Here is a 143012-nt window from a genome sequence, read left to right on the forward strand (position 1 = left end):
TGGAAGGTTTCCAAGAGCCTTGAAGGGGAAGGGTGTGAGCCTAGCCCGAGAGGGGGCGAGGGAGGCGGCAGAGTGAGGGGGACAAACTCCAGATAACCTCTCAAAAACATCCAGCCCCACGGCTTAACCTGGGGAACCAGCTGGAGGGAAGCAGACTCACTGGGCCTCGTGACCTGTCTCCCAGACCAACCTGACCCTGGTCCCAAACCCACTCCTTACCTCAACCCCGGGTGGGGACAGAGTCGCTTTCAGAATCCTCGGTATTATTCATGGAAATAATCCCCCCGGGGTAGAAGGAACTTCCTACCTCCACTCCCACCTCCTCACAAGAACGAATAGTGTTTAAAGTTGAAATAATTAGAAGTATGATAAACACGGCCCATTAATGAAAAAAGAAATCAAATTCATCAGCCTAAGTGGGACCCCCGGTGGGACAAATGTTTGCCTTTAATTACGCAGGATAAACGCAAACCCAGAGCTGTTAAACAAGGACCCGAAGCCACAGACTTGAATAACTTGTTGGGTTATTGCAGACTTGGGTTTCTGCCCCCAATGGAGGCAAAAAGAAGGAAGATGCACGGGTGAGAGCGGGGAGAGGGGGCGGCTGTGTGGGTCCGGGTGTGGGTCCTAGCCCTGCCCCCTTGGGCTCTGTCGAGCAGAAGCCATTTCAGTCCTATAGTCCGGGGCCTGGCGTTCAAAGGCATTCAGGCTGCCACAGCCACCCCGCCTGCCACCGCTGCCAGGCGCCCATCAGCCCAGCCCCACGGGGCCTAGAGCCTCAGGCCTGCACCCCTAGGGAACTGGATTGGGGTCCAGGAAAAGTCTGTGTTGCTAAAATCACTGTTAAGTCATTTACCCAACTTTCTGGGAAAGTGCCGCATCTATGCCTGACTCCGGATTGCCCTCTTCTTGCCTCAGCTTAGGGATGCGAAAATTCAGGGCCTTCAGGCCACAGTGAGGGGGCTCAGGCTGCACCTATGTTTTGACAACCCCCCCCCACCCTCACCCCGAGTGCCTTGGCCCCTTGCGCCCTTCTTCCCAGTACCCGGACCCTGGAAAGGGCACCAGGGATGGGAGCTGGGCCTCCTGCTGCCAGTGGGACTGTGACCAAGGGAGAGGTGGAGGGTGCTCCTCACATTCCAGGGTGGTCGGCGGGTTCCAGAGGACAGGCTGAGGGCTGGGGCGCTAGGGGTCCCCACGTGGAAACAGAAGCAGGAAAAGGTAGTGCTCAACGAACAGAAAGGAACCTCGGCTGCTTTGCCCGCTCTAGCCTTCAAAACGCCCCAGAGGCACCCTGATTCCTCCAGGGAAAATTAGCGGAGTCTCCTCACCAGGTTAAGGAAGTCTTCTAGGAAATTCCAAAGGCGAAGTGAAACAAAAATAAAATGTCTCTCCATTTAGGATCAAATAATAAAATAATTATACAGTGTGTGTGTTGAAATCTCTTCAAGCGAAATGGAAAACAAAATCACACCAGTGGTGAAAAGTGCAGAGTTTTTTCCCCGCTTGTTTTGGAGGCCCAAATAAATCAATCTCTTCTCAAAACTTGAAGGAGAGATTTGCTTTCTTCCTTAACACCGACCGGGCTCTGCCCGGGCTGAACTGGGAGCAGAGAAATCTCAGGCAAAAGACAGAGTGCTTAGAAGCTCCTCAGCATCCCCCCACCCCCAAACGGATTTTCAAACAGGTACAAGAGGCAAGTGGGAGGCCGAGGATGCATGGAGGGGCCTCTGATCCACCCCTATCTCCTCGCCACACCGGCAGCCCAACCATCAGAGTTGCTCTCACATCTGGACATTGTACACGTTTGCACGCAGATGCTATGGAGGTTACCGCCTAGACACGTGTCTGACTAGGCGCTTAATTGTATGCACAGGGCCACACAGTCACTGTTACCCAAAAATGTACTCCCTGCGATTCCCGCATCCCGAAGTCTGATAACCAGCACAACTGCTTTCTTGCCCCGCTGAAGCCAGCTAGTTATTTAACTTTGCCTCCTGAATTGAAACCAGACAGCAAACACAAACAAGAGAAGCTTTAGGAGGAGGACGGATGGGAGGATGTCTGTGGAGGGGGAAGGCTTGCTCCCCACTTTATGGTGTGCTCCCAAGTTACCCAGTAAGTCGGGTTTCCAGCCCGAGTCAGGTCTGCTGTCGGCCCGGCTTACTCCAGAGTATCTCGCTCCTCCCTTACCGGCTAAATTCCTTTTTGAAGATCTTTGTTTTCCATCTTCCTCCCCACCCCTTTCTTTCTTTCCCCATCTTCTTCCTTTCTCGTTATATTCGCTTCTTTCTCTTTTTCTCTGGAATCCATTTGTTTCCTTCTCTTTTTCGGATTCTTTCTCTTAATTGTCGTCCTTATTTCTCTCTTCCTTCTTTACTATACAATTATTCTTTACTCTTCTTTCCTCCTCAATGCTTTCCTTTCCTTTGACTTTCTCCCCCAGCTCTTCTTACTTTTCTCTGTTGCACCCGGCGCCCCGAGATGGGGAGAGCACCAGGCTCCGTAGCATCCCTCCCCAGCCCCGCTGCTCAAGCTTGGAGTTGACCTTCCCCCGCCTCCAGCCTTAACTGGCTCCTCACAAGGCGAAGTGTAGGGCTGTCAGCGGCTGGCAGCCAGGCCTCAGCAGTCGCCATTAGAGAGAAGGAAAAGCAGAGTCTGGGGCACGTCCTGACCGACTCCGATGGCTCCCTGAAGTGCCCAGCTCCAGGGCTTAGGTACCCTCAAGTCCATCACCCCAAAGGAACCTCATAAGCCAGGCCTGTCTTTGGAAAAGTTGCTCCTTCTTTGTAGTGACTTCCAGAGCTGAACATTAAAATAGCCCTTGTTTCAGTCAACTTGATATCCCGAGGCTGGAATTAGGGGAAATGAAGGAGTGGGGTTCCGTCAGTCCCATGTCGGGGGCAGATCCAAGGAATCACGAGGAGCAGGCTTAGCAGCCCAAGGCCACGTCTCTATACAGGCACCTTTGTTCTGCACACTCCTGGACTGCAGCCCACTGGCTTTCCTCTTCTCTCAGTCCTACAATCGCTGCAATCTCTGGGCAGGCAGTTCTTGTCGTTTTGAATTCTGTCTGTCATCAAACCCTTTGTGGACTTTGCAGGAGGCAGGGATGCGGGTTGTGTGCAGAGACTGCCAGCTTGGAGGTCTGAGTCAAGGTTATGGGTCTCCACTTGGTGCAGTGGGTTGAGGGTGCACAGGGTGTGTGTGTGTGTGTGTGTGTGTGTGTGTGTGAGAGAGAGAGAGAGAGAGAGAGAGAGAGAGAGAGAGAGAGAGAGAGAGATGCCTACAGGAGAACAAGAAGATGTGATGGAAAAGATCTGGTCCAGCTGACATCGTCCAAACTTTGGGGGTCTGTTAGCATGTGTCTCAACAGCAGAGTGGCTGAGACTTTCCCAGCAGCCCCTAAAGCTGGGTCTAATGTGGGCCTCAGGAGTGAGTAATCCCTACTTTTAAGCCTTGTTTTGCCTTAGAGATGCAGCTCCAGACATTCCCCCCGACACACACACACCTTGGACCCCAGAACCTCTCTCTCCCCACCTTCCCAGAGATCCTGAGAATTCATTCCATGGCAAGACCAAAACTTTAATTTTTTTTTTTAAAGGGAGGAGGAATCTTGTAAAACTTTTATGCCAAACAAAGTTATAAAAACTTCCCGGGCGTTGCCTTTTCCAAAGGTTTATATGAATAATAAAGAGTGCAGTCGCGTGCACACAGTTCTGGCGGGCTCTGAGCTAGGAGCCTTCAGCAAACAGCATTATCCAGCCCTGGGGCCCCAGGAAACCCCAGGGGCTGCCCCCTTGAGGGAATATTTGCTCAGAAACGAATTGCCCTGTAGAATCCGGAGAGGGGCGGGGAGAGGGAAGGGGTGTTGCCCTTGACTCCCTTGAAGTTCAAAGTTCTTTTCTGCTCTGGTGAGGAAAAATCCCCTCTGCCTTCAACCCACTCGAGAAATCAGCCTCAGGTAGTTTCTCCTTCTCTGGTTGAGGAAGGGTTCCGGGTGTCCCCAACTCCGTCCACCTTTCAGACACCTGGTCTGTAACCTTCTTGCTTGTCCAAAGCAGAGCTCCCCACCCGACCCATCTGGGACACCTAGAACCTGTGGGTTTTCTCTCAGAGGTGCTTGATGGGGCTTTGTGAACCTTCTTTCAAGGCTCCCTTGCATCACCATCCCCCAGCAACCCCAGGTCTGAGCGACAAAGAAACCCAAATCCAAGGCTGGCCCCAACCCACTTTTCTTTTCAAGTCCCCCAGGTTCCGCCTGCACCCCCAAAGCCCATAGTGGGAGGGGGAGGGGCCCAGAATGCTCTCTCAGCCCACACCACTTAATACCCTTGTAAACTCCCACGTGCGCTATAAACTTGGATTTTTACAACCAACATTCCTCCTTAGCTCCAGGAAACTTTGAACTCGGCCTCGGGTTTATTTACTGGGGTGGGGGGAGGGGATTGGGGGTGCTGGGAGCTGAGAAAAGCAGGAGGAGAAGAGGGGGGAAATGCAGGCAAGGGGGTAATGGAATGGGAGTCTGGGGTGTGTTGGGGGAGCCGAAACTATCCACTGCGGGTTTGTTTACTATTTAGGGCGGAAGCGTTTTCTAACACAGGCCAGACTGGGTCGTTAAGGGCGAAATGAAACTGGGTTTAGAGGCGCGGGGGGGCGCTTTATGGCGGCGTCTAGACGAGGCTCTTTTGTTCCCAGGCAGCGCCGCGGCTGGAGGGGATTACCCGAAGAGGTTGAGCCCAGAGTGCCCCTGACCGGCAAGGGGGGCTGGACATCCCAGGGGCCCGGAGGTGGGTTTGTTTGGGGGGACAGAGACCTCTTTTTTCCCCTAAGTTTTAGAGGGTCACCAAGGACTGGCAGGTTCCTGGGCTTGAATCCTAGAAGCTTTTGTGTTTCTTTCACTATGTCACTCTGCGCCTTCCTTCAGAAATCCTTCTAGAGCCAGGGACCTTTTCTGAGCTTCACAATACAAGGAAAGCGGTAGCTTTGGATTTTTAATATTTTCCTCCAAAATCAGGACCCATTTGGAGATTAGTATTTTGCTTTATAAACAGGTTCCTTCTATAGCGTTATCGTTTTATCTCCTTCCTATTTTATTGGAAACACAGCCGGCAGGTCAATATCCCTTATTACTGGTGGACAAACACCATACCTAGAGAAATCTCTCGTATTTCCGTGCATACGCATGAACACGTGCAAGCACACACACACACAGAGGCTCCTCAGCTGCATTGCTGCTGACATTCACTAAACACCGAGAGTGGTTACACACCTTGGAGGATACAAGCTCTAGATGTGCATGTGGTCAATTTTACTCCATACTACAGGCAAAAACGTACACATAACATTCCTTTTCATGTGCACCCATAGGCATCCCAACTTAAATATTTGTGTGCAAGCACATGAAAGGATTGTGGGGCTGTGTATAAACCCCAGTTTGCCAATTTCATCTCAAGACCTACATTTACAAATTAGAGATTCAGATACCTCTGTCATAAAAAATGACAGAACCTAGATGCAATAGTCAGTCCATAGTCGTGGTGCTTTTTCTTTCATTCAACAGGATTGTTATTGACAAAAAAAAAAAAAAAATTTCTTTCAATTACAGAACAGTTCCAAAGAAAAGGGAAGGATGAGAGAATTGCTTCCGAATCTCAGCCCCCAAAGAACGAATTTGGAACAGAGACCACCAGAGTGCCCTCACTGAACACGCTGAAAGGACTATGGTTATCTTTATACAGAAGAAACACGCAGCAAATGTAGATGGGTGTGGCGACGGTCTCACAGGTTACCTCCTTCCCCAGAGCCCCACCCCAAGCCAACCCCTTACAAAACGAATCTCTAGGGCTTCCTACTCTGGGAAACCGACGCATAAACATCAGGGTGGCCAGCCCCAGCCTAGGGTCTTGTTGTGTCTGGAGGAACTGGCCATTTGTGCTTGAGGGGAAGGGGCCCAGCCCCACCTTCCCACCCTCAGGGACCCGCACAGGGAGGAAAGGGAGGGGGGGCTGGTTTTCCCCCCTCTCCTCTCCCTCCCTCAAAACTGTATAATAAAAATTCCAATACAGTCTTCTCATGGTGGGGGGGAGAGAAAAAGGAAAACCGAAAACCCTACCCTCGACCCTACACGTTTAACTGCGACAGACGGAGACATCTGGCAGGAGGGCGGTGGAGCCAAGAAAATTCCTATAAATTTAAATTCGATGATGGTTACAATTAACTCCACAACAAACGTGTGCTTAGACGGAAAACGTTTCTGGGCATTTGGACGAGGTTTGAGCAGCACGTGAGAAAGGACAGCTTTGAGACTCACTGTGGAAAGTCCTCAGCCTAAGAGCTGGAGGAAGCTACCGCCACACTCCTGCCCCTGCCCGTGGAAAGGAAGGAGCAGGCCCGCTAGCTCTGGCCTACTTCACCTTCACATGCTCTGCCCGCCTGCCTCCTCCACCGCCTGGAGAGCACTGAGGGTTTTAAGAGGAGAGGGGCTAATAAAAGGATCAAATAAAATCATAATATTGAACAGAATGAAATATCTTTATTTGCCACAAAAAAAAAAAAAAGTCACAGCAATCCCTCTGGGACAGGGAGCGAGCTGGATGGGGATTGCACACGTACACACACTCACGCACATGGAGATGGGTGATTCCAATCTCATTCCAGGCCAGTCCTCCCCACACCCTCAGGGTAGAAAGAAATGCTTGTGAAATTTATTTACAAAAAATTCAGGCCCCAGCATAGGGGAGGCGCCCAATCCCATCTCCCTATTGCCTCTTCCACCCTAATCTTTTAAATTTTTTCCTTAACATCAACAAAAAAAGGAGGTGACAGATGCATAGACTATAGCTATAAATTCATGGAGTGGGGCGAGGCTAGGAAAAAGATTAGGAAACCTCAATGCACCAATTAAGAAATTTCGAAAGAGGGTTCTACACCTTCAAGGGGAGAACAGCTAGGCTTGGGCGGGGCCTGGGCGTAGACGGAGGTAGGACACGAGTTTGCACACCTAACACCAGGTCAAAGGAACAGAAATTTCACAGCAAAGCGGGGTCACATTTAGCTGCCCCCTACCAATGGAGCCAGGTGGGGTAGGGATGGAAAGCCGGGGAAGTCTCCCCTCGCAGACCCGGTGTCCTAGCAGATCTTGTCACTTGGGCAAGGGAAGGCTTTTAGTTCAAGGATTGTTCAGTTCAGGCGCCCACGACTCTCGCCCCTCCCCCACCCAATCCGAGCAGCAAGACATGGTCGCGAGGTGTGTTTTCTTTTAAATAAAGAGTCTTGGCCTCGGCGCCAACGGTGTCCACTCGCCGTGGGTCAGACACTTTCCTTCACCCCCCATTCCAGGCCCTGTCCCTGTCCCACATGGAGTCAGACCAAGGTGAAGGAGGTTGTCCAGAAAGACGTGCGGGAAACGGCAGTGGGGGCCAGCCCTGGCCACAGTCCAGTTTTCCACCCGCGGAAAATAGGCGAGTTAGAAAATAAAAATAAAAATAAAATAAAATAATTTCTCCCTTTCCCCCCTCCCCTCAAAAGGGCCCAGTCTGCGGTTACAGCAGAGGATTTCCCGAGAAATACTGCAGCCGGTCTCTGCTTAGTTTTTTTTCTTTCATCCTTCTGTTCTGAAACCAAATTTTCACTTGTCGGTCCGTCAGGTTCAGCATCCGAGACAGCTGCAGCCGCTTCTCTTTGTTGATATACACGTTGAAGAAAAACTCTCGCTCCAGTTCCCGGATCTGGAATTTCGAATAAGGGCAGCGCTTCTTGCGGGTGCGGGGGGCGTCTGGAGGGGAGGGGAGGGGGCAAGTGCGAGGAGAGGGGGAGAGAGACACGTGAGACCCGGGCGACCCCAGCCCCCCGGAGCGGCCGGCGGGCCCCTCTGCCGGCCCCACCGCCGGGCAGCCCTCCCGCCAGGCCGGCCGGCTCTCCTCCCGCGGGCGCGGCGCTGGGCCGAGCCGCGACCCCCCTGCCTGGGCGGCAAGCGCGTCCCCCGTCCCGGGCCACCGCGGGGGCCCGTGCCCCCTCCCCTCCGGCGAGGGCCGTGGCTGTGGCGGGGTCTGCGGGAGATGCGCGCCAGCCTTGGCCAAGTGCGTCCCCAAGGCCCCCCGCCCGCTCAGCCGCGCTCCTCTGCCCTCCGGGTGGCTCTGAAAACCCACCCCCTCTCCCCACCCCCAGAAATGTGGGGGGACCGCGGAGAACAGGCGCAAAGAAGTGCGATCCGGCGAGAGTCACTGGGAGGCGGGGAGGAAGCAAGAGAGCAGGCAGCAGAGACACCCGAGAGCCGCTTCCGGGGGCCCTGGCGCCCCAGGACGCCCGGCGGGCCGCTCCTTCCCCGCGGCCGGGCCAGGCCGGCGCAGAGGCCGCGGGCCGCAGGGAGACGCCAAGCCCCAGGCCTGGAGCAGAGGGGAGCCCTGAGCCCGCCTCGCCCCCACCCCCTGTCGCCGCTGACCCTCGGGTCGCTCCGGGCCCTGCTCAGGGACCCGCCAACACAGAGTTTGAACATTTCAAAAAATAGTTTTTTTTTTTTTTTTTTTAAAGAAGCAGGGCGGCCCTGGCTGGACTCCCCGGGCTCCGGCTCTGCTCCATTGCCTCTCTCCTCCACCACTCCCCCTCTCGGAGTTTCTCCCTGTCTTTCCCTTGCCCTCCCCTTTCTCCCCCTCCACCCCTCCCCTCCCTCCCACCCCCAACCCCGGCAGCCGGGCTCCCCATCCTTCCTTAAATGCTCCTCTAAGTTCACGATCAAAGTTAATATTGCCCGCGATGGTGGCGCTTTAAAAATTTTCACAGACCGAAGGAGATAACGGAGAGGGGGGTTCACCCGGTTTTTCCAAAGGGCCCTTTTCCCTCCCTCCCCACCCCTTCTCCATCGTAAAAAGTCGAGTCGTTGGGAGAGAGGGCTTTGTAGGTTATAATAAAATCCTTTGAATGCTTATAAAACTCCACATAAAATTGGACTGACCCAAAACACGAGGCCGTCCCCGCTCCCCTCGCCTCCCCCCTACCCTCGCTCGCCCTCCCTCCCTAGCTCCCTCCCTCCTGCCCGCCTGTTTCCCGGCCGCTGCTACCTACTGGGGGCGGCTCCCTTGGCCGGCTCCTTGGCCGCCGAGTGGGCTGAACCGGACGAGCTGGGATTCGTGTTCTCCTCCTCGGCCTCGGCCTCGGCCCCCGCCTCAGCCCGGGACGCCAGTCCCGAGGCCGGGGGCGCCTCAGGCTCCCCTTTGGCCTCACCCTTGCCCGGGCAGGGGGGCTCGGCGGGCGGGTCGCCGCCGCCGCAGTAGGCGTTGTCGAAGAAGCGGTCAAAGGCTTGGGGCAGGACGCTGTTCTTGTTGACTGAGGAGTAGAAGCCGGCGGGGGCGGCGTGCGGGGCGCTGGGGTGGTGGTGGCCGCCGTAGGAGCCTTCGTTTTTCATGAGGATCTCGGTGACGGTGGAAGGAGGCAGGCACTCCCGGTGCATGAGCTCGTCGGCCGCCGCATAGCAGGAGGAGTAGCTGTTCCGGGGGTGCCACTTGCCGGAGGGCTCCAGGCCGTATGAGACCTCTCGGACCGGGGGCACTTGGGCCGGGTAGGGATAGGAGATCTGACGAGAGGGGGCCTGGGGCAGGAAGGAGGAGACCGTGGAGAACTCGGGCACGTAGTAAGTGCAACTGGGCAGATAGAGGTTGGAGGCGCAGCTCCCTCGCTCGCCGAAATCGGCGCCCCTCTCCTTGCGCGACGGCGAGCAGAAGTTGCCCAGGTTGACCGAGTTAAACATCGTTCTCTTCTGCCGGCTCCAGATGGAGGTTTTGGACCAGGTCTAGCGAGGGGGGAAAATTTGGGAAGGCGAGATGACGCGTTATCCGTCTTAGTCTCTCTCCCCGAGCACGTGATCCAAAGTAGATATTGTCATATATCAGTTCGGAGCACTTCGCAGTCGTAGGAGGGGTTCTCTCTTAGGTAAGATGGGGACGTTCAGGCGATTGGTTTGCAAACACCGCAGAAACATTATGAAAATCAATTGCAGATTTGTATTCGTTTTGCTCTTGACACTCCCCTCCTCTCCATTCCACAGAGCGAGCAAAGGAGGAGAGAGAGGGTTGGGGTGGGGTGGGCGGTGGGATGGGCGGGGGCGGTGGCTAGGAGGGGGTAATTGTATTTTTTTCTAGCTGCTGCTCTTTTTTTTTTTTCCCCAGGATTGGGAGAAGGAGGAGGGTTCTCACATATGGGGGTCTTGCCTTCTCCCTGTGATCAGCCCAAGACAGAGGTGGGGATGAGGACCTCTTTCTCCGCTGCCTGATTCCTCCAGAGACGTGAATCTTTCCCCCCAACTCTCAGGGACTCTTACCCCACCAACCCGAAGAGAGTCAGTGCCTGTTTACAAGAGTTTGAAGAAGTCGATTCTTTTCCTAGCCAGGGCTGGTTATCCAGACTCGCTTTCCCCTCTGGAGGGACTCCCTGGAAGGGTATCTGAAGTTTCCCAAAGGTGAGGCGGCCCAGCAACCAGCCAGTGTCCCAACTTTGTCTGGCTTGCTGTGCTGCCGCCGGCTAGGGACTCAGATTAGTCATAAACAGTGGTAAGCAGTGAGCCAGCCGCCCAGCCGGTGCCTGGCGAAGTCTGGGAAAAACCTTCTCTAATGTTGTGTTAAATATTTAGTATGAGAGAGTGGCCCTGGGTGAATATTTCATGCCTGCCTTTATTGTCAATCAATGCACAGAAAGCTGCATCCACAGTGGCTTTTAAAATTTCAACCTCCAAGAAAAAGGTTGCAATGAGAGTCTTGGGCGTATTCTCTGTTGGGGCCCCTTTGGATTGGGTGCTCAGTGTCAGCTTCTGCGCAGTAAAGAAGCCCAGTGTTGGGTCTAGGTAGGATATGATGGGGGATCTGGGTTTGGGGTTGATATTCTTGAATGATTTGGGTGGACAGTATAGATCTCTGCGACAGACCAGCAGGGCAGTGGAAGGGAACTGAGGACCCTGGCGGGCTGTGCAGGGCCAGGGGCCACTCCCTAGTGGAAACCCCCAGCCCCACTCCTCCCTCCCCAGGGGTTGCAGTCAGACCTCGGTGGGTGCCTCTTTGCAGTTTCTCAGCCCTGCCCTGCCCTCCTCCACATCTACCAGCCTCCTAGATGGGTGTGACCCAAGGGGTGGGCTCAGTGGTTCTGCCCTCCCTTGCCTGCCTCCCTTCCCTCTGGGCACCACAGGACACATCTGGATAGTTGAAAATCAGTTTATTGATGGGTTCTGGACTGGGTACCAGAGCAACTGTCCACGAGCAGAAATCAACCGTGCATCTAAAGAGGAGCCAGCAGAGTATGATCTATTCTGTTCGGGTCCGAGGGTCAGAGGAGGGATGAACTGAAGCCCCCACGGACTTAGTCCATGCACTCTTAGGAAAAGCCAGAAATGGCCCAAACTCTCTTTTAACCCCTAACTCATGGTTAAACTTGGTTTCCACTTAAAAAATATTATTTGTATTTGATTTTTCTTGATGAGTTACAGAGGCCCCAATACCAGACAGGGAAGATACAAAAAAAAAAAAAAAAAAAAAAAGATACCTTGACTCTAGATACAACCCCTGCAAAGTCATTCTTTCCCAACCCTCCTGCCTCCTCAAGACTACTTTAGTGCAACACCTGGGTTGGGACAGCCTTAACCATGGGTCCTGTTCTTGGAGTGGCTCTGGCATACCCAAGGGTAGGCCTCTGGCTTCCCTTTACCCATTCTTGGCTGGGCACTGCTTCCTGAGCCCTCCTTTAGTTCTGGCCAGATCTTAACTAAGGGCAAAGAGGAGCTAGACTGGAGTTTTGCTAAAGAGTAAGCTGCAAGAAAAAAAAAATGTTGCTTTTCCTCTTTCCTCTACCCCTTTTTATAGGGTGAACTGGGGCCAGCGTTTTTAATTATAATGATGGGGAACTATGGGCTATGGCTTTTATGGGGTTCGTGCTCTCCTCATTAAACTCGAATTTATTGGAGGCAAAATGCTCCCCAAACAGTGATAGGAACTGGCAAGAAGGAGGTGAGAGGTACCCTTGCAGAGGTGTGGATGACGGCTCAGTCTCAGCCCGGGCTTTCCCCACTTCCCCCCAGGGCCGTGCTTCCTCCCCCATCCTGGCCTCCAGGGCGCTGTGGGGCCCAAGCCCCCAAGGCACCGCCAGGGCCGACAGTGGGGAGGGGGTGCACTTCCTGTGAGGAGACAGCTGTGGGCCTGAGCACTTGAATTTGACCACCAAAGTTTATTCCAGGGCCACCATAAAAGTGAGCCAGGCGGCTGCAAGGAGCTGCTGGCGGCTCGATTTCCTTGAAACAAAAAGAAAGGCAAGAAAGAATGTCAAAGGAGTCGATGTTCAGGAAACTGTGAGGTCTTCCAACAGAGGTTTCTGAACATTAATATTTGTCTCCCTAAAAGTAAGGCACAAAGTTCAAAAAAACGTTTTTTCTAGTTTTGGTCTGACTTTTAATTTTTCAACAGCTTAGAAAAAGTCCCCAAAACAGGAGGTTGCTACTGGGGTCAAGGAGAGAAGGCCGTGGTGGCTGAAGTCAGGAAGATATTGGTGAGCAAAAGTGCCCAAGGCATGGGCCAGTGGCCTCCCTGCCCAGTCCTAAGTCCAGGCCACCCTGAAGCATAGGCTAGCCACCTGCCCCGGCCTGCATCCCTGGGCATCAGTTCTTTCCCTGAAGTGAGACCCCAGATCACTTCTCAAGAGCCTTGGGCAGCCTCACTCCTCAGAGTGGAGGTGGCTGGCTTTCCCCTCATTTCATAGGTGCCTATAGCCTCTCCTACTGGAGACCCAGATTTCACTGAAATCCTCCTCAGCGGGGCCATCCTGCCAGCCCCACTGAGGCTCTGGGTGGCCTCAGTCAGCACTGTCTGCCTGCCTGGCGGCTAGCGGGCAGCTGCGGTCTGGGTAGCTGCCTCGGTACTCTGGCCAGGGCTGCGACAGATACTAGCACCCTTCCCTTCCACACACAGACACCAGAAGCGCCTTCAGAAAGGGGCAGTATCTTCGGAACCCAGCGCAGCACCCCCCAACCCAGTACTGGGCCCCCCTGCAGCTTGTCCATCTCCTGCTGAGGCTCAGGAGAGAGTGGATTGTGGTGGGGGAAAGGGGCCCACTCCAACAGATCAAGAACTGGGAGGAAACCTCAGGTTGGAGCAAGGGGCCCCTTAGGGCTCTCAAGCCTGTAAGATCAGTCTCTGTAGAGTCAATAAAAAGATAAGCAATCAGCACATGGACTCCCTCCGCGGGTCTGACGCTGCAGGGCAGGCAACGGTTGCATCCTTTTGGGCACAGCTCTCTCCTTTAGAGCAATGCCACTGATTTTAATAATCCTTTTAGTGTGCTTGGGGATTTTCAGGCCAGTGGTTTATCCTGCACCCCTAGACACCTCACACCTCCAGCCAGGGAACTAGAAAGGAAAGGGACTGTCAGTTCCCAATCCTCATCTCTCCTCAACCCAAGCCCAAAGTCCTAACTCAGGTCACCTAAGAGGACACGCTGCTCCGAGGTTCCTCTGGCCTTGGGAGAGGATGAGGGGAGGGAAAAGGGCAGCCCCTCGGTCCCCGCAGCCCCACCCTCTTTCCTCCGCGGAGGGATTGTCCTTGGAGGCTAGCAACGCGACCGACCCCATTTTTCCCCATAAAAGTCCCATTTTACGAGCCAGTTTCACTGGCCCCCTCACCAAATGCTCTAAAATGAAGGAAATGTCTTTAAAGCAGTCTGGAAACGGAGTCACAAGGACTGGACCTTGGTCTCCAAATTCAGCTGCAGCAGCACACACACACAAAATGCCTTTTCTGAGCAGGATTGCCCTGCCCGGCCACCCCGCCACCGGGATCTCCGACCTCGCGGCGGAGCGGAGGCCGGGTTGGCCGGAGCCGCCATTCCCCGGCTTTAGCGCCTACTTAGGCTCGGACCCAGTCCGCGCAGATCAAAGTGAGCTCGCGGCATTTTTATGAGATCAACTTCAGTGGCTCTTTACTTGTAATCAGACGCCTGGGTAGAAAATGCAAAAGGGTACAGCCCATCAATCCAAAAAGGAAAGGGAGAGAGAGAGAGAAGGCGTGGGGTGAAGAAATTCAGGTGACACGTAGCAAGAAGATTTGGGTCACCCACAAAAAAGACCCTTTGCCTGCAGCAAGAATGGTTTGACGGTCTGTCCCAGCCTCCAGGCCCTACCATTTCTCCCTGATTTCAGGAGCCAGGAAGCCTGACTCGCCTGTGTTCTGAAGCCTGATCCAAAAGCTTCCACACTGTGGACCTGCCATGGGGGCCGAGTGTGGCCGCTTGCATTCCCTTGACCGAGCCTGGAAGTCGCCTTCTGCTCTAGATTCGAAGTATCTCCCATTTTGCTGCTCCCCTTTCAGCAGTCTCCGTGGTTCTTCCATCACTACAGCCAGAAGTTGAGTTACAGGAAGATTTGCCAGAGATTTATCGCCTAGCCTCAAACTTGGAGAGCCTTGTTGTCATAAACAGCCATCTATTGTCTAGACTTTTATCTCCGGGTATGGATCATGCATTATTGAGGCTCAGGAGACTCAGGCCTGACTATGTGGGGTGTGTGTGCAGCCCCCCTGCCCAATAGGGGCTCCTGGTGGGTAGGTTTAGCAGGGGACGCAAATGTGCATGTGCCTTTGGAGCTAGGCAGTTTCACCTGAGTGTCCCAGGGTGGGAGCTGGAAATAGGGAAGGACTGCCTGTGCCTGGGAACATTCTGGTACATGTACTTGTGTGTTGGGTGAGAATTTGTCACGGTATGCTTTGTTTCTGGGGCATTTTAAGTGTTCCTGTCTGGGATTTTGCGGGTTTTATTAACCTGCATCCGCTTGGCCTGTTTATGTCTCTTCGAAGCAGATCATCTGGTGTTTTTCAATTTTGGGCCCATTGTGTGTGTGTGTGTGTGTGTGTGTGTGTGTTTAGCTTCTCCGAGAAAAAGGGTTTGGGTGATACCTTTCCAGTCCCTTTCCCTCAGATTCCTGCACCCACCCTAAATCACACCTCAATCTCTACCTTCACCACAGCATCTGGCCCTGCTCCACTCACTGCCAGTCCCTAGTCTCCCCAGTGGCTACCAATTTTCTGTGCCAGGCACAAAATACATCTTTGCAGGATAAGGTCTGGCTATCTCTGTCTTTCCCACATTAGGGAAAAGTCCCAGCTCCTAATAAACTCCCTCCCTTCCTAGGGCTCCCTTTCCCTGGGCTGAGGGAAACCTCAGAAAGGGCTTCCCCAGTCCATTCTGTCCTTTAAAAGTACTCTCCACAGAACTCTAGAGAGTGCCAGAGAGGGCCTGCCGCTCCCTCCCTGGGACTTCCTGGCTTCAAATGTCCTTATCCTGGCCACCTCCTCAGCCCCCAGAGCCCAGGCAGTAGGAGGTTTGCCCAGATTAAATGTCCATAGGAGAGACACTTATCACCTTAGAGCTCAGGGTCAGAGGCTGTTTTTGAAAGCCAGGCTCCTTTAACACCAGCAGAAATAATCAAATCCTCCCCCTTTGTTTTTCATTATCAGAACACAGGGTGGGAGGGCTGCCGGCTGTGGAGGCCTGGGAGCTCCCCGACCACCCTCACTGCTCCTGGCTGCTCCCACCTGGGCCCCAGGCCCCACTTCAGGTTCCAGAGAGCCCTTAGGTGCCCTCAACCAGGTAGGTCAAGTGGGAGGGGGCTGATCCCAGACACTGATTTTTCAGTTCAGAAGGGTGTAGGTGACAACCAGAAGGGGTTTGTGGGGCATCAGGTTTAACCAGAAGCCTGCCATCAGGACCTCCCTCCCTTGGCTATTAGAATTCCCATGCAATAAGCAGTGATTAGGCCTAAAAAGGGCAAGGTGGACGCAGAGCAGGCAGAAACAGGAGAAGTCCTTCACAGACACCTCCACGCCATATTCTCTCTCTGCCCCACTCTCCTAGTGCTATTCTGGTACCCTGGAGGGACCGGGCCAAGGATTCCACTTCAGGCTCCTCTCTCTGGCCGCCTTTCTCCCCTGAGCCCGCCCGCTGCCCGCTGCCCGCTGCCCGGGCCGCCGCGGCGGCTCCGGAACTCGCTTTCCCTCCGGCCTGCCGGCTGCGCCGCCTCACTCCGCCTGTCTCTGCCTGACTCCTTCCATCCCTGCCTTCACACCCCGCCGCCCCCACCTCTCAGACCAACAGACATCGAATGCCCTTGTCTCTCCGTACCCAAGGCCTAGGCTCAGCCGGCTCAGCGCTCGCGGATCGCCGCCGCGCCACCGGGTCCTTGCGCTTCGCTCCCGGTCCGCCGCCGCAGCGTCCTTCCTTGCTAGTTGCCGGGTTCAACCGCTTCTCTCTCTCACTTTCCCCTTTCTCCCCCACCCCTTTCCGCCTCTGGATGTGAGAAATAAATAAATCCAAGTCCCCTGCTTCATCAGCCCTCCCCACTCTTGCTGCCTCACTTCCCCTCCTCCTTACCGAGTGTACCGCCTTGTTTTCGAAGGAAATCTGAATAGTCAGACATCTAAGCTGTAAATGAACTTTTTTTTCTTTGTGACGGCTAATTTTCTCTCCAGTTCTTACGTCCCATTCCGCTTCGCGGTAGAATGAAAGGGATTTAGGAGTCTGCAGTATTGGGAAGAGGGAGTGGAGAGACGGAGCCCAGAGTTACAGACGGTGGCGAGAGATACGGAAGACGGAGAGATACCGAGAGAAAAAGAGGCACTGGGGTGGGGAGAGGGAGGGAGGGAGGGACGGAGGGAGGGGGAGGGGGCCCCAGCTGGCGGGAGCGGAGCCGGAGAGGAAAGTTTCCCCGAGTCTTCATTAGTTGACTTCTGTGTCCACTGCTTCCCCCAGCCGGCCGAGCTCACCCCCAATAAAGGAAGGAGGGGGGTCTTTATTTTTCTTTAAGGCTCCTAAGACTCCAGTGTTTACAAAACCAGAAATGCCACCGGCCACGTCCCGGCAGAAAGAAAGGCTGAAATGGAGGACCGACGCCTTCCTTATAAGGTACGATGCTAACTTGACCTTCACTTTGTCTTGGCGCCCCCCGCCCACCCAGACCGCTGCAGGCTGCCAGGCAGCGCCCAGGCGACCCTGGCCGCTGCCTCCCTGCTTCCTTTCTTTCTCTGTCAAATGTCTCTCCTTTTCTTTCCCCTCTCACTTCTTTCTTCCCCCTCCTCTCCTTTTCTTCCCCTTTTCCTACCCTTTCTTTTTTACTTCCTTCCTTCCTTTTCTCCCCCTGCTGTTCTTCTCTCCTCACACCCCCCCCCCCCTTTCCTATCACTCATTCTTTTGATTCTTGCCTCTGGTTTCACGGCTTCCCTTGATTCTGTTTCCTGGCCTCTCTGATGCAATCTCATTCTCTCTTCTTTCCTGATCTTTTGAATCTCGGGAACAGGAAATAATATTTTCAATACTTTCCCATCCCCACCCCCACTGACCTCCATGGCCCTCACCTGGCTTCTGCCCCCTTCCAGGTATCCCTGAGGAAGAGGGTCCAGGAAAGAAGGCAAGTTTGGGATCAAAGGGGCTTCATTCTGGGCCCAGTGCCCACTTGAGGATGGCAATGAACTTGGAGGACTTTGTCTTCCTGTCACTGGCCTCACCTTCCAGGTCTCTGTGACCCCAGGGGTCTTGAACTGAGGGTGAAGCTCTTGTTTGGGAGGGTTATGGGGAGAGCAGAGACCACTGCTCTTGAGACTTAGGGGAAGGTTTAAGAAGTAAATTGCTGTTTGCCTTTCTCTGAGCTTTCAGCCTGTAAAATCCTAGATATTTCACTTAAGGCATTTGGGGAGGGAATTTAGAGAAATAGGGATTTGGATATTCCCACAGACATAAAGATAGAAAAGAGATAGATTATTCAGGCCTCTCTGCTTTGCCTCTTGTTGCCTCCCAGGCTCCAACAAAGCCTCCAACATTAACTGTAATCATATCTTGTGTGGCTATAAAATAAATGATATTATGGACACCCCTATAATTATCTATTATTTGCTTACTTGTGATAATTACAATACTGGATGAGGCAGATCTATGCAGACAAAGTAAAGCCAAGGAAATATGCTGAAAAATGAAAGTGAGACTGTCCTTTCTTGAGTATGTTTCAGAATCTGTAAACTTGCCAAGGACCTCCGTGGTTTAGGAGTAGCCATCTTGTAGGGGATGGGTCATACTGGGAGACCCTACCACCTCCTTTTCTCCTTATACCCCCCTCTGCACAGACACCAGAGAGGATCAGACCATCAAAAGGAAATGGTTTCTCTCTCCCCCTACAATTATCCGGATAATTGCTTGAATCCTTCCTGGAATACTGCTGGGTAGTCAGGTTGAGATTTCACCAGGAAGTGCAAGGGACAGGGATTCCAAATGGGGGAAGCTGAGAGAGCCTGCGTTCTTACATTCCTAGACTTTATAGTTCTGTCTAGTGTTACACTGTTTCTTCAGGCAAAGATCTTTGTTTGCCTTCAGTCATATTTCTCCCCTCCCCCTCCCTTTCTCTCTCTCCACCTCCCCCTTTTGGTCCCGTTAAAGTAGATTCAGATCGCTCTCTGCTCTTAATAGATGACTATAAAAGTAAAATTAATTCCCCCTTGCCTACTAATATCAATATCTCTCTGTTCAGTGTCCACATTGGTAAGAATAAACAGAATTAAGTGCTGCAACCCAAACCAGCAATTACATCCAAGGGTTTTTTTTTGGGGGGGAGGGGAATGTTTTGTTGCTGTTTTTGTTTGTTTTTTTGTTTTCCTTTGGGCTTATCTAGGGGTGTTTACTCTGCTGAGAGATAAGCAGGGGTATCTGTATTATTATTTTTACAAGCTCACTGGGGCCTGAGCCAGTATCAACTTGGTAGAAAAAGCAAGCTTGAAGCCAGAGAGCGAGCCTAAGGAGGGAAGAGAGCGCCAGACGGAGATGAAAAAGGACCACGCAGAGAAATGCGGGGAAAGGAGAAAGCGGCAGGTTCCTGAACAAACGTGGTGGAGGGCAAGACAGGCACTCATGGACAGAGGTTTATGTATCTTTATTTTTTTTTCTAATTTTTTAAAATTTGAGGCTTGATTTTAAAAAGGGAAAACTCAAGGAGGGGGAGGGGAGAGGGAATTATTCGAGTTACAGCGTTTCAGCCCTAGAAGGGAAAATCCCTGGATACACCGGATCCTCGGTGGTCTCTCTCCGACCACCTCCTCGATCCTCGGTGCTACACGGCTCTGGTTCCTACATCGCTCTGGCTCCGACCTGCTGCTGCCCCACAGACCCTTGGGCTGGGCCCTCGAAGTCCCCCCTCACGGCCACCAGGGCTTCCTTGCTCTTCTTATCATCTCCATCTTTATGACGAGGCTTGTTAACAAGACCAGCGAGCTGGCCACGTACATCTATCTCCGCCGCTCAGGCAGGCTCAGCCAAGCAGCGGAGGGTGTGGGGAGTGGGGAGGCACTAATTAATTGATTCCCTTGGACAGTAAAATATGGCCGAATCTACACGGAACCCATTGACTCATAAACAATATCTCTGCTGGGTGTGAGTGTGTGGTCTCTCAAAGAATGTTTCCATAGGTATGTGTCAGATAGTCCCGGATTTTTAGCTACTAAAGAAGGACCCAAGTGGACCTAATTTTTAGGGGACCAAATCAGAATTTGCTCAGCCCCCCAAAATGCTTTAAGTTATCACTGCCTCTGGAAAAGCACTGGGAGTGGGTTTTGTTGAGAAAAACTTGGATTATGGGATAAAATTTCCTGGTTGCTTGGATAGACCTGGCCAAGATTGAGGTTGGAAACTGGAGTCCAGAAGCTGGGCAGGCCAGAGTCCTCTTCCTGGTTGGCTGGGCAGAGTGGGGCTGCTATGGGATTAGAGAGGAACATAGAAGACAAGGTCTGGTCTTTACTTCATACTGCTTCCTAGACTTGAATTTTGAAAGTAAATTTTTAAAAAGTTAATTCTCACCCTTCAAGGAGCCCTTGTATGGCCAGCATACACTCGGAACCTGTCTGTTACACACCTCTCCTGGCTGCTGCACTCTGGCAAACCAGAGTAACTGGATATTTACAGTCGGTCCAGAAGAACAAATGCTAAGATAGAAGGGATAAAGTAATTAGACAATGCTAATTCCATGCAGGCATGATTGTGCAGTTAGACCCTGCTGCAAACAGGACTTAGGGCTCAAAATATAGACCCTGACCTCAAACAAGAGAGGCAACAGTTAAACAGAGACAGGAGACCACTGATATAAATAATCCGTGTAGATGTAGAGGGGGTTTTGAAAAGACAAATAATAGAAAGTTCAGAAGGATAGAAAAGAGCTTCTGCTGATGGGGAATGTCATTGCTAATGCTTGGGCTTCCTCCTGATACTGTTTTTAATATTGGCAGAGAAGTGTGTACTATAAATACAATACTATGTGAACCCAAAGTATGTACTTCAATGTATTTGGTACACATACAACATGTATGCAAATGTAATTCACAGAATATATTTTTCATGTACTCAGTTGGTATGCACTTTGTGTATATATAATAACATGATATATTTCCATGAAGTTTTAAAATGTGGATATCTTAATAATAAGATATACTATTAGTATCTAGTATTATAATTATTATCTGGATGCATTGTCCATGTACTGATTTTATATGGCTTTTACAGTGTATATACTCATGTATCTAAGTTGGTGCAGGACTGTACTGTAAATGAATTTTTATACATGTAAATGAATTTTTATATATGATGGATATACATGCTATATGTAATCTTTTTTCAGGAGGTGGCTTTCCCATACAATAGATGAGTGCCTACATTTGTATATTTTCTAGAGAAATATATTTTCCATTGCCAGAATGTACATGTAATATAGATCTCTGTGCATTTTAGACTGTTTCAATATGTCGGTTATGTGGGCAGTATGTCCAGGTGTACATTTTGTGGAACATCTTTTCCCTGCTCCGAATGTGGACTATCTTTCACAGGGAGCTTTTCTAGCAAGAACTGCCAGTGAGTTCCATCCGCACAGACCGGTCCTTGAAGTTCTCCACTCCATATCATGAAAATTGACAAACCAAAGGCTTGTCTCGGAGTACCAACGAAGCGACTCACGCTCAGAGAGGTCACCCCCAGGCAACAGGCTGGGTCGCACTGCCTAAAGGTTCTCTGTGTTCCAAGCCTCGGGTGCCAGGCTCCTGCGGGGCGGCACAGGCTTTATTTAGGAGCCTGAGGCAGATCCGCCGGCGGTAAAGAGCCCGGCAGGAGGGCCGGCCGCCGCCGTGCGGACGCCGCGTGCCCAGCAGAAGGAGGCCATTTGGGAGAAAGGCCTGGTTCCCGCAGCCTGGCAGCGTCTGGGACTCAGGCTGCTCTTTGAGGTCACCCACAAACCCACGGAGCGTCTCCCCGGGCTGGGGCTCGGGGCTGATCAGCTGGGCGGGTCCGGGTCTTGGCGGTCTCCGCGGCTCCGGCCAGCAGGGGTCATCCCGTCATTCGCGGGGGCCGGCGGCCCTCGGGCGGCGACTGGCGCTGTTGGTTGGGCTGGCAGCTACATGGGGCGGCGGGGCCGGGGCTGGGAGGCGCACCGTATTTCCTCTCTGGGATCCCGGGCGCCCCGGATCCGAGGTCGGGTTAGGCTCTCGGGGAACTGGACCGAGGTCCCGGAGCCCTGTCCGCCGGGCCGGGGCACGGAGCGCTCCGGGCTCGGGCTGGGGAGCGAGCGGCCAGGCGCCCGTGTCGGCCACCAGCGGCCGGCGGGGCTTTGTCTCGCTTGGAGCGGCGATCGCTAGCTCGGCGCTGGGCTGCCGTGGTACGGGGCGTTCGGTGGCGGCGGGCCTGAGACGCACGCTTCCCCGCGGAAAATCGGCAGCTCCTTCTCGACGGAGGCAGACACTGTAGGGCGGCCGGTCGGGCCAAACACTCGGCTTATACGCGGCGGTGGGGTCCTCGGCCTGCAGCCCACCTCGCGCTTAATTACGCTGGGACCTTCGGCGCCTCCGTGTCCCCGCCGCACACAGAGGGCTGGGGGCTCCAGTATGCGTTTCTCACACGGGTCGGGGGCCTACAGTCCTCTCCTACTTTCCGGGTAATGGTAGGGAGGATGGGCGGAAGCTCTGGCCGGTCCGGAACCCAAGGTCCCGGGGGTTTGCTTTGTTCGAAGATGGGGCCGGCGGTCCCTGCTTGACTCTGGGTCTGTGCCATCGATCTCGCCGGGTTTCCGGCTGAATTAGCATCCGCAGAACCAGGGCTGCCGGGCCCATCTCCCGTCCGTTTGTCCGTTCGATAGTGGCTTAAAATACCCTAGCTGCGTCTACGCAGCGCAGAGTGGAGTAGAACTGGGTGATAATCAGGGCCCAATACATAACTTATTTGAGTGGTATAAACTTATACATACACAACAGTGAAATTATTTTTTACCTGAGTTATCCAGATAACTCTCCCCTTTTCCTGTCCCTCAAGACCCAATTACAGACACAGGATGCTTTGTCTTAAATCAGTGGAGTAAATTGTAGTTTGAAGGCTTAAACCAGACAAACAATTGCAAAATAGATGCAGTCTTTGCCCAGATACAGAGCTCAACTGCACCCTGGGTTATTTAGGTTGCAGCTCCAACCATGACCTTCTGTTTGTCCAGGAGAGCCAAGGACTTGTTATTTAGCCATTGGGAAGAGGTTATAGTGTTTTTTTCTTCCCTGACAGCTTCCTCAGTTATTGAGTCTCGGGGCCTGCATAGACAACACATAACAAGGAAACTTTTCTTTCAGATCTGCACTGTCTCTGGGGATAAATCAAGGGAATAAGTTGAAGGTCAGTAATTCCTGACCTCCCTTCTTTCCTATTTAGCCAGAAATGCTTTCTCTGTTAACTTCCTGTATAGATGTGGCTTAAGAAGAGGGTAGTCTCTTTGGATTTAGGACCCCCACCCCCCACCCTTTATTTAGACCTAAGGGCAGCAATCCAGTCCCTGCCCCCACCCAGCTCAAGGCTTCCAGAAGCTGTCCAGCCCCCACCCTCCAAACTCTGTGGGCCCTTTATATGAGTACCCCCAAAGTTTGGGATCTCCTTTCTGCCTAAACCCCTCAGATGCACACTCAGCAGGGGATTGGGGCAAAGGGAGGATGGGATTTGGTCTGAATTTGGTACTTTTTCTAGTTGCAGGAGTAAGAAAAGGAGGCGAGAAAGAGAAGGAAAGATTTCAGGGTAGGAAGCCTGGCTCAGGAGGCTGAACTCTGTGGGGGTGCTTGCCATTCTGGAGCAGGCCTAGGAGGGTGGAGGGGGAATGTGGAGAAGACTCGTGACTGGAGCCTGGCTGTAAGAAAGGGAAACTTGGGGACCAGAGGTTCATGGGTGGTGGAGGCAGAGGGAGGGTGTTCCTTCATCCATAAGGAAGGAGTGAGGTAGAGGTGCAGAGGACACGTGGGCCCAGCTGGGACTAGACTCTGGCCCAGACCAGAGCCCCTCTCTAGCATGACCTGAAGGGGACCACTGCTGACAGGGATGGAGCGTATATCACAGGCTTCAATCAGTCTTTAGTACCCTGTTCAGTCATCTGACAGTGCCCCAGATGTGCTCTCACAGTGAATCCACAGAGCTAGAAACATACAGCTGAAGGGTGGACCTACCAGCCCCTGCCCTATACCCCATGGCACTCTCACCATCCCATCTCCTACCCTGGCTTCACTCCTGGGAGTTCCTGCAGCTCAGACTTTGTTTCTGTGGTCCCACAGGTAGTGTCAGCCTCCCCCAGGCTGTCCACATGATTTGTACAACCCTGCGACTCCTCAGATATCACTCTCCTCCCCACTCATCTACCATCCCTCAGTTTTCTTTCTGCTAGTAATTGCTTGGGACTGGAGATGGCAGCTCATCAACAGATCTTGGTTGCTCGTATATTTTTGTTGCCCATGCAACCACTCTTCCTTTATTATTGTAGGTTTATTATTTTTATTATTCATCTGAGCTGGAGAAAATAAAGTGGGTGAACAGCTAGGAGGTTGGGGATCCCATTCTTTCTGGGCAGAAGAGACCATGTGTAGGGAGCCAGTTTAAAATTTTTTCTCTCAAAAAATCACATCATCATACCATCATGTTTTTAATTATTATTAATATGATGAAGCAACTCTGTACAAGGATGATATAAAGGGAAAACGTGCTAGAGACAGACATCCGCATAGGAGGGCACACTACAGAGAGCTGGGGAAGGAGGGAAAAAGGGCATCTACCCACAAGGGTCACTCTAGGTACTAGCAACAGACACAGAGGAGGACACAGAGTAACAGAGACGCTCACAGAAGTTTAAAGAGACAGGAAGAGAATATTGCATATCTTTGTTCCCCCACCCCTGTTGGAGTGTTCTGGTCTCTTCTCTATTAAGCTGTAAGAGTCAGGCTGGAGTGGTGGAGCTCAAACCCAGCACCCCAGAGCCCAAGAGGTCACAGGAGGGGCTCAATGAAGGGGTAGATGGGTGACCTGGCAAAGAGGGGAGCGCCTCACACCCAGGTCCAGCCCACAGGGGAGTGCGAAGACAAGCTGGAAGCCTAGTGATTTTTGCAAATTTGTACATAGGTTACTGTTGGTGGGGAAATGTGTCAGGTGCCCAGTGGGGGATGGGGGTATGTGATTGTACAGGCTACTCTGCAGGGCTGAATTTGGGGTTATGAGTCTGCCCGCTTGCAAATACAGTCAGGAGAATGGTGTAGGCCCAATGGTGTACTGGGCAGCTGTGCCTGTTTGTCCATGCTGCTGGCTGTACAATCTTGTGCAGGGCCTTGAAGCTGGTGGCAGAGTGGGGGGCCCTGTGGATTGCCTTTCCAGGATGTGGAAGGAGAGACTCTGCCCAGGTGGGAAGAACTCCAAGCAAGCAGGCCAGTTTCACACTGTCCAGGCTGGGTTTAACTCCCATGATTTCCCCCCACCCCACCCGGCTTCTCATTCTCTGCCTCCTGTCAAGGCTGGGTCAGCAGATGGGAGGTTGAGGGACTCTCACCAACAGGAATAACAATGAGTGCAAGAAGGCAGGCCAGCTCCCTCACTGCTTCTCTTTCCGAAGCTCAGCCTGGCATCTACCCAGATGGGGGTGGGGCCGCGGCGGAAGGGGGCTATGAATAAAAGGCTCTCGGCGGCTGAAGCCACCCTCTGGCCTACAGTGGGTTTTGGGGATGTGCCCTTCCCTCTCCTCTGGTCCTCCTAACCCGTGGCTCCTCGGCCTGTGGGCGGAGGCACCGGATCTTCAGACAAAAGGCGGAGGTTGGGGAGCGGGTGGAGTGAGGGGTGGGTAAGAGAGAAAGGAGTTGGGTGGGGGGCTGCAGCGCCCACCTCCTTCATTGTCACCAGCCTGGGAAACCCGGGCTGAGCGGGGGGCCTCTGCGGCCGGTAGCCCCTTTTAGGGGCGGATTCTCCTCCCGCCTCGTAAATTATCCTGGTCCAGCCTCTGGCCGGCCGTGACCATGAACGCCAGCGGGAAGAGAGGATCTGCTGCGGCTGCGAGAAACTCTCTCGGCCAATCAATGCTGCGCTTCGCAGCTCCTTTTACAGCCTCCCGGGTTTCCCAAAGAGCCAAGTGGGGGTCCCTGGGGTGGCTACTGAACCTGAGACTGCGTCTGCTCAGCTCTCAATTCCCCTCTTGCGGCTTCCGGTCCGCATCCGCCTGGACGGCAGGGAGAGTGGATGGCAGCACACCTGTCAGCGGATGGGTGCAGGGGCCTCGGTGCAGGGGGCTGAGGACCAGGAGCACGGTTGGTGCGTTCGTTCGGGTAGCCTGCTCTAAAGGGGACCTAAGGCTGATGATCGCCCCGTCCACAGCCGGCTCGGCAAAATGCGCATGCCTTCTCATGCCTTTGCCTGCTCCGCGTCCAGGCCTGGAGGACCCAGGCCCCAGCGGACTTGGGCGCTGCTGACCATTCTGTTCTCTCAAACCACACTTCCTCCTGTTTCCCCACTTCCTCCTGCCCTCCCAGAGTCCCCCTGACCCCATTCCCAATCTCTGCTGATACTCCACTCTCGCTCCCTCCTCTTGGCCAGTCCTAACCCAACAACTGCAAGCTCTGAGAGCACTGGCCCCACTGTCCCCACCCTGGCCTCCTCCTGCAGGCAGACTGACCAAAGACCATGGAAGGAAAGTGGTGGGAGGGGCGTCTTAGTCACCTTGCCTCCAGATCCTCAGCCCAAAGCCCCCATCCCGGGGGGTCAAACTGGCCTCTCCCCAGGGCCTCACCCTTCCCTTCCCCTACCCCCTACCTGCAGCTGTGGGCTTCTCTCCCTGGCTGGGTTCTTCCCTTGTCTCTGGGACTTGGCAGAGTCTGCTGGGGGTGTGTGGGAGGGAACCACGAACAAAAGAGACAAGAGGACGTCCAGGGAGGACCTGCAAGAGACGCCTGGCATTCTAAGCGGGGACTGTGTCCCAGACAGCACCCCCTCTTGCTGTCCGCCAGAGACAGGCTCAGTCTGGGGCTGGCACCAGTGTCTTGGCCCCCTAAAAGAAGGAGAGAGCTTGCTCCCTCAACAGAAGTCTTTTCTTTTTCATTCTGCGGTTCTGAAACCAGATCTTGACCTGCTGGTCACTAAGATTCAAGCGGTCTGAGAGTTCCCTCCGGCGCTGCCGTGTGATGAACTCGTTCACCAGAAACTCGCCCTCCAGCTCCGCCAGCTGCAACTTCGAATAGGGCTTGCGCTTCTTCCGTGAGCGGCTGTGGATCGGGTACCAGGGTGCTCCTGGGTGGAGACGAACCAGCAGGGTTGACCAGAGGACCAAGAGATGACGAGCCCCGTACCCTTGGTCCTTGCCAAGCCCCTTCACCTTGGCCTAACAACCCATGCGAGGCTCTTCCTCTCCTGTTTTGCAGACTCCCATCCCCACCAAATCCTCCGCCTTCATCAATCTCTTCTTCCCCTTTCACTCTTTTCTCCTGGCCTCCCCAACCCTACTTCTCAGTGCCAAATCCCAGAACCTTCTAGATTCTTATCCTCTCACTTCTCCTCAAACCTTTTCTCCAGGATATCCTGGCCCCTTCCTCTCACATTCTCCAGAATGGAGTCCCTAATCAGTTAGAACAGACAAGAGCTAGTGACAAGAGTAAACCATATCCACTGGCCTTTCTTAAAAAAAAGTAGGGAATGGGGCCCTTTGGGAAGGTGGAAAGAGAGGCCCTGGGCAGGCAGGAATCATGCTCTGGGTCCCCAGGCCCCAGGCCTGGAAAAATCTGTCAGAATCCCCCCCGTCTCCGGAGCTCCCTGCCCCCTCCGGCTGCAAACCAAGCAAAAAGGGAATCTCCCTAGTTCTTTTATGGGGATATTTACGTGTTTATAGGGCTCCCCCCAATTCTTCTTCTTTTTTTCTTTTTAAAGAAGCGCTTCCTCACCGCACAGTCTGTCACCCTAGGCGGCCCTAGCTCAGTCCTACACTGCCCGCCCGAGTGAGATGTCCCGTCCGGAGTGGGCCGAGGTCCTTACCGCTGGCCGCGAGCCCGCCACCGGGGTTTAGAGGCGATACCAAGCTTCCGGGGTCGCCCGCGCCGGCGCCCTTGTTGCCCTCGTTGAGCAGGGAGGAACTGGAGTCGGATTCCAGCGACTGGCACGAGGGCGGGTCGTGCGGGGGCCCCGCGCCGCCGTCGCCACCGCCTGCCGCGTAGTCGTACTTGAAACCGAGCGCTGGCGGCCCCGACGGCTCCAGCGGCAGCAGCGCTGCCCCGGGCCCGACTCCTGGGCCGGGATCGCGCCCGCGCTCCTCACGCTTCAGGCCCCCGCCGCCCTCGGCGCACGGCTCGCGGTAGTAACCCTTGCTGTCCTCCACGCGCGCCAGCTCGCACGTGCGGCCGAAAGGAGGGTTGAGAGACACCGGGCTGCCGAGGTAGGGCTGCGGGTAGCCATTGCACGGCTCCGCCGACGGCCAGGGTAGCGAGCACACGTTGTCGCGGCGCGGGTAGGACAGCGAAGGCAGCCCGGGCAGCTGCGCCCCGGACGCGCGGAAGTTGGGAAAGTAGAAGGTGTCTCCCGTGTGGATGTTAACCAGCGGCCCCACAAACCCGGGATTCAGGAGATTATGCTCGCCCATTTCCGCGGGGCCCGACCGGCAGCTTCTACTTTATTGCTATCTGACATTAAACATAGTTAAACCTGCACCGGCCACCCATTGGCCGTCCGGCTCACGTGGGCGCCGCCGCCAGGGGGATGGGTGGGGACAGAGAATCCCCCCACCCTGCACCAACTCCAACTTCCCCCTTCCCCAGTAGAGGCGGGTGAGAGTGAACGAACCGCGGGGGCAGATTTATTCGCTGACTTCTGGTTTTTTAAAAAAATCATATAAAACCTAAGGCAGAGATCGAGGTAATCGCCCGACACGGGGAAGAGGAAAAAAGCCACACCAAAAATACCCTCACACGCTTCTGCAACCTGAACAAGAACCACCGCCCCCCCAGATGTACTATCTTCTGGCCAGCAGCTGGCCAGAGCACAGCCTGTCCCTCTTTAATTAGCTCCTTTATTAACTAAAACCGTTGGAATTTACAATATATCCTCAATAAATTACTATTAGATATTGTGTCATATAAAGTTTACTGGCTGTTTAAGGAGACGGATGAGCCCTTTGGCTCGGGGTTTATTTACAGTAGAGGCGAAGTGGGGGTAAAGACAGGTTTTCCTGCAGCTGTCTCTTCCAGCCCTATCGCTGCCGGCTTCTTTTCCTCGGCTCTTTCTCCTCAGGAATTTGGGGAGACACGTGGGGTCCTCTCCTCCAGGAGGTGCTCAGGGAGGATTACTAATGCCAGGTCTTCCCCACTCTCTACCTGGGAGCCACCCAGCCTCACATCTTCATTCACTGTTAGAGGAAGAATAACAGAAGAGAGACGGAAGAAGCAGAATAAGGACTCTCCCAGCTCAATGAGGACTTCCCCATCTGCTCTTGAAAACTCAGGGGGCTGAACTACTCTTCCCCATGACTTCTGTGGGTCAGAGGGGTTTCTGGGGGGGCTGTCCTCTTGGAGTCTGCAGCAAGAGACTCTGGGCTCCCAGCAGGGTTTGGCTGGCCGGAGAGGCCCCTGATTCCCACTGTGGAGGAAACACTCACACCCTAGAACGAGCCTAGCCTACTGCTGGGACCACAGATAACAGTGTCCAGCCCAGTAGGTGTGCTGGGAGTGAGGGAAGGAACACCAGAGAATTATCTTCTTGGGATTTAAAATTATATGTATGGTGCTAACCCCAACAGCTCTTTTTGCAGAAGGCTGAGAACCTTATGCAAACCATTGGCAAAATTAATAGACATCTGGAAGCCACAATCTAACTTCAACCAAGTCCACAGACACACAGTCAAGCAGATTAAAATGAAAAGGGAAACAAACCTTCCCTTCGAAACAAGGTATATTCTATTGGAATCTAGTAGACATAATACTCAGATTTCTATGCTATTATTTTGGGTTCTTTTGAGCCAAAGCTCAAAGCATCGCTTCAAGTAATACCAGGTGGGATTAATAGTCCAGCAAAAGCCTAAATATGAGAATACACCAGATTTAGAGAAAACTAGAGAGATGACAGAGTATGGGAGAAAGAAACCCACGTGGGTGAAAGTTAATATCTGAGAATGAGCAGAAGCCACAAAAGCAGACCTAAGCAGAAGATTCTCATCTCCCTCTTTTTCTCTATTCTGCAGGACCCGGCAGAGAGAATGCAGATTCTTTGAATTCCAGAGCGTCTCGAGCAATTTCATATCCCAAACCATAGCTGCTCACTCCGACAGAAATGTGTCCGCGCGGGCGTCTCCCTGCCTGGCACAGCTCGCAGCTCTTAGCTCGGTACCCTCCGCTCTCACCCCGCTTCCTCTTCCCCGCCCTGGCCAGCTAGGCGGCCTGGCCAGGTCCCTTCTGCCCCCAGGAGCCACCCCACGCCGGGCCCACTTGCCGGAACCGAGGTCAAGCGGTGGGATGTCAGCCCCGCGCAGTCAACTCCAGTCAGAACCGCGACAGTCCGGGAGGCGAGGAGCGAGCAGAATTGAACTGGCCTTTTTGTGCCTAATTGATTAAGGGGCTGTGTGACTGCACAGAGGAGCATCCCTCAGCTGCGAATTCCGCATCACAGCATCTCCAATATCTTATTTATGCCCTCTTTTCAAGATGCATTAATAAGCGTTACTGAATATTTAATTAAATTTATTTGGGGGTTATTTTAGGTCATAAAGATAAACAAGGTGTGACTTTAATATTGTTGCTGTTTTCAATCAGAACATTGCGCCGGCGGCGAGGTCTCCAGGCCTCCAGGCCTCGCTCTCAGCCGCTATTGTTGGTGTGGGGGACGCCGATCTGAGCTTTGCGGGATAATCACTAGTCCTTGATGGGGTGGAGGCTTCTCCCCATTCTCTTTTCCCTTCCCAGATGACTCCAGGCTCCTAGAAGGGGGGTGCAAGGAGAAAGGTCTTAGGCTTTCCCCACCCCTCCCTAGCTCGAAAATCTCAAGCTCAAGCCCGGAGCTCGCTGTCCTCCGGGCCAGGCAGCTGAGCACGCGGAGCAGCGGCCACAGGGCGGCAGATGAAACGCCGCGGAAATGAGGATGGGAGTGAGGACTTCCTTCTTCCAGACATGCAGTTTCTCTTAATCCGATTTGGTCCCATCAAAAAAAAAAAAAAAAAAAGCCACCACTTCCCCCAGGTTTCGGACCCTGGCACTTGCACACACACACAAATCCCCTTCCTTTCGTGCAGCCGACCCTGTTTCCTCTAGGCAAGAGCTGCCGAGGACCATCAGCAAAATTCACATCCCCAGTACCCTACTCCTCGAGGATCACTAGGATTATTACAGGGCTGTTAGGACCCCGGCAAAGACCCAGGCAATCTAGGCGCCCAGCCTCCTCTTGGAAGCCTCGGATCTGTACGGCTTTAAGGCTCCCCGCCGCACACGCCGCTCAGACGCCCATTCCTTAACCCCGCTCGGATTAAGAGGCTGCAGAGACAGCTTCCAGCCTGGGTCCCCGGGGCCGGCGGGAGGCTCGGGTGCAAAGCTAAATTCAGTCTCGGGGAAAGCTGCTCGCCAGGAGCCGACCCGGACTTGGTGAGAATAATTCGTAGGACAGCCCGAGACGCTGGACAGCCGCTTCCAGCCGGGTTTAATGCGCCGGCACTTGCCAGCCTACAAGAAAAGCTATAACGGCCAGAGCCGGGCTCCGGACGCGCGGAGCGATCTGTGCGCCCAGTCTAATACACATTCATAAAATCACAAGAAGAGGTGGGCTGCCTGTTGGCCGCTGGACCACAGGTTCATGCTGCAGCTGGCCTGGCTCAACCATCCCCTCGCCTTCATTAACTCAGGGGTTAATTAAAACTGAAGATCAGGATGTGGTCCAAGCACTTCCTTGAAGACCCCCCGGCCGCCCTCGTGCTTCTTCGTATCCACCAGCAGCATGCCCCGCGGCCTCTCCCGACCCGGCTCTGTCTAAGCCTCGGCATCTTCGCCGGCTCTGAGCGGTTCTTCGAGTCTCCGCCACCGCCGAGCCGGGCGAAAGGAGTTATTACAAAATCTCTGCCAGCTCTGGTGGCACACGCAGAGCGGCTGCGGGTGGCTTAGGCCACCGCGAAATGACTGTGAGCTGCCTGCCATGGTCCGGCTCCCCTGCCAACCCGAGGTCGGAATTATTCCGTGCGGTGCTGCCTTTTCCCCAGTCAGTCGAGAGGCCAAGGCGGCCCAGTTCAAGGTCACTGCCTAGTCTGCACAAAGTGGTTCTGCCGCCTATGCAAATGAGGCAGGGCCTTGGGTCCCGAAGGGAAGTGAGCAGGAGCTGGGCTGGCCCAGAGAGGGGAAATGAGAAGCGGCGGGTGGGGAAGGTCTGCACCCCAGCCAGACCTCTTAGCTCTCTCTAGGTCGTCCTTTTGGGGCATCTTGGGCTTGGGACAAGATATTGTCGGGTTCAGACAAGACTGATGGGTGGTGGTAGGGGGCTCAGACTCCTCTTTCTTCTGCTTCGCTAGCTCAGCCAGGGGTTAGAGCCCCCTGTCTCCCAGGCCCCCTTATGCGACTCAAGAAGATTGGAAGGCCCCTCCCCCTGTGCTGTCTTCCAGGGCTCTGCAGCCTGGAGGAGCAAGGTGTGAGAAGAACCTTGGGTGAGGGGCCCCAGTCAGGCTTTCAGGCTCACACAAACGGGCCCGGGGTCAGCAGCGCCCTTACCTCCTCCAAGTCTTCTGTGGCTCCCTTGGGCCCCCTCCCACCACAAGATCCCAGCCTGATTGCCACTCAGGAAATGAGGAAGGGATGGGGAGGGGTCCCAGGCGGGAACATCTGGGAGACCATCTCTCCACTCCTCACCTGAACCTTCTTCCCTCATTTTCACTGTCTTTTCAGCGCGTGAATAGTTAACTAGTTTCGCGGCTCTGACATTTTCTCCCTCCGCCAGCAGAGGATCTCCTCCGCCTAGTGAATTACTGAGTGTCAGGCAAGGTGTGGGGACCAAGTTAAAAAAAAAAGCACCCTCTCCTCAACACCACACCTACAGCCGCTGGCAACGTAAGGGGAGCCCAGGACCAGGGTCTCCGTGGACCTCGAAGCTCAGCATGGGGTGAGGACTACCTAGAGTGCCCTCTGTCACACAACCAGCCGCTCCCTCTGACCATGGCCTCTAGCCAGTCCTGCTCAGGGGAAGGGCTGAGATCTGCTTGGGCTCTGCTCTGCCCAGCTACCCAACTGCTTCCCGAACCAAGCCTCCAGTTCCAGGCGGGGGCGGAGATGGTCCTGGGCACAGGCGGATTGCGTGGGGGCAACCGGCCTGAGAGGCCAGTTGGGGTAGGAGGATGCGCTGCTAACCCCGAGGCTGGCTGGGCTGGAAGAGCGGGAACGGGGGCCCACTTACCTTTGGAGACTGAAGAGGTTCAGAAGGGTGCGGGGCAGGGGATCTCAGCCTACAGGAACCCTCTGGATCGCCCCCTCCCCAAGACGGCCCGCAAGCCCAGCCGAGGTATCTGAGGAGGGCGGGGCGGAGGAGGCGGAGGCTTCGGCCAGCGGTAGGCGCGCGGGAGCCGAGTTGCAGAGCATCTCTCGAGAGGCCGCCTTTTATGGGCGTTATTAGCGCCCCTGTCTAGACTGCAGACGACACCTCTGTGTGTAAACAGAGGCGGCGGGCTCTGGCGGGAAGGGGGATGGCGCGTCGAGGGGGCGAGTGGCCCTCTCCTTCTCTGGCCACAGGAAGATCAAGGCCTTTTCCACCCTCCCCCTCTTCCCAGTGCTCCCTGCGATGTCAAGGTCAGAAAGACCTAGTCACGGTCAAGGCTAAAAGAGGAAGAGACTGGTTGGTTGCGAAATGGCTATGGCCCCTTCCTCCTCCCAGAAGCTCCTGGCTCCCCAGGGACCCTCCATCTTCCAGCAGCGCAGGTCTGGATACACATCTGCCTGATCCAGGGCTTGGAGTTTTTTTGAGGACAGGGCTCCCCACACCATCCAAGTCAGACTCAAGTAGATCTTGGTGTGTGGGGTCTCTTCAGAACAGAACAGAGGGGGCTGCTACAGGGTCCCCAGCTTCAATCCTTGGAGAGATGGAGAGTGTCCCAGGGGCTGCCCCCACCTACACCCACACAGCCCTGCCGACCAGCCGCCTGTGGAAAAGCATCTGGTCTGGAGACAGCCACGGAGGAGTCTCCCGAGAACTGCTGGCCTTGCATCCTGAGGTGGGTTCCTGGCTGAGACTGACTGCTGGCCAAAAGGCCACTTGTGCTGGCCCTAGATCTGACTAAGATATTGTTTTTATTTGGGTTAGTGAAATGGTTTTTGGTAAAATGGGTGGAGAAGGGGTTTTCTCCCCCAAACCAGGAAAAGCTCTAACTGAGTCCTCCCTGGCAACCTGGTAGAGTGATCTCCAGAACGAGAGTCCTGTGAGGCTCTGGCTCTCCCAGGTCCCCCAGCCCTGGCCACAGAGTCACAGGGAGCAGGTGATGCCACTGGGCTATGAGAAGGATAGCAGGAACCTCAGTACCAGAGAAGACGACACCGCAATGCTCACAGTCTTTCTGACCTTTTCTATCCCCTTACACCTTCATATTTATTGCATCCTCACCCTCACACAGACACTAGGAGACTGGTCTTGGGAAGAAAAACTTTTATAAATTTGAATGAAGAAAACACATACTGTACACCTTGAGATGAGTGCTCGCTGACAGCATTGTTACACATGCACACACAGAGGCAGTAAAAACTGGGGAAATTCTGCACTAATCAGAGGCTCCATACACACACACACAAAGATGCACACAGGCATGTGCGTGCGTGCACGCACACACACACACACACACACACACACACACACACACCCTGTCATAGGAATGTCTCACAGAGTTCCCCAGTGAGAATGCCAACTCTTGGAGGAAGGACAGGTAAGGAACCAACACAATCAGGGAATGAATCATACTTTTTTTTCCAACTCTGGGGAATGTGTGTCTCCCCAGAATACACACTCACACAATACCTGTCTCACACAGGAGTTTCCATTCTCAGACCTGCTTACTTTTATGGGAGAGGCATCCCCAAAACTGCTCCAGGCATAGTTAATCCAGTGAATGGGTGGCATCTTAAACACCCTGGAACACTGAGGTTCACTGGGACTCAGAAGTACCACAGTGCCTGCCCGGGTCACTGGTGTCCCAGTGAGCCTGCACCAGCTTTCCCTCTCTTTTCCATCACCCCCTTCTGGGGCCTTACGGCGGGCGGGTCCCTCTGTGTGGGAAGACTCGCTCATTTGACTTCATGTGGGTTTGTGTGCAGAAGTGGAAGGATGCCTTAGAGAACTTTAGAATTCTCTTTCCCTACTGAGCCTCCAAGTTTCCACTGCGTCTACAGCTGTGTCATGGGACTACCCAGTGTACCCTCAAGAGGGGTGTGGGTCCATTAAGGAAGCCCCGAGGTCTCTTGTCTACTCACTTCCTTTTTTCTGATGAAACACACACATTTAGTGTTCAATTCTTTACATCTCAGGGAAGACTGAGGGGTTTTGGAGAGAGGTTAGAGTGGTGAGTGGGGAGAGAAAGGGGAGATGGAATTAAGAATGAACCTTATTCCTGGGAGATTCATCTGTTTGCAACTCCTAACTCTGTACTGCTCAACCTGGGATTCTTTGGTTAGTTAATCCAGGGTTGAGATGGAGAGAACAGGATCGGCAGCCACATCAGCAGCAGATGCTCCACAGAGGGTGAATTCTTCAGTCTGTCTTAGTCTCTCAGATTCACTGTGTGTGTTGTGTGTGCATCACACCCCCCACCAAACATTTATTTAAATAAAACTCGAAGACCTTCAGCCATTAGGCAAAGAGAAATTGGAGCACTCTGAATTCCAATCCAGTGCCTCCAGTCTTTGTGTGTCTCAGAAGAGGAAAAATATCTTATATAAATAAAAGTTGTTGCAGTAAAGATTTAATCTGAGATAACATTGTTTTAGGCTATATTGCTTTTTAAAAATCTTTTAATCTGACAACTTAATGTTCTCATTAACTCAGCCGGATAGGAAGATGGGCGCAGATGGACACGACAGTGAAAACAAATTAGTGGCAGAGTCTACACAGCTCCTGATTGCCTGGAAGACTGAGGTTCCCAAGAAAGCTGGAGAATACAAGCAAGGTTGGCTTAGCAAACTTGGGGCCCACAGCATCCTTGGGGCCTGACCTCTTGCACAGGTCGGTGGGGAAGAAAAGAGAGCAGCTTGGGAATGCTGAGCTTGCACGCTGCCCCCCATTAGGGTTGGCTAAGCGGACCACTTCCTAGTTCCAGCTCTGAACTGTTGGCAAGGATTTGGGACCCTCTGGAGCACAAGGGCCTCAAGAACCTAAGATTAGAGCCCAGTTGTTGCCACCACCACCAGAGCATCCAGCTCCCAGATGGGATTGCCATTTTCTCAGCCCCAGGATCCAGATCTGAGCCCTGACTACTAACTGAAGTGAACTCACTTACCTGCTGCCTTTTTAGTCACTTTGATCACATCCTTCTCTCCGGAACCTACTCATTTGTTTGGGGCATCAGGATGGTAAAGAGTTTTCTCCTGTCTAGACACTATCAACAATCTGAATGACTAACTTAAAAAACTTAAGCAAAGAGAATTATGAGCTTGGGATGTACCTAGGCTGGTGTGATGCCAGGACTCTTGCCCTGGCCACCTCTGACTGTGTCAGGGCAACAGAGTCTCCCCCATAGAGCCAGTGGATAGGAGTTTCAGAAGTAATGCAAGCTATAAAATTAAGGCAAAAAAAAAAAAGATTTTATTTTAAAAACAGGTTTGTGGATTCTTTTTTCTTTTTGCATTCAGTACACTGCCATTTAGACACCACAATACTATATACAGATACACAACATTTTTTTAAAAAAAAAAACCTATTTCTGATGAACATTTCAAAAGAACACTGTTTTGTAATGCGCCAGTGGGAAAGGAGAAGGTGAGCCCCCATACCTCCCCAGCACTGAGCTGGCCTTTGAGGAGGGAAATGTCAGTCGGGTCTAATTAGCTGGCTACTTGTGATTATTTTGGCCTCCTGGAAGAAAATGGCTCTCCTCTGGACAAAGAGTAAAAGTGAAAGTGTGAGGCCTTCTCAGCTATTGCCTTGATGGAGAAGCGACTGGAGAAGGAATCTGCTGGGGGACCCACTCTCCATCCCCTTGGAAAAGAAGTCTGTCCTTTCCTTACGAAAAAAGTTCTGCTCCTGTGCCTGCCCTAATCTCAGCCTCACCATAGAGAGACAGAGAGATAGAGAAGACATATTTAGCAGCGTGGTAGGAGTTTCTGGGACCCAGAAGCAGAACAGAGGAGGCTGTGGGGGCACCGGTGGCTCCAGAGAAACTCACTTCCTTGCTTGAAGCGGGAGAGGGGATAGGCGGTCCTCGGCCAATTCCAGCTTTTGTTGAAACAGATAAGAAAAAAGAAAACCTAAGTGCTGTCTGTACTCCAATCACGATGCCAGATCCCTAATACTTATCATTAATGAGACTTTTAAAATATGCACAGAAAATCTTAACTGGGATATCTTGCCTAACTAAGGAGTGCCAAGGGGCTGGGAGCAGGAAGAGGGACTGAAAGGAAAGTAGGAGCTCAGCAGATGCTGCACCCCGGTGGCACCCTCAGTGGGGATGCCTGTCTACCTGCCGGGGCAAAGGATGAGGCAAGAATGGGATCATTCAGGGTTCCCCAACTCTGCTTTGGCTGGAATGATCTTCGCTGCCACTCTGCTTTCAGGCAAGGGGAGAGAGGTGAAGGCCAGAGGGAGTGGAGGCCAGCTGCCTTTCTCCCACAGTCCATTCAGACCCACCTCCAAAGCTGTTGAGGCCAGGTAGGTCCCATCTGCATAGGGGTAGAGGTTGAGAATGGGGTGGGGAGTAGAGGGCAGCAGAGCCCACCATCTAATATTTTCTGCCTCCCTGCATTCCTCTTTCTGGTTAACGTTAAATATTGGTCTGCACCCGGGGGAAGGGTCCTTCTGGTGAGTTCAGATATGGTACAAATCGGCGACATAAATAGACGGGGCGGGGGCCGGTAGGCAGTCAGGTAGAGTGAAGGTGAGGCGTTTTCGATTTGCTGACCACCTTCTTCTCTTTGACCCGACGGTTCTGGAACCAGATGGTGACCTGGCGCTCCGAGAGGTTTGTGGTAGCCGAGATGCGCCGGCGCTTCTCTTTGGTGATGAACTTGCTGGCTGCGTACTCCTTCTCTAGCTCCTTCAGCTGCACCTTGGTGTAGGGCACACGTTTCTTGCGCCCGCGCCTGTAGCTGTTGACTTCGGGCTGTAGGGGGACCACGTCTGGGGGGAGAAAGAAGGCAGGCAGCAGGAAGTGAGTCACACGGCTGGACCTGACAAACCGCTGTAGAGGCACAAGGCACAGGGACTCACAGGGGGCAGGCGGATTGTCCCCAGATCCTTTGCACCTCTGCTATTACCAAGGCCACAGCTGAAGTGAGGATACTGGGGTATTACCTCTGGCTTGAACTTTAAAGGGGGGGTGCCAAAAGCTCAGAAATCAAGATAAATAACGTTTTATATATTACACCTATATGATTATCAAAAAATTCATGATAAACAAAACACTGAAATTTTAAATGAATACAGGACCAGTACTACTGATTTTTCTTTTTGCCTCAGCTTCCAATCTGGTTTTGCACAGCATTCCTTATCAGAATCCTTGTTCCCGTAGAGGGATCCCTCCAAATTCCATCCTGGTCGGCTAGCCTGCAGGATTGCAAGTATTCAGGAAAATTCCTCTTTCCTAGCAGTTAGATCACTTGGGAATCGGTCAGTTTATACTCTGCCCAATTATTGGAGGAAGGTGTCCTTTTGTACACTTGAGGGAGAGCATGGTGGGCAGGGAGACTGTTTCAGTCAGCACAGACCATCAAGTGGGGCCTCTTGCCTTTGATCACTGGCTCTGCACTGGGAATCTGTGGCCAGCACCAACAGCTAGACAGAAAAGTGTCCATGTGAAGCCAGACTGCCTGGGAGCCAATCTCTCAAGGAGTCCAATCTTATAAGCCACTTAGTAACATCCCAGGTGAGCATGTAAGAAATCAGGTCCCTAGAAATAGAGTCCACACCTCAGGGTGTGCCGGCCAGAGGAGACACACCAAGAGAGCCCTCTTGGGTTAAGACCAGCAGTTCACATAAATTTTCTACAAAAAGAAATCAGTGCCCCTCCCCTGCCTTTCCTCAAATGTCCATTCACCAAGACAGAGCAATTCTGATCTTGTTCCCCATCCTCATCTTTCAACCAAGGCTGAAGGAAACTCTCCAACCCATGCAGGAACCCTAATCCTAAACTCTAAATACCTTGCCATACCACTGCTAGTTCAATTTCTTTCTGCTCTATGAGAATGTCATAGGAACTAAAGGCTAATGTGCGTCACTTACGGCCCCTCTTCCACTCCAACCTCACCCCTGTCAACAGAAAGGTCCTTGCAACACTTTCAAGGAAAGTAAGGAACTAGGGAGATGATTTGAGTAACTCACCCCTCAACTTTAAAAAATGTAATTGGCTGACTTCTTCCTGCAGGATCTAATGAGTAGGTCTGAATAAGGTTTCCTCTTCATTCTTACTGCCCTTTGGAAGTGTAGACACAGTCTAGAATAAGGGCACAAAGCTCTTTCTGAAATGCCTGTTCTCACCTCCCCTTCATGAATCACCTTCCTTATCCCTTTTCTCATTGGGTCTGCTCTCTTTCAGAGACCTTTGTCTACACAGGACAGGAAAGAAGAGGTCACTATCACAGGCAGGGGGAAATAAAGTACATGGAAAGAATATGGGAGAGAGGGGATTCCAATGGCCTGGTCTGGCTGTCTCCAGGATGACAATTTCTATGGAAAATTGTTGGACTTGTCACTTTTTTCTGCCTATGTAGGAACAGGCTAAAATTTTTTTTAATCTGAAAAACAAAACAACTTCACTTTAGCAAAGCAGATCCTTTACGTTAAAAAGGATTTTTTTTTTTTGCACAAGATAATTTAAAAAAAAACCCTCTCAGTTCTCAAATATGTTTTGCTCTTACAGATGTAACTATGATTTGAGAAATTGATGAATCTGGAACAACAGTAAAACACAGAAGGTAAGTAGTGATAATATGAGGTTATTATTTTTCAATCCTTGGAATATCTTTTTAAGGCTTATTTTATTAAACCCATTTTACAAGATAAGGAATCTGAGGCTCAGAATAGGTAAAAAAACAAACAAACAAAAAAAAACCACCTCAAGTGGCAGAGCCGGGTTTTAAAACCAGATTTTTGGGCTCAACATAATGACACAGTAAGTTCTACAATGGAAACAGACCACCTGGTACAATTTAGCTTTAAAATACCTCCTTTTCCCTGGAGAACAAATGGGATAGAAGTGGGTTTGTGTTCCTGACCTAACCAGATAATTGTCCCTGATTTGTTAAACGTCACTTTCTGAGAAAGCTCACAATTATCTACCTGATTTGGGCTCTCCTAAACCCCAACTATAAATTTCCCATGAGGTTTAATCAACAAACCCTAAAAGAATGAGTTTTTGAAAAGCAGATAACTGGTCTAATTGGTTCTTTTTCTCTACAGTATGCCAAGGGTTGATCTGGCCAAGCTTTCCCTGGATCAGACCAAACTGCCAGTTTTTTTGGGCAGCTGGGGAAAAACCTTCAGCCTTGCCTTCTCAAAGAAGCCCCCTTTCATTGTCTTCTATCTTGTCTGGAAAGGAAGTGGGATCTATCGTGATATCTGGAAATTTAGGCCCTGAGTTGTGTCTATACTCCCTAAAGTAAGTAGAGGACTTGGTGATTAATTTTACAATCAACCTTTCCGTAGTCTCCCTTCAGAGAATACGCACGCATGTAGGCACACACATACACACACATATGCACACACACCCTACTTCATACCTGGGAACCCAACAGACACTTTTGAGGAGCAAATAAAAAATCAGATCGATGCTTAGCCATAGCTCTCTCTTGGGGTCCTGTGTACATGTTTCCACCACTCACTAGATCTTGCCCACCCTCTCCCAAAACAGGGCTCTGGGCTCCGAAGAGGACCTAGTTCTGCTAGAAATCCTAGCCACTCTTCTCAACCAAAATCCAATGGCTTATCAATAGAGACTTTCAGCATGACCCAAAGAGCCCATTATTTCTTTCTCTCTATTATTCTCTTTCCCTATTTGTCCATCTCTCCCTGTCTCCCCACGACACCCACCTTCTCTCTTGGAATCTCTTGTCAAAATTAAAAATTGTCTACCCTCACTATAGGAAGGGAAAAAAAAGAGCAATAAAGCAAGGGTCTATATAATTGGGTGAAGGGAGAAGCCGCAACTCATCTTGGCCCTAATTATCTGGATCTTTCTGAACAATTGCCTTCATCTCCCATACCAGCCTAGACTGCCACAGATGAGGTTTCTCAGAGCCAGAGGCACTGAAGAGAGACAGTAGTGTTTATGCTGAGATGCTGCCGAACAAACCACAATTGCATAGACAGAGTTATCTGGCAATCTCACTACTTCTGAAAGGGCTCTGTGTGGGTAGGAAGATGGAGGGTGTCTGAAGATAATTTCTCATTCATCTGCCTTTTGCCTGTACCTCTGCACTGAGATACACCAGCCAGTTTCTATTTCCACACTGGGAGTGTGTGAGCACAAAGCTGTTGAGACATATTTGGTTTTATATCCATTTTCATGCCATAATTTGCAAGTGTATTAAATCTCAGTTGGGTTGTATGACTTTTTTATGTTAAAGATATTTTTCCCTAGGAGGCTGTGATCAAAAAGTGCTTACTTTTAGCAGGGTTTTTTTTTTTTTTTCCTTTTCTGGGCATCTTTAAGGTGTTTATTTAGCTCAGATTTATTTCTGAGCTCCTCTCCAATCTCTCACTCACTCCGCATGCAGACACAGCAATGCCAGAGCAGCTCCTTCTCATCCCCTCTTCACACTAAACCAACTGCCCACTGCTCTGCCCACAGTGGGGCTGGTGGGCATTGGCCCCTCCGCTCTTCAGCCCCTTAGCATGGTCTGTTGGCTACCAGCTACCCATGCTCCAGGAATTCCTGCTAAATCCACACCTCCCAAGATCTTCCCATCTAGGTGAGATGGGAAATTAAAGGGTCATATCTCCACAACACATTATTGTACACCTACATGTTAGGTGTTTATCTTCTAGAAAAGTGTTATTATGTGTTTCACATTAGGTAGTTAATAACATAAATCATATTATATAAAAAATATAGTCAGTGCAGAGTAGGTAATGCATGCTACTGTGCACTGAAATTCCATCATCCTTAAATCTTCTGGCAGTCAGAAACTGGGTGTCTAGTGTGAGTCCCACTCTGCTCAGTTGTATTATACTAAGTCATCTTAGAATATTTACAAGAATATTATTTGCTATACTTTGTAACATCATCCAGTATTTTTTTTTTAACTGTCTGCTCTTTCCCCAATCCCGGATGCAGAGGAATTTCAGGCCCACCCTAAGGAGGTCTTCAGGTCTTCCCAATGAAAATGTCCCTGGGTCCCCACGGAGAGCCAGGACGGGGCCCTCTGGGTAGTAGGAGGAAACATATATGGCTGTTCTGGGCCCCCAGGACCCCTGCAAGCATCAGAACAGAGCCAGTCAACCCTCTCCCACTGAGCTCTGCTTATATATAATTAGAGCAGACTCAAGATCTGGATTCACTGAATCCTGATTTCTTAGCATTGCGCTGAATCCAAAGCTCCTGATGTGATTTTGAGAACTCTGGAACCGGTCTTTCCCTCTGGGGAGTGGAGGGTGGGTGTTGCAGGATTCTCTCCTGTTCAGAGATAGTCTCAATTGGAGAGGGAACAGAACACCAGTGAATTCCAATCCCCCACCAAATACATAGCCAGACAATTCCGAGGGGTTCCCAGCCTGGGCCTGGACCTGATTCCTTCAAATACAAGCCTTCCCCTGAAACCTCATCCTCACTCTCCTCTTTCTGTGTCTAAGGCATGGGTAACTCTATCCTCGACGTTTGGTGGAGTTGGTAGTGCGCATACACACATAGGATATGAGCTCTACAAACAGGCAAAGAATTTTATATCCCAGGAGAGGGATGCAAACACCCTTTTTTTCCCCAAACCCTCTCCAGAGATTTCAGTTCCCTTGCTCCTCAACAATCAGGAAATTCGTGATCAAATTCTTAAAACAAATCAAGAAAAAAAACTTCTAAAAGTTAAAAATCTACATCTCTGTAGAGCCCAGCAAATTAGACCCGTATTTTAAAAACAGCAACAGCAACAAAACACCTGTCTAGTGCCTAAATGTTCTTGGAAATTCAGGCCAAGAAAATGCTTGAGGTTCTTATTTTTTCCTCCAATTGATTCGGTGGCTTGAGCGTTTTTGTTCTAATGGTTTTAGATTCCAAGGCACCCAAGGCCCACCCCACCCCCTATTTCAGGCCGGAAGCGCGTTTAGGGGGCCAAGAGCCGCCGGTGAGACTGGAGCCCGGCGGAGGGGGAGGAGGCGAGCTCCCGGCTGGAGCGGAGCCGGCGGCCCGGCGCTTGGGCGCCTGTGATTGCTTCACTCTCGGCCGGGCAGCTCCGGGGAACGTGTCGGAGCAGATTTCTTCCCCGACGCATTCCTCAGCGCAGCTCGCCCGGCCGGCTCCATCTGCAGCCCAGCAAAGCCGGCGCGCCAGGGCCAGACGGCGGGGGTGGCTGGGGCGCTGAGCCCCAGGGCAGACGGGGTTGGGAGGGGTCCCTGGCGGCGGCCGCGCTCGGGACCCTTCCTTACCTGGAAAGGGAGACTTCCAGAGGTGGGCGGACTGCGACTGTTCCTTTGAGCAGTACACCTGACTATCCCAGCCGTTGGAGAGAGCCCAGTGCTGGTAGCCTTCGACGGGGATGAGCGCGTCGTGACGCGGCTCTGGGTGTCCGCTGATCCCAGGCACCACCGACACGTCCAGGTAGCCGGGCATCGCCTGGTAGGAGCTGGCGAAGCTGGGATAGAAGGCGAACTCCTTGGCCCTGGAGGACAGGTCGTCACCGGGAAGGGCGCCCGACGGCTCGGGGTACTTATCGCCCGAGTGATAAGCGCAAGGCTTTTGCTGCAGGTTCACGTTGTGCGACAGGCGGCAGCCGTAGTAGCTGCCACCGAACGGGTAGCCATAGCCCAGGGTGGCGCTGGATGAGGTGGGGGGAGCCGGTGGTGGGGCGCACTGGCGCGCCGCCTCCGGGGCCGGGATGTCCGTGTAGACGGCGCCCTGAGGGGCGCCCAGGGGAGCCGGCGGGCGGCCCAGCACGGGGTGCGGAAGCAGGTCGCGGCAGTGGCTGGCGGGGCAGCTGTTGCCCAGCCCGTCCATGCTCGGGGCTTTGCCGGGACTCGCTCCGCTGCAGCCGACCCCCGCTCCGCCCGCGCCGCCGCCTCCCCCGCCGCTGCCGCCGCCGCTGCCGCTCTCCGCCGCGCTGTCCTCATAGACGTACATAAGGCTCTCCGGCCAGCGCGGATGCAGGAGCAGCGAAGTCGTCATGACATGATCTGCTCGAGCTTTTTAAAAACTCCACTTGCCAGAGGCTGCGAGCTAGGGAGACACCTCGCTCCCTTTTCCCCTCCCCCATCCCTCCTCCCTTCCCTCCCCACCCCTCCCCTCCTCCTCCTGGTGTTTCCACCGCCCTCCCCACCCTCCCTCTACGCATGCGGGTACACTTCATTAAGAAATCACCGGCTCCAGCCTGCCTCCCCTAGGCCACCCTCCAGCGCTCACGTGACGCCGGCAGTGCACGTGACCTCCTGGTTGGGTCTCCTGGGGTTCCCACCCCTAGAGGCGGGGCGGGGCGAAAGGGGAGATGTTTCTGCTGATTGGCTCTCAGGGGGGCAAAGAGGAGGGAGCTGGGAGATTTAAAGGGACAGGGTACCGCCCCCTGGCAGGCCCCGGGGAGGGAGAGTGAGGAGGGTGAGGCTGAATTTGGCCGACGCAAAGGGGTCTGGCGAGAACAGACAGTTTCTGGGCGCTTCCTCCTAGGCTGAGGAGGCGTACGGGGAAGACTGATTCCAACCCGCAAAGGTCTCTGACTGGATTGGGGCTTGGAGCTAAGGGTGGAGGAGACATCGTATTTTTTTTTCTTAATAAATAAAAAATCTAGAAAGCACGCGGAAGCGCACCGGCAAGGAGTAGGGAGCCCCGAGTCTGGCTGGAACCCGACGCCGACACCGAGCAGCAAGACTTTGATGTCGAGATTGGGTTTCCATTTCCGACTTTCGTACACTTTTTCCAAAGCTCCAATTGTCTGACAGGGACCCTCTCTAGTGTCGTCTTCCTCCAGCGGAGCAGAAAACTGGGAGAATGTAATAACTCCCAGACACAAACATCATCACACCGAGGGCAGGATGCTCTCAATGAAAAGTTGAGACAGAATTAAGGAGAGAAATGGAGGCATTTCAATACACAGTAGAGTTTAAAAGCCTCGGAGTGAGATTTTTCAAAGGAGAGGGGGAGGAGGAGCAGGGATTCGGTCTAGGAAAGCTGAAAAGCCCTGGATGCGAACCAGAGCACGCGCTCTCGGATCCATATACAAAAGGAACGTGGCATGAGGGAGAGTAGGCAGCGCTGCCCCTTTGGAGGAACGTCCCCAGGCGCTACTCTGGGAGACCCCAGGAAGCCCGACCCCAGCCCCGCGGATCCGTCGCCGCTCTCGGCCTTAAGCTGAGGGGCCAGGCAGAGTCTGGATCAACGCAATTCCCAGCCGGATAACCCCAACTTTAGCTCCCAGAGCGTTCTTGGGGTCACTCCCTTTTAATGTGAAGTGTTTCAATGCTTTGAAATTACCTAATCTTTCAAGAAAAAAATTACCAATTTATTAATTTTCTTTAAAAAAAAAAGCCACCCTTTTCTCTCCTCCCAATTTCCCGACTTGTCGGACTTCTGTGCTCAGTTTGGATACCCCTTTCCAGAGAGCATCTCGGTGGGATTGAGCCATACTCCCTTTCAGCACAGGGCCTCCCTGAGGAGAAGCGGTAATGAACAGAGAAAAAAAGAGGGGAGAGGGGCTGTGGCATCTCCATCTTCTCTGTCGCTGCTAAACATTTTCAATGCTGGGTGCTCCTGTCCAGACAGCACACAGGCCGTGCTGAGGCAATAGCATCCGGCTAAGCCTAACCCACTGGATCCCTCCAACTGGAGGAGAGCAAGTGGCCAGGTCTGTACTGAGATCTGGTCCAGGGGCCAGCCACCTCCCTTCTCCCTGTAGGGGCAAGGTCTTGTTTGACGATGGAGAGCACCCTGGCGTGGGTGAGTTAGGATAAGAGCTGTAATCCTTATCTGTGTGATCTTCATTCAGACAGGCCATCTCAGAATTCCAGAAAGAAGGCTTCGGGCTGGGCTAGCTACAGTAGGAAGAAAAATATATCAGAAATCTCGGAAACAGCAGGCTAGTTTGAGTGCGTGTTGAGGGCAATGATGGTGGAGGGAAGAGAGATGAGTGGAGGGGAAGGTGGGTCTTGCTGGGAGCCAATTCTTGGCTAAGAAACTGGCTTCTCTTTCTTGGGGGCCCCAAGGTGAAGATAAAAGGAGGAAAGCAAACACGGCCTGGCTAGTCTAGACTGGGTCCTGTGACCTTGGCCCCCAAGTCTGCCTGCTGTCTGGCTGGTGGGGGTGGGTGGATGGAGAAGTCCGCTGCTTTTCCAGAGGCAGGTGTTGGGGTGGTGAGAGGCCCTGGCTTCCCCTTCTCTGAAGTGCAGGGTCCGGGTCCCCGCAAAGAACCCCTGGGCAAGGTGGACCAGGCTATGGGGTGCAGCCGGGAGAAACAAAGGGCCTGAAATGGCAACCCCATTCCTGGGACTCACTCCAGGGTCTGGGGAATGGTCTAGCCCAACGCGTCTTCACCCCGCCAGAACCCAAAGACAGACAAGTCCCTCCAGCCTTTGGGAATAAGGGGCAGAATAGTGAAAGGCTCTGGGTACCTGCGGCTCAGCAATAAATAAAATTAATAGTATGTTCTTTTCGAGGTTTATATAAGGGCATTAACTATTCCTATTGCAATGAGATATAGATTTAATTAACCCAGCAAATTTACAATTCCATTTATTAGGGGCACTGTGCGGCCAAAATTTAGCGACTGGTGGAAAGAGAGGGAAAAGTCGCCTTCCTTCAAGGAAGACCAGCCGAAGATGTAGGCCCCCGAGAGACTAGAGAGAGCGGGAAGGCTGCAGCGAAAGTTCAGGACTCAGGGCGTTTAAAGTGCTGGGGAAGCGTCTGCAGGCTCTGAACGATCCCTCACTCTTTTTTGCTCGGTTCCCCAAGAACTTCCGCGCCTGAAACTGCCTACTCCAAGAGTGGGGCGCCCCGGGAGTGGGGAGCGAGGCCTCGAGGAGAGAGCCTGGGGCAGGAGGCTCAAAGTAAAACCTTGTCGGTTAACTAACTTTAAGCCTGGGGTCGCTTCTCCCTCCTACCCCGGAAAAAAATAAATGTGGATCTCACTGAGACACAAATAAAAGCAAATTAAACACTGCAGGAGAATATGCACTACTGGAAAAGTCGTAATTACATCTCAGAGGCAATGAGGCGATCCCGCCCTAGAAGGACAGGCGGTGAAATCCTCAGCCCGGGCGCTCGCTCACCCCCTACCACGCGGCCACACCTCGCTCCGCCCGGGGCTTCGCGGACGGATGATGGAGCTGGACTGCGGTTTACAGGAAGTCATGAGGAATGAATAGGAATATGACCCTTCGGTCTCTGACTGTGATGTCGGTGTGTGGAGGAAAGGACGGAGCATTTCATCATACCAAAGGAAAATGGAAAACAGATCCTCTAGCCCCGTATAGAAGCCCCCGGGCTGCGCTCTCCGCTCTTTTTTTCAAAGGGACATTTGTGATAGCGAGACCACGGGAGCCGCTCTGCCCTCAGCGTCCTCTATGGACTGGGTTCACTGCTAAGTTCAACTCTGAAATTCTTGTTTTCAGAGGCTCCAATATATAAAAGCGATATTCGATGTGCCTTCCTACTGGAAGCGTGTGTTTGTGAGTGCGCGCGCACGGTGTAGGTGCGTCCACATGTCTAGCCTGTGTTTTGGGGGTTGTGGGCAGGCTCCATGCACTGTTTCAGCACATGTTCTTGTGGATAAAGCTCAAATGTATGCATGAAGATATCTGGCTCCAATCCTCTCTGTGCAAATAAAGATCTCTGCTGGTCTGTTTCTTTCTCTGGATACACAGTTTATATGCTCATCCTGCTCTCTACTTCGGAGAATGCAATGGCACCCCACTCCAGTACTCTTGCCTGGAAAATCCCATGGATGGAGGGGCTTGGTAGGCTGCAGTCCATGGGGTCGCTCAGAGTCAGACACGACTGAGTGACTTCACTTTCACTTTTCACTTTCATGCATTGGAGAAGGAAATGGCAACCCACGCCAGTGTTCTTGCCTGGAGAATCCCAGGGACAGGGGAGCCTGGTGGGCTGCCGTCTATGGGGTCACACAGAGTCGGACACGACTGAAGTGACTTAGCAGCAGCAGCAGCTCTCTGCTTAGACATCTCCAGGAGAATACCAGGAAAATGAGGAAGCAGATGTCTGTGTCTTTCTCAAGATGAGGAATGAAATTCCTGGCCTGCTGTGTTAGAGACCAAGTCGGAGGGGTAAGTTAGCAGCATTTGGAGCAGGAGCTCTGAAGCTTGCCGCACACACTGCAGGGTGGGTGTAGCTAGAATACCAGGTTAGGGAGAAGGGAATGAGTGAAATGAGGTTGATGTGTCTCATAGTCAGTGCCCAGATCGCCTTCTCTGGAAATCAAGCATCAGTTGATTTCCCTTCATTTCCCAGCCCCCATGCTCCCTTTCCTCTGTTTCCTCTATATTCTCCAGAAAAAAGAAAAGGGGAAGGGGAAAAAAAAGAGTTTGAAGCTCCTGCCCCCCTTTTTTATGGGAGAAATTCCAGTTTTAAAAAAACAGGAGGGAGTGAGTTGAGGCTGCAAGAGAACAAAGAGCCTTACCACCATGGGGTCTGGATTCTTGCCCAGACTTGGGGCCTTGGTGGGCGGGCATAGAGTTTGGGGGGCCCTTTCAGGTCCAGGATACAAGCTGCAGGCAGGATGACAGAGGAGGTTTGTAGAGGACAGAGCTAACTAGGAAAACGGGATTTGGGGCATGGAGAGACAGCAAACAGGAAGGGGTGGGAGTTGGGGGAGCAGGGGCTATGGTAGAGCCTTCCACACATTCAGCGGAAATGACTGATCCTGTGACTCCCTCGCCCTGCCCGTTGCCCTCCTTGACTCCTTTCCCCCCACCTCCCTGGCTCTAGCATGAAGATGCAGATGCCACTCCCAGGCTCCTGGATCCCTTTGGAACCTCCTCCACTTTCTCTCTCTACCCTCACAGCCTGGACTCAGAGGAGATCCACCCAGGCCTTTCCTCCAGTCTGAAGAATCTCCCACCTTTATTGTTCCCCCTCCTTGGGCCACTCGATTGAGGGAAGATGGGACCAGGATGGGTCGAAGCATTGCTTTGCTCCTAATTTGCTTTCTGCTCTCAAACCCAAACTTGCTTTCCTCCAGGCCCTATTCACTTCCCTCTCTTAGACATCAGGGAAACCTGGCCTCTTTGTCAATTTAAGGCTGCAGTGCTGGCTGAGAGTTTGGGAAGTCACGTTAAACATTCCTCTCTGGTTCTGCAGGGCTCCACAGGAAGGTGGGGGATTAGGCTGCCATCTCCAGTCTTTTCCTGGATTCTCCTCAATCACAGACCCTGCCTGTTGTGCTCTGTGGTCGAGTGGGGGGATCAGGTAGCCTCCAGCGGGCTCCAGGATTCCTGCCTCAGCCCTCTTTCTTCCACTGCTTCTCATCCTGGCCCTCTCAGCCCTGCCAGGCTCCTCACAGAGACCCTTTCCAACCCTCCTCAACCTCTCCTTCTCCAGCCCCACCCCTTTTCTAATTTTCCTTCTTCCTATTCCCTTTTTTTTTTTTTTTTTTCAGCAGCAGCTCTGCTAGTCACTTGCCCTCCCACCAGGCAACATGGACAGAAGTTCTGGGAATAAACAGAGTTAAGAAAATTAGCAAAGTATCTCTCCCTCTTCTTACTGCCCAGAGTCCCTACCCCTATTCCATCTCTGCAGTGGAAGAGGGCCCCTTGTCCCCCTCCTCTTCCTCCAAACACCTCCTCCTTTTTGGAAACCCTTTAAAAACAGACAAATAAAAATCTCTCCTGGTTTTAGGGCCTGTCTGAGAGGGAAGTCCAAGTTCATTTTCAAGTTAGACAAGGGAGCTGAGGGGGTTGGGGAAGAGGTGGAGGGGTGTTTGCTAGGGGCTGTATTTTACTTCCTTGCAGAAATCTAACAACAGGCACTTTTGGTCAGAAAGCCAACAAACCGAACACTTGAAAAGGTATTTATCACTTTTGATAATTTCTTTTTAAAGTTTAACTTTGGGGCTTCTAGAAAGGCGACAGACCATCTCTTCTCTTCTCTTCCCTACTTTCGCTTCCCCCTCGCCTTTCTGTGTGTTTCTTTAAGATTTCAGATTACTTTAAAAGAAGAAAATGGAAAATAACATTTTTCTGAGAAAGGATTATAAACCTCAATACAGCATTTTTCTGGATCAAAATGGACTGTTTTTCCTGTACCAAATAAGGAATAAATATAAAAGGCATAGCTGAAGGGGTGAACATTTCTTCTCTAACTAGGTGAAAGTCTGCCCTCAATTCCATCATGAAGCTGATTCCTGGAGTTTAGTGGCTCCTAAGAGGTAGACAGAGATGGTAAGAGGTTGTATGTATATTTCATTATGAGGAAGGGGGGAAATAATACTCTAAATGGATTACAGCCTTGTTCTCCCCATGACCAGATACCCTCAGAAGTAACATTAGAAGATACATTCTAATTATTCTAATTTGAAAATAGTTGAGCTGGACACCAGAAATTAAAGAACTTTCAGAAGATCCCTCACCAAAAGAAAGAAAATGTAGTTTTCCTATCTCCAAAAAAGAGGGAAATGAAAACCCAAGGCTCAACTAAAGGGGGAAGAAAACTTCTTTGGCAAAATAGCTGATCTTACTTGAGAAATATGGAGCAAAAAGGCAAGAGGAAGATTCAGTAGGTACTTGGGACAGGATTTCTGCTGGTGACAATTAATTCCACTTTCCTAAAAAGATAGAATTTGGTGACCTATTAGTGACTGGAAGGAAACTGTCCCTATGATATCTGTAAGGAGGGGACTGCTAGATTTTCTTTCCCTCACTGTCTCCTCCTTCTAACCCGTTTCTCCTTCTCTAGAGTGTATTTAGAAGAATTTTCTCTCTTAGTTATGGTCTTGTACATTCACACAGTAAAGTCGATGAAATCTAAAGAACTAGAAAGGATGATTCGGACATCCATTTTCTCTCTTCTGAAAGATTACCACACTCACTTGCATAGTCAGAGGAAATTTAACTTAGATAAGAAAAAGTATATTTCAAGGTACAGAGGACACCTCCGACCTCTTGCATGTGATGGTCTTCAGCATTTCTGGGGAGCATGACTGTAGGGTCCTGGTTTTTGAACACTGTTGGATAGTTCACAGGCTGGGGAACATGCATGGCGGTGGCTGTGCATTGTGCTAGCATGGAGACAGGTTGATCATGCAGAGTGCTGGTGGGGGTAGGCTGAGGAAAGAAAGGGAAACACAGCCAGGATTTGAGCTTGGGGAGACCTCGAGAGGATCCTCTGACTCCAGCTCTCTGCAGTGGTGGTCTTCTCTCCTTCAGCTGAGCCACTATAAGCAAATGGATGGGAGAAAAGATCGCCCTTATGTCCACAGAGATGCTATTTCTAAGGGGTTAAGGAAATCTTGTGCAATTCTTCTCTCACTCTGAAGACTTAGGACAACTTTTTCTGCTAGAATCTTCATCTGTGATTTGAAGCACTAGTAATTTTTTCAGTGCTTGGTTTATTAATGAAATTCTCTCCAAAGAAGTACTATAGATGTACTTCTGTCATCTATTATAGACCTATCATCACTAAACAAATAAATATGTAATATATGCTTTGTTAGATGTTAAGGGAACTTTAGATAAATATTAACATAAGATATGTACCCTCAGATACCCATCTCCATCTAATTAGGTACTCTTTGTAAAAAAAATTAATAATATTTCCCTTGAATATGAAACATAATCACATTTAATTTTTTTAAAATTGAAAGCCAAGCCTTTAATTGTCTTTATGCCAGTGCTGAGATGTGTGTGGGGAGTCTGGGGGACTTGTGGTTTGGTGGGTAAAAACATATTGACACAGACACGTGGGTTTGATAATCCACCCTCACCAGCGTTTTCCCTGATGCAGTTAGCTATTAAGCAGAGATGGTATCCAGGCATGTATGTAAGGCAGAAATGCTTTTTCTTAACAATTTTGCTAAAAGCCTTCTGTTTAAGAGAGAATAAAGACACCATGTCTGACGATATCCAGGATGAACTTTGCAGTATATAATTCTCAGACCTGTTTCACCCCAGCCATCACTTAGCAGAATTACGTGCCTGCCAGAAACCAAATTGCCATCTAGCCAAACTTGGCAGAGTCCAGGTGTTGGCACTGTTCTTTCAGAGCATTTTTTCTCTCTGCACAGATTTTTAGGAGATTCAGGTCACTTCTGGAGCCTGGATGGCTAGTTCCCTCAGTAAGAGCAATCACTGCCGCCTGGCTCCACCGGGAATGCGGCAGCAGCATCTAATTCCTTTCTCTTTTCTTTGTGGATTGCTCCCAAGACTTCGAGAACTCTTCCGTTAATTTTAACAGGCTGATTTTGTTTGTGTTTGTTACATAATAATTATTTAGTATTTGATTTCACTAACTCCGCCTAAACTGAAGCTTGGCGAAAGCCGCTTCACTCCAGAGCATCAATGACCGAGCCGTGAGGACAGCGGGACGAGCGCCCGCGCCGAAAAGCTCCCGCTCCACTCCCCATGGCGCCAGCGCAGAACCAGGGGACAGTCACAATCACAACTCACACCCATAATCTTGACTGATGCACTTGGGTGCCCTCCGTGGGCACTGATGGCCGAGCACAGCGGTGAGTACACTTCTCTGTGGGGCAGAGCGGACTCTAATGTGATCCCAGAGAGCTCTGGGCGTGTGGGGAGGCGCGGGTCCGCGCGGGCGCCTGGAATTCAAGGGCGTGCTGCTGCGATCTAATGGTCCTGGAAGTTGGTCCCTGCGCCTCCGGGGGTTCCTGTGCTTATTTGAAAGGACGCGGATTTTTTGTTGATAACCAGCAGTGCCATGTCCAAGAATCAGCCAGCTTTCCTTTGCTTTTTTCTGTCTGCCTGCCTTCTCCTGTGGAAAGGGTACCTTCTAAATAGAGAAAGAAACCCCTCCCCTTATTCTCTATGCCTTGTGTCCAGTCTTGGGATAGGAAAGTGGTCTTCTAAAAAAATCATACACTTACAAAGCTTTCTCCCAAAGAGTTGAGAGAATCCCTGTTTTTTTTTTTTTTTTTTAAGTGGGGTTAAGTGGGTGGGTGGATGGGTGGGTGGAAAGGCTGGAGGCCAGAGGCAGAGAGCCCTGAGAACAGACTTCTGGAAAGCTTCGTAAATGTTAACTGGCCTTAGGGTAAAGGAGGAAAGCAAATCATTCAGATGTTAGGGATCTTGGTATTAAATTATGGGTGGCTATGTGTTTGTTGCCATTTGCATATTTACATGTTTGTCACCATTTGCTTATATAATATGTATGAAGTGGCACAGTCATGCATGGTTCATGTAGAAAATCATGAAGACAATATCCCTTCCAACTGGATATGTTTCGGTTTAGCTTAGGTTTAGTTTTGGTTTAGTTGTACTTCTAAACCTAGTGCATATATACTATAGGCCTACAAATTTCTGATACTAAGTTGTTTCTTTAGAATACTTTGTCCTTCAAATAGCAGGGGCAGGATCACTCATAAGCAGTGGCAAATTTCTCTTTTCAAACACTGCCAGTAAGAGTGGCCTTTTAAAGTTTAGCCTCCTCATTCTTGGGGGGGAAAAAGTTTTCTCAAACGTATTTGTCCTAGGAAGAAGAAAGTCCAGTCCCATCCCTTCTTCCCTCAAAATGACTGCTCCATTAGTCCCTGGGTTCTGGCTGTCTGGGTGCAAACAGAAGAGACTTCCCTCCCTTCTGCATGCTGGCCACCCAAGGCTCACTCCTTAGGCTCTGAACCAGGCAGGAATCTCTCAGATGTTTTGTCCAGTTTGGAATATGGATCTGAATCTACCAGTTCAAGCGGGTTGATGCCCCAAATTCACTCTGCGATTGCATTCAGCCTAAGGGTTTTGTGGAGGGGGCTAGCCCTACCCAGCTGCGATCAACCTGGGAAAAACCCTGGACGTCCAAGAAATATGTTTTCCATTGACATAAGAAGAAAACCCATGTTTTCTCTCCCTCTTGCTCACTTTCTCTTTCATATATATATGCGTTCTGACAAATGTGTCTAGTCATCACAGCAGAAGCCATATCCTTAGAGGAACTGGTGCCCTGGAAAAGCAGATTCTGTCCTTTTAAGCCAGGAAAAAATGCACAAAGGACCCGTTCCACCATTGTGGAGCACACTGCACTGGTCTCTATTAGATTTTCCTTTTTTTTTTTCCTCTCTCTTTTTCCTCTCCATCCAGGAGAGTCTCCACAAGCAATCAGAATTCTCCTCTTCCTAAATTACACAAATAATCAATCCAAAGGTGAGAAGAAGAGTTGTGAGAATGTTTTCAGGATTTCATCGTGAAGATGCTTTCTAGTATTGCTCTCCCCCGGCACCGTCCACGGACAACCTTGCGTCTATGACCCGCCCCACACGGTGAACCAGGAGAATGCGGGCCATGCTATTTGAACAGGAAACATACCTGTGAAATTTCAAAATCTGCCTTGATGACAAGGTAGCTTCAGTTTCGAGAATCTAAAACTGTGTGTGTGTGTGTGGGGGGGGGAGTCCCCCATCTCAAGGCCGAAAAGGCACCTTTTCCTGCCCTCGGGGGACGGAGCGAGCTCAGGGGGTACAGACTAATGGGGGAGGGTCTTCAGTGGAAAAGCCGGCGGGGTCATAATCTCGCTCTAGACATTTATTTAAACTTCAGTCGAATTATTTGATTTTTTTGTCTCCCAGGGTTTTTCAAGTTGCTTTCGAATCTTCTCTTCCTATCTAATTACCCAACAGCTTCCTCATCTTCCCTGGAGAACTGATGAAATCAGGCGCAGAGAATGGCCGCAGTTGAGCAGGAGAATCCTTCCCCTTCCCGCCCTGCGGCCTCGTGTGCGGACCCGCGCCTTCCGGGCAGTGACTTAGAGGGGTGCGGGCTGTGACTCCCCCACCGGGATCTGGGATCCAGCGGTCCCGACACCTACTTCCATGGAACTTCCTGAGTCTTTGGGCAGCCGGGGTCGCGCGCCCCTCTCGAAGGAGCCCCAGACGGTTTGCACAATTTCAGACAGACGTCCCCGCTCCCAGCCTGGGGCCTGGAGACCCTTTTCTTCTCAGCCTGAACCAAACGAAATCTGCACGAGTCACAACCTCAGTTCCCAGACCAGGTGGCATCTACCCATTCACACCTTTGTTTTTTTGAGGGGAGCAGATTTAAAGAAGAGGGGAAAAAAAAATCCTCGAATGGGGAGAAACGTGTTTCCAAACATTCCTAGCGGACCTTGTGTGTATGCGCGCTTCACTAGGGCCCGGCATCCGCCCAGCGCCTCCCGCCCTTCCCAGAAGCCGAGGCCGCCAAGCACCTTCACTGCAGGGGACCGAATCACTTAACCGCATTCGCCCTTCCAGGACTGATGGCTCCTCAAAACCGTTTTTCCAGAAGTTCGCCTCCTTGTCCAGGCAGTGTGCAAGCTTCAGCCGCTGCGGGCGGGTACTCATCTCCCGCCTCCGCGGGGTGCAGCACCGGGAACCCCAGGTCCTCCACGCCTTCGAACCCCCGACGCCTCCGAAGACCTCAGTTCGCAGCTTTGGAACTCCCAGAAACGACGTTCTACTCTATCACGGCGTTGCGGGGAACCCGGAGTAAATCCAACCCTTAAGTGTCTACACTAACGAATTCTTTCCTCCCTAAGTCCGTTTCATTTTACTTAGAAAGCCTCCGCTGCTCTTTGCTTTGGGATTTGACAGACACCCCCCCCCCCCCCCCCCCCCCCCCCCCCCGTCTCCCTCAGTGTGTTTTTCCTGCGTGACTTCCAGATTATTTCAAGAAACCCAGCGGGGAAGGGTGCTTAACATAAAACCCCAGCGAAACTAGGGGAACAGGAAAACGTTCTCTTCCCACATACATGAATAAGGTAATGAGTGTCTCTGCAGAATGGAACATCTAGGGAAGAACGGAGATACCCTTTTATTTTTTAATAGCGAGCCAGAGGCTTGAAATTTAGATAACAAGTTGCTGGAAACTTTGCCTTAGGTGATAAATCCAGTGAAGAAGCTGTTTGCTCCCATCAGGAGTGAGACGCCAAGAGAGGCAAGTGTTTTTTTGTTTTTAATTGTAAATATTCAAACTCTTCTTGAGATGACCTCATCTCTGCCAGATGTGTCTTCTGATCCTACCAGAATGAAGCATTTAAAAAAAAAAAAAAAACTTAAATCCAGTTTTGGAATTACCCTCGTGTCAAATATGATTTTGTTTAGGGTTCAAAGACCGGGCAGTTCTTCTGCTTTCACTGGATTTTTATGGCCTCTGTGTCCAGTGTTAAGCTGTATTGGATTCTTTTCAATAACAAAAAGTTTTTTAGGGTTGTGTTCTCTTCCACACTTCCCAAGACCTAGGGGTTTCAGGCACATCTTCATTACACAAGAGGCCAGAAGTTCCATGGGAGAAGAACCCAGTCTCTTGTGAGTGGAGGGTCTGGGTAGGCAAGCTGCAGGACCCTGTCCATCTGCATGGCCACCTGATTGCCGTACCCTCTGTTCTTTCCCAGGAGTCCTCTCTTTTCCTCCCCATCTTTTCTCTCCCGCATTCACCAACACATGCCATCTGGGAAAAAAGATCTCTTTGGAGAATGATGCTCTTTTGAAGAAAGAAGTATTTTTACAAAGGTGCTTTAGAACCATTGGTTCTTCTTGAGGATTTTCCAGGTTGGTCTCTATAGCAATTATTTCCCCCAAATCTGGTAGCTCTTCACAGCTGGACTACATTCCCCAGTTTCCTTTGCATTTTGATGTGGCCACGTGACTAAGTTTTTGTTAATGGAATGCCATTTTCTAGCCAAAGCTTTTAATAAGTGGATGTGCCCCCATCCCCTCCCCCAATGCTTTCTGTCTCCTTCTTCTGTTTGATGCTAATCTTGAGGCCCTAGGGAACAGTGGAGATTCTCAAGGGAAGAGCCTGGCTCATTGAATCACTTGTGGAGAACTGCCCACTGACAGGTATCATTTGCCTAGGACCTTACCCAAGGGAGAAATAATCTATTGTGTTTGATCCACTGTACATTTTGGATTTTATTATTGACTGACATGCTCTTTAAAAACAAAATCGTCCCTTATAAATGTCAATGGATGTTAGGTCACCTTTACTGGGGTTAAAACTCCAAGAGGCTCCAAGATTCTTCTGCCTCTTCTTAGGTGACAGTCTGATAACAACTTCAAGTCATATATACAATTTCAAATCTGTAATTAGAATATCCAGTCTGTTGTATCTTCAAGTTTGATTGTATCCTGAGTTTGATTGAATGTGATATCTTCTCCTCTCCCTAATTCAGGATTGCTTCAGTCTAGATATCTATAGAGGGAAGGAGGGGGTAGTTTTGACTTATTACTTAGCATGAGTTTTTCCTTCCCCCTATCCTCAGCTGCTGTTTCAGATCAACTAGTGGTTTGAGAGGTGGAGATAGTGGGGGATTGGTTTGAACAATGTCCAGTGACTTTGAGTTTAGATAAACTAACCGGATCAAGGCTGCTGTAATGGTACACAGCACCAAATGAAGCAGAACTTTGGCCATTAGTTACTTAATTGGATATATAGACAAGAGAATGGAGGTCTAGACAATTTATGATTTTTAAGTAGATTTTCTGAATTATTAGTCTGATGTGTTTCCAAATTTGAGTAAAGAATCACCATTCATTCACTAGGTTGTGTAGAAATGGCCCCCACTGGTTTCCTGCAAAAATGGCTGGTATGTAAACATTTCTCCAAAGGTAAGGAGAATACATTGTTTTGAATTAGTTCACCCAAACTTCTCCCATCATCTTGCCTAGATTGTAGACTAGGCTCATTCACAGAGAATGAATTCCTGGTTTGGGGCCCTTTCCAATATTAGGAACTGGGCCCTTTCCTCTCTGCAGTTCTGTTTTGCATTCTACTTCTTCTTTTATGGAAATCACAGCAGTTGTCTGATAGTTAAAATGCCTGTCCGACTCTGGCATTTTTGAGATACTAGCATCCCTCTTTATAGCCAGTGCCAAGGCATTCAGGCCAGCCTTGCGGTCACCAGGTGGGGAGAAAGCCTGTCCGGCAACAGCATGCCAAGTGCAGAAGTGTTAATGATACAGTTTACTCTATCTGTGGATCCTGCTTGGCTATAGGTTTTTAGGGCTGTCTACATCCTGATAAAGGAAAACTTCAACCCTTCATTGGGTTATTTCAAAAAATCTAGATATATTGTAGTGAGTGGATGGATTAACCAGATGACATTTTCTTCCTGCTTAGGAACAGTTGCTTGGCATAACAGAGACCTTTTAAGTGTGCATTTTATTAAGTGGCATTTTCTGAGCCTGCTCAAGGGGAAGAGCTATAGGGTGGGATGTAGGTAGACAAAAGGCATTGAAATGTTGCCTACCATTTCTTACCACCTAAGAAACCTGCTTACAATTGTCAGCATGGAGGGATTTCAGATGTCCACAGAGAGCAACTAAAACAGTCTGGAAAATAGCCTGATCTTTGGAAAGAATGGCAGATTGGGTTAAAGATTGAATAATCCATCATGGATGACCACTTGGCCCATTTTCTCTGGATCATGTCCAATCTTCTAATTCACATTTTCAAGTGTACAGTAAGCTATATTCACTATCCTCTACTTTCTGAGAGCAGCCAAAGTGGGAAGGGACTTTCAGTCAAAAGAAGAGGCAGGTCTCTTTAATGAAACATGTTTTTCATACAGTGAGGGCTGTTAGACAAGGGAATGGGAATTGAAGAGTATGTATCCAGTTTCCTTGTGTATCACTTTGAATACTAGATCTTTTCTAATTTACCTGAGCAGAAATGGATGAGTACTACACCAGAGACAGGGGCATGTCCAGGATGATCTCTCAAGACCTCTTGTCCCCCTTCATTTTTGCTGTTGGTTTCTATAATTTACTGACAACGGTAGTACCTGTAAAATGTGTAGGTTCAGTAGCAGGGTCAGGGGCTGCCGTCACTTGGCAGTCTTCAACAACATGACCCTGGCAAAGACTTTAGAACGAAAACATCAGGAAAGGGAACCCTCAGTGCCCCATCACCAGAGGACTGGCTGGGAGCTGTCAGGTTGAAATACTAGTCTATTCGGGAAGGGAAAGAACAGGAAGAAGGCCTCCGGCACTCCTCTCCTCCTCAAAAATACCTCTCAAGCAACCAATGCCAAACACATCAAATTAAATGAGAAAAGAGATAGGAGGGGTATCAAGGCTGAGCTTCTACCCTAGCCAGTCTGTCAATCAACACCCCTATGGAGAGCAAGGCACTGCCCACCCTGGGGGTGGGGACACCACAAGAGATGAGGTTGGTTTCCTGCACAGGGGAGACTTATCCAATCTGTGCGCAGAGGTGGAACACCGGCTCTGGACCCAGCAAGAAAAGAGGAGAAGGCTGAGAGACAGAGGAGATGACAGAGACATCCACGCACAGGGAGGAGGAGGAGGAGCAGGAGCTGAAGAGAGGCTGGAGGAATCTGCCAGAGAAGACTCCTCAAGGAGCGGAGGTCGCTCAGAGCTGAGATGGGGCTGAGGGCAGATGTGGAGAACAGCTTGTGCCCCAGGCTGGGCAATGGCTTGTGCAATTTAGAGACTGGAGACTGTGTTGGTGTGCAGAGTGCAGGAGTCCGGTTGAGCAGAAATTCTGCAACAGGAAGTTACGGGAGAAGAGGCTAAGAAGCTGTTGAATTATAAAGCTGGCAGGAAAAGATGGGCCGAACTTGAATTTCTGGGTAAAAGCGTGTGTGGCCATAATGCTGACAAGGGAGGAAGATTTTGCCCTGGCTACCTTTCAGAAAGAAGTAAAATCCAAGCAAAGGAGGGCAATGCAGTCATCTTCGGTTAGCAACAGAGGGGTAAACAGAAAAAGCAAGCTGCTTCCCCAGTTCCAGCCTGAAGTAGCAATAATGTCTTCTAGCTACTGCAGGAGCATCCAGGGAGGAGCTAGGGAATGTGAGGTAGCATGCGCCTGTCTGTGTCTCCATCAGTGTGTTTAGGGCTGCAGGTACTTGTCTTTATATGGCCTGCTTGTGTTTCTTCTGGAACCCTTTAGAAAAAGGAGGCAGAAGACGCACCAACAAATATAGTAGTGCAATAGATTAGCTGAAGGAGCTTGAGAAGTGTATATCCCATGGAAGAAAGTGTAACACTGACCCCTTCATACACACATGCTGAATAACATTCTCATATATATATCTGTATATGTGTTTCTAATATATGTATATCTGTATTAGAAGAGCACAGATGTGAAGATACACCATTTCAGATCCGCACAGAGACACAAGTGCTATTAACTGCTGCCCATTTCACATACTATAGAAAAACTTAAAAGAATAGTAGACTTTAAATGGTGTTTAAATCATCTTATCTATTTTTTTTGTCTATAAAAAAGAATATCAGCTAACCAACTACTTCAAGTCACATAGTGCCTAATTTTTTTTTTTTGAACGAACTACAAAAAATCAGTCCAGTATCTAACTGGCACTAGCATGTGTGCTGCAGAGGAAAGTGCACTGGACCCTGTAGGAGTAAAGATATATGAACTATTAGTCCATGCCTCTCACCTAATAGCAGACTGTCCTTTGGTAATCTACTTTCTCTCTGACTCTGTTTCTTCATCCATTAAGTGTGAAAGTTGTTTAAAAACTCTAAGCTTCCTCTTAGCTATCGTCAGAATGCACATATATCACATATGCCGTGTTATCCAAGTGGCCAGAAAGTTTGGTGAAAAAGAAGATCAGAAGATGACCATAGTTGTCCACAAAATGTCCCAATAATTTTTTAGTTCTGTTTTCTAATGGCAAAACTTATTTTTTTTGATATTGTGAGGGCTTTTGATATTGTCAGGGGTTAATGACTGAAATTTTCATTTTTTAACAGCTGCGTTGGTGTCACATAATGAACCTGAGAATGACTAGGTCTATAGTCACCTGTTCTGCCCAAATGCTGGAGACTGACTGCAGTTACACGATGGAATGCTTTAGTTAAGTCAATGAAAAAATCAGTTATGTTGGCCATTTGGCACTATGTAGTCAAAACATTTTTTTTTTTTTAACATTTTAAGTAGATTGAGTGTCTGTGTTACGGATGTGTGCCCATTTCCTCCAGAACTGGTGTTCAGGCCCTCTTCTCTCTGGATCTCTCTCTACCTCTATCCTGATTAATATCGAACGCAAAGACTTTGCTCTGGTCTCCCAGAGCAGCCACATTCTGAAAACCTATTCAGTTCACTTCAGTTCAGTCGCTCTTTGCGACCCCACGAATTGCAGCATGCCAGGCCTCCCTGTCCATCACTAACTCCCAAAGTTTACCCAAACTCATGTCCATCGAGTCGGTGATGCCATCCAGCCATCTCATCCTCTGTCGTCCCCTTCTCCTCCTGCCCCCAATCCCTCCCAGCATCAGTCTTTTCCAACGAGTCAACTCTTCGCATGAGGTGGCCAAAGTACTGGAGTTTCAGCTTTAGCATCATTCCTTCCAAAGAAATCCCAGGACCGATCTCCTTTAGAATGGACTGGTTGGATCTCCTTGCAGTCCAAGGGACTCTCAAGAGTCTTCTCCAACACCACAGTTCAAAAGCATCAATTCTTTGGTGCTCAGCTTTCTTCACAGTCCAACTTGCACATCCATACATGACCACTGGAAAAACCTTGGCTAGACGGACCTTTGTTAGCATACTTTAAAGATCCACATAGTTATGCATGTCGAACATACAGACCAGCAAATAATAGCACACTCTTTTTTTTGAAGGCTCCTATTAGAGCCCTGACACTTGCCATAATATTCCATTGCAAAAAAAAATAAGTAAATAAATAAAGTCTGCAGCTGGTAAACTTCATCCTGAATGCCAGCAGGGTGCTGATCCCATAACACAACAGTCTGAGATAACCTGTATCACAAAGCTAAGCCTGTGTGATTATTTAGCATTTATAAAGCACTTTATCTGTGTTCTGTATGTCAGCATCATTAATGGGAGATAACTCACCAGGAGTAATAGCGAAGAAAAAAATTCATGACCAAAAAGGAAGAAAGAAGGAAAAGCTTAAAGGATCTGAGTGATTCAATAGGGGCTTGCAATTGCAGTTACTGGGTAATGGGGAGAGGGCAGAGATGCTATTTTGAAGAGGACAAGGAAAGCTCTTTTGTCTCTCCCTGGTGAATAGGAATGACTGAAGGTGCACAAGGAGAGAATGAGTTCAGACAAGGGAGAAAACCCTGCCAGGGAGACTCACTAAGCCTGAGCTTGACTAAAAGAATTTATAGTTTGTCTTCTATAGCACCTTAGATCCCAGGGAAATTATCATCTAGCAAAGATTGTGAATAATGGTTGGAGGGTGGTTCTGCCTGGAGGCAGGGGGATGGACAAGATGCCCCTTTTCAGGTGCCTTTCAAGCCCAGAAGTCTATTTTTGTATAATTTGATTTATTTTAATTTATTTGGCTGCATCAGGTCATAGTTGCAGACTCTCTGTTGTGTCATGCAGGATCTTTCGTTGTGGTTTGCAGGCCCTTTATTTGCAGCACACTGGCCTAGTTGCCCGAGGCAGGTGGGATCTTAGTTCCCCCAACAGAGATCGAACCTGTGTCCCTGCATTGCAAGGCAGATTCTTAACCACTGGACCACGAGGGAAGTCTCCAGAAGTATAGTTTTTAAAATATAACATTCAAAAATTCATCAACATTCCACTGTGGTTTGTTTTTTGTTCTAAAAGATTTTTTAATTGTAGTTGATTTACAGTGTTGTGTTAGTTTCTGGTGTACAGCAAAGTTATGCAGTTTTATATATATATGCTTTTCATATTCTTTCCTTTATGGTTTATTACAGGATATTGAATATAATTCCTTGTGCTATATAGTAGGACTTTGTTGTTTATTTATTTTATATATGCTGCTGCTGCTGCTACTGCTAAGTCGCTTCAGTCGGGTCCGACTCTGCGACCCCATAGACGGCAGCCCATGAGGCTCCCCCGTCCCTGGGATTCTCCAGGCAAGAACACTGGAGTGGGTTGCCATTTCCTTCTCCAATGCATGAAAGTGAAAAGTGAAAGTGAAGTTGCTCAGTCGTGTTCAACTCTTCACGACCCCATGGACTGCAGCCCACCAGGCTCCTCCGTCCATGGGATTTTCCAGGCAGGAGTACTGGAGTGGGGTGCCATTGCCTTCTCCGTATTTTATATATAGTGGTTTGTATCTGCTAATCTTAAACTCCTGTTTTATCTTCCTTCACCCGCTTTCTCCTTTGGCAACCATAAATTTATTTTCTATGTCTGTGAGTCTGTTTCTGTTTCATAACATTCATTTGTGTCATATTTCAGATTCCATGTGTAAGTGATATCACAGGGCATTTCTGTTTCTCTTTCTGACTTAGTTCACTTTGGATGATAATCTCTAGGTCCATTCACGTTGCTGCAAATAGCATTCTTTCAATCTTTTTTATGGTTGAACAGTATTCTGTTGTGTATACATCTTCTTTATCTGTTCCCTTGTTGGTGGACAGTTAGGTTAGTTTCATGTCTTTGCTCTTGTAAATAGTACTGCTATGAACACTGAGGTGAATGTATCTTTTTGAATTAGCTTTTTCTCCAGATATATGCTGAAGAGTGGGATTGCTGGATCATATGGCGACTCTATTTTTAGTGTTTTAAGGAACCTCTATACTGTTTTCCATATTGGCTGCACCAGTTTACATTCCCACCGACAGTGCAGGAGAGTTCCCTTTGCTGCACACTCTCTCCAGCATTTATTTTTAAAAATTTATTTGTTTAATTTATTTTTGGCTGTGTAGGGTCTTTGTTGCTGTGTGTGGGCTTTCTCTAGTTGTAGCGAGCAGAGGCTACTCTCTAGCTGCAATGCGAGTGTTTCTCATTGTGGTGGCTTCTCTTGTGAGCACAAGCTCTAGACAGTTCAGCCTTCAGGAGTTGGGGCTATCAGGTTCTAGAGCATGGGCTCAATAGCTGTGGCACTCAGGCTTAGTTGTCCCAATGCACGTGGAATCTTCCCGGACCAGGGATCAAACTCGTGTCTCCTGCATTGGCAGGTGGATTCTTAACCACTGGACCACAAGGGAAGTCCCAGGATTTATTATTTGTAGACTTCTTAATGATAACCATTCTGACCAGTGTGAGGTGGTACCTTATTGTAGTTTTGATTTGCGTTTCTCAAACAATTAACAATGTTGAGCATCTTGTCATGTCTAACTGGCCATTTGTATGTCTTCTTTGGAGAAATGTCTATTTAGATTCTTTTGTCTATTTTTGATTGGGTTGTTAGGTGTTGTTTTTTTTTTTTTCTTTTTTTCCCCAGTATTGACTTGTATTAACTGTTGGCATATTTTGAAAATTAAGCTCTTTTGGTTTCATCATTTGCAAATATTTTCCCCTAGTCTGTAGGTTGTCTTTTCATTTTGTTGATAGTTTCCTTTGCTGTGCAAAAGCTTATAAGTTTGATTAGCTTTTGTTTATTTTTTATTTTTGTTTTTATTTCCATAATTTCTGGAGAATAGCTTAAGAAAACATTGCTATGATTTATGTAAAAGAATGTTTTGCCTATGTTCTCTTCTAGAAATTTTATTGAGCCTGTGGGCTCGGTAGCTGTGGTGCAAGGGCTTAATTGCTCCGAGGCATGTGGAATCTTCCCCAGCTAGGAATAAAACCCGTGTCCCTTGCTTTGGCAGGAAGATTCTTATCCACTGAGTCAACAAGGAAGTTCAAGACCTCAGGTTTAAACTTGGTTCTACCATTTGTTATCCGTGTAAGCTTTGGGAAATGATTTAATCTCCTTGAGACTTAATTTTCTCATTTGTTAAATGGAAATTTTGTAGAACATATTAATGAGATGGGCTTTTCTTTCCAGCATTATAGCAAGTAAAAATGCTTTACTATAAACCACTTAGAAATACTGGATAAAATATAAGTTAAAAAATACATGTAGCTGAACTTGTTAGAAAGAAAATTCTCCTAAGGGACCAAAAATAAGAAGAGAACTGAAAACTTGAACAATAAATGGTGAGAACTGATCCTGAAGCTTCTTCTCCAGTGTATTTAGGAGTGATTGCTGATCCTGGTAATCAAAGGATTGTTTTTCTTTTGTTTGTTTGTTTTGTTCTTAAAGCTAAACACCAATCAGAATGTTAATTTTAAAATATTATAAATACAGGAATATAAAGAAATATTATAAATACAGGAACAAATACAAACTTTAGAATTATTTAGGTTTACTTATTTCTTCCAATTTGATATGTTTAATTAGATTAAGTAATTTGTATTCCATTTCTCCAGTCAATACCCACTATTGTTATTTTTTTTTTTTTAGGATTTTAATGGTTGTATTAGATTAGGAATCAAAATTTGGCCCAAATAAAAAGGAAGATTAGAAAAAATATCTTAAAAACAAACAAACAAACAAACAAAAATATCTACTCCCTGAAAAAAATTATAAAACAACTGTACTCCAACTAATATATGCGTTCCTTAGTAAAGGGAAAGAACAAAGAAGTTTATCTTGGTCTGGGTTCTGGTCTGGAAAACAATTGCAACATGTGAAAACACATTCTCCTATGATGTGTGTGTGTGTGTGTGTGTGTATTTTTGCTTCCCTTCATGCCATTTTGGGATTCAATTTTTTATTAGTGGGGCATGGTATAGGAATTCTTTAGCTGAGAAATATAACAGCAACATTGAACAAATTCTGGAGGCCATGCGGGGCACTCTTGGGAAATGCCCTTGAGATCACAGAGGATGCCATTACATGCAAATGCATGGCATTTTAAAAGCATTCAGAATATATGGACTCCAAATGTGAAGACGTTTTAGAAGTGCCTTAATTCATTTATTCCCCTTATATATATATTTCTTCTCTTTTTGCTGCACTGTGCAGCTTGTGGGATCTTAGTTCTCCAACCACAGATGGAACCCAGGTCCTTGGGAGTGAAAGCATGGAGTCCTAACCACTGGACCGCCAGGGAATTTCCTATTTTTTTCTAATGAATACACAAGTAATAAACTATAAAACCTACGTCTGAAGTCTGAACTAATTCTTTAATAGATAGCAAAAATTTCTGTGTCGATTAAGTATTTGTCTTAGTTTAATTGCAGTAATGGCTTTCTTAATTCAGTAAAATAATGGTGCTTCTTACCTTTGATATCATCTTAGATTATGTGATGTACAAGAGTCATTGTATGAGTCAGGATTCAGGACTGAAAAAAATATCTCCCTGGGGATTTTAAACAGGAAGAAATCAAGGAACTAAGTCCTTACAAATTATTGAATGGACTAGGTCAGGAAGCATCAGTTAGAACTGGACATGGAACAACAGACTGGTTCCAAATAGGAAAAGGAGTACGTCAAGGCTGTATATTGTCACCCTGCTTATTGAACTTGTATGCAGAGTACATCATGAGAAACGCTGGACTGGAGGAAGCATAAGCTGGAATCAAGATTGCCGGGAGAAATATCAATCACCTCAGACATGCAGATGACACCACCCTTATGGCAGAAAGTGAGGAGGAACTAAAAAGCCTCTTGATGAAAGTGAAAGAGGAGAGTGAAAAAGTTGGCTTAAAGCTCAACATTCAGAAAAGTAAGATCATGGCATCTGATCCCATCACTTCATGGCAAATAAGTGAGGAAACAGTGGAAACAGTGGCTGACTTTATTTAGATAAATAAAGTCAGATAAGTTTGAAGGTATGCATATCTTAGGACTCAGGAATTCTTTTCTAAGTATATAACCTACAAAAATGCACATCTATATGTACCAGTATACTTGAACCATAATGTTCTTAGCAACATTGTTCATAATAGCCCCAATGGAAAACAACGAGATGTTCATAGTAGTAGAATAGTTAAATATTTGGTATATTAGACAGTAGAATAGTACATAAACATACACACGAAAATGAATGAGCCACAGATAAAGTAGGTAGATATTTAGTGTATAATATTGGTCCAAAGACAAGGACAGAAAATTTTACATACAGTATTTATTTTATAATGTTTGAAAACAAATGAAACTAATCTGTATTGTTTAGGAATACATACTTAGGTGGTAGAGCTTTTTTTTTTTTTTTTAAATACAAGACAGAGATTACCATGAAAATCAGGATTGTGGTTACCTCTAGTGGAGAGGAAGACAGTGTGATTGGGAAGATGTAGAGGGAGGGCACCTGGGATTTGGCAACATTCTATTTCTTGATCTGTTACTGTAACTATAATAATTAATTCAACAATACATTTTTTTGTGTCCACTTCTACATATGTGATGCACTTCAATTTTTTTTAAGTTTAAAAAAGAAACTAAGTAGGTGAATAAAAAGAAATCTCAGTTCAGTTCAGTCGTTCAGTCATGTCCGACTCTTTGCGACCCCATGAACGCAGCACTCCAGGCCTCCCTGTCCATCGCCAACTCCCGGAGTTCACTCAGACTCACATCCATTGAGTCAGTGATGCCATCCAGCCATCCGTCCACTTCTCCTCCTGCCCCCAATCCCTCCCAGCATCAAAGTCTTTTCCAATGAGTCAACTCTTCGCATGAGGTGGTCAAAGTACTGGAGTTTCAGCTTTAGCATCATTCCTTCCAAAAGAAATCCCAGGGCTGATCTCCTTCAGAATGGACTGGTTGGATCTCCTTGCAGTCCAAGGGACTCTCAAGAGTCTTCTCCAACACCACAGTTCAAAAGCATCAATTCTTCGGTGCTCAGGTATAAGTAAAAACAGAATTACAAAGCTAGAGGAGAGAGCTGAGGAAATTGTTCAGAAGGTAATGCAGGAGATAAAGAGTTAGAATATATTAGAGACTATAAGGTGAGTTGGAGACTAAGAAGGTCCAACATATAGTAGTTCTGGAGGAGAGAATAAAGAGCCTGGGAGGAGGACACGTTTTATCAAAGAGATTATGGCTGAGAGTGTGCCAGAATTAACTGAAGACTTGAGTCCTCAGATTAAGATTGCAGAAATCTTCAGCAGGATTGATTAAACTACATCCATACTCATATACCTTGCTATGAATGTTTTATTCAATTCCAACTACAGTGAGAAAAGTTTAAAAAGCAAACAGAGAGAAAGACACATTATCTTCAAAGTAACAATTTTATTCATGGCAGACTTTCTGAAAGCCACAAAAGAGACTAGATAACAAGAAAAAGTGTATTCAAAGTTCTAAAGTCTTAAATTTTTCAGCATGAATTCTTTTTTTTTTTTTAAGTAGCAGCATGAATTCTTTAGTCAGCTATACTATCATTCAAGAGTAAGCATGAAATAGATAAATTTCCAGACAAACACAGCAGGTTTCTTAACACAAATAGACCTCCCACTAAAGACATTTTCTTTAGGGAATTTCCTAAAGAAAATTTCAACCCAGGAGGAGGAAGTGAGATAAAAATAAGAATTGTGAGAATAGTTTCGATGAGTAAAGACACTGAAAACGTGGTATATCTAAACAAGCATTGACTAGGCAAACAATAGTAATAGTGACTAATTTGGGAATATAAAAATAAGGGGTGTTGTAATACTGGACAGCAATAACGTATAAAATGAGAGCGATACGATCAGAATTAGAGTTCCAAGTTTCTTGGGTAATTTGGGAGGACAATAGGGATATTGCTTAGGCCAATAAGATTACTGTTTAAAAATAAGAATAATCATGGAAAGAATAGAAATAGAATATACAACTTTCAAATTCTTAAAGGAGAAGAGGAAAAATTTTCAAAACTTTCATCAACTTCATACAAAGCAACAAGAGAGACACTGAAAAAATATAAGCACAAAATAATCTGGTACATATACAACAAAAGTTATTAGTAAGTTCATCAAATATAAATGGACTAACATCAACAGTTAACAGACTGAGATTGTCAGACTGGATTTTAAAATTTAGTTATGTGCTGTTGTATATCATAATGACATAGAATGTTTGAGATTAAAAGAATGGGAAAAATACCGAATAAGCTGATATTACTATATTAAGATGGGACAAAATCAGCTTTAAGATACATAGAAAAGTGGTTACTGTGGGCTTCAGGGAGAGGATAATAGGAAGTTATTGGTTAATAGGTACAAATTTTCAGTTTGTGATGGATGATGGCAAAGTTCTAGAGATGGAGACTGGTGGTAATTGCACAACAGTGGAATGTACTTAATGCCACCAAACTGTATGCTTAACATGGTAAGTCTATGGTGTGCCTATCTTACCACAATTCGTTAGACCTTAAGATTTTTAAAATGTAATCACTATAGAATCATGAAAACAAGTTTACCAGGAAGATATAGCATTTACTTTTATGTGCTGACTTAAATACATAAAACAAAGCTATAATAAGAAATTTATAAATTTACCATAATAGTTGGAGATTTAAAATTATAATTCTCTAGTAACTGGCACACTGGTAGACACAAATTAGTAAAGACATAGGAGATTTGAATAACACAAATCTTTATATAACAATTAGGAAATACACTGTGTTTTAAAAATATACAGAACCTTTCCAAAACTGACCACATATTGGACCACAAACCAAATCTCAACAAATAAAAAGAATTGGTGTTACCCATAGCACAGGGAACTCTACTCAGGGCTCTGTGGTGACCTAAACGGGAAGACGATTCAAAAAAGAGGGGATATACGTACACACAAAGCTGATTCACTTGCTGTACAGCAGAAACTAACATAACATCGTAAAGTAAATATGCTCCAACTTTTTAAAAAGAATGTGTTATACAGGCCATTTTTCTCTGCACGCAAGCAATTAATTTAGATAGCAATAATAAAAAAATATTGAATTCCCATATAGTTGGAAATTCATGAAAAAAATTGAAGTGTAACTAAAATTGGAAACTGGGTAATATTTAGACTGAATAATAAAGAAAACATACGTTCAAAATAGGTAAGATATAGCTAACATAGCATTAGAATAGTCCTTTATTGTCTTAATACATTAGAAAAGAAGAAAAAGAAACGAAAAGCTAAGTTCCAACTCAAGAAATTACCAAAAAAAAAGAAGTCACAAAACCTCCCCTATAGTCGAAGCAGATGGACAGAAATAATAATTGTAAAAGTTAAAATTAGAAATCAAGGATACAATAGGGACAATCAACAAAACTACGGATTGGTAAATGCTCAGTCACCAAAGAGTTCCAAGAAGTCTCAATAATGAGGTGGCTGGGATCACCTGCGTCTTTAAATGTCAGTCATTCTCTATCAAACTGCTCAGGAGACAGAGAGAGAACTCTTAATACAGTAGCTATGGGCACAGGTTGGAAATTATGCAACAAAACAGATTTTTCTCTCACCAAAGTAGATCTGGCTACCATATACTTCCTGAGGATAATCTGCCAACAGCTCAGACCAATAATGAGCCTATGATACTGTACCTGAGGGAATCAGCTAAGACAGGCTGATTATAGCGATCCCTTCCATCATGGAGAGGCTGTGCTTTGCCTCACTTGAATAGACATTTTTTCTGGCTCCAGATTTGCCTTCTCTGCCCATAATGCTTCTGTCAGCCCCCTCATCCATGAACTTATCAAGTGCCTTCTTCACCATTATGATAAGCCATACTGTATCTCTCCCATCCAAATTACACACCAAAAGAAGTGAAGCAGTGGGTTCAGGCTCATAGGATTCAGCAGTCTTAACATGTATTCTATTATGAAATGATAGAAGGGTCTAATGAAGATTCTACTACAGAGCCAGCTGGGAGATGATACTTTGTGAGTTTGGGGTGCTGTCTTGTAAGACTGACTGAGAGAGCCATGGTTGGAGATACTATTCCTATAGCCAAAATGTATGGGTCTAGGTACTAAGAAGTGTATGTCGGGTTGAATTTTCTCATGTATGTGCACGTGTGCTCAGTAACTTCAGTCGTGTCTGACTCTTTGCAACCCTAAGGACTACAGTCCACCAGGCTCCTCTACCCATGGGATTTTCCAGGCAAGAATACGAGAGTGGATTGCTATGCCCTCCTCCAGGGGATCTTCCCGACCCAGGGATTGAACTCACATTTCCTTCTTTGCGGGTGGATTCTTTACCACTGAGCCAGTGGAGAAGCCCCTATTTCTCTCACTGTTACACATACTGACCAACTTCAACGTTTTTCTTGCTTCTCATCTCTCTAAACTTAGATTCTGGTTTAGAGGTATTAATTCCTAGGAAACTTTTATATCCTTAATGCCACTGAATCAACGGGCAAAGGGGTTCTTGTACCAGCTGGGGTGAAACAAAGTGGTTGCTTTGCAATGAGAGCAGGGGATCTTCTGGGGTGCCTCACGGTAGCTCCATGACTAGGGTAGAGCTGATGGAAGATTGGAGCACCCCCAGTGCAGACAGAACCCCTAAAGGCTAGCTCCTTCAGGAATAAAGGTTTGGGCCTCTCCACCAGGAACCCAAACCAGCTAGGTGCTGATTGACAGAAACAACATGGAAAGGGTAGTTGATTAAGAAAGTTATAAGTAGCAGCTACAGCCTTGTTCTCAGAAGCTTTGGGCCATATGTGGGTGGTGTTGACAGTTATGACAGTGGGATCAGCAGCTTCTGGACCTCTTGATTATAACCACAGCGGTATGTTCTTCATCCAACAAGTTCAGTGGCACCTTCTGACTCCTGTTCTTTCAGTCTTTCCAACAGTTTTGTGAGCATCGTACATCGAGCATCAATGTGCTAAATTCCTTCCTGCTTAGAATACCTGGAGTTATTTCTTTCCTTACATTAAGCTCTGACTAAAGGAGAAGGGGGCAGCAGAGGATGAGATGGTTAGAGAGCATCACCTACTCAATGGACGTGAATTTGAGCAAACTCTGAGAGATAGTGGAGGACGGAGGAGACTGGCGTGCTGCAGTCCCTGGGGTTGTGCAAAGAATCAGACATGACTGAGTGACTGAAAAACAGCAACATTAGGTAAGTGTGGTATTTGCATAGGGATGATCAGATTGACTAATTTAAAAGACTAGAACCCACAAACAGACCTCTGCTATTTAAATCTGGCGTCTGATATTTCAAACCAGTAGAGAAAATGCTGGACTATGTAACTAATGCCGCTGGGGGACAATGGGCTTCCCTTAGGGGGGACATTAAATCCTTTTCTCTCACTAAACAAAAAGTTAATTCCAAGTGGATTAAAGAAGTAAAGGTGAAAAGCAAAAGTGTAACACCATTAGAGGAAAATACAAGAAAAATTATGATAATAACTTAAATTTACATCTCTAGCTTATCGCCGTTGTTTAGTCACTAACTTGTGTCTAATTCTTTTGTGACTCCAAGGACTGTAGCCTGCCAGGCTCCTCTGTCCATGGGATTTCCCAGGCAAGAACACTGGAATCAGCTTTCTATTTCCTTCTCCAGGGGATCTTCTCCACCCAGGGACTGAATCTGCGTCACCCACATTGGCAGGCGGACTCTACCGCTGGGCAACCAGGGAAGCCCAAGGAATACTATCCAGCAGTTAAATAAATAAATGAAAGCTTCTTGTAGCCACACAGATAAATACCGAAAATAATACTGAACAACAAAAGCTAGCTGAAGGATAAGTATGGTATGATACACTTGTAAAAATTAAGAAACATATAAAACAATACTGTATATAGCTTATGTTACATACATATGAAATAGAAGGTTTTGAAAACTTCCATGGTAGTGATAAGCACCAAATTCGAGATGGAGGATACTTCTGAGAAAGAAGAACACTAATTTGATAGGGGTTATATCCATGGGTTTTCCTTATATTTGTAATTTATTTCTAAGCTGAAAAGTTGGCACATAGTGTTAATTTTCTTATAATATATACTTTTTATATGACTGAAATATTTAATAATTTAAAAATAGGGCCCAGAACTCCCCTCCCAAAGAATATGAAAGTGATGATGATTTTTATGACATGTTAGATTTAACTGAGTATGTAAAAAGACACCACTGGTGGAATCCAGTGTTTGGCCACAGTTCTGGACCTGTGGTAGAAAATCACTCAGTAGCCACCCAGATTGTAATGGATGAAGTGAGTGACAGGTGTGTGGGATTTTTGTTCTAGAAAGTTGGAAAACTTGCAGCAACTGCAGTAGGTGGTGGCTTTCTTCTCCTTCAGATTGCCAGCCATAGTGGCTGTGTGTAGATCAACTGGAAGGGAGTTAAAGGCATAAACAAAGCCAAAGAACAGATGAAGAAATGAGCAAATAAGGCAGCACCTGAAATCAGCAACAGAACTTGTCAAACAGAACCTTGTGATATCTGGTGGATTTGTGGGAAGCTTTTTGCTAGGCCTTGAATCTTCAGGATATGAATGTTCTGTCATGGTGGGGTCACCTCTGAGAAGTGGTGGTGACAAGATGATCTCAACATTTCTCAATGGCACATTTTCCAGGATGACAAGAAATACCTAGCTGGACAATACCAGACCCACAGCTTAGCATTTTGCCATCTGAAATTTTGCAGACTAGTATCTAATATGGAGAAGGGAATGGCAACCCACTCCAGAGAATTCCATGGACAGACAAGCCTGGTGGGTTGTAGTTCATGGGGTCACAAAGAGTTGGACTGTATAAAACAACCAGTAGAGTATGTGTATAAAAGTATTCCTGAGCAAAACATGGCTTTTTAAAAAATTTGCAGTTGTTTAAAATTTGCCTATAAATACCACCACTGGGTGTAGATATATATAGAGAAAAAAATCTGTTGGATATACTCCCCAGTGAAATATTATCCTTATTTTATTTAAATAAGATGTTCTCCATTGTGCTTTTTAGTATAGCGCTGATAATTAAAATAATTTGTATTATAGCTTCAACAGTAGGGCTGACTTTTTTAAAGATATATTTGCAATAAACTGAAGAACTATAATGCCCCTTTGTGGAAGGATTTATAAATAATAGAATTATTAAAGATAATAAGAAATTTTTTAAAAAAGAGATAAGGACTAGGGTATAAAAATAGTCACTATTTATATGGAGTCTGGTTTGAGTGCTGTTCTAAGTGCTTTATATGTGATAGCTCATTTAAATCTCAAAAACAAGCTTTTTTCCTTTCTTTCTTTTTGGCTGTGTCCCACAGCTTGCAGGAACTCAGTTCCTGAACCAGGGATTGAACCCAAACCACAACAGTGAAAGCCTAGAATCCTAACCACTAGCCACCAGAAAACCCCCTCAAAACAAGCCTTTGAAGTACTATTATCTTTAGTCTAGGGATGAGGAAATGAAGACGCAGAGAAGTTAAATAACTTATTTAAGATTAGATGGTGGAGCTGATCTGGGAGAAGAAGAGCAATTTGGCTCTGATTTTTAACCACTACACCAAATTGCCTCCTAGTCCTATTAAACACACAAGAGGTTCTTAATATTCAGTTGAAATCTATGAGATTATGGTTTTTGTAGAATAAAATGGCCAAATATGTCAGCAATTGCATATGGTTCAAGCAATAAATGACTAAGAAATACAAATACAATTAAAATGATCGTATGACAAGGCTCATTGATGACTCTGTCATTGCTTTTAAATGTATGGAAGACTTCTGCATGCTTGACCTAGATGTTGTTACCACTGAAGCACGAATGCCTGAAGTCCCTTCCTGACCATTAACTCTGAAATCAAGTGAAGAAAGGAAGGTCATAATAGTGCAGGTGGTGTAAGAGCCAACCACGGTGGGATTGCAGGGGGGAATGACAGAGTTGCCCTGTCAACAGCCTGAGCCTCCCTTCCCCTTTGCTTTCTCAGCTTGTCTCAGAAGCTGCCCCACAACAACCAGGACTTTGCTAAAGACTGGCTCCAAGGTCCTTACCTGCAGGCCTCTGAGTGAGCTCTTGAGAAACCCAGACAGGGCGTCAGGACCGTCTCCTTGGAGCGTGAAGAAGCATAAGATCAAAGATCTCTCTCCCCCAGCTCCTGGCTGCATCCTGACTCCCAGGAATTTAGAAATAGAAAGAGGAGACAGACAGACACTACCCCAGGTTCAATCTGTCTGATCTTTGTTTTCACAGTCCTAATTTTTCATCTGACGTTTCTGAGACTCGTCTTTTGTGTCTATTCAACGGCATTGCCTCCTCCCCAGTCTCCGCTTCTAGTGAATCAAAATTTAACTCCATCTACCTAGTTAAATTCAAAAGCAGAGACATTACTTTTCCGACTAAGGTCTGTCTAGTCAAGGCTATGGTTTTTCCTGTGGTCATGTATGGATGTGAGAGTTGGACTGTGAAGAAGGCTGAGCACTGAAGAATTGATGCTTTTGAACTGTGGTGTTAGAGAAGACTCTTGAGAGTCCCTTGGACTGCAAGGAGATCCAACCAGTCCATTCTGAAGGAGATCAGCCCTGGGATTTCTTTGGAAGGAATGATGTTAAAGCTGAAACTCCAGTACTTTGGCCACCTCATGCGAAGAGTTGACTCATTGGAAAAGACTCTGATGCTGGGAGGGATTGGGGGCAGGAGGAGAAGGGGACGACCGAGGATGAGATGGCTGGATGGCATCACTGACTCGATGGACATGAGTCTGAATGAACTCCGGGAGTTGGTGATGGACAGGGAGGCCTGGCGTGCTGCGATTCATGGGGTCGCAAAGAGTCGGACATGACTGAGTGACTGAACTGAACTGAACATAGTTAAAACGGTCTGTGTGAATCACTGCTTTCCTCATGTCCTTCCTCAAGAACAATCATTTACTGAATTCAATTTGGAACAGTTAGTGCAGATTTCTGCAACTCCTCATCACCTTTATAGTTGCTCCTCTCAACCATGCAAAGCTGAATAAAACCCACATCAGTGGTTGGATCTAGCCTGGAGCCTGTGTGGAAACACAAGACTGGACAGGATTGTATCTGAAAAGTGAAATTATGTTGCACACTATTGCATACCTGCTCTTTCTACGGACATGAATGTCTGAGTATGCACATGGAGGGGGTCTATGCACGAGTGAACAAATGTAAAGAAATGTGCCTGAAGGTGGTGTGAGCATTTTCTAGAACCCTATGCTCGAAGCTTCGCTCCATAAACCTCTTTTACTGGCAGGACTCTGAAAGCCAAGGGCTGTGTAATAATTTACGTTGCATCGCCCTTCCTCTCTTGCTCCCCTTCACTTGCCTAGGATGAAAACTAAAGGTTGATGGTGACGTCCCTTTGCAGGAGCCAGGAGTGCCATTCATCCTGTCTCTGTCGGCCTACCCCTCTAGAGCTTTCCTTCTCACTCCACTCCTTCTGTTTCGCTTTAGGAGCTCTAGAGGCCAGTCTTTCTGTCTCCTCTTCTTCCCCAAACCTTGTCCGCTGACTCCTTCTGAAATGTTCTCCTCACTGGGGCAGCCACCTTGGGTCAAGTTGAAGGAGAAGGACTTTTCAGCTGATCCAATCCTGAGACACCCTCCCTCCCTGGCCCTCTGCTCAAATAAAAGTCCTCCACAGGGATCCAAATAGCTCCAGAGGTTTCCTCCTTTTTCCACTCAAAGCTGTTTTAGTGTAACTTTTAAAGGTTCCAGGGAAGATAAGTCCACACTTCTGTTGTTCCTCAAGAAGAGTATTTCTAATTCTCAAAGCTTTACCTTTTATCCTTTCCACTGTGGTTTTGGCCATATTCTCTTTAGACTGTTTTATTTTCACTAGATAGAAAGTTCCAGGCGAAGGATAAAGGATAAGGATGCCAGCGACAGGGTGACCTGGATAGGGTGGTACACAGTATTTGCAGTTTGTGCCTTGCAGCTTGTTAGTGATATATTTAGGCTCACCGAGAACTGGAGGATTATTTTGCCTGTCCCTTGACTCTTAGCCTCTCCCCTCCAGTTGATTATCTCTCTAGTATTCATCAACCCCCAAGCAACCACCACCACTCCCAAGCAGAGTAAAATAGACTCCATTGCTTCAATAAGCCATCATAGATAGGAAACCCTTCCTATGGTTAGATCAACTCTCTCTGAAGCAGCATCAGCTCTAATTCTGTGTAGATGGACCACCTTTGGCATTCGCCTTCTATGTAAAGAAAAAGTACCTCTTTTGATGGATTCCTATTCCATTTTCACACTTCTTCAAAAATCAGTTCCATAAAACATGTCTTTATGACTTCAGGGTAAAGAAAGATTTCTTAAAACAAGACGTAAATAGAGTAAACCATAATAGACGAGATGGGTAAATTTGACTACATTAGAAATGTGTTTTTCTTAAAGGCCTCCATCAAAAAAGTGACAAGCCATGAACTAGGAGATATTTGCTATTCAATAACTTACAAAGAATTTGTGCACAGAATATATAAAGAGTTGATTTAAAAAATCATTTTTTATTGTGGGCAAAACCACAAATTCTGTAGGTCATTCACTTAAGTGGAAATCCAAATAGTCAATTAACATCTGAAAAGATGTTCAAACTCTATAGTAATCAATAAAATGCAAATTAAAATTATCCATAGATTGGCAAAATTTAAAAAGGATGACGGTACCAAATGTTGGTGAAGATAAGGAGCAAAATTCTCATATACTGCTGGATAGAGTATCATTGGCACAACCACTTTGGAAACAATTTAGTTTTGTCTTCTAAAGTTGAAGATACATATCAGCCAGCAACTCTATTCATTGTGTGTGTGTGTGTGTGTGTGTGTGTGTGTGTGTGTGTGTGATCAAAAACATAGATCAAAAAATTTACCATCTTAACCTTCGGTGTGCAGTACAGTAGTGTTAACTATGTGCACAAAGCACATCTCTAGAACTTTCTCATCTTGCAAAATTGAAACTCTTCATACTGAACAATTCTTTTCCACTTCTCCCAGTTCCTGGCAACCACTATTCTACTTTCTGTTGCTAAGAGTTTGACTATTTTAGATATCTCATAAAAGTGGACTCAGGCAGTATTTTTCTCTTTGTTATTGAATTATTTCACTGAACATGATATCTACAAAGTTCATCCATTCTGTAGCTAAGAAAATGTTTCCTTCTTTTTTTTTTTTCCAGAGAAGGAAGGATTTATTACTTGCAGCAAGTAAGGGGAACACTTGCTTTCCCAAAGCAGAGTCTCTCCTTCTTTTTATAAAGACCGAGTCACGTTCCATTGTATTTACATTCTACATTTTCTTTATCCATTCATCTGTTGACAAACAACTGGATTATCTCTATTTCTTGGTTGTTATGAATAATGCTGCAAGGAACATGGATATGCAAATATCTCTGTGAGATCTTGTTTTCAATTCTTTTGGATGAATACCCAGAAGTGGGATTGCTAGATCATGATAGTTCTATCTTTAATTTTTGAAGGAACCTCCATATCATTTTATATGTACATTTAGTGGCTGCACATTCCCACCAACAGGGCGCAAGTGTCCGAATTTTCCACATCCTCACCAGCACTTATTTTCTGTTCTATACTGTTGTTTGACAGTGACTTTCCTAATTGGTGTCAGGTGATTGTAGTTTTGATTTGCATTTCCCTAATGATTGTAATATTCCCTGGTGGCTCAGAGGGTAAAGCATCTGCCTGCAATGCAGGAGACCTGGGTTTGATCCCTGGATCAGGAAGATCCTCTAGAGAAGGAAATGGCAACCCACTCCAGTACTCTTGCCTGGAAAATCCCACGGACAGAGAACCCTGGTAGACTACAGTTCACGGGATCACAAAGAGTTGGACACGACTGAGTGACTTCACTTTCACTTTCAATGATTGTTCAGTTCAGTTCAGTCGTGTCCGACTCTTTGCGACCCCATGAATCGCAGCACACCAGGCCTCCCTGTCCACCATCAGCTCCCGGAGTTCACTCAGACTCACGTCCATCGAGTCCGTGATCCCATCCAGCCATCTCATCCTCGGTCGTCCCCTTCTCCTCCTGCCCCCAATCCCTTCCAGCATCAGAGTCTTTTCCAATGAGTCAACTCTTCGCATGAGGTGGCCAGAGTACTGGAGTTTCAGCTTTAGCATCATTCCTTCCAAAGAAATCCCAGGGCTGATCTCCTTCAGGATGGACTGGTTGGATCTCCTTGCAGTCCAAGGGACTCTCAAGAGTCTTCTCCAACAACACAGTTCAAAAGCATCAATTCTTTGGCGCTCAGCCTTTTTCATAGTCCAACTTACACATCCGTACATAACCACAGGAAAAACCGTAGCCTTGACTATGATTGTAATGCTTAAAATATTTCCATATCCTTTTTGGCTATAAGTAAATCTTTGAAGAAATATCTATTAAAGCCCTCTGCCCATTTTCTAATTAGATTTTTTAATTGTTGAGTTGTTAGCTTCTTATATATTTTATATATTAATCTGTTATCAGATATATCTTTTGCAAATATTTTCTCCCATTCTGTAGGTTGCCTTTTCAATCTGTTTATTGTTTCCTTTGCTGCACAGAAGTTTTTAAGTTTGATGTGGTCCCATTTGTCTCTGTTTACTTTTGGTGCCATATCCAGAAAACCATTGCCAGATCCAGTATCATAAAGCTTTCCTTCTATATTTTCTTCCAGGAGTTTTATAGTTTCAGATCTCATATGCAGGTATTTAATTAAGTTTTAGTTAATTTTGGTATCTGGTGTAAAGTAAGGGTCTAATTTTATTTTTTTGCACATGAATATCCAGCTATCATAATACCATCTGTTGACATTATTCTTTCCACACTGTGTGGCCTTGGCACCTTTTTCCAAAGATGATTTGGCCATATATATATTTGAGGGTTTGTTACCAGGTTCTCTATTCTATTCACCAGTTATATGTCTGTCTTTATGCCAAAACCATACTGTTTGGATTACTGTAGTTTCTTCTTCTTCTTCTTTTTTAACAAATGAACCTTTCTTTAATTACTGGCCATGCTGGATCTTCATTGTGGTTCTTCTCTAGCTGTGGTGTGTAGGCTTAGTTGCCCCGCCAGCATATGGGATCTTAGTTCCCTGACTAGGGATTGAACTTACATCTTCTGCATTGGAAGATGAATTCTTAACCACTGGACCACCAAGGAAGTGCCTGCAACTTTTTAATATGTTTTGAAATCAGAAAGTGTGAGGCTTCCATTTTTGTTTTTCTTTTTCAAAATTGTTTTGGTTATTCAGGGGTTTTTTGAGATTGCATATGAATTTCAAGTTTCTTTTCCTATTTTTGTAAAAAAGGCCATTGGGATTTTGATAGAGATTGCATTGACTCTGTAGATCACTTTGGGTAGCATGGACTTTTCAACAATATTAAGTCTTTTAATCTATGAACATGGGACATCTTCTGATTTATTTATGTCTTCTTTAACTTCTTTCCGCATTGTTTTAGAGTGTGCAGGTCTTTAGTTTCTTGATTAGGTTTCTTGTTTTGCATTTTATCGATGAGACCATCACTGGGGTGTAACCACAAGAGGAGATAGAGGATATGCTCAGGAAAAATAAAGTTTATTATATTCACCCACACTAGAAACAGGAGGCACCCCATGTGGGGCCACATGGGAAAGCACCAGGGTAATCAGGAGGCAGAAGACAGGAGTGAGAGGAAAGTTTAAGCTGTAGAATTTCTTGGGATTTCCATGGAAAAGGCAAGGCCAGGAAAGGTAAACAATTTAGGGTTGGTTAGTTTGAGTAATTTTGGTGGACTTTGGGCTCTAGAGATGGTCTCCGGTTGCCTGGTATCTAGTCCTGGAATGATAAAGCAAAGGAATATTGCCTCTGGGGCTGCAATAGCTAGAGGAGGCAAGACTGCCAAGTGGTTAGTTTGCATACCAAAGACATGCTTCCAGCTGGGTTTTTTTTACTTTAAAAATTGGCTAGCCCAGGAAGGGCAGTCTCAACCCAACCAGAAATGTCTTTTAAGATGTCAAAACATCATAATGTACAAACAAAAATTAATATATATAAACGATAAATTTATCTATATACATTAAATATATACACAGAATACATTTATTCCTAAGTGATTTATTATTTTTGATATTATTATAAATGGGATTGGGCTTTCCAGGTGGCTCAGTGGTAAAGAATCTGCCTGCAATGCAGGAGACCTGGGTTCAATACCTGGATCAGGAAGACCTCTTGGAGAAGGAAATGGCAACCTATTCCAGTCTTCTTGCCTGGGAAGTCCCATGGACAGAGGAGCCTGAAGGGCTACTTCCATGAGGTCACAAAAGAGCTGGATACAACTTAGCAGCTAAACAACAACAAATGGGATTATTTTCTTTCGATTGCTCATTGTTAGTGTATGGAAATGCAACTGATTTTTGTGTCTTGATTTTGTATCCTGCAACTTTGCTGAGTTTGTTTATTAAGTACACGGGCATCTGTTTTATTTATTTAAAACTTTATACATATATATTTAAAAAATAATTTTATTTATTTATTTTTGGCCGTGCTGGATCTCTGTTGCTGTGTGCGCTTTTGTCTAGTTGTGGAGAGCAGGGGCTAATTCTAGTTACACTACACAGGCTTCTCACTGCAGTGGCTTCTCTTGTTGCAGAGCACTGGCTCTAGGGTGCTCGGGCTTCAGTAGTTGTGGTACACAGACTTTGTTGTTCTGCAGCATGTGGGATCTTCCTGGATCAGGGATCAAACCCATGTCTCCTGCATTGGCAGGCTGACTTTACCACTGAGCCACCAGGGAAGCCCTATTTAGGATTACATTTGATATATGTACTTTTCCATATGTATGACGTATCTGAAAATTATAAAAATGTTCACTCATTCAACAACTATTTATCAAATATCTGCTATGTGCCAGTCCCTATTCCTAGGGTTGAGACATAGGAGTGAAAAAAAAAAGAAAGAAAGAAAGAAAGAAAAAAAAAAAAAGGATTTCAGAATTAGAAGGTGAAAACAGCAAACATTTAAAATAGATCTTTCAGCCAGGAAAACTGTAAGTAAACCTGTGACAAATTCTGTCGAGTACGACTCACAATAGTCCAGGAAAGAGCACCCAGATCTGCTATCCCAGAATGAGGCAGTGTTTATGACTCTCACGATCTGTTCTGGGAGAGAGGTACAGTGGTGAGGATGATCTAAGGGAAGGATTATCTACTCACCCAGATCAACATTACCGGGAGAAGGCAGAGGTAGAGTTCATCCTAAATAGCGGTTCATCTAAAACATCAGCTAATCCAAATAATCGGAAAAGAGCAAATATCATTTGCATTTGTCTTTGGGGTGTATTACCCTGCAATTATAGCATATCTACTCAATGCACTTTCTCTTGCACATTTTAAGTAGTATTAACTTCACACAAGCTTCCTGGGACTACCCAAGAGAAAACTGCTGCTGATTCAGTCACTCACTCAACAAATGTTTATTGGTCTCTACTGGATGTCAGTTATTGCTCTGGGCACAGCAGATACAAGGCAAGTTAATTTGATTCCTGTCCTGAATCAGTTTAGTTTATAGCGAGGTAGTAGAGGAAAACTGATTTCTCAAAGAACTTTAAAACAACATTATAAACGTTAAGATGAAAATGGGAACAAGGCCTTCCCTAGTGTTTCAGTGGCTGAGACTCCGGGCTCCCAATACAAAGGGCCCAGATTCTATCCCTGGTCAGGGAACTAAATCCCACATGCTGCAAGTAAAGAATCCACATGCCTAATATCACACGCTAGTAAAGTAATGCTCAAAATTCTCCAAGCCAGGCTTCAGCAATTCGTGAACCGTGAACTCCCTGATGTTCAAGCTGGTTTTAGAAAAGGCAGAGGAACCAGAGATCAAACTGCCAACATCCGCTGGATCATGGAAAAAGCAAGAGAGTTCCAGAAAAACATCTATTTCTGCTTTATTGACTATGCCAAAGCCTTTGACTGTGTGAATCACAATAAACTGTGGAAAATTCTGAAAGAGATGGGAATACCAGACCACCTGACCTGTCTCTTGAGAAATCTGTATGCAGGTCAGGAAGCAACAGTTAGAACTGGACATGGCACAACAGACTGGTTCCAAATAGGAAAAGGAGTACATCAAGGCTGTATATTGTCACCCTGCTTATTGAACTTCTATGCAGAGTACACCATGAGAAACGCTGGACTGGAAGAAATACAAGCTGGAATCAAGATTGCTGGGAGAAATATCAATCACCTCAGATATGCAGATGACACCACCCTTATGGCAGAAAGTGAAGAGGAGCTAAAAAGCCTCTTGATGAAAGTGAAAGAGGAGAGTGAAAAAGTTGGCTTAAAGCTCAACATTCAGAAAACGAAGATCATGGCATCCGGTCCCATCACTTCATGGCAAATAGATGGGGAAACAGTGGAAACACTGTCAGACTTTATTTTGGGGGGCTCCAAAATCACTGCAGGTGGTGACTGCAGCCATGAAATTAAAAGACGCTTACTCCTTGGAAGAAAAGTTATGACCAACCTAGATAGCATATTGAAAAGCAGAGACATTACTTTGCCAACTAAGGTCTGTCTAGTCAAGGCTCTGGTTTTACCCGTGGTCATGTATGGATGTGAGAGTTGGACTCTGAAGAAGGCTGAGCGCCGAAGAGTTGATGCTTTTCAACTGTGGTGTTGGAGAAGACTCTTGAGAGTCCCTTGGACTGCGAGGAGATCCAACCAGTCCATTCTGAAGGAGATCAGCCCTGGGATTTCTTTGGAAGGAATGATGCTAAAGCTGAAACTCCAGTACTTTGGCCACCTCATGCGAAGAGTTGACTCATTGGAAAAGACTCTGATGCTGGAAGGGATTGGGGGCAGGAGGAGAAGGGGACGACAGAGAATGAGATGGCTGGATGGGATCACGGACTCGATGGAAGTGAGTCTGAGTGAACTCCGGGAGTTGGCGATGGACAAGGAGGCCTGGTGTGCTGCGATTCATGGGGTCACAAAGAGTCGGACACGACTGAGCGACTGAACTGAGCTGAACTGAATATCTAATATCTGGTGGAGTCAAATACATATAAATAAGTAAATAACTTTTTAAAGAGGCAAAACCCTTTTTTAAAAAAAGAAAGTATAAACAAAATGCCAGGAGCATATAGGAGAGACCACCCAACTCTTTAGAGGGGAACACAGCCCTTTCAGAAGTGGTGATATTTAAGCTGCACTGAAGAACAAGTAAAAATTTTCCAGAAGGAGAAGAGCATTTCAGACAGAAGAACTGACATATGAAGACATACGTGGCTTCACAGAGCGCAGGACAATAGGTAAGTCAATGTGGCTGCAGCCTAGGGTAAGTGATGGGGAGTTTGCCTGACTGGCAGTTAGTGCCACACTCCAGCGCTTGGCCTCTGTCCTATAGGCAATGCAGATCAAAGTTTGAGCAGAGGAGTGACCCAACTGGATTATATTTCAGAAAGATAATTTTGGTGGTGGCAGCGGTGGGGGAGGTGTAGAAGTTTGGGCTGCAGAATGGAAGATGCCTGGTCAGTCAGTCAGTTCAGTCGCTCAGTCGTGTCCGACTCTTTGCGACCCCATGAATCGCAGCACGCCAGGCCTCCCTGTCCATCATCAACTCCCAGAGTTCACTCAGACTCACGTCCATTGAGTCCGTGATGCCGTCCAGCCATCTCATCCTCTGTCGTCCCCTTCTCTTCCTGCCCCCAATCCCTTCCAGCATCAGAGTCTTCCAATGAGTCAACTCTTCGCATGAGGTGGCCAAAGTACTGGAGTTTCAGCTTTAGCATCATTCCTTCCAAAGAAATCCCAGGGCTGATCTCCTTCAGAATGGACTGGTTGGATGAGTCTTCTCCAACACCACAGTTCAAAAGCATCAATTCTTCAGTGCTCAGCCTTCTTCACAGTCCAACTCTCACATCCATACATGACCACAGGAAAAACCAGAGCCTTGACTAGACGGACCTTAGTCGGCAAAGTAATGTCTCTGCTTTTGAATATACTATCTAGGTTGGTCATAACTTTTCTTCCAAGGAGTAAGCATCTTTTAATTTCGTGGCTGCAATCACTATCTGCAGTGATTTTGGAGCCCCCCAAAATAAAGTCTGACAGTGTTTCCACTGTTTCCCCATCTATTTCCCATGAAGTGATGGGACCGGATGCCATGATCTTCGTTTTCTGAATGTTGAGCTTTAGGCCAACTTTTTCACTCTCCTCTTTCACTTTCATCAAGAGGCTGTTTAGTTCCTCTTCCCTTTCTGCCATAAGGGTGGTGTCATCTGCATATCTGAGGTTATTAATATTTCTCCCGACAATCTTGTAGAAAGAAGTATATAGTGGCTGTTGCAATAGTTCAGGGTAATGATGATCATAGTCTGAGCCAAAACAGAGAAGAGAAGAGACAGCAGAGAAATGTATTCACAAGATATTTCTGAAATACAATTCAACTGGTCACAAGCCTGAATGATCAACTTGGTATGGAAGAGAGGGACTTAAAGATCATTGCAAAGGTTTTGGCTTGAGAGACTGAGTAGACAGTGACTCCATAAACTGAGATAGGCAAAACCAGAGAAGGAAGCTTTGGAAAGATGATGGGTTGAAGAGTGAAAGGGGATTGGCATTTTAGGGGAAAGAGATTCAAGGATAGATTTATTTGGGGTGAGGGAAGTGAAAACACGGATCAAGAACAGGTGAAAGAGGAAGGAGATGGGGTGAGAACAGAAGTGGAGAGGTTGATCTAAAAGCAGTAAGGCCACAGCTGATCGAACCCAGGTCTCCCGCGTTGCAGGCAGATGCCTTAACCTCTGAGCCACCAGGGAAGCCCCCAGTTAATGTAAGAGACTTGGAAAGGCTATTGGTTATAATAAAATTTAGAGACCAAGGGGATGGAAGTTGTGAGTGTTAGCATTAGCTGGTTTTAATGGAGGGGGCAGTAGGAGGAAAGATCATCTATCAAAGGTGAATAAGCGATGTGAGATGTGAGAATAACTACTATATGTACTCTCCCCACTATATGTATCAATGAAATCATAATACTAAGCCCACAGTTATAATCTACAGCTTAAGCGCTTGCTATTTTCATAGATGTTCTTCTTACTAGTCCTTTGTTCTCTTAGAGCTTCTTTCTTCCCTGTAGACATGCTACTCAAAGTTGGTTGACATCAGAACAATTTCAGTTAGCAAATCAATGTAATTTCTTCACTTTTTTATGGTTAAATATAAAATTGGAACCACTGAGAACTGACTTCTGCACAAACTTCTTTTTTTAACTTAAGCTTCCTGATATGGCTCTTCCACTTTGGGCAATTTGATAAATGTTTAGCAAGCTGCTTAAACATTTGAATCCTATGGGACTTCCCAAAGTGTAAATTCCAGAGGAAATAGCTAGTCCTCTTCACTACCCATTGAGAACTTATGTCCCAGGCACTGTACTAGATGCTAGAGATTAAAAACGAGAGAGACACAGCCTTTGCCCCTGGGCAGCTGACAACTACAGGAAGCAGCTGTGTTCTGGAGTGTAGAAGGCAATGTGTTTGTTTATTTCACTGTTATCACTATTTATTTGACAATAATTGATTTAGTCTGTAAGTTTAAGACAAACATACTAATATATTTGCTTTTCTTCAGAAATCATACTTATAAAAATTACATAAAGTCTGTCCCCAAACTAAGAAATGTTCATTGATTTAAAATAAGTCTGATTAGGATGATTTACCGGGATACAAGAGTAAACTAAGGTGATGTACAGTTTTTTTTAAAAAACAAACAAACAAACAAACCCAAAAGGGCAATCTCACCTTGTTTGAACAATGTATTTTGAAAGGGTTAAACTTCAGGCATTACTTGTAGGTAAAAAAAGACTGACAACCATAAGGGACACTATTTATAAAATAAACACAGCTCTAGAGGTTATTTTTAAAAAGACAGCACTTTGGGCATCTGAAGACAAGGAGGGTGCAATGATCTGCCTTTCTCTGGGATGCAGGCGCAGGTCTACAGGTCCCGTGGGTGGCACCAGGCCATTGTTTCTCAGAAAAAGGGGAGAGTAGATGCCCTTTATCATCTGTTTCTTTTGTTTCCAGTGAGCAGTAAATGCCTAACACAACTAAGAAAAGAAAAATTAAATCTGGAAATTTCCCTGGTGGTCCAGGTAAGATGCTGTGCTTCCATTGCTGGGCGGCAGGTTTGATTTCTGATTGTAGAACTGAGATCTCACATGCCATGCAGTGTGACCAAAAAAATAGAAAAAAAAAGATTGTTTTAATTGTTAAAGGAATAAAATCTGAAGGGAGGCAGCCCTTTTTAAGGAAGGTGGCGTGTTGCCTATGTGTCTCCATAACATCTCCAGGCAATTCTGTAGCAACTATGGTTACCCTTTGCGTGCTTCAGTTCTAACTCTGCCAGTTACACTGATTTTTTTCCTGAATGCAGTGACTCTTTTTGTTTTAAAATCTGTACATTCTTGTTTTGCAGATTCGGATATTTTTTCAAGTTTCTGACAGCATAATTGTTTGGGACATCTCAGCCTGCAGAGCGTCTTTATTTTTCTGTCTTGCTTTTTTCAGTGCTTTGTTGGCATTTTAATAATACACTAGTGACCTACATCTCCGATAGAGGAGATCCGTAGCAGTTTGAATTCTATTAACTAATATTTTAAAAGATCAGGAAGTTTGAGGTCCTCATCTGCTGATACCTGTGCTTCTATTTTTCCTGATTTATCAAACAGTTCTGAAACTTTAAGAAAAAAACTTGCACGTATCTGTAGAATCCTGAGTTCCTAAAGCAGATAATGAAGAATCCATTCTATTGCAATCATCGCCAGCACTTTTGTGGGATCTTGTGATCCTATCAGATTTAGCAGATGTACCCTTCACTCGGTTATGATAACCTAAAAGGAATATTCATTCATGCTCAGAGAAATCATCTACAGCCTTTACTCCAGAAACAACTACTCCATCTGCTGATATTAACCATGTTTTTAAAGAAATCTTCAAGTTTCTCTTTTTCATTCTTTTTCCTCGCACACTCAAATCTTTATTAAGTTCCAAGAAGTTGTAGAAATTTAAATCTTTCCTTAAAATAGGACGTGCTGCCGAATCACACAGGAACACTTCGTGCATTGCCACCGTCTTCTTGAATATTGCCAAATACCAGCTTCCAACACCTGTTTCATCTTTGTGAATTCTTCCTTTGTCATAGACCCTTCTCCTTTTCCAAGTTTCTGTAGTTCTTCGCTTGAAGCATCACAATCAGGTCTTGGCAGTGCTGGATGGATAGTGTAACTTGCATAGTCTTCATTTGCAATGAAGGAATTATTAAGCCAGGTAAATTTCTCATGCTCTCCAACAACAGAAAACTCATTTTATTAAAAATTTGGCAATGAACTCTTTGTGTGAACAGTGAATTTTACTTTATCTCTCTCACTAAGAGAATCAGATATGTCCCCCCATAAAGCAGCATCACTTTGAAAAATCTCCATTTATTGCTTTAGGTCCAAGATCCTCTCTGAGAGGAAGTTGGGACTGTTGTTCAGATCTTCCATCATAGCTGCTCTGAGGCAGGAGGGGCAATATGTTTCATACCCAATGGGATGTAGGGAAATTGTGCTCTGTTTGCTGAGGTATGGGGGCTCCTTTTTTGTGTGTTGCCTTTTTTGCAGCACATGGAATTTCTCTAATTGTGGTACACATGGGCCACATAGTTGCCCCATGGCATGTGGGATCTTAGTTACCCAACCCAGGATTTGAACCTTCATCCCCTGCATTGGAAGGTAGGTTCTTAACCACGGGACCACAAGGAAGTCTCTGGTGCTCTGTTTTATACTATAACTTTTAATGAGGCATTACTTCTTCTGTGTATAGATTATTAATATACAGTCAGTTTTTCTAAATTTTCATAAATTTTGACATGAGTATACATTTGTAATTTCATGGAATGCATGCCATGCAGCCATGAAATTAAAAGATGCATGTTCTTTGGAAGGAAAACTGACAAACCTAGACAGCATTTTAAAAAGCAGAGACGTCACTTTGCCAAAGTTGGACCTTAAAATAGACTGAGCGCCAAAGAATAGATGTTTTCAAGTTGTGGTGTTGGAGAAGACTTTGAAACTCCTTTGGACTGCAAGGAGATCAATCCAGTCAGTCCTAAAGGAAATCAACCCTGAATATTGGAAGAAATGATGCTGAAGCTGAAGCTCCAATACTTTAGCCACCTGATGCAAAGAGCCAACTCACTGGAAAAGACTGGTGCTGAGAAAGATTGAGGGCAGGAGGAGAAGGGGGCACAAAGGATGAGATGGTTAGATAGTATCACCAACTCAGCAGACATGAATTTGAGCAAACTCCAGGAGATAATGGAGGGCAGAGGAGCCTGACGTGCTGCAGTCTACGGGGTCACAAAGAGTCAGACACAACTTAGTGACTGAATAATATAACATAAAATACATTTGTAGAATCAGCACCACAATCAAGATAAACATAGTTGTCCCCCTCAGAAGATTCTTCCTGCCCCTTTGCCATCTAGCCCTCCAGCCTCAGCCCTTCTAGGCAACCGTTGACCTAACTTCTGTCACTGTAGAATAGCTTGCTTTTTCTAGAGTACTACATAAATAGAATCATAAATAGGTTCTCATTATTACCTGGCAACAGTCATTTTTTGGCTGACTAATGAAAGGAAATGTGGATGATTTCTTTTAAAAAATTTTTATATTTTATTTAGTTATCTACTTTTGGCTGTATAGGTCTTAGTTGCTGTGTGGACTTTCCTCTGATTGTGGCAAGCAGGGCCTACTCTACTTGCAGTGTGCAGGCTTCTCACTGAGATGGTTTCTCTTGTTTTGGAGCATGGTCTCTAGAGCATAGGCTCAATAGTTGTGGGGCACGGGCTTGTTTACTCCGTGGCCTGTGGGATCTTCCTAGATCAGGGATAGAACCCGTGTCTCTACATTTTTTACCACTGAGCCATCAGGGAAGACCTGGATAATTTCCTAAAGAGGATGCATATCTATTTTAAAGTATAAGGGGAAATATTTAAAAATTAAATTTATACTCAAGATCATGTGAATTTATTGATCAAGTGCTTCTGGAATTTGTGTGGGAAACTTAAATGCACATAGATTTGGCCATTTACAAATAGGAATACTCCTTTGAGTGTGATACAGTAGAAAATGAATTGATTTGGGAGCCAGAATTATATCTATATTTAGGCTCCATCATCCCTTCCCTAGAAAAGTGAGTCTGAATAAATTATTTAACCTTGCTGAGTTTCAGTTGTTTAACCCATAAAATGGTAATAATAAGGACTTCTTTATTTGGTGACTGGGAAAATTCAATTAGACTTGGATATGGAAGTTGTCTCACATTCAAATATTAGCGTCTCTCCCCTTAACAGTGATTCTTAGTTCTATGAGAATATTACTTCAGAAGCATAAAGAAAGTCATCTAAAAATTACTCAACATAGAAATAGCCACTTAATAGCTTTATGAGAACATATCTGGTGTGTAGAGCTATGATAATCTATGTAATCTTTTCTTACAGTAGCTGGTTAACCTTCCTAATTCTGCTTTGTCCTAAATGACATGAAAAAGAATTTGGTATTAGTATTCCCTGACTTCTCATTGATTAGGGATGGGAGGAGATAGCTAAGAGGCAGACCAGGGAGACCATCAGAAATTGATCAAAAAAAAAGACCATGGGTAAACTTCAAAATGGATAACCCCTACAGAGAAAAGACTGAGACCATGACGGTAGCTAAAACGAACCAAGTGCTGCTATGTGTAAGGCTTTGTGCTAAGGCTTTACCTTAATTTTACGCTCATAACAAACATTTGAGTTAAGAACTATTATTGGGCCCATTCTACAGATGAATAAATCAAGGCTTAGAGAAGTTTAGTAACTAATTCATTCAGACAGATGGAAGTGACAAAGGATTCAAACCTAAGTCTCAGATTACTTCTTCTAGAGAAACACAGATGAATCCCAGGCTTGAAACATGTCCCTAATTTGCAAACACCCGATTCTTTTGTGGTAGGCCTCGGAGAAGTTTTACTCTGTTAGAAAGAGAGGAAAGGAAACTACGATAAAACTGTATCCTGGATTTTAGGAAAGTGACCATCCACAGTGACCTGAGTGGAATTCAGTCACTTCTTGATCGTCTTTCTGTACCATTTTTTCCCATGTGTCACCTATTTCAGGCCTTCCTCAGTCCCCTCCCCAGCATCACCCCCTAATACATGCCCTTGAGATCCCTCACGGTTGGAAAAGTCCTCCTGTCGTTGAACCTCAACCACCCCATTGAAGTGGAGTCCCTCCAGTCCTGGCTAACACCCATTTCCCTCCAGGGCTATTTGTCGAGGAGGGGGTGAGTATGGACTTAATGACATGCTTTCCTTAACAATCTTCCAAACCTATCATCTAGGATAGGGTTTATAAGCATTCATCAACAGCACCCCAGCAAAGTAGGTTAGTAGGATGAGCCCACTACCTGTTTAGGAATCTGGAGGGCTAAGAAATTTGTACTAAGACTCAGGGATTTTAACCTCAGTTCCTCCTGCACCACATGGCCTTCAGTAGGTTGTAAGCTGCTCTGGCTGTCCATCTTTTCTCTGCCTTCCTTCCGCCCCTACCGCCATCATCCCTGCTGGCAGAGTGAAGGCTGCGTTTTGCCTTAACTTCCCACGGAACTAATTAAAGTCTACAAAGCACTTTGAGAATATTCAGTGTAGAGTTCTTGCCAAGAGAGAATTATAGGTGGGAAAGGCAAGGAATAGGAATAGACTAAACTGGAAGAGTTGAGTTGTTCTAAGAAAGGCTCTGAAAAGCCTCTTTCCACGGTGAATCTTAAGGCTCGTCCTTCCTTGGTCAGCCATCGCAGGGAAGATTTGCTTCTTTTCCCCTTTCACAGGCTCAGACATAAAGCCAACTGGGACCTGAGTTCTGCTGTTGAGTCTGCCCTTTCCCCTCAAAATCACACACAGACCCCTTTAGACAATACTTGTCTCACGAAAAGGAAATGGTTGGATTATATATTAGTCTGGAGCAAGGTCCTCAGAGGCAGGGTGTTGATTCTGGGCTTTACACTGTGGTTGGTTCATCTTTGTGTTTGAACTTATGTACAGCCTTGAATGGGCACCTCTGGTTAGGGAGACTCTTCTGAGGAGTCAGATCCGGTCCAGGGGGAGTTTACCTATGAAGGTAAACTCAATAAAAGTTTACCTTTTACAACAAAAGCAGCTTGAGAACAATTACAAAGCAACACATGAATACGGGCAAAATAAAATAGCACAATGGATGTTGTGGGTTCTGCTTTGCTTGGTAGGTTTAGGAATATGCCCATTTGAAAGCGGAGAACTTTTGGCTTTAATACCCATCACTCATGTTACAAGCACCTCAGTCCTTGAGGTCTTTTAAATATGTCCTGCTTTTAAGTAGGTCTGCAGTACTTTGGGTATCTTTCGTGTTCTTTTCTCACTGTCTTATGAAACATTTTCTGGCTCCATTTCCCTCACTCCCATGTCCTGAATAGCAGAGGCTTTCTACTGTCTAAATCAACCTGTTCCCTTGTGGAACATGTCATGGAACCAGCCAATAAGCTTCCAGCTGAAGGGGAACGGCACTGTTAAATGTTCTTTTGTACGAGTCTCAAAGTACAAATGCTGACGTGGAGTGAGGAGGATGAAGGTTGGGAAAGGTTATCTACCCCTCATACATTCTCAGAGGTTAAGCTCCATCTCCATCAAACCAAGGCCTTTCACCTTCGTTGTCTCTGAACTGAGAAGACTCTTGAGAGTCCCTTGGACTGCAAGGAGACCAGTCAATCCTAAAGGAAATCAACACTGAATATTTAGAGGAACTGATGCTGGGGCTGAAGCTCCTATCCTTTGACCACCAATGCAAAGAGCTGACTCATGGGAAAAGACCCTGATGCTGGGAAAGATTGAAGGCAGGAGGAGAAGGGGATGACAGAGGACTAGACGGTTGGTTAGCATCACTGACTCAGTGGACATGTGCTCGAGCAAGTTCTGGGAGATGGTGAAGGACAGGGAAGCCTGGTGTGCTGCAGTCCATGGGGTCACAGAGTCGGACACAACTGAGAGACTGAACAACAATTCAGTCGTCTCAGCTGTCCACATTTCTGGTAACCAACTAGATACCGACAGTTCAAAGAGATTTCTGATACAGATGGAAAGGTGTTCCTTGAGGGGTCTGATCCAGCAGGAAGAGTTTCTCTAGGAGTGGCTATCAGGAGGGTTTTGTTTTCTTCTACTCTTACCAAATGATAGAGCAAGGAGATGGCCAAGCCCAGGGATGCAGGGTAACAGGAAAAAGCTGGGCCGAGACAAAATACCTGCCGCAAATGGTTCCAAAATCTTAACAAACAGAGATAATGGCAAAATGAACAGACAATAAGTGGGAAATGATCAACTCTTGCCAAAATTATATTCTCATTGGAAGAAGAAATAAGAAGAAAGGGAACTCTAGTTTGGGGAAGAGAAGGACATTACGGAGGTGACCCCTAGCTCCAGGATCGCCCTGCAACTGTGGTTTCACGCCAGGAGGCTGTCTTTTCAGACTTGCAAAGCACATGACTACAGTCCTGGAAGAGAAGGTTCTCTTCAGTGTGGGTCCAGCCCAAACAGGCCCAGTTTTCTCTGCCAGCCCCACTCGGTTCTGCGTGGTTTTTTTTTGCCACCTGCTCTGTGCACCTATTTTCCTGATCTCCTTTTTTCTTCAAACTACATATAAGGCTTTTTGGACTCCATTGGATATTTTTGAGGAAAATGGATGAATTATGTCTTAATACAGAGCAAACTTCTCTGACATAGATCAAAATAATACATTTCATGAACTTGAAATGGCAGAAGGGCCAATCATAATTTTTTGATACCGGTCCTAAAATCTCCTGTGGTTTTAGGCCAGGTATCAATTATTCAATAATATCAAAGAATATAAAATTATATCAAAGAATATCTGGCCCTGCCCAGAGGACCTTGCAGTTTAGTGGAGAAACGAAACACAAAGACACGAGAGCAATGAAACAGCTCACACAAGTCTAGGAAAATTACACAGCACATTGTGGAAAAGGGAGAATCGAAGCTAGATTTCCTTCTATTCTTCTTAACAATGAGCATTCACTGTCAGCCAGGTACAGTGCTGGTAGGTAATTTAATAATACTCACAACCTTTGCGGTGGGAATTGTTACCATCATTTCAGAGATGAGACTAGGTAACTTGCCCTCAAAGCAAAAGAGTGGGTTGAGACACAGACCTATGTGACTCAAAACTCGTGCCTTTAATCATCAGCTCATACTGCCTCCTTCTGCAGCAGAACTTTCTACCCGGAAAGAAGCCGAAACTCCTTCTTTGCTTGAGAGGGGGATGTACACTCAGAGGCTGTGAAACTAATGGAATGACTTCATGAACTTTTATCTTTGCCCAAGTGGCTCGCCCAGCTCAAATCCATGGGCCAAGGGGAAAAAAGCAAATGCAAACCACTGCAAGCTCAAGAGATGCTAAGAACGCACATCTAGGAACCTTGGGCTGAAAGGTGCTTTGAGGGATCATTCAGCTTTCCTGTAGAAGGCTCTTTCTGCTCAGTCGTTCAGTCACGTACGACTCTTTGCAGCCCCAGGGACTGTAGCCCCCAGGTTCCTCTGTCCATGGAATTTTCTAGGCATGTATGCTGGAGTGGATTGCCATGCCCTCCTCCAGGGGATCTTCTTGACCTGGGGATCGAACCCACATCCTTTGCATCTACTGCATTGGCAGATGGATTCTCTACCATTAGCACCACCTGGGAAGCCTAGAAGGCTCTTTAGACTCAGTGGAATTCACTTTGGGAAAGCAGAAGACCAGTATCTTAGTATAGCGCAAGCTCCCTTGCAGTAGAAGATTACATAAAGCACTTCATGAGCCTCTAGATTGCTTATTCCTCAATACAGCTTTTGTTGTTTCACTAGACTCAGTGAAATTAGTAAAAAGGGATATTTTGGGGATCGCTCCTTTGACTTTCCAGCATAGCAGTTTTCCCATATGTCTAGCCTCAATCCTTGCTGCTGTGAAATAAGCCTGAGAGATTTACTGCAGCTAGGAAACATGCCACATACAAAGCTATATAAAGTTATATACAATATAAAGCTGTATACAATGGTCATTGTCCTCCAATAGCTTATGCCATTGTATATAAGTAATTACAATACAAGCAGGATTCAACAGGAGAGTAGTATGAAAAGAGACTGTAGTTCTTGGGACCAAGAGCCCCATCAGTCAACGATCTTTACACAAGTGCTAATGGATCCACAGTCTGTGTAAGGAAGTTTTGAGTAAGAACACTCTGTCCTGTGCTCAATTTGGGCTACCAGCCCACCCTCTCCCAGTGCTCATGGACCATTTACTGGGCACTGACACTTGCAAGCACTGGGAATGCAGAGATGACTGTGAAGTGATCCTGAGAGCTCTCACATACCTAGGGATCCATGTCCATCCAACACATCCAACTTTAGCATGGAGTTTAATTAGGGAGCGTTGCAGGGAGCACAGGGCTTAATGCTCAGGGTGCCGAGTCAACAGTTTCTCCACCCCACTTCCTCAGAGAGTGGGGGAGTTGTAGGAAACCACATGAGTTTCACTAATCCCCCATCAATAGCACCCACTGCATTACTGGGCTCATTATTTCTTAATGGGACTTCGTTGATTATAGACTGCATAATTACAGTGACAGACTCCTTTTGGTTGATGGGGGGGAGGTGTGGGGACTGGGGCAAGAAAATAAGAGTGAGAAGGTATGGAGGGACTATGGGTGCAGGCAACCCTGTCCTACCCCCACAGTCCAGGGCAGAAGCTAAGGTGTGGAAATCTCTGATCATCAATATTGATCCTCCCACCACTGCCTTCCCCCCAATTAATAAATCCACCAGAAATAAGCGCGGAAGTCAACTTCCTGTGATAGCTGTTTTCTTAGTATAACTTCCTTCTTTAGGCTTTTAAAGTTTCTGGTAGAGTGGTGGTAGTGGTTTAGTTGCTAAGTCGTGTCTGACTCTTGCTACCCTATGGATTGTAGCCTGCCAGGCTCCTTTGTCCATGGGATTTCCCAGGCAAGAATACTGGAGTGGGTTGCCGTTTTCTTCTCCAGGGGATCTTCCGGACCCAGGAATCAAACCCGGGTCGCCTGCATTGCTGGTGGATTCTCTACTGACTGAGCTCCGAGAGAAGGTAATTAGAGAGACACAACAATATCATGTCACTATCGAACCACAAATATAATTCCTGGCACACAGGAAGTACCTAATAGATATTTGTTGAATACATGAAAGATTACTGAGAGAGACAAAAGAGGGAAAGGCAGACAGAGAGCTAGCTGATAATACATCTATGCTGGGCTACTTGAATCAAAGTACTGTTCCCCATCCACTGAAATCAGTTGGCAACACCAAAAGGCACTTTTAGCATTATACACGTGCATCTCGTGATCAAAAGAGAAGAACGAAGAAGGGAGAGAGCTTTTTCTATGTGAGTGCAGCTGTCCCAGAAAGGCTGAGGTGAAAAAACAGGAGAATAGGCAAGGCGAGGTCAGAAACACTGAGGGGAAACGTGTGGAGCAGAACGGGCATTTCAGGCCTTAAAGGTCTGGGGCTTATCCAGAGTCACATTTTCAGTAATATGATTTGGTTCTTTTGTGGCCTCGAACTAACCTCACATTGTCACCCCTTGCCGTATCACCATAGCTATCCCAAGTACTCAGTAAATATTCTTGGTTTAATCTCAGGCAACTCTTAATCAGTTGTTCTAATAAAAATGAAGTGGACAACGAACATTTTTTATTATTAAATGTTTTTCTCCTCTGTGCTGTGCAGCTTGCAGCATATTAGTTGTGGGTTGAACCTGGGCCTATGGTGGTGAAAACACTGAGTCCTAACCACTGGACTGCCCGGAAACGCCGCCCAAATGTTTAAATTTGATTTGCCCGAGGAGTTACATTTTAGCAATTATGATTTATATAAGCAATCCCATTTGAAAGAGTTTGCAATGCTGATTTGGGAATGACTAGGATAGGGCAGCCAGGATGCATGTTGACAGGCAAGGAAAAGTCATGTTAGGTTTTTAAATTTCCCAAAGATAGTTGGCATGCCAACGTTTAATAGTTGACTCTTTGTACTCACATTCATTTTTTTAAATTTTATTTCTTTTTAATTGGAGGATAATTGTTTTATAATATTCTGTTGGTTTCTGCCATGTATCACCATGAATCAGCCATAAATATACATATGTCCCCTTCCTCTTGAACCTCCCTCCCTCCTCCCACCCCACGTACCCACATTCTGGACTACATGATTTATGGAAATTTTAATGTTTTAATGTTCCTAGCTTTTATTTGTCCTAGTCATAATCAGATGTATATATATCTCAGGGTTGTTTCTCTCTTCTTTTATATAAACTGGTTTATGCCTTATTCTGGTAGAGTATTATACTGTCTATAAAGCTCCCTAAATTAATCACCCAGTAGTTTAAACATAGTAAACATGTGAACTGTCTCAGTTAATTGCCCCAAGAAATTGTGTTCATCCACACCACCATATTTCTTTTTTCTCCTCACACTTTCCCTGTCATGCTGAGCTAATGTCAGAAGCCTCACACTTTCCCTGTCATGCTGAGCTAATGTCAGAAGCAAGAAACATTTGTTCTTGAAAAATGCTGAATTCATATCCAGAATTAGGGCAAGATCTTAAATAGGAATTTAAGAGGGACTTCCCTGGTGGTCCAGTGGCTAAGACTCCGTTCTCCCAACGCCAGGTCCTGGGTTCCATCCCTGGTCAGGGAACTAGATCCCACATGCCGAGTTTACATGCCATAACTAAAGGTCTCACATGCTGCAACTAAAAAAAGCCTGCAAGCCACAACTAAGATCCAGCAGAGCCAAATAAATACATATTTTTTTTAAAATAAGAATTTAAGAAATACCTCACTGACTTGGAGGATTATCTGATGACATGTGGATCAGTGACTTCTGAGGTGACCACCTTGTGTTCAGGGAGCAGAAGGAAAATCCAGAGACCGGAGACCCTCTTCCTACAGGTAGAGTCCAGTCCCACTGGGGAGACGGGATGGCACTCACGACGCAGGGACCAAGGCAAAGAAAGACAGAGACAGACCAGGAGGCACTTTATTGAGCTTCAGAGATAAGTGCTGGAAAGATGGAAAGAAATGAAACAGAAAAATCAAGGTCAGGACTAAAGATTAACATGAAGGGATAGCTCTTCTGGTAAGAGGCTTGAAATGACCTCTAAAAATGGTTTGCCATTCAATTGACTCAGGAAACTCAACAAAATCATGCAAATCACGAGGTTCATATCTTTGTGTTCACTCTAAGAACACTCATGGAACTGCCCAGGCCATTAACGGTATGTATATCTGAAAAGCCACCAAGTACCTGAAGGATGTCCCTTTACAGAGCTGTGAGTTCCACTCTGTCATTAAGATAGTGGAGTTGGGAGGTGGGCCCAGGTCAAACAGTGGGACCAGATGCAGGGTCAGTTCAGTTCAGTTCAGTCGCTCAGTCGTGTCCAACTCTTTGCAACCCCATGAATTGCAGCACGCCAGGCCTCCCTGTCCATCACCAACTCCTGGAGTTCACTCAGACTCACGTCCATCGAGTTGGTGATGCCATCCAGCCATCTCATCCTCTGTCATCCCCTTCTCCTCCTGCCCCCAATTCCTCTCAGCATCAGAGTCTTTTCCAATGAGTCAACCCTTCGCATGAGGTGGCCAAAGTACTGGAGCTTCAGCTTTAGCATCATTCCTTCCAAAGAACACCCAGGACTGATCTCCTCTAGAATGGACTGGTTGGATCTCCTTGCAGTCCAAGGGCCTCTCAAGAGTCTTCTCCAACACCACAGTTCAAAAGCATCAATTCTTCAGCGCTCAGCTTTCTTCACAGTCCAACTCTCACATCCATACATGACCACAGGAAAAACCAGAGCCTTGACTAGATGGACCTTTGTTGGCAAAGTAATGTCTCTGCTTTTCAATATGCTATCTAGGTTGGTCATAACTTTTCTTCCAAGGAGTAAGCATCTTTTAATTTCATGGCTGCAGTCACCATCTGCAGAGATTTTGGAGCCCAGAAAAATAAAGTCAGCCACTGTTTCCACTGTTTCCCCATCTATTTGCCAAGAAGTGATGGGACCAGATGCCATGATCTTTGTTTTCTGAATGTTGAGCTTTAAGCCAACTTTTTCACTCTCCTCTTTCACTTTCATCAAGAGGCTTTTTAGTTCCTCTTCACTTTCTGCCATAAGGGTGGTGTCATCTGCATATCTGAGGTTATTGATATTTCTCCCGGCAATCTTGAGTCCAGCTTGTGCTTCTTCCAGCCCAGTGTTTCTCATGATGTACTCTGCATATAAGTTAAATAAGCAGGGTGACACTATACAGCCTTGATGTACTCCTTTTCCTATTTGGAACCAGTCTGTTGTTCCATGTCCAGTTCTAACTGTTGCTTCCTGACCTGCATATAGGTTTCTCAAGAGGCAGGTCAGGTGGTTTGGTATTCCCGTCTCTTTCAGAATTTTCCACAGTTTATTGTGATCCACACAGTCAAAGGCTTTGGCATAGTCATAGTTTTTCTGGAACTCTCTTGCTTTTTCGATGGTCCAACAGATGTTGGCAATTTGATCTCTGGTTCCTCTGCCTTTTCTAAAACCAGCTTGAACATCTGGAAGTTCATGGTTCACGTATTGCTGAAGCCTGGCTTGGAGAATTTTGAGATTACTTTACTCATGTGTGAGATGAGTGCAGTTGTGCGGTAGTCTGAGCTTTCTTTGGCATTGCCTTTCTTTGAGATTGGAATGAAAACTGACCTTTTCCAGTCCTGTGGCCACTGCTGAGTTTTCCAAATTTGCTGGCATACTGAGTGCAGCACTTTCACAGCATCATCTTTCAGGATTTGAATGCAGAGTCAGTGGCCCAAAAAGAGTGTTGAATTTTTACTGCATGTGCTCAGAAAGCAGAGTAATGCTGAATTAAGGGCTTAGATGCAAATTCTCTGGTTATTGAGCACATTCAGATAAACAAAGTCCCAAGATATGGCACTCATGGTCAGATCAACCCATTCATGAGCTCTTCCTGCCACACTGAGATGGTTCTTACTGAAAAATAACACACTATTCCTAAACCAGAAGACGGAATTGCACAGAAGAAAAAGATACCCCAGAAGAAACCAAAGAAACAAAAACTTCTGGGAATAAATGCCATAAGAAAATAAAAAAGGAGAGAGAGAGAAACGTGAATGGATATACACAAGATGCCATGCCTCTGTCTCTATGTATGTTTTGCAAGAGGCATCTGAAAAGGGTGGTGAAAAGCAGTGGCCCTAGATCTGTGGAGAAAAGCAAGGAAAGGGCCTCTAGTCTGGGGAAGAAGGTAAGAGGGTAAAAGACAGGAAGGTGTGATGAAAATTAGGTCACCAGCCTTCTGTTCTCCCAGCTGATTCAGACTCACACCCACTACTGGTGGGCAAGCCAGTAGCTTCTTGCCAGGCTATTTGGCCCATGAAATACATCTTCAGGGTCCAGAAAATGAAAAAGAGTGATCTTGCTTACATACAGCTTTGAGCCTCTACTGAGGAACACTCAGAGTTAAGTCCACTCTAACATAAAAAGATGGGCACTGGGAGAGAACCGTCTTCCACACCACAAAGGGCTTCAAATCTCTGAAGAGTTATTGTTTGTGGGACCACGGGCAGCCGTTCTTCATTCTTTCTGGGGAAATAAAAACCACAAAGAAGTAGAATGAAACTATAGAAGCAAGGATTGAGTTAGACAGAGGAAACATTTCCTGAGTGAAGCAACCCCCCTCTTGGTAGTGTTTAGGGCAGGCTTTCTGATACTCACCCATCAGGATGACTTAGACGCCAGTTAGTTGAGCTTGTTGGAATATAGTGCTAAATGCAATGTTTCATTGCAGAGCTCAAATATTTCCTCATCTGTAAAATGGGCAAAATAATCTTATTTCACAGAGATGGCATGGGAGAAAATGCATCATCCCACAAGAGGCCCCTAGCAGGTAGTGTGTGTGTGTGTGTGTGTGTGTGTGTGTGTGTGTGTGCGCGAGAGAGAGAGAGAGAGAGAGAGAGAGAGAGACAGAAATCATTTCCTCAGTAAATACTGACACTTTTCTTTGCCCCCTCAGTTTTCTTAAATATAAAATGAGTATGGAGTGCGTCCTTTAGAGGCTTAGTGTGACTATCAAAGGGTCCAATAGATGGGAAACATTTAGATACTGTAAACACACAAAGACATATGTTATCATTAGAAGCTCTGTGAAAGTATTTTACCATATTGTTCTATCAATATATTGCAGCAGTAAAGAATTCTCCGGCCAATGCAGGAGATGTACAAGAAGTAGGTTCAATCCCTGGGTCAGGAAGATCTGCGGGAGTAGGAAATGGCAACCCACTCCAGTATTTTTTCCTGGAAAATTCCATGGGCAAAAGAGTCTGGTGGGCTATCGTCCATGGAGTCGCCAAGAGTCAGACGCGACTGCGCGCACATGCACTCTGCTATCACAGGTCAGTGTTTTTGTTTCACAAATATAGGCTATAACCCTTGCCCCTGGCTCAGAACAACACCCTTACGCTGCTTAAGAAAAGCCAAAATAATCCTAAAATCTCAAACTTCCCTGACTTCAGATCAGTTCTAGCACAGGAGAAGAAAGAGAATAGAAAGCTCGTAAGTCAGTCAGGACTGAGTTCAAATCCCAATACCACTATTATTTAGTATCTTTGAACCTTGGTTTTCTTGTTCACAAAATGGAGGTAAGTATGATCTCCCATTTGGACCATTTTAAGGTTTTAGTGAAATAAAATATATGCAAGGCCTGGCCTATTGAGAATGGTCTTTGACTATTAGTTCCCTTCACACAAGACACATTGCATCTTATTACTGGTCAGGGTTCTGCGTGGAGACAGGAGCATGAACACATTGATGTTTAACAATTTAAGATTTGGAGCAATGTGTGAAGGGCAGGGAGAATCACAGAGAACCTCTAAACCTGGACTGCAGTGCCTTGACAGAATGACCATCGTTTCCCTAATCCGTTCTTTCTTTTCTGTAACCTTCTCCAACAGAAATTCCTCATTTTTCCCTGTAGGCTAATGTGCCACTTTAAATAGTTTTCAGCCTCAAAGTAGCCTCCAGGTCCTGCTTTGTCCAGGAGAAGAGGGCAAGGAGACTGATGATTAAAAGAAGATGCTTCCACCCAGGTCTTGCCCAGCTCATTTCGAAAATTGGTCCAATATACATCCATGATAGTGTCCAAAGCACTTCCGCTCCTGACAAAAGGGAGCATGTTTCCACATCCCTCACCTTGCTAGGGGAGAAGGAAGGAGCCTGGAGGGGAAGCTGAGGTCTGCAGGTGCATTCGTGTACCTCTGCAGGTACACACATTAGACAATGTGTCTGCATGGATCTGTGTTAGTGGAGGGGAAGGTGGCATAATCCTAATGTGGGGAGGCTTGCTATTTGGGTGAATGTATGACTAGTGAGCACATACACTGGGTTACTGCTGAAGCATAGTTGTGTCTGCAGGTGCCAGTGTCTATCTAGCATGGCATAGGTGCTACGGACTGTGTATTATGTATGTTGGTGTTTGTGGCTGAGAAATATGATCACAGAAAGTCTCATGCAGATAGAGCTCAATTGTCAAACTAAAGTGGAAAAACGAAGCCGTATACATATATGGCTGAACTGAATTCGGCAATTTGGGCAAAAACTCACTTTTTAATTCTCAATCTGTTTCTCAGTGCAGTCTTCAGACTAAACCATTAAAATATAAACATTATAAGGGCAGGAATTTTTACCATCTTATCATTTTATAAACATTTTATAAAATGTCTTTGACCATTTTATCTGATGTATCCTCAGCACCTAGAACAAAGAATGCTTGGCACAAGGTAGACATGAGATAAATTTTAGAATGCCTGTGTGCTTGCTAATCACTTCAGTCGTGTGTGACTCTGTGACCCCACAGACGGTAGCCTGCCAGGCTCCTCTGTCCATGGGGTTCTCCAGGCAAGAATGCTGGAGTGGGTTGCCATGTCCTCCTCTAGGGGATCTTCCTGACCCAGGGATTGAACCTGCATCTCTTATGTCTCCTTCTTTGACAGGCAGGTTTTTTACCACTAGCACCACCTGGGAAGCCCAAATATTGAAATAAATGTCTTATAAGTGAAAGAAAGTGAAGTCGCCCAGTTGTGTCTGACTCTTTGCGACCTCATGGACTGTAGCCTACCAGGCTCCTCAGTCCATGGAATTTTCCAGGCAAGAGTACTGGAGTGGGTTGCCATTTCCTTCTCCAGGGGATCTTCCCGACCCAGGGACTGAACCCAGGTCTCCCGCATTGCAGGCAGACGCTTTACCGTCTGAGCCACCAGGGAAGCACTTATAAATGAATAAGAGATTTATTTGAACTTCCAGGCCCATTCTGGCTTGGCCAATTAATGAGGGAGTTGGGATGATGGCAAAGAAAGACTAGGGACCTGCTGGACACTGATACCTGAGGAAGAAGAAGCATATGAAGAACGAAGCTGGAAGAATTCATCCAAGCCGTCTCCTCAGGTGGATGGGGATGTAAAACAGAGCTGTTAACATTCTATGGGAGAAGTTATTCCTGAGTATTTGTTCTCTAACATTTTATGAGGATCTACCGTGTGGAGGATTCAGTATGAGGTGGGGTGATTATAATGATGAGCAAGCTGTGGTCTTGAGGTATGCATTTTGGTGAAGACAATAAAATGGGCATGGGCCTTGCTGCTGCTGCTAAGTGGCTTCAGTCGTGTCCGACTCTGTGTGACCCCATAGATGGCAGCCCACCAGGCTCCTCTGTCCCCAGGATTCTCCAAGCAAGAATACCGGAGGTGAAGTCGCTCAGTCATGTCCGACTCTTTGTGACCCCGTGGACTGTAACCTACTAGGCTTCTCCGTCCGTGGGATTCTCCAGGCAAGAATACTGGAGTGGATTGCCTTTTCCTTTTCCAGGCATGGGCCTTAGTGATGTTAAATTGCTTCAGTCATGTCTGACTCTATGCAGCCCTATGGACTGTAGCCCCTTGGGCTCCTCTGTCCATGGAATTCTCTAGGCACGAATACTGGAGTGGGTTGCCATGCCCTCCTCCAGCGGCTCTTCCCCACCCAGGGATTGAACCCATGTCTCCTACATCTCCTGCAGTACAGGGGGATTCTTTACTGCTGAGCCACCAGGGAAGCCTATAGGCGTAAGTAAAGGTTTGTATAAAGTGCTCTGGGAGCAGATGGGCTGGTGGAGGAGCTAGGTTTTGAAGCCTGAGTTCTTTCTCACTTGCCCAATGCAGAAGGGGACAGGGTTTTCCAAGCAGAATAGGGCAAAACCCCTGATGCTCGTGGGAACAGAAAGAGGTGGGGCTTATTGTGCACAAGGGCAATGACACAGAGAATGCACAAGGAATCCAGGCTTGTAGGTACAAAGATTTCCTAGAGATGTTGTCCTGAAGCAGATAATCCATAAAGCACAAACCTAATGATACAAGTACTGTATCCTGACTGCACGTGTAGCATTGATTTTATGTGCTGTGCTTAGGTGCTCAGTGGTGTCCAACTCTTTTCAACCCCATGGACTGTAAGCCCACCAGGCTCCGCTGTCCATGGGTACGCTCCAGGCAAGACTACTGGAGTGGGTTGCCATGCCCTCCTCCAGGGGGTATTCCCAACCCAGGGATCAAATCAGGTCTCCCACATTGCAGGTGGATTCTTTACCATCTGAGCCACCAGGGAAGCCCAAGAATACTGCAGTGGGTAGCTTACTCCTTCTCCAGTGGAACTTCCCAACCCAGGAATCAAACTGGGGTCTCCTGCGTTGCAGACGAATTCTTTACCAACTGAGCTACCCGGGAAGCCCATTGATTTCATACTTGTGGTCAACAGCAAGAAAAGGGCAATGTGTGGATAAGGATTAAGAAGTTACATGGCGATTTTTATGAGACAATATCATATGACAGCATTGTAAAATGCAAATGAAAGAAAAGGGAAAACAGCTACTGAGAAGACTTTCTTCATAAATTCACTTAAGGAAACACAGCCCATGTATAGAAAATGGCTCAGAAACACTTACAAAGCAACATATAAATAGTGCAAATAAATACAACACAGATCGAGTCCCTGGTGCTATGTAAACACAGAATAAACAAGAAGCCAATATTGGATGAGGAGAACTGGGGAATGCTTCCTGCAGGATGGAGATTTAATTATTGGCAGGCCTGGGATAAGGGTATGTTGAATAGAGTTACTTGCAAATGAATCAAGCCACATTCGGAAAACAGGCAGGGTGAGAAAATCATCAGAGCCCCCCTGGCTTACTCCCACGGAGGCTGTTTTCCTGCCTGCCACACTGAGCACATTACTCATTTGCTACTTGGAACAGTCTGTTTTCGTTTCCTATGCTGGCAGACACCCCTGTCAGACACCCCACTCAGTTTCTCACAGACAATTATGACTTTCAGATTTCCTGTGGCTCCAGGAGTAAGGGGGTCGGTTAGCCCAAGACCACAAAGAGGCAATTATCTTGGTAATTTAGGTGTCAAACTACTTTACTTGAGTATCAGGCTCATCCCTCCAGTTTTCTGCTCCCCACAGCCTGGCAGTTGACTATCCTAAGACCAGCATATGTAGCACAGAGTCTTGGAAAATCTAAAAATGTCCAATAAAATGCAGCTGTATGAACATCAGGCAGGACCTTTGGGCCCCTCAACCATCTTTTCCATCTGCCATGTGGTTTGACATACACAGCTATCTTTAAGTTGTTGTTCAATCGCTAAGTCGTGTCCATGGATGGTAGTACGCCAGGCTTCCCTGTCCTTCAGTATCTCCTGGGGTTTGCTCAGGTTCATGTCCATTGAGTTGGTGATGCTATCTAACCATCTCATCCTCTGCTGCCCCCTTCTCCTTTTGCCTTCAATCTTTCCCAGCATCAGGGTCTTTTCCAACAAGTTGGCTGTTTGCAGTAGGTGGCCAAAGTATTGGAGCTTCAGCTTCAGCATCAGTCCTTCCAGTGAATATTCAGGGTTGATTTCCTTTAGGATGGACTGGTTGGATTTCCTTACAGTCCAAGGGGCTCTCAAGAGTCTTCTCCAGCACCACAATTCGAAAGCATCAATTCTTTGATGCTCAGTCTTCTTTATGGTCCAACTCGCACATCCGTATTTGACTACTGGAAAATCTTGAAAAGCCTATGTTAATTTCCTGTAGATGAATGAGTAAAGATCAGCTTCTGGTTTTGTTAGGTTTGAAAATCAAGGTAGTCACTGACCTAGAAAAAGAATGTGAGTCTGAAAGGACCCCTCACGGTGATCTCTAAACTGAAACACTGTTAGCCTAGACTTTTGTCAATGTAAACTGCCTGCTCTAGAGGTAGGTTTGAGAAGAGTTTAAAAGGAAAGGATTTGGTAATTTAAACAGTGGTAGCGAGGGAGAAGAAGAGGAAGGAGTTAATAAAGGTGACCTGGCTTCTGGTAGAGGCAACTGGATGCCCCCAACTGAAATGGGGTCTACAAAAGATAGAGCAGTTTAAAGAAAGCAGGTGAGTTCTACTCTTGAGCACATTAAATTTGAGCTACTAGGCAGACTTCCCTGGTGTTCCAATGGCTAAGACTCTGTGCTTCCAAAGCAGGGGGCCTGGGACTGATCCATAGTGAGGGAACTAGATTCCACATGGCGCAGCTAAGGCCTGGTACACCCAAATAAATAAAGAAATAAATTGTTGTTGTCACTGTTTAGTTGTTAAGTGATGTCTGACTTTTTGTGACCCTGTGGACAGCAGCATGTCAGGCTTCCCGGTCCTTCACTATCTCTCGGAGTTTGCTCAAATTCATGTCCTTTGAGTTGGTGATGCCATCCAACCATCTCATCCTCTGTCACTCCCTTCTCCTGCCCTCAATCTTTCCCAATATCAGGGTCTTTTCTAATGAGAAATGGCTCTTCCCATTAGGTGGCCAATTTGAATTTTTAAAAATATGAGCTACTTGGGAGTAGACAGTGGCTGGATACATCAGTCTGTTCTAGCCTTGCCTACTCTGTTTTATTTAATGCTATGTAGCCTTAACCTCCTACCATATTTCATGTCCTCAGATGACACATGATGTCTAACATTTCTTTAGTATCCACCTGCAAAGAACCTCAGATGGGGTCCACTCACAATCGGGGCTAATATTTGTTGTTGATTAATGAATGGGCTGGGGAAAAAATATTTGAAGGCTCTTCAAGAGAAATCTCCTCCCTCACAACTTGCTAATTCATTGGGGGCAGCATGTTTCTTTGGACCCAGTATAGACCAGTTTAGACCAATATAGCTTTGCTATTTCAGTCTGCTCTCCTTTTTTTCTTTTTTTGAAATAGTCCTGGTTGTATCTATGCACTAGGTTAAGTTGTAAACTATATTAAGCTGAAGTTAGGGTAGGTGATTTCATAAGTCTGTCTGCATGATGCATTGCTATTATTTTAGTCTATTACTTTATATCATAAAAATGGGTTGGGAGACAAGCCCAGCTTGTCCCACCCCCATAGCAAATGTACGCATATCAAATACTGCTAAGAGGACACCGGGAGAAGACTCTGACCCCAGAGACCAGGGACTTTGGAACCATCTATTTGTGGTAGAGACACCTTATGCTCCCACATATGAATCAGTAGAGTTAACTCTTCCCCCCATTTCCTCACTGCTAAGAAGAGTACTCCCTCCAGTTTGTGGAAATGTGGAGCTAATTTTTAAGTTCCCCCTAATCTTTGCCTTATACAATCAAACTATCACCAAACCTCTCACATTCTCTTACCTTTTTATTTCTCAGATTCTGCTCTTCTCTTCTGATTTCTTGGCTCTAGAAATCAGAGCCTGAAGTAGAAGTTTCTGTGATAACATTTTATTGAGGAGTACAGTTCCAGGAAAGCAAGAGTGAAGGATGGGGAAAGCAAAGCAGAAAGAAGGAGCAAACCAAAAGGATTGTGTCGGGACTTCCTGGGTGGTCCAGTGGCTTGGGACTCTGTATTCCCAATGCAGAGGGCGCGGGTTCAGTTTTTGGTCAGGGAACTAGATCCCACATGCTGCAACTAAAGATCCTGCATGCCACAACTGAGGCCTGATACAGCCAATTAATACATTTAAAAGGTAAAAACTAAATAAAATGATTGCATTATATAGCTTACCACAGCTTCTTGAAAAGTTGTTGCTTCACGTGGGAAGCTGTCTTCAAATGAGCCATGTGAAGCAACTGTAGCCCCAGTCTATCCAGGGGAAAGAAGGAAAACATTTAGCTGCTAGCTCACATTATTAAATTTTTGTCCCTTGAGGTGTTAACTATCTCATGCATGTGAGTGTGTATGTGTGTGTGTGTGTGTGTGTGTGTGTGTACGTGTGCGCTGTGCACAAGCCTCTTAATAGCAGCATGGAAGCCCCAGGGTAGGGGACAAAAGACATAGAGCACAGGTGTAAGGTGGGCCAGTCTGGGCGTGTCTGCAAGTTGAGGGACCTTGTTCACTGGGGCTGAACTCCCCGAACTCCTAGCAACAACAGACTCCCCTGCCAGAGGCTGAATCTGGCATACTCCTTTATCATTCTTATAGTCCTCAACCTGGTCTAGAACCAAATTGGTTGTCTGGACTATCTCAACAGACTCCTAGCCATCTTTCATGTTTTCTTGTATCTAGTCTTTCCCTTCTTTATTTTTTAAATTTGTATTGAAACATAGTTGAATTACAATGTTGTGTTAGTTTCAGATATACAGCAAAGTAATTCAGCTATACATATATATTTCTTTTCCAGATCCTTCTCCATTATAGGTTTTTACAAGATACTGAACCCTGTGCTATACAGTGGGTCCTTGTTGATTATCTGCTTTATATACAGTAGTGTATATTTTTTAATCCCAAACTCCTCATTTATCCGTCCTCCCTCTATCCTCTTTGGTAATATAAGTTTGTCTTCTACGTCTGTGAGTCTATTTCTGTTTTGCAGGTAAGTTCATCTGTATCATTTTTTTTTGTATTCCATGTATAAGGAATATCATATGATATCTGTTTTTCTCTGACTTACTTCACTTAGTTGATTATCTCCAGGTCCATCCACATTGTTGCAAATGGCATTATTTCATTCTTTTTTAATGGCTGAGTAATATTCCATTGTGTATCCCTTCTTTCAATTAACCAGTTACTGGTAAGAAATCAAAAATCCATAAAAGTTGTTTCAATTGGGTCGCTGTGTTATGCAGTAGCTACTGTTGTTCATCATATCAAATCAGATTCCCTCAGTTGGGGCTTAATTCACCCCTTGTGCTGCTTCAGCCCTTTCCCTCCATCGAATGGCCTTCCAAATTGAATCTCTTCTCTGGTTCAAGTCCCCTGCCTCCTCTCTTTCTTATCTGACACACTCATGCAAAACCTTAGGACTTCATGTCAAAAATGCTCTTCTCCAGTAATGCAAATTCCTCTCCTTATAAAAATAATAACTAAGATTTCTTAATGCTTACTGTGTTCCAGGCATTGTGCCGAAGACTTTGCATATATCATCCTCAGTTAACATTTTTAAAAAAGCCTTTAAAGCAAGTAGTATGATTAGCCACATTTTACAAAAGAGTTAACTGGTACTTGGAATGATTGGGCATTTTGCCCACGATTATATGGCTAATAAACTGCACAGTAATGACTTAAACTCTGGTTTGCCTAAACTCCACATAAAACTTCTTATTTGCAGGAAGACTTCCCTTGTTAACTCAACCCGGTAGTGACAACTCTATTGCTCTGTGACTGCTCAGCAGTTACAAATATAGTTTCATTATGCTGCTTTGCCTCTTTTGAAACATTACCTTATTAAGTGTTCTTAAGTCTTTTATTGCTCTGTGTGTGTGTGTGTGTGTGTGTGTGTGTGTGTGAGTGAGAAAGAGAGAGAAAGAGAGAGCACTTTCCCAAACTAGACCTTAAACTGGGAAATCCCAAAACTCAGAGACTGACTTTCATGACTTTTTTGTTAATCATTTGGTTTATTCTTCTTAAAATAATTTTTATTGGAGTATAGTTTTTTTCAAATTTTAAACTTTTTATTTTGTATGGGTGTATAGCCTTAAGAATTTGTGATGGTTTCAGGTGAATAGCGAAGGGACTCAGCCATACGTATACGTGTATCCATTCTCCCCCCAATGCCCCTCCCATCCAGGCTGCCACATAACACTGAGCAGAGTTCCATGTGCAATATGGTAGGTCCTTGTTGAGGTTCCATTTGGGAATATAGCAGTGTGTACATGTTGATTTACAGTGTTGTGTTAGTTTCAGGTGTACAACAAAGTGAATTAATTATACACGTACACATGGCCACTCTTTTTAAGATTCTTTTCCCATATAGGCCATTACGGAGTATTGAGTAGAGTTCCCTGTGCCGTATGGTAGATCCGCATTAGCTGTCTATTCTATATATAGTGGTGTGTATATATCAGCCCCAACCTCTCAATTTGCCTCTTCCCCCTTACCTCTTAGTTTCTTTTGTACATCTGTAACTCTACTTCTGTTTTGTACATAAGTAAGTTTATACTTTTAACAATTAATTTTATTAGATGTAGTTGCTTTACAAAGTTGCATTAGTTTCTACTGCACAGCAAAATGGATCAACCATACGCATCCATATATCCCCTCCCTTTTGGATTTCCTTTTTGCTCAGGTCACCACAGTACATTAAGTAGAGTTCCCTGTGCTGTACACATGTTCTCATTTTGCACTTTTGTTCTCAGTCGTATCTGACTTTTTGCAATCCTATGGACTGTAGCCTGCCAGACTCCTCTATCCATGGGATTCTCCAGGCAAGATGGCTGGAGTGGGTTGCCATTTCCTCCTCTAGGGGATCTTCCTGAACTGCATCTCCTGCATTGCAAGCAGATTTTTTACTGCTGAGCCACTACTTTATATATTGTATCAGTAGTGTGTATGTGCATTTGTACTTTTTTTTGGGGGGGGGAAATGAATATATATTAATTAATTTATTTTATTATCTTTCATTTTATTTTATTTTTTATATCTCTGTCATCAGAGGGCATAACTCTGCTCTTCAGCACTAGAAGCACAAGAATACTAGAATGCTTACAGAACACCATTCAGATGTAGTTTTGTATAAAACAATGGGGTGGCCACACACAGAATAAGAATCCACTCCTAGATTCTCCTCCCTAAGGCAAAATGAAGTCAAGGATGGCCCAGGGAAGAGACGCGGGAAGGACTTAGGACAATAGTGATCTTTATTTACAAAGATAAAATTTGACTGGGTAAGGATACAGTGAAAAATTTTAAGTCAAGAAGGATATGATTTACTATAATCACGTTTACTAAATCATGAAGTAATGGGTCAAGGGGGCACATTTTAATACATAAAAGAACACCTGAGGATCTTGTTAAAATGTGGGTCTTGATTCAGCTGGTCCAACGTAGGGCTGACATTCTGCATTTCTTCCAAGGTTTAGGTAATGCCAATACTGGGGTCATGAGCCACACTCTGAGTAGCATATATCTAGACTTTGCAAGAGATTCCTGAAAATAAATAAAGAAAATGTAACAACTCTAGTTGAATAATGTAAAGAAACTCAGATACACTTCCCAGTATTCTGAAGTCGCGTGTGTTGATAGTTTATTCCTTCTTGCTGCTGAGAAGTATCTCATTGTGTGTATCCCACAACTTGTGATCCATTTACCAGATGATGGACTTTTGAGTTGTTTACAGTTTTACCTCTATTATGAATAAGGTTGCTGTGAACATTTGGCGTCAAGTCCTTGGGGAACATACATGGACTGTTAGGGATAAATCTGGGTTAGTTTAGCCTTGGTACTAAGGCATCATCTTTCTGGAATTTCCACTGATTACTCCAGGTGTTCAACGATGGCTAAGTGAATGAAATCCGAATGTTTCCCAGTCCTGTGTAAATTCTAAGAACTGTCCAACTTACACTTATCTGCTGTTGTTCTTTGCTCAGCATTATGGAGTTTTACCCTACCCAGGCACAGATTAGTATTAATCCAAAAAATTCCAGGAGGTTGTAGGCAGGCTTCTGGAGCTCTTTCTCTGCATAACTCCTCCTCTGAACTCTTCTTACCCACCAATTCTAGCTGTCTCAGCTTCCCCGAACTCCAGTTTCCACCTCAGCTTGGCGTGACCCCCATACCCTGCTTGATGCCTCCTGTCTCTGCTGCTACTGTTTCCACATTGCCTCCAGGCTGGAATCCAGGGTGAGGATGGGGTGCACCTTGTTTGTGTCCCTCTCTCAGGGATCACAGTCTTGCATCACTTCTGGGCTCAATATTTGAGAATATCTTTTCATGTGTATTTTCTAGGTGTTTACAATGGGAAAATACATTCAAATTCAGCTCTTTCCTCGTAAGCAGTCCTCTTACCTGGCTTCTTATTTTCTTTTACTCTTCATTTTTCATATTCTGCAGTTTCACTGACACTAGTTAAGTATGGAGTTTCTTTACTCAACTTGCTTGGAACTCATTGGGCTTCTTAGCGACTAAGCAGTTTTAGAAAATTCTGTAGGGTGATTAACTCTTCAAATATTGCCTCTGCTCTATCATTTCTCTCCTTCTGTTTTGGAACTTTAGTTAATATATGATAGGTCTTCTCACTCTATCTTCCATATCACTCAACTCTCTTCTATATTTTCATATATTTGTCTCTGTCTCTCTGTGCTGCATTCTGGATTTTTTCTGACTTATCTCTCAGTTTGCCTGTTCTCTCTTCAATTGGATGATCCCATCTGCTGTTAGACTCATTCTACAGTAAGTCCTCTACATAACCTTCAATTGCGAATTTTCAAAGATGAGAACATGTGTTTCATCAACGTCAGATGTGAGTGAATTGCAGCTTGCCCTCTGTCTCCTATTGCTGATGATCCTTCAGTTCAACCATCTCCTACTTCCTCTCCCTCCTCAAGTCAGTAACTCTTCTTGTCTGTTCATTCGATGCTAGCTGATCTGATAGAGTGCCTGAAGAACTATGGATGGAAGTTCAAGACATTGTACAGGAGGCGGTGATCAAAACCATCCCCAAGAAAAAGAAATGCAAAAAGACAAAATGATTGTCTGAGGAGGCCTTACAAATAGCTCAGAAAAGAAGAAAAGTGAAAGGCAAGGGAGAAAAGGAAAGATACACCCATCTGAACACAGAGTTCCAAAGAATAGCAAGGAGATATAAGAAAGCCTTCCTAAGTGAACAATGCAAAGAAATTTAAAAAAAAAAAAAAAAGAATAGGAAAGACTAGAGATCTCTTCAAGAAAATTAGAGATACGATGGGAACATTTTATGCAAAGGCAGGCACAATAAAGGACAGAAATGGTATGGACCTAACAGAAGCACAAGATATTAAGAAGAGATGACAAGAATACACAGAAGGACTATACAAAAAAGATCTTCATGACCCAGATAACCATGATGGTGTGATCACTCACCTAGAGCCAGACATCTTGGAGTGTGAAGTCAAGTGGGCCCTAGGAAGCATCACTATGAACAAAGCTAGTGGAGGTGATGGAATTCCAGCTGAGCTATTTCAAATCCTAAAAGATGATGCTGTGAATGCGCTGAATAAATATGCCAGCAAATTTGGAAAACTCAGCAGTGGCCACAGGACTGGAAAAATTGGAGATTCCAATCCCAAAGAAGGGCAATGCCAAAGAATGTTCAATACCACACAATTGCACTCATTTCACACGCTAGCAAAGTAATGCTCAAAATTCTCCACTCCAGGCTTCAACAGTACATGAACCGAGAACTTCCAGATGTACAAGCTGGATTTAGAAAAGGCAGAGGAACCAGAGATCAAATTGCCAATATTTGTTGGATCATAAGAAAAGCAAAAGAATTCCAGAAAAGCATCTACTTCTGCTTCATTGACTACAAGAAAGCCTTTGACTGTGTGGATCACAACAAACTGTGGAAAATTCTTAAAAGAGATGGGAATACCAGATCACCTTACCTACCTCCTGAGAAATCTGTATGCAGGTCAAGGAGCAACAGTTAGAACTGGATATAGAACAACAGACTGGTTCCAAATTGGGAAAGGGGTACATCAAGGCTATATATTGTCAACCTGTTTATTTAACTTATATGCAGAGTACATCATGAGAAATGCCAGGCTGGATGAAGCACAAGCTAGAATCAAGATTGCTGGGAGAAATATCAATATCCTTAGATATGCAGATGACACCACCCTTATGGCAGAAATCAAAGAGGAACTAAAGAGCCTCTAGATGAAGGTGAAAGAGGAGAGTGAAAAAGTTGGCTTAAAAACTCAACATTCAAGAAACTACGATCATGGCATCCAGTCCCATCACTTCATGGCAAATAGATGGGAAAACAATGGCAACAGTGCCAGACTTTATATTTTGGGGCTCCAAAATCACTGCAGATGGTGACTGCAGCCATGAAATTAAAAGATGCTTGCTCCTTAGAAGAAAAGTTATGACAAACTTAGCATGTTAAAAAGCAGAGATGTTACTTTGCCCACGAAGGTCCATCTAGTCAAAGCTCTGGTTTTTCCAGCAGTCATGTATGGACGTGAGAGTTGGATCATAAAGAAGACTGAATGCCGAAGGTTGATGCTTTTGAACTGTGTTGTTGGAGAAGACTCTTGAGAGTCCTTTGGACTGCAAGGAGATCCAACCAGTCCATCCTAAAGGAAATTAATTCTGAATATTCACTGGAAGGACTGAAGCTGAAGCTCCAATTCTTTGGCCACCTGATGTGAAGAATCGACTCATTAGAAAAGACCCTGATGCTGGGAAAGATTGGAGGCAGGAGAAAGGGACTACAGAGGATGAGATGGTTGGATGGCATCACCAACTCAATGGACATAAGTTTGAGCAAGCTCTGGGAGATGGTGATGGACAGGGAAGCTTGGCGTGCTGCAGTCCATGGGGTTGCAAAGAGTCAGACACAACTGAGTAACTGAATGACAACAACAACAGTACTTTACAAGGTGCTGTGCTGTAAGATTAAGAATGTTTTCTTTAGGACTTCCCTGGTGGTACAGTGGATAAGAATCCGCCTGCTAATGCAGGGGACATGAGTTCGATCTCTAGTCCAGGAAGATTCCACACACCACAGAGCAACTAAACCCATGAGCCACAACTATGGAGCTCACACGCCACAGCTACTGAAGCCATTGCATGCAGAGCCGATGCTTCACAACAAGAGAAGTTACTGCAATGAAAAGCCTGTGCACTGCGATGAAGAGTGAGCCCCCCTTGCAGTAACCAGAGAAAGCCTGTGTGGAGCAACGAAGACCCCGTGCAACCAAAAATAAAAATAAATAAAATGTGTTTCTTTATTTTTTGTTTGTTTCTTGTGTATTATTCGTGTGAAAAGTATTATAAACCTATTACGCACAGTAGTATATAGCCAATTGTGTTAGTTGGATACCTAGGCTAACTTTGTTGGACTTATGAACAAACTGGTCTTTCAAATGCACTCTCAGAACAAAACTCACTTGTCTGTAGGGTACTTACTGTACTTAATTCTGTGTCAAGTCCCCTAGGTGACTTTTCATATTTTCCCTGTAACTGTTTTCTAACTTGTCTTATATTCCTGAGAATTTCAGCATCTGAAGCCGTCAAGAATCTGTTTCTGTTGTCTGGTTATTGCTGATTCTCTTTCATGGTGCCTTCCGTCCCTGTGTGCTTGCTTATTCATTGCCTTTGAAGAATAATTTGTGGGCATTTTTGAAGGTTAGGATTAACGTGTTTTCACCGAGGGAGGATTTGCATTTTACCTTTGCTAGATGCCTAGAGAAGTACTTGTTTGGCATTATTGTAAAATTCAAGGTTTGAGGTTTTCTTTGATTACCTAGGTAATGCAAATTTGGCTACAAATCCGGCTGGCTCAGAATGTCCCCCCTGCTGTGCTCAGCACCAGGGACACTTTCTTGCAGTCCTTCAGGGGGTAGAAGGAAAATTAGGTTTACTTCTGTTTTACCCTTACCCTAAGGATGTAACCCCTTGATTCTTCAGTATGTTATAGGAAAGGTTTCCTATCAGGCTCCCCGCATTAGCCAATCCTGAGTTTTAACCTCTGAGACCAGAGTTGAATTTGCCTTAATCAGCAAACACCTTCTGGTCAAAACTTGCCTCTTTATTCCACTTACCACTTTGAATTTTCACCTTCCATTAAGTTTGGCCTGATATTTCCTTACTATCTTGTCAGCTTTTTGATGCTTTTAAGATGTTTCAAGTATTTCATCTAGCATTGTTAGTTGTTTTCAGCAGGAAAGTTGATTCAAATAACCTAGCCTGTCATGTTTCCAGAAACTGAAGTGGTTTTTGTTGTGTTGTGTCTGTTTTAACAGATTCCATTAAATAGCCTCTATAAGCAATTCAAAGTAGCATTGATTCTGTTTTTATTGGGGGGGGCGGGGTTGTTTGTTATTTTTTCTGGCTGATGTGTCTTCCCAATAAAAGAACCTAATTTTTCAAATTCAAGTAATTAAAACCATATTCTACAATATGAGACTTTATTTTATGAGGATTCATATATAAACCAACTTCTTTTCTGGGAACTTATTTTGGGAAGATACAACTTCACCTTATATTTAGGCCAAAATGGTATATAAAGAGTCTTTAATAATACTCAGCATAGAGTAGGTATTTCATAAATATTCATCTCCCCCCAACTCCTTTAGTTCTTTAAAAATATCTAAGTGGTCCAGATATTTAAACTAATGTCAGTCTGTCTCTTCTTAGGGTAAGTGACATGGTCAGTGAGACATTCTCTAGGTCTCTTCTAGTTAACAGTAGTAATCACGTGAATTACACACACACACAGCCACATAACCTTATAAATGATTGGGTTTTATGCCCTTTTATTTTACAGGGATTGTTATGAAGCATAACAGCCAATATAACATAGAAGAAATTTGAGTTCCATTAAGAAAATGAAGGGTGTTTTCTTTTTCAAGCTCCAGATAAGAGCTAGTCTTCCTTATTTACTCACATAGGACTTAGGGGTTTCTAAGAAAGAAATGAGTAAAAACTACATGTAGTCTTTTTTAGTGACTCTAGTGAAGGTGGGCCCATCTTCCCGAGGTAGAATAAGCATATTTCTAGGATACAGGGTCACTGTATAGAGGATGTAAGGCTTAGGCCATAGCCACTTCCCTACCCTCTAAAACATATCACAGGTATTTCTGTATACAAGATTGCCCTCCCTGGTCCTTGCTACAAATTCCCAATCATTACCACCAGCACTACTTACACACTAAAATGGCATTTTCAAACCCCTACTAGTTAGGTATCTCTCTTGCTCCTTTTTTTGGCTAAAATAGAAACTAATTTCTTAGTTCCGAAGGCTAAAAGTCCAAGATCAAGGTGTTGGCAGGTTTAACTTCTTCTGAGGCCTCTGTCCTTGGCTTGCAGGCGGCCATCTTCTCCTTGGTCTTCACATGGTTCTTCCTCTGTGAGTTTCAATCATGTTTCTGAATTTATGTTTCTTTTATTCTCTGATTTCCCTGCTTGTAGAGTTCTGTCAATAATTTTGGAGGAGACCAAGAAGGAAAGGAAAACACAAATTCATAATATTTCAAGTTTAAAGCTGTCTCAGAGATGACCTAATGCAACACTTCCCTGTCCAAACAATTAACTGAAAGGCCAGAGAGGTTATGAGTTGCTCAGAGTTACAGACCCACAGTAGAACCCTGGGGTTCTTGACTTCTGTGCTATTCTGCTGCTGCTGCTAAGTCACTTCAGTCGTGTCCGACTCTGTGCAACCCCAGAGATGGCAGCCCACCAGGCTCCTCTGTCCTTGCATTCTCCAGGCAAGAACACTGGAGTGGGTTGCCATTTCCTTCTCCAATGCATGAAAGTGAAAAGTGAAAGTGAAGTCCCTCAGTCACGTCCGGCTCTTAGCAACCCCATGGACTGCAGCCCACCAGGCTCCTCCATCCATGGGATTTTCTAGGCAAGAGTACTGGAGTGGGGCGCCATTGCCTCCTACACCCTTGTAATACTCTGCTACTGGTCTCCTGTCTGCTCCTCAAGACTTTTTTCATCTAGACTTCGTATTAAAGACAATGAAATGAGCGCAGATCTTGAGGCCAGCTGAATGAAGTTCTTCACATTGCTGAGAGAGGGAATCAGAAGGACTGGGAACACAAATGCACTTAGGAAAGGCAATTGACAGGGAGAGAGAGAGAAAATGAAACAGGGTCTTAAAGTAACAGAAAGTCAGGAATGATGAGAGATGGAAAGGTATCCCAGACAGAGAAAACTCCATCTGAGGCCTCAGTCCAAAGAAAGGATAAGATAAATTGGGGTTGGGGCACAATAACAAAGTGACAAAAATGTGGACCACTAGCTCAGGTCAACAGTGCTCAGGTAATGAGGCAAAATTCAAATAACTTTCCTCTTCCCCTGCTGGTACAAGGAAGACAGACATGAAACTAAACTAACGTTTGAGAAGCTTTATGAAAGAATGGAGAACTTTCAGCTGGAGAGTTCTAAAAGACACCTGGATCTCCTTTCTTTGGATGGCGGGGTGAGGGGGTGGGCAGGGTACGCCAGGCGATCTTACGGGATCTTAATTCCCCAACCAGGAATAGAACCCAGCCCCTCCGCAGTGGAAGTGCCAGCTCCTAACCACTGGACTGCCAGGGAATTCCCTGGATCTCCCTTTTCACAGTGACAAGTAATGGGTTAGAACTGCCAAAGGAAATTGAAATTAGACAGCAAAGGCAAAGAGCTGTGCACGGTCAGCCAGAAGATGCTGAAAATTGAGGAAATCTTGAAACAAGGTCTAGAAGAGACAGCCTTCAGTCTGGGATGAGTTAAATTCAGTCCTGCCTAGAGGCAGAGGGAGGGTTGAAATGTCCTGTCATAGAGTCTGAAAGTCTGGATCAAGGCCGATTCATTCACTGAAACAAAGCATCTCATTATGGAGAGAGGTGGAGAACAGCAGGAAAAATCCCCAACCTATTTGCCTGGGGCTTCAAAGCAGTGTAGGTGCTTTCTGGCTTGATCAATTTTAGGCTCTGATTATAACAAAAAAATTTTCAGCTAAATCAAAGTGAAAGAACATCTCATGATACTATCACGGAGATTGAATCTCATTTACTGGGGATTTAACAATTGGGAATAACTTGCAACAACAATTTAGGCACCATTGGGAATGGAAACAGAAAGAAGAATAAGATTATCGCTTGGTTTGGGGATTTAGGAGACAGCTCTGAGGCCCTGGAGCTTGTCAGGGAGCGTTGGTTCAGTGAGGGTCCTCCTAGCCTGGTGGCTGTGCAGGAACCCGCTTCTGGGAACCTGCCGTGAAGGCTGGGTGTGTCCGAGCGTGTGCTGAATTCCTGGCTTCAATTACAGACTAGCAGGCGGCTGAAGAGTCTGTCATTGCCGATGTCATCACATTTACAAGATTCATAGGTCCCCTCTCCAATAAGACCCAAGAACCAGGGCTTCTCCACACCTGCAGCCATGGCCCACCACTGCACGCCGTGTGAAGAGGTAGGGAGTAGCTGTGAGGATCTGTCTGGTGCGTTCACTCAGTCCCAGCAGGGAGATGAGGAAATGGGACCTGGGAGAATTTACACCAAGCTCACACTGCCATGGTAAGGCCTCCATGCTATAGGCCAAAAGAATCTTCAAGGGAAAAAGAGATTTAGATGAAGGCAGAAGTATGGATAAGATGAGCTCTCAAACATCCTTTCCATTGAAACACTTGATGATACTTTCATGGTCTATGGATTGTCCTCTGCCCGTTAATATCCATTTAAATTCTTCTCCTGTCAACATCCTGGGGGATTCAGGAGACTGTGGCTGCTCAGTATGTCTTCTTCAACTGATTGTTTCTAGGCTCTGCCCTGGGGATGCCATTAGGGAACTGACAAGCATGGGGAACCGGCTTCTCCTCACAGAGCGAAACTCCCAAACAACCAGCCCCACATTCCTCTCTGACTCACGCCACCAACCCCCCCACCCCACCCCCAGTGCCCAGCAGGTCAGTGGGCTGGGAACCCTGCTACATCTGGAACAATTGCCGCTGGAATAAGATGTCTATTCTGATAGCCCTGGATCACTCCCTGGCCTGTGCCCTAGGTATTACCACAAGATGCAGCCAGTGATGGGCAGAGGATGTCAACAAGGGATCTGGCCTCGGGCTGCCAGCCTCACCTGGAGAGATCTGATCTCAGTCTGTGGCTCGTCTCTGATTCCTCCACTTGCCATAATACAGATTCCTCCCAGCCCCTGGAAAGGCACTTCTCATTATCCAAACCAGCAGATAAGAGCAGAGGCACACAGAATTCTTTCATTTGTTGACTGGCTACTATGTGCTCAGTCCTATGATAAATGTTGAGTGTGAAAGGGTGCATGAAATAAATATAAGTCTTGCATGAAGCTTACTATCTAGTGGCAGAGGCCACTATTAAGCAGACTCCCAAATAAACATATAAGCTCAAAATGTAATTCAGTTCAGTTCAGTTCAGTTCAGTCGCTCAGTCGTGTCCAACTCTTTGCAACTCCATGAACTACAGCACGCCAGGCCTCCCTGTCCATCACCAACTCCCGGAGTTCACTTAGACTCACGTCCATCAAGCCATCTCATCCTCTGTCGTCCCCTTCTCCTCCTGCCCCCAATCCTTCCCAGCATAAAAGTCTTTTCCAATGAGTCAACTCTTCGCATGAGGTGGCCAAAGTACTGGAGTTTCAGCTTCAGCATCATTCCTTCCAAAGAAATCCCAGGGCTGATCTCCTTCAGAATGGACTGGTTGGAACTCCTTGCTGTCAAGAGTCTTCTCCAACACCACAGTTCAAAAGCATCAATTCTTCGGCGCTCAGCCTTCTTCACAGTCCAACTCTCACATTCATACATGACCACAGGAAAAACAATAGCCTTGACTAGACGGACCTTAGTCGGCAAAGTAATGTCTCTGCTTTTCAATATGCTATCTAGGTTGATCATAACTTTTCTTCCAAGGAGTAAGCGTCTTTTAATTTCATGGCTGCAATCACCGTCTGCAGTGCTTTGTTACCAAAAAAAGTGAGTGAAATAAATGCATATTACTTTACCTACACAAAGTTGCTCACATACACACATTTGCAAACATCCCATCTGTGTCTACCCCTCGTGGTCTTTCTTTTTCTTTAAAAATTCATTTATTTATTTGGCTGCCTTGGGTCTTAGTTGTGGCATGCGGGAATCTTCATTGCAGTGCATGGACTCTCCAGTTGTGGGGCCTAATTGCTCTACAGTACATGAGATATTAGTTCCCGTGAAAGTTGCTCAGTCATGTCTGACTCTTTGCGACCCCACGGACTATACAGCCCATGGAATTCTCCAGGCCAGAATACTGGAGTGGGTAGCCGTTCCCTTCTCCAGGGGATCTTCCCAACCCAGGAATTGAACCCAGGTCTCCCGCATTCCAAGCAGATTATTTACAAGCTGAGCCACAAGGGAAGCCCTAGTAACCTGACCAGGGGTTATCAAACCCATGTTCCCAGCACTGCAAGGCTGACTCTCAATCCCTGGGCCACCAGGGAAGTCCCCCTTATCTTCTTTCTGACACATTGTTTCTGCCAAACCCAAGGCAGTGCAAGCATGGAGTCTGCAAAAACCCACCAAGTGGATAATCCACAAATCAGGAATAAAGACTTTACCCAACATCTATATGAAAATTCACCTTGATTAATCATCTAGATATGAAAATCATATCAGAATTGATCACAAAATTCCATTCCATGTGTACATCTAGGTGAATAAACTTCATCTTCATTTTCCTCAAGGTTTTCTATCTCTGAATCAGAAAAGCAAAAAAAAAAAAAAAAAAGTTTTTTTTGAGAAACCAGAAAGGCATGCAGCCATGGTAAGAGAGACATGAAAAATGAGTTCATGTCCCTCTGGCTCCCTCCAGCTAATTCCTGTTCTGAAATCACTGAGTCTTAGGCCTTCAGAACTTTGGAGGTCTCCACATCTGTTTCATCACCTCCAAAATCATGCAGAGAGTTGATAATTGACCTAATTCTTCTAGTTTCTCAGATAAAACGACACAATTTCCTTTATGAATGTGCTTGTCATTCTTGCACAGGAGCCATGCTAATCTTCTCCGGTATTATTCCAAATACTTTTATTTTTAATTTTAAATATTTATTTATTTGTTTATTGCTGCACTGTTGGGCATGCAGGCTCTTAGCTCTCCCACCAGGGATTGAACCCAGGCCCCCCGCTATAGAAGCACAGAGTCTTAACCACTGGACCACCAGGAAATCCCCTTTTTCCGATTTTAGTACATATGCTGCTAAAGCACACACCACAGTTTCTTTCAGTCATCTCAATAATCCACTTTGTTGGGAAGTTCTTCTTTCTTTTGTTTTTCTACTCTTTCTTTCCCCACAAAATTTAATTCTTTTGTTGGTATTTTGTCTTTTAAGCCTAAATATATGGAAGAGAAGAATATCTCTTCTCACTCATATTTAAGCATTATATGGAAAATGGTCGTCCCTTCCTTCTGCTTCAGAGGAAATTCCAGTAGAGGTTCAAGGTGAAAATATCATAAAAGTCCTGGAAGCTAGGGCCGGAACTCTCTTTCCCTATGGTGGCTGTTTAGTTGCTAAGTCGTGTCCAACTCTTGCGACCCCATGGACTATAGCCTGCCAGGCTCCGTATCCATGGGATTCTCCAGGCAAGAATGCTGGAGCGGGTTGCCATTTCCTTCTCTAGGGAATCTTCTCGACCCAGGAATCGAATCCTGCATTGCAGGTAGATTCTTTACTGACTGAGCTATGAGGGAAGCTCTTCCCCTGTAGTAGCCAACAGAACCCAGATTTAGAAGACCTCTCTGACTAAATCAAAGGCAATTTCTCCATGAATATTTCCTCCCCTCAAGCAGGGTCAGTCCAGAAAGGCAAAGGCCGATGGACAGACACCAGGTGTGAAAGGTTCTCTGCCTTACCTTGAAGCCTTGTTATACAGCAGAGATGGGTAGACAGGACGCAAGAAGCATGTGAGTGGGTGAGCTCGTTTCTATAGGGTCATTCTATGATTCCAGGGTAGAACCAAGTAAAGGGAAGAACAGCGTTCTTGTGAATAAATAATTACAGCTTAAATTTAAGCAATATTTTGAAAACAAAACAAAACAGACCCTTGGGCTTATATTATCCTTGATCTTTGTCCCTTCCTTCATGTTGCTGCTGCTGCTAAGTTGCTTCAGTCGTGTCCAACTCTGTGTGACCCCATAGATGGCAGCCCACCAGGCTCCCCCGTCCCTGGGATTCTCCAGGCAAGAACAGTGGAGTGGGTTGCCATTTCCTTCTCCAATGCATGAAAGTGAAAAGTGAAAGTGAAGTCGCTCAGTCGTGTCTGACTCTTTGCAACCCCATGGACTGCAGCCCACCAGGCTCCTCCGTCCATGGGATTTTCCCTCATGTTAGCAGAGCCCTTATGTCAGATAGTAGTCAGAGTTCCAAATGCCTTAATACCCTTTTCCCAAAAGCTGAGGGGAAGAATAGAAACTTTAGTCCTCCTAAAGCTATTTTATTTATTCCCTTGCCTTCAGCTAGGAAGACACATCAACCTAGGTTGATCATCTCCACCAATGCTACCCTAATCTCTCACTGAACCTATTTCTTTTTCTTTTTCCTACTTAGACCTTGTGCTGCAGCCAAGATAACCCACTCACCAACTCCCACATCCCCACTCATTCCCACGTCTAAGCCTGTGACTGACTACCATCTCCTATCCCCTAGAATGTTGTCTTCATGGCCTCTGTTTTCCATATCTCCTATCAAAACCCAGCTGCTCAAAACCCTTTCCTCCGTCTTTCTTTATTAACTCCAAGTAACTGAGATGACTTCTTTGCTCCATTTTAGTTTTTCAATAATATTTAATTGCATAAGCAGCACATATGTGCATTTACATAAAACAGTGGCAGAAATGTTTTCTGTCTCATTTGTTAAAAGTTTAAGTTCTGTGAAGGCAAGAAGTAGGGCTTCTGTTTTTTGGGGGAATATCTAGTCTCCCCAAGAATCAGACACAACTGAAACGACTGAGCATGCACACATCTAGGCTCCCCACTTCCATCCTCCAAGTTCTTCGGTAAATGCTAAAACTGCTCATCACAGGACGAGACATAAAACAACATTTCTATATCAAGTTCTGAGAGATGGACCAATGATGAGTAGCAATACTAAGAATGGAGAAAGTGGCCAACAAAGAAGAGAAATCCTAATTGCGTCCTCAATCAGAGACTTCTAGGATTTTGACACTATTTGGGGACATCCAATTAAGTAGTTTCCCATACCAAACCAGTATCTAAAATACCACTCAGAGAGAAATTTGAGAATAAGCTATATACTGGGAGAAACATAGAACAGCGCCTAGTACACAGCAGATGCTCAACCAGCATTTGAGGATGGAAGGAGTGGTGTAAAGAAAGGACCAAGGGAGGAAGAATGCGGTCAAGAAAGTCAGTTCAGTTCAGTCGCTCAGTCGTATCCGACTCTTTGCAACCCCATGAATCGCAGCACGCCAGGCCTCCCTGTTCATCACCAACTCCCGGAGTTCACTCAGACTCACGTCCATCAAGCTGGTGATGCCATCCAGCCATCTCATCCTCGGTCATTCCCTTTTCCTCCTGCCTCCAATCCCTCCCAGCATCAGAGTCTTTTCCAATGAGTCAACTCTTTGCATGAGGTGGCCAAAGTACTGGAGTTTCAGCTTTAGCATCATTCCTCCCAAAGAACACCCAGGACTGATCTCCTTTAGAATCGACTGGTTGGATCTCCTTGCAGTCCAAGGGACTCTCAAGAGTCTTCTCCACCACAGTTCAAAAGCATCAATTCTTTGGTGCTCAGCCTTCTTCACAGTCCAACTCTCACATCCATTCATGACCACTGGAAAAACCATACCCTTGACTAGATGGACCTTTGTTGGCAAAGTAATGTCTCTGCTTTTCAATATGCTATCTAGGTTGGTCATAACTTTTCTTCCAAGGAGTAAGCTTCTTTTAATTTCATGGCTGCAGTCACCATCTGCAGTGATTTTGGAGCCCCCAAAAATAAAGTCAGCCACTGTTTCCCCATCTATTTGCCATGAAGTGATGGGACTGGATGCCATGATCTTACTTTTCTGAATGTTGAGCTTTAAGCCAACTTTTCACTCTCCTCTTTCACTTTCATCAAGAGGCTCTTTAGTTCTTCTTCTCTTTCTGCCATAAGGGTGGTGTCATCTGCATATCTGAGATTATTGATATTTCTCCTGGCAATCTTGATTCCAGCTTGTGCTTCCTCCAGCCCAGCGTTTCTATAGGAAGAGGAGATAATAAATCAGGGTATGGCAAGAAAAAGGCTAGAAGGACTTCCCTGGGGGTCCAGTGGTAAAGAATCCACCTTCCATTGTAGGGGATGCAGATTTGATTCCTGGTCAGGAAACTGAGATCCCACATGTAGAGGCAGGAGACAGCGGCTAAGCCCACTCACTGGCCACTAGAGAGCTTGTTTCCCCTAATGAAGACCCAGCTCAGCCAAACAGAGAAAAGAAGCTACAGAATTGAACACAGAAGACTAGGACTGAGAAATTACCCATATAGACCTTCAGAAATGAGAGAGGGTAACAAAGGAAACAAGTGATTTTGGAATCAAGATTGCCGGGAGAAATATCAATAACCTCAGATATGCAGATGACACCACCCTTATGGCAGAAAGTGAAGAGAAGCTAAAAAGCCTCTTGATGAAAGTGAAAGAGGAGAGCAAAAAAGTTGGCCTAAAGCTCAACATTCAGAAAACGAAGATCATGGCATCTGGTCCCATCATCACTTCATGGGAAATAGATGGGGAAACCATGGAAACAGTGTCAGACTTTATTTTTGGGGGCTCCAAAATCACTGCAGATGGTGACTGCAGCCATGAAATTAAAAGACGCTTACTCCTTGGAAGAAAAGTTATGACCAACCTAGACAGCATATTCAAAAGCAGAGACATTACTTTGCCGACTAAGGTCCGTCTAGTCAAAGCTATGGTTTTTCCAGTGGTCATGTATGGATGTGAGAGTTGGACTGTGAAGAAGGTTGAGCGCTGAAGAATTGATGCTTTTGAACTGTGGTGTTAGAGAAGACTCTTGAGAGTCCCTTCGACTGCAAGGAGATCCAACCAGTCCATTCTGAAGGAGATCAGCCCTGGGATTTCTTTGGAAGGAATGATGCTGAAGCTGAAACTCCAGTACTTTGGCCACCTCATGCGAACAGTTGGCTCATTGGAAAAGACTCTGATGCTGAGAAGGATTGGAGGCAGGAGGAGAAGGGGATGACAGAGGATGAGATGGCTGGATGGGATCACGGACTCGATGGACATCAGTCTGAGTGAACTCCAGGAGTTGGTGATGAACAGGGAGGCCTGGCATGCTGCGATTCATGGGGTCGCAAAGAGTCGGACACGACTGAGCGGCTGAACTGAACTGAACTGAATGAAGGAAACAATCTAACAGTTTAATCTTAGAACATAAAGGGCTTGTTGAAGTCAGGAGACCTAAGATGGTGGGGAAGTGAGTAGCTGATTGGAAGAATTGTCAAGAAACCCAGGAGGTTAGATTTGTCTTTTCTTAGGCATATGGAACTTCCCTGGTGGCTCAGATGGTAAAGCGTCTGTCTACAATGCGGAAGACCCGGGTTCAATCCCTGGGTTGGGAAGATCCCCTGGAGAAGGAAATGGCAACCCACTTCAGGATTATTGCCTGGAAAATCCCACGGACAGAGGAGTCTGGTAGGCTACAGTCCATGGGGTTGCGAAGAGTCGAACACGACTGAGCGACTTCACTTCACTTCAAGCATATGGAGCCATCGAAACATCACATTCTTCACCTCTTACCAACAAGCACAGGGGAGCAGAGCCATCAGCTCTTCCTTAGTCACCTGACAGGAAAAGAGCTGTAAGCGATGTTATTGTAGCATAAAGAAACAAGCTGCGTGCCAGGAGTGAAATGAATCTTGCCTGGAGAATCCCAGGGACGGGGGAGCCTGGTGGGCTGCCGTCTATGGGGCCGCACAGAGTCAGACACGACCGAAGCGACTTAGCAGCAGCAGCAGCAGCAGCAGCAAGTACACTGCCCTTTTTGCTGACATACAAAATCCTTAAACTGATCCATTTCCCAGAAATCAGTTTCTTCTCACCTTCAGGCTCCTCTCCCTTGATCCTGGTTTCTCCCCAGTAGCTCGGCAGAGCCATCCCTACAAATGGCCTTTTGCCATGCAGGAAAACTAATCTCAACCCAGTCCAGAAACTTTCCAAGGATGGATCTGCTCTCAGAGTCCTCTGAAACCTATCAGTTCCATTGCACTTAGATTATTTTAGATGCTCAGCTCTTACAATAGACAGAGGTGAAGAACACCCAAAGACAAATTCAGTCAGTACAAAATGGTGACTCGGTTAGAGGAGAACTGTAAGAGCAAAATGAACATAAAAGCAAGGCCCTGGGAGCTCCCCTGGGAGTCCAGTGGTTAAGACACCACACTTTAATGCAGGGGGTGCAGGTTTGATCCCTGGTTGGATCTCACATGCTGCTTGGCTGAAAAAACAAAACATACAAAAAACAAGGCCCTGATTTCCAATTAATTGATATTTCTTGTGCACCTACTGTCCAAAGCATTATGCAAAGCATAGGAAGGGATACAAAGTCCAAAAATACACAATCTCTACCTTCCAGAAGTTTACAATCTAGTAAAAGAGACATATAAATATATTACATACATTATATATATATATATATATATATATATATATATATACACACACACACACACATTTTTCCAGTACAAAACAGTGCTATTACAGAGGTTCAAAATAATGTGACATTCTAGTTGGAAGAGAGACAGAAACAGTGGTCACTTGAGAGATCTAGGAAGTATTCTTGCAGGAGAAGATTTTTAAGTTGGGCTAAAATGAAGGATAGGACCTTGATAAGCCAATGAAGGAAAGGATGACATTCCAGACAGAAAGAACAGTATGTGAAAATTCTGGAAGCCGAAGAGCATAGAACAAGTTCAAGAACCCCAAGACCCATGAGGTTGTAGTCTAGGTTATGTAAAGGAGCGTGGAGATAAATACAGGCAGTGTCACTGTGGAAGACTCTGACGATCAAGCTATGGAATCTGTGCTTTATTCTTTATGTAATGGACAACCAAGTAATCACGAGAGACGCTCCACATTTCTTCAAGATTTCCAGGTAACTGACTCCATTTCTGAAGTTTGAGAATGAACCATCTTTAAGCTGTCATAAGAAAAGTAGCATTTCTCACGGACTCCACCACGGAAGCTACTGTCTTTATCAAGGTCATCTGCATCTGTCCAGCTCCACTGGAAGTAAAAACTGGAGGCTGAGGAAGCAGGTAGTCTCCCTCTTTGGGAGGCCTTCCACAGCAGAGAGATTTTTATTCACCTAAGAAGCTGGGAGGAGCAGTTTTTCTCTCAGTCAAGAGGCTCATTCAGACGGCCATGAAAAGTTCCTTTATGGAGGTAGGGAGCCAATAGGGCAAAGGGCTAAGTGCAAATAACATAATGTTGAGGACCTGTGAAACGGTGGAGTCCTAGGAGTCAGATAAGGCCAATTAGAGCAGCTTTATCCCCTGGAGAAGGGTATGGCAACCCACTCCAGTGTTCTTGCCTGGAGAATCCCATGGACAGAGGAGCCTGGGGGGAGACAGTCCACAGGGTTTCAAAGAGTCAGACACGACTGGAGTGACTAACACTACTGTAGAGGAGACTTTCAGGATCACTACAAAGAGGAAAGGGACAGGGTTGAACAGAGAGGACAGAGAAACAGTACTAAGGCTGAAGAAAGAGGAAACTAGCCTGTCAAAATGCTGGAAGGCAAGTACCGGCAAGCTCATGTGGTGAGTGTCATGTGTGGGGGAGAGAACAAATGAACTCAGCTGGAATGGACAGTCTGAAACATGAGCCAACAGGGACTCAGTCCACAGGTAGATCAGTTTCCAGCACAGAGCCTAGGTCAACACTGGATGTTATGCTGGTCTCTCCAGAAAGGGAGGTAGGAATTTCAGTCTCCATTTTCCCTTTATATTTAATACTTCTACAAGCACGGGTTACATTCCTAGTTGTTCTGACATTGACTCATCCTCCTGTAATGAATCTGAGTGTTCTAGTATATGATGCTGTTTATTGTACTGAGGGACAAAGTGAAGTGGGGGCAAAGAAGGCTATGGGGCCCAGATTCAAATTATACTTAAGAATGAAGTTCTGCTTGGGCTAAAATTATACTCTTCATCCTCTGCTCCCCCTGGTCATCCCTAAATCAGGTGAGGGAGTGGTCAGATGTGGGAGTTACAGATTATTACAGAATGACTTCAGGACTGCATTGCTTGGGGTTAACTGCCTCTCATAGTCCAGACTCCCTAGGTTAAGGCACAACTTTCTTGCTTCCAATCCCATCTGAATTCACAGAAGCAAGTAGCCACAGTGGGAATTTTCTGAAGAGCCTGACTGTCAGAGTAGAAACTGCTCATTGACCATTCTGTGCAACCAGTGAAGCCATGTTGACCTAAGCGATGAAGAAAAGTTTTGTTGAGTAGAAGCAAACATTCACACAATCCAACTGCAATTAGAAGCTGGGGACAAGGCGTCCCCGAAACCCAGCAGAGGAAGTCCTCCTGCACGTTCTCTCTAAGCTCTGTATTCTACCACAGAAGACAGTTAAAAGGGGGCTGTCCCACCCCCTTCTTGTAGGAAAAAGGTACATTTGGGGATGGTTTGGAAGCATCAAAATGGTAAGCAATTTTAGGGTACAATTAAGACCTGGCTGCTCAACCCTACAATAAATTACCATCAAAGGCACTCACACGTCAATAGAGGAAAGAAAAAAAAACACAAGTGCTTGCAAGACGATGTGTGTTTGATGCTCATAAAAAAGATAAAAATATAGGTCATCATCATGTAACGAGCTTGTAGGTGTCAGAACGTGTGCTGTTAGGGGAAGCAGGGGAGGAGAAATAGAGGGGGATCAGAAAACCAAAAAGGAACTGGAAGTCAGACTGTATCCCCAAGTTCTTCCCCGAGGTCAAAGAACGAAGGGTGGGCAATGGGGACACAGAAGGACACATCTCCCATGTTTTATTTCTCGGGACATCCCCTTCCCTGCTCCCCCTCGCTGGATTTCCGACATATTAATCACCTCTCCCATTTTGAAATCAGCAGGTCAGGCTATTATTCAAGCATTGTTAATGACACCATCGGCCAAGGTATCAATTAGGCAAGTTGGGATAAGAAGAGCAGAGAATGGGCTGGCCAGAGAGAAGAACACACGTCTGTTTTTGTATAGGTAACCCACGCGACAGCAAGGGCTCCCAACTCTCCTTTTCTGCTCCCCTTAAAGGCAAATGCACTGAATTCCCCATCAAGACCTAAACCAAAGCTAGGATAGTGGGGTCACAAGAGCCCCCTCATCCGCTCAGTCACCCCTTGACTAGATTTCAGCTATCACTGAAATCACTCAGCAAATCACTCAGCATAAGCAGGCAAAGGGCCACAGTTGACCAGTGCTGAGGGGAGTTATTCCTGTGGCGGGGGCCCAGCATCACAGGAGGGAATGTATCTGCAGTCCACACTCGGAACTTCCTTTAAAAATCTCGCTCAGCATCTCTCATCCAGAAAGGTGTTTTTTTGTTTGTTTGCTTTTTCAAATAAGGAAAGTCTTTCTGTTTGTTGATTCTTAATTTCTTCAGTCCGAGAACTCACTAGCATTTTTCTCATCAGACTGTTTCTTAAAGACCAGCAATTAACTCTTTTCTCCCCCTGCCATGTCTCTCTGCCCCCATACCGTCCCCTACTCCTTCCTTCTGTCAAGATAGGCTCTGTTCTGGATGGGAGAGGAGTTTAGGGGAGAATGGATATATATACATACATGTATACATGTATATATATGGCTGAGTCCCTTTGCTATGCACCAGAAACTATCAACATTGTTAATTGGCTATACTTCAATATAAAATAAAATTTTTTTAAAAAAGACAGGCTTTTGTTTAGAACAAATGGGTGTGAAGAAAATTGAAATTGGGATTCTTGAAAAATGAAGGGAACCAAGAGGAATCAAAACTACAGCATGAGTATGCATGCTAAGTAGCTTCAGTTGTGTCTGACTCTTTACGACCGTATGGACCGTAGCCTGCCAGGCTCCTCTGTCCACGAGATTCTCCAGGCAAGAATACTGGAGTGGATCGCTGTACCCTCCTCCAGGAACTGCAGCATAGTAGGAGTCAATTTAGTCATCAAGATGTCCACGTTCCTTCCCATTATGTACTTAGGGAGGTTTTCAGAGTCTTTTGTTCCTAGACTCCAATCTTCTTGAGTCATTCCCCAGCTCTTTCTCACCTTGCCACTCTCCAGATGGATGCAAGTTCTCCGTGGCTTTCTTCCCACACCCTCCAATTATCCAGATCTTCAGGCCAATGTGGGAGACTGGAGAAGGAGACAAGGTCAGTATTTCATATTTTTAGTGTCATTTGCACCAGAAGAAGGTGGCAAAGACAACTCAGTCCCAAATACCACAACCAAAACTGGAACCCTCAGTCAAAGATATTCATATTTGGAGTCTTGAAGGCATGGTTCTTATTTATTAGATAGGCTAAGAGACTGAACAGGCCTCCCAGGCCTCTTCTCAAAAGACTTCACTCCTTGGGTTCTCTTTTGCCCTTATTCTCTGTCCTTTTTCCTCCTCTGCCTTTCCTGCACCTTTACGCTAAACTCCAAAGCACTAAGTTTACAGTAGCCAACAGACAATAAATTAACAAACTTTCAAAATGGAGTGGCCAGGATTTTTAAGAAGCAGAACCAAAAAAAAAAAAAAAAAATTCAGTTAGCTTGTAGGTTCCCTAAGGGCAGGCACTGTATTATAATTTTCTTTTTTCAATAAAAGCTTTATTGAGATATAATTCATATATTATATGATTCACCTATTTAAAGTGTACTGTTCAATGTTTTTAATATACTCACAGGGTTGTGCAACCATCATCACGATCAATTTTAGAATATTTTCATCACCCCAAAAGGAAAACTTATAACTCTTGTCTCCCATCCCCCACCCCAAAAATCCCAGCTCTGGGAAATCACATCTACTCTCTCACTTCATAGATTTACCTACTTTTAACGCTTCATGTAATGGAATCATGTGATATGTGGTCTTTTGTGACTGACATCTTTCTTTTAGCATAATATTTTCAAGATTTATCCATGCTGTGGCATGGATCAGTCCTTTGTTCCTTTTTTATTGCTGAATAATTGCATTTTGTGAATATTTCACATCTTATTTATCCAGTTGTTGATGGATATTTGTTTCCACTTTTCAGCTATTATGAAAGTTCATTCTGCTATGAAAGTTCATATACACACTTTACACGACATATGTTTTCATTTCTCTTGGATGTATACTTAGGAGTGGAGCTGCTTGGTCATAATTTTCAAAAACCACCAGACTGTTTGCAAAGCAGATGTATCGTTTTATATTTCTACCAGCCAGGGTTAAAATTTTTCCAGCCTTCATCAACACTTATTAATATCTTATTTTTTATTATTATAGCCATTCTAGTGATTTGAATCTGCATTTCTTTTATAGTTAATGACACTGAGCATATTTTCATGTGCTTATTGGCATGTATTTCTTCTTGCAGAAATGCCTGTTCATATGCTTTACTCATTTGGGCTACTTGTTTTTTTATTTTTGAGTCATGAGAATTCTTTATATATTCTAGATACAAATCTCTAATCAGATAAATGATTTGCAAATATAGTCTCCTATTCTGTGAATTCTCTTTTCACTTTCCTCATGGCATCCTTTGAAGCAAAAAGTATTCAATTCTGATGAAGTCCATTTATGTATTTCTCTTAGGGTGACTTTATCTGAGAAATCATTACCTAATCCAAAGTCATGAAGATTTACACCTATGTGTTTTTTTTAAGAGTTCTACATTTTAAACTCTTATATTTAGGTCTTTCATCCATTTTGAGCTAGTTTTTATATATTGTGTGGAGTAGGAATCCAATTTTATTTACTTGCATATGGCTGTCCAGTTGTCCCAACACCACTTGAAAAGTCCATCCTTCCTCCATCGAATTTTCTAGGCCCAATGTCAAAAATCAACTGACCATAAATGTGAGGGTTTATTCCTGAACAATCTTCCTAGCCCGTCGGTCTACATGTTTTCCTTTACGCCAGTACTGTACTCTCTTAATTACTGCACTATTGTCGTAAGTTTAAAAATCAATAAATGTGAGTCTTCCATCATTGTTTTTCTTGTTCAAGATTGTCTGGGCTCTTTTGGGTCCCTTTGGTTTCTATACGAATTCTGGGATTAGTTTGCCAGTTTCCACAAAGAAGTGAAATGATATTCTGTTATAGGCATTATGTCGAATCTGTAGATAAATTTGGGAAGTATTGCCATGAACATGGGATGTTTTTACATTTATTTAGGTGTTCTTTAATTAAGTTTCAACGGTGCTTTGTAGTTTTCAGAGTATAAATCTTTCAATTCTTCTATGAAATTTATTCCTAAGCATTTCATTATTTTTAATGCTATTATAAACAGAATTGTCTTTATTAAATTCACTTTGGGATTGTTATTCAAGTATTCTAATTTTCTTTTAAATACTATAGTGATGAGCATAAGTATTTACAGAGCACCTAACTATGCAGAGAGTGCTCTGCTAGGTTGAATGGGAGATAAACAGTTTAAGACTTGTGACTCCCCAGATGGTCCAGTGGTTACGAATCTGCCTGCCAACCAAGGGGACACATGTTCGATCCTGGTCCAGGAAGAACCTGTATGCCACGGGGCAGTGAAGCCTGGGGGCCCTAAAGCCTGTGTTCCAAAACAAGAGACGCCACTGCAATGAGAAGCCCTTGCACCGCACCTAGAGTAGCCCCAGCTCATCACAACTAGAGAAAGCCCGAGTACAGCAACCAAGACCCCAGATCAATAAGCAGTAAGTAAATAAACACATTTCTTAAAGGGTGTAAGATCTGGCTCCTAAATTCAAAAAATTTATGACCTAGTTAACTAGAAACAATGCTTTACACTCTTTTCACCTGTACATTTTTTTGAAGTATTTCAAATAGTTCATCTTAATCCTGACAATGCCAATCATTCATTCTTTTATTCAAATGTATTTATTGGGTGACTGGCCAGTGCATGGAAGCACTGAACATTCTGGGAATTAAACAGAGAGGAAAATAAACACAGTTTTGTCTTCCTGAATATGCCTTTCAAGTTAAGAAGACAGATCTTAATCAGCTACAAGTTACAAACTATGAAAAGTACCATCAAAGCAAAGTACACTGAATAGTAATAGGGCAGAAATTGCTCAACCCATTTTGCAGAAGACAAAACAGAGGTAAGCAAGCACCTGAGTGGTCTAGAGGCAAAGAGCAAATGAATTCTGTGAGAAGGGTTAGGCCCTTCGGCTTTTAACATGGAGTTGCTTGATTATAACCCAACATTTGGTTTTATTTCCTCCCTTCAGCCTAAGGTCAGGGGATGTGAAGGATCAGCAGGGATGTGAGGCCGCCTGTTCCAATCAGGTCAGGACACTTCAGCCACCAGTCTCCCTCTCTGCTTGGCTCAAGAAGAGAAATAGTCTTCCTTGTAGAACACGATACAGACCCTGGTCCCTGCCTGCTGTCCCGCTGCTCTAAGTATAGGGTAGTTTTCCCTCTTTTCTTTCTTTCTGGCCACACTGTCGGGCTTGCAGGATCTCAGCACCCTGACCAGGGATTGAATCTGGGCCCTCAGCAGAGAAATCAGAGTCCTGACCACTGGATCGCTAGCAAAGTCCCTAGGGTGGCTTTAAACTGCTGGTCAGCGCCGGCCAAAGTAAACCAAATGGGTTCTTTCCTATCATTTCACTTTCTCGGCATTCCAGCCTCCTCAGCACTAGTTAACCTGTCCTAACTTTTGCAAAAAACTTTCTCACATTATAAATACTCTTCCAGATAACTCTGAAATACTTTTTTAAAGATTCATAGAAAATTGGGATAGGACAGAGTTAGAGAGAGCTGGTGGCTTCCCAGATGACTCAGTGGCAAAGAATTCACCTGCCAGTGCAGGAGACATGGATTTGATTCCTGGGTCAGGAGAAGGAGGACATACCAACCCACTCTAGTATTCTTGCCTGAAAAATTCCATGGACGGGGTGCCTGGCGCACTATAGTCCATGGGGTCGCAAACAGTAGGACACGACTGAGCGACTGGACACAAGTGAGCTGATGACTATTTTATGAGTGGATTAGAGAAGAAAACTTTGGTTTTATTTCTTCTGGGTGACACACATACTGGGAGGAGGGACAGTGTATTTAATTAACCAAGGAAGCAGAGGTCTGGCACTAGCCCAGGATCTTGCCCTGATTTCATCTTGACAAGCAGCAGCGGGGCCAAGTCACAAACTAATCATGGAGCCTGAGCCAGAACCCAGACCTTCAGACTCCTATTCCAGTGCTTCTGCCACTGCAGTTCCAGAGACTTACTAAATCCTTGACCAATTCATTCAACAAGCAGAATATCATACTAAGGACTAGAATGTATGAAAATAAAATTCTGGCTTTCATCGTCCACTCCTTGAGAGTCCATCCCCCACCCCAAAGAGCAGGTTAGATACGTCTCCTTTGTGCTTTTATAATACTCTTGTGTTACTTCTTTCATTGTGTTATACCTATTTGCTAATATGTCCATTTCTTTCACAAATATGTACCATGAGGACCTCATAGACAAGATCTTATTGTCTTTACACCAGAACCTCACGCAGTTCCCAACACTTAGTAGGGGCTCAATAAATCTTTGCTGAATGAGTAGATGAGATGCTGGTCCTATCCTCCTTGGTCACAAACCTAGGTCATATATAGGCATGTATATCCCAAGTGAGAATTGGGAAGCTGGTATATCCACCCTATGATTAAATGGCATCACCAGGAATGTGGATGAAATAGAACAGCATCTAGGTACCTAACAGAGTACTTCCACTCCCTCTTCCTGCAGGCCCATTCCCAACTAGAGGTTTGACTCAAGTAAAACAACCGAAGTTGGTTTCATGTTGAATGTATTTAATAAGGTGGGATGTTTAAAACTGAACAATTCAGAAAACTCTTTTTTATTTTATTTCATCCATGAGTAACCAATCTTGGGTTTAAACAGGGTAGTCTTTCTCCAAGGCAGGGTTGTTTTCTTCTCCTATGCTTCATTTTTGTTTTGCAAACAAGATAAAAGATACAACTAGGAGAATGAGGTGCATATTTAAAACTAAGTTGTTGCAAAGCCAACCCAGAGAGAGGAGAATATTAATAAAACTCATCTATATAATTTTTCATAAAAAAATCATCACAAATGATGTAAAGCAGGGTCTTGGGAGCCTCCATAGTCAGCTCAACCTGGACTATGCACAGGGGACGGGGAGATGGTAGCAGTGGCTTTCTTCCCACTCCATTGTCCATGGTGTGACCCTGAGCCCCAGCTCTTGGAGGCAGAATTAGGGGACACAGTTCCAATATTTGTTCCAGTTTCAGATACAGAACCAAACTGGGAGATAAGTAGAAATGTCATACAGAAGCTCAGAATCAAGATAGTGGAGTAGGGACTTACCTGATGGTCCTGTGGTTAAGAATCTGCCTTCCAATTCAAGGGAGGCAGGTTTGATCCCTGGTTGGGGAACTGAGATTCCACGTGTTGCAAGGCAACTAAGCCTGTACACCACAACTAGAGAGAAACAAACTAAGACCCGATGTAGCCAAATAAATAAATAAATAAAAATAGATGGTGGAGTAGAATGTGGAGCTCACCTGCTCCCACAAATACATCACAAAAATACATTTTCTACATGCAGAACAATTCTCACAGAATACCTACTAAACACTGCCAGAAGACCTCAGACACTTGAAAGGACAAGAAAGATCTCCATGTAACCAGGGAGGATGACAGAAGTGTCACAGAAATCTGATAAGGTATTTGGTAGGTGATTTGTAAACAATTTCTCAACCAAGCCTTTTTGGGTCTAAAGCACATCTCCATAACTGTGGCTCGTGTGCACTGGTCTATTCTTGTGTCTGGAGACAGCTTTGGTCTGCTTCCTCCCCTCCACAGACCATCAAGCTGCCATCAGTCCAGCCCAGAAAGAAATTAGCATCAGTTTAGTAAAAGAGCGAGTGTGTATATGTATGTATGCATGCTCGCTCCCGCATGTGTGCCAGCAAGACTATGTGTGAGAGAGCAGGGCAAAGAGTGAGAGAAAATGTTTTGACTTCATGACAAAGACATATTGAAATTCTTTTTCTTAGCTTTTCTTGGATAGTTTTCTATTCTTCCTCCCTTCAAGAGGGTGGATAATTCAAATTGGAACCAGTAGGTCCTGAACTATTCATCACATACCTGCATTCTCAAAGGCAAAATGAAGTGCATTCAACTGGTTCAAATTTGTAGGGGCTATATCTACATAGCACCAAATAAGTGGAGATTTTAGAACTGAATTCATATAATTAGTAAATGCAGATTATTTAAGCCCCAGTGTAGATTATTTGAGTTTGAACTGCTCACTTTGGCTATCTACACTAATTCAGAACCCTCTCTCTGAAAAATAGCAAGTATATATATATATATCTCCTAACCTATTCTATATATAATGTTTACAAACATCTGTAGGCAAACTAGAAAATATATACATAATTTACAAGTCTAAATACTTGGGAACCTCAGGATAACAGTGAAATTTTCAGTCAAATATGAAAATGGCTACAATTTTCAAAAAACATGCCTGAGCTATCTGCATAATTACCTCCACATTCCACAAGGCTGCTGTAGTTATATATATATATTTATATATGACTCTATTTAAATCTGCAAACACGCACATTGTGTAAGCTACTAATATGCAGAAACCTATATATGTTTATATGCTGAGATATATAGGGCTTCATAAGTACATTCTTGTTCTTTTATTTATTAATTTATTTATTAGATTTCTATTAGACATGTCTATTTTGGTTAATTATCTGGGGAGAATCTGGCCTCACATAGCCCTGCCTCCCTCTTTCCATATTTCTGCTGCCAGGAGGTCTTGTGCCCCAAGGCCTGGGAATTTTTAGCTCCTTTCTGTAAACTAGGGAAAAGGTCAATTGCGGCCTGAATGAACCCATAAATATTAATACTGCCCCATTTCCTGGAATGTTCTTACAAGAAGAGTCATCTATACACTATCCTCCCTAATAATTTTTTTATGTAAACAGGGGCAGTCCTACAACAGAATTGCCCCCCCTCTTGGGATGAGGAAAGAGGCGGTGCAGGGGAGAACTATATGGAATCCTGTTTCCACCCCAAGTTTAAATATAACTCAGAGTCAGTATAAAAGTGACAGGTAACCACTCTACCCGTATCTTATACTACTTAAGCTAACTAGACAGTAAGCTGAGCAAGTAGGCAATGAAATTTGGGCCCCGTGACCCTATTTGTGTGTCTTTGTGTTATTGTTTAGTCCCTAAGTTGCATCTGACTCTTGCGACCCCATGGACTATAGCCTGCTAGGCTCCTCTGTTCATGGGATTCACCACGCAAGAATACTGGAGTAGGTAGCTATTCCCTTCTCCAGCGGATCTTCCCGACCCAAGGACTGAACCTGGGTCTTCTGCATCGCAGGCGAATTCTTACTTGCTGACTCACCAGGGAAGCCCTTTGGGTGTCTTCTGTGCTGTGCTGTGCTTAGTCACTCAGTCCTGTCCGACTCTTTGTGACCCCATGGACTGGAAGCCCGCCAGGCTCCTCTGTCCATGGGGATTCTCTAGGCAAGAATATTGGAGTGGGTTGCCATGCCCTCCTCCAGGGGAGCTTCCCAACCCAGGGATCAAACCCAGATCTCCCACATTGCAGGCGGATTCTTTACCATCAGAACCACAAGGGAAGCCCAAGAATACTGGAATGAGTAGCCTATCTCTTCTCCAGGGGATCTTCCCAACCCAGGAATCGAACTGGGGTACATTAACACCTAAGGAGCCTTTAAAAAATACTGGTGCCTGGGCCCCACTCCACACCAGCTGAATATATACATCAGGGAGTAGGCATCACTACTGCTTAAAAGTTCCCCCAGGTGAGTCTGATCCACAGTGTTGGTTGAGAGCCACTTATTTACACTGATCTGATTCAGTATAAACCAGAGACATATCCCAGGAATTGGGGACTGATAGACAAACAGAGTGATTCTAGCCAAAAACGAACAAACTAACAAAGAAACAAAGTTGCTTTCACAGAGCATTATGTGTTAACATCAGATCATGTAGAAACAGCCAAGAAACTGGGTTAGGAGTGGGGGGATTGCTGTCTTTTAGGAACCTCACATTTGGGAACCCATTCCCAGAGTAGTTACAAGGAAAACTGGGGCATGTGTGCGCACGTGCACACGCGCACACACACACTCATCCACATATACATACCATGTGACTGCAAGCAACTTAAAACAAAAAAATTTTAATTGAATTTCGGGGCCTGGGGAAGATCTGAACCTATAATTATTTCTTAGCAAACTGCTGAACACAGGGTTTCTCTCCTCTGGGACGAGATGAGACGGGTAGCATAATGAACCCTCTTTAATTAAAAAATAAAATGTTTAAGGATAATCATATTCTTCCAAGCTACATTATTTTTTTTAAAGGAAAGGAAGGATGATGAGAAAATGCCCATTTTCAAATGCCCAGTGTTAGGCTTCCACAAATGGCCTCATTTCTCACTCAACCCTCTAGATTCAAAATTAGGTCCTCAAGGGAGAACTCGAGTCTCTGCATTATTCCCAGGAGGAAGCTAACTTCTTCATCCCAGCTTTATTCCCAATTCTCTTAAAATCAACAGGCAGATTCAATGCCAAATTGATTCTAGCCAAGGAGAGCTGCAGGAGGGGAGCAGAAGTTGAGGCACCAAAACAGAGACTCTTTGCCCAACAGCCCTCTGACCTAATTTGATGCGATTCTCCAGGAAAGAAGTACATTTTCCCAGACTTATGGAAAAGGGGGTAGGGGAGGGGGTGGGGGAGGTGCTAAGAAGGAGAGGGTGGGACAAATGGAGAGAGTAGCGCACGTGGAAACATATACACTAACGTGCGTAAAATAGACAGTATAAACTGGGAATTTGCTGTATGACTCAAGGAAACTCAAACCAGGGCTCTGTGACAACCTAGAGGGGTGGGATAGGGTGGGAGGTGGGAGGGAGGCTCAAGAGAGAGGGTACATATGTATACCTCTGGCTGATCCAAATTGATATATGGCAAAAACCAACACAATATTGCAATTACCCTTCAATCTGTTGCTCAGTTGCTAAGTCGTGTCTGACTCTTTGTAACCCCATGGACTGCAGCACACCAGGCTTCCTTGTCCTTCACCATCTCCTGGAGCTTGCTCAGACTCATGTCCATTGAGGCGGTGATGCCATCCAACCATCTCATCCTCTGTTGTCCCCTTCTCTTCAGGCCTTCAATCTTTCCCAGCATCCTTCAATTAAAAATAAATGAATGAATTAATTTTTTAAAAGAAGCGCACTGTTCCTGTTTTCCACCATAGAGTTCTTCCCCAGTTCCTTAGGAGAGAGATATTTGGAATGTGGATATACAGGCAGAGGTGGGGAAATAGCAGATCCTGGGACTATGGAAGGGGCTGGGGGAAAGGCAGAGGAAGGCAAATGCTCTAATTAACAGAAAATGCTTCTCTTCAGAAAAGGGAACAAAACAAAGATGTCCATGGAACTAGAGGCCTGAATTCCACCTCTCAATGGGATCTGAGTTTATTGGTGGCCTTAGGGGACAGTCAGTGATCAACCACCCGGATGAATATGAGACATCCAACTCAGGATGTTGTTTTTTAATTTTGTTATTTTCATATTCTTTGAATCCTATTTTTTCTTCTACTGCTTCTGGGTCCAACACCCCTAATGCTTTAATTTCTGTTAATGGAGATCTCTTTATTTGAGGTAATAAGTAATACACTGGAAAAACTAAATGAAAATTCTATTTTTCCAGAACTTTTCCTACCCCTTTTTCCTGAAGAAAAAGTAAAGGTATAAGGTTCAGATAAAAAAGAATCCATCTGCCAATGCAGGAGATGTGTGTTCAATCCCTGGGTGGAGAAGATCCCCTGGAGAAGGGAATGGCAATCCACTCTGGTATTTTTGCCAAAGAATCCTATGAACAGGGGAGCCTGGTGGGCTATAGTCCATGGGGTTGCAAACAGTTGGACTGAGAGACTAAACACAACACACACAGTACATAAAACAGCTAAAACCTATTATTGTCATTGATTTCACATCAGAAATGACTGGTGACAGGATGTGTCTGTACTTCCAAGTGCAGCAGGTACAGTGGCTACTGGCTTCTTTAACCACTTCAAATACATCACAGCCCTTTTCCTAGGCAGTGTTAACTTATGTTCTCATGGCTAAAAGGGAAACATCCACACTTCAAACTACATGTAGACAGACACACACACTGCTGCACCAGAAACACTCAGCACCGTGGCTGAACGAAATGCTAAAGAGCCTGGAAAGCTACCAGTGGGGAGGGACCTCTCAGTCAACAGCCTAGAGAGCTTTGCCCTGGCCAGGCCTACACCTGCCCAGGGAGAATTTTGGTAATTTTAATAAAACCAAATTAAATCCTAAAGTAAGACCAGTTGGTGATTCAGTAGGAATGGCCCCAGACCATTATGGAGTGACTATAAAATAAAAATTATAGATGGATAAGAATAGGAGCAAAGCAAATAAAATCATGTTAATGGAAGAGAGAGGGAGCATGGCAGAGAGGAGGAAAAACTGCCAAGTGTGGAGACGGGAGCTGTTGACAGGATTCTCCAGGAGAAGAAGCTTTTGAGATGTGGGCCTGAGAAGGACAGAGAAAAGAATTGGCACTGAGCTTGGGATCTGTCCATTCGAGAGGAAAGGCTGGGCGTGGATGAGGGGGAAGGCTTGAGGGAAAAAGCCTCCCAACCAAGCATGGAAGAGGCAGACGCATGAGGTGTTGGAGAAGGTGGAGGGGTGTGGGGTGGGGAGGGGAGAAGGCCGCTGAGATCCCGGCTCTCAAGGAACTTCTCTTTCCATCAGGGGGACAAGTTTGTCTACAAGACACTCTTCTGGGTACTTGATGTGCGTGTTCTACTCTGTTCTCATGACATCTTGTGAGAAATAGTCTATTATTCAATTCAGGTTTAGAAAATGAAGTCCAAAGGGTTAAGTAACTTGCCCAAGGTCCAAAAGCGAGAGTGATCAAATCTAGGATTTGAACCCAGGCTGAAGCCCACATCACCATGCTCTTTCTAATGCTGTGACAGAGACTGACTGCAACGCCGGTGTTTCCCAGAGAGATGGGGGTCTGGAAGGATGCTCAGCGTTGGGCTGTCCAGCTGACTGCTCCTTATGCTCAATCCTGCCCTCCTCCCTGGACTCGTTCCACCTCCTGAGAACTTCCGTGGGCAGGGCCTCTCTGGCTGAGGTTGGCTTCTCTCTCCCTACCCCCAGCCCTTCACAAGAAGAAGACATCAAAGATCGCAGCAGGGCCATAAAGAGAGGGAGGGTGTTAGAAGGGAGCCACCCTGGGCTCATAAACTGGGCGGGGGTGGGGGTGGAGACCCACCCATTTGTCAGGGACACTGCATCTCACTTTCCCCAAAAACTGAGATGTCAGCTTTTGCTTGAGGGCAGGGCACTTAAGCAAAGTGCAGGTGGCTGCAGCGAGAGGCGGGGTGGGAATGGGGGTGATGACTGGAGTCACTCTGACATGGAAACGGTGCCACCTCTCCACCGCCACTTGTGAGGCCAAGACACTCGAGGGGGTCATTTGAGATCTGAGTTGCAGTTTCAGTTCCACTGCCCCGTGGCTGTGAGGAGCTTCTTCCTGTCTCCTCAGTCTCTTTACCTTGTTCTGGGGTTGATCTTCGCTGGCACCCCCTTTTACCTTGCTGAGAGTTTCACTGGAGACCACACAGTGGAGGCAACCTACAGAGCACAGCTGAGTTCCCTGGGCCACAGCCAGGCTACACATGTTGAAGGACAGCTATAGACCCCAAGAGTATCAGTGGTCTCCCAGTCACCACCTCCTTCTACCATCACAGTCAACCAGAACCTCCAAACTCTTGCTGGGTGGTGTCTGAAACTGTAAGTCATGCAAATTCAGTAAAAAAAAAAAAAAAAAAAAAGCCTGTGTCTTAGAGCTAAGTGCAGTCTCCTCCATTAGCCTAGGGGCTTCTCAAGGACAGAAATCAAGTCTTGTTCCCCATCATTCTTCCACTAAATGGAGAGCTCTGCACACAACGGGGGCTCTTGAAATGCAGTCAGCAACATCTGCATGGATCAGGAAGTCCACGTTCTCCTAGGCAAACTGGAGAATGACAATTAAAATTCTCCCTTCCCCTCCAATGACATTCACCATAGAACTGCTTTTTTTTTCTGCATCACTGTAATTATCAACAAGCTTTTATTAAATAAGGTGCTGTGCTTGGTGCTTGACATGACAGATATCAGGTCCTGCCACCAGGAGACATGATATAGACATCTAAAAATATACAGAGTGTTGGGAGAGCTTGAGTTCTGGGTCGCAAATGCCTGGGTTCAAAGCTCAGCTCTGCCTCTTTTCAGCCATGA

The 143012-nt window shown here is 45.8% G+C and overlaps 3 protein-coding genes, 1 long non-coding RNA gene, 1 other non-coding gene and 3 pseudogenes across 5 annotated transcripts; 3 read left to right on the forward strand and 5 right to left on the reverse strand.

Moving 5' to 3' along the window:
* Positions 1 to 6510: 6510 nt before the first annotated feature.
* HOXC11 (homeobox C11) lies at positions 6511 to 10016 on the reverse strand. Its single transcript, XM_027967238.2, has 2 exons — positions 9064 to 10016; positions 6511 to 7777 (listed from the first exon to the last, which is right to left on the reverse strand). Exons 1-2 carry the CDS (start codon positions 9743 to 9745, stop codon positions 7545 to 7547), a joined length of 915 nt encoding a protein of 304 aa, XP_027823039.1. The 5' UTR covers positions 9746 to 10016; the 3' UTR covers positions 6511 to 7544.
* A 6675-nt stretch (positions 10017 to 16691) lies between these two features.
* LOC105611004 (uncharacterized) lies at positions 16692 to 20777 on the forward strand. Its single transcript, XR_001039105.5, has 2 exons — positions 16692 to 16923; positions 18733 to 20777. It is a non-coding gene; the product is annotated as an uncharacterized LOC105611004 (long non-coding RNA).
* A 5579-nt stretch (positions 20778 to 26356) lies between these two features.
* On the reverse strand, positions 26357 to 27934 carry HOXC12 (homeobox C12). The gene is made up of 2 exons (XM_015094079.3): positions 27334 to 27934; positions 26357 to 26595 (listed from the first exon to the last, which is right to left on the reverse strand). Exons 1-2 carry the CDS (start codon positions 27932 to 27934, stop codon positions 26357 to 26359), a joined length of 840 nt encoding a protein of 279 aa, XP_014949565.2.
* Positions 27935 to 36067: 8133 nt separating this feature from the next.
* HOXC13 (homeobox C13) lies at positions 36068 to 43882 on the reverse strand. The gene is made up of 2 exons (XM_015094610.3): positions 43075 to 43882; positions 36068 to 37620 (listed from the first exon to the last, which is right to left on the reverse strand). The coding sequence occupies exons 1-2, from the start codon at positions 43808 to 43810 to the stop codon at positions 37364 to 37366; spliced, it is 993 nt and encodes a 330-aa protein (XP_014950096.2). The 5' UTR covers positions 43811 to 43882; the 3' UTR covers positions 36068 to 37363.
* A 1665-nt stretch (positions 43883 to 45547) lies between these two features.
* LOC101108905 (FUN14 domain-containing protein 1-like) lies at positions 45548 to 74411 on the forward strand (annotated as a pseudogene).
* Positions 74412 to 86609: 12198 nt separating this feature from the next.
* On the reverse strand, positions 86610 to 87887 carry LOC101109166 (sorting nexin-6-like; annotated as a pseudogene).
* Positions 87888 to 97628: 9741 nt separating this feature from the next.
* LOC114113744 (large ribosomal subunit protein uL22-like) lies at positions 97629 to 99542 on the forward strand (annotated as a pseudogene).
* A 21872-nt stretch (positions 99543 to 121414) lies between these two features.
* LOC114114198 (U6 spliceosomal RNA) lies at positions 121415 to 121516 on the reverse strand. Its single transcript, XR_003589033.1, has one exon. It is a non-coding gene; the product is annotated as a U6 spliceosomal RNA (small nuclear RNA).
* Between the last annotated feature and the right edge of the window lie 21496 nt (positions 121517 to 143012).

Source organism: Ovis aries, chromosome 3, assembly GCF_016772045.2.
Source record: "Ovis aries strain OAR_USU_Benz2616 breed Rambouillet chromosome 3, ARS-UI_Ramb_v3.0, whole genome shotgun sequence".
Taxonomy (NCBI): Eukaryota; Metazoa; Chordata; class Mammalia; order Artiodactyla; family Bovidae; genus Ovis; species Ovis aries.

Excerpts from the sequence above, each read along its gene's own strand:
- HOXC11 (XM_027967238.2), bottom strand. The coding sequence starts at position 9,745 with ATGTTTAACTCGGTCAACCTGGGCAACTTCTGCTCGCCGTCGCGCAAG. Across the intron at positions 7,778-9,063 it reads GGCCAAGGGAGCCGCCCCCA|ACGCCCCCCGCACCCGCAAG; the intron begins GTAGGTAGCAGC and ends CCTCCCCTCCAG.
- HOXC12 (XM_015094079.3), bottom strand. The coding sequence starts at position 27,934 with ATGGGCGAGCATAATCTCCTGAATCCCGGGTTTGTGGGGCCGCTGGTT. Across the intron at positions 26,596-27,333 it reads TGGCGGGCTCGCGGCCAGCG|GAGCACCCTGGTACCCGATC; the intron begins GTAAGGACCTCG and ends GTCTCCACCCAG.
- HOXC13 (XM_015094610.3), bottom strand. The coding sequence starts at position 43,810 with ATGACGACTTCGCTGCTCCTGCATCCGCGCTGGCCGGAGAGCCTTATG. Across the intron at positions 37,621-43,074 it reads CTGGAAGTCTCCCTTTCCAG|ACGTGGTCCCCCTACAGCCC; the intron begins GTAAGGAAGGGT and ends TTCTCCCCCCAG.